General features: G+C 47.9%; 1 protein-coding gene and 1 long non-coding RNA gene across 4 annotated transcripts in view; both read right to left on the reverse strand.

Moving 5' to 3' along the window:
* The window catches only part of LOC147577606 (uncharacterized), a 13619-nt gene extending 8839 nt beyond the window's left edge, over positions 1 to 4780 (reverse strand). Inside the window, exon 1 of the long non-coding RNA XR_015240433.1 lies at positions 2939 to 4780. This is a non-coding gene — a long non-coding RNA (uncharacterized LOC147577606). The remainder of the gene's footprint in view (positions 1 to 2938) is intronic.
* A 10284-nt stretch (positions 4781 to 15064) lies between these two features.
* RCAN1 (regulator of calcineurin 1) lies at positions 15065 to 119059 on the reverse strand. Of its 3 annotated transcripts, none has more exons than XM_086675922.1 (4): positions 118696 to 119059; positions 24320 to 24493; positions 19666 to 19825; positions 15065 to 16834 (listed from the first exon to the last, which is right to left on the reverse strand). In XM_086675922.1, the coding sequence occupies exons 1-4, from the start codon at positions 118936 to 118938 to the stop codon at positions 16662 to 16664; spliced, it is 750 nt and encodes a 249-aa protein (XP_086532048.1). In that variant the 5' UTR covers positions 118939 to 119059; the 3' UTR covers positions 15065 to 16661. The 3 variants fall into 3 exon arrangements, with proteins under 3 accessions (XP_086532048.1, XP_025769120.1, XP_086532047.1); XM_025913335.2 differs by lacking the exon at positions 118696 to 119059 and adding an exon at positions 27671 to 27862; XM_086675921.1 differs by lacking the exon at positions 118696 to 119059 and adding an exon at positions 25762 to 26224.
* Between the last annotated feature and the right edge of the window lie 25120 nt (positions 119060 to 144179).

A 144179-nucleotide genomic window follows, 5' to 3' on the forward strand; every position in this document is an offset into this window, starting at 1 on the left:
TTTATTGAATGACTACTTCTCTCCAAACTTCCTGTGGGGTGCTAGCAAATCAGAGACAAATAAATTGAAACACTTGGCAAACCGGCTGGGGGTTGGAAGGGGAGCCGGCCACCAGTTCGGGGTGGTTGGATCTGAGCTGGGGACACATCAGATTGCAGGAGCCCAGAGCGGGGACACAGAGAGTAGTTGAGCGTGACTTGAGGACATCAGACAAGCATCCCCAAAGGAAAAGACGCTTGAGAAGGGTCCTGGAGAATGACTAGACGCTGGAAAATCAGAGAAACCATTGCAGGTGAAGACACAGAGGGAGGGGAGGCAGGACCAGAGCAGTATGGGTGCCCCATTGTGCCTGCTGGCGAGAAAGAATTCCCAGGGTAGAGGAAGGTGTGTCGGGAGATTGAGTTTGGCCTGGGCATGAAGGTGAAGGGGATTATGAAGATCACACATATGTCTTAGAAAGCTCACTCTGGGGGCGCCTGGGTGGCTCAGCCGGTTGAGCGTCCGGCTTTGGCTCAGGTCACGATCTCACAGTTCGTGAGTTCGAGCCCCGCCTCGGGCTCTGCGCTGACAGCTCAGAGCCTGGAGGCTGCTTCGGACCCTGTGTCTCCCTCCCTCTCTGCTCCTCCCCCGCTCATGCTCTGTCTCTTTCTCTCCTTCAAAAATAAATAAAAACATTAAAAAAAATTAAAAACAAAAAAGAAAAGAAAGCTCACTCTGGCAGGAATGTGAGAGTGGATGGGGGAGGCTTTGCTGAAAACGAAGTGAGAACTGAGGGGGCCCTGAATGAATGAAGCGGGGACAAGGAGACAGGACACCTCCCAGCGCCCTGCCTTGAGTCACTAGGGGCAGGGGTCCCCATCAGAGATGTGGAAACATGGAGAATATCCAATTGTGGGGTCCCTGGGAGAGGGCTGGGGGCAGTGTCGTGGAGAACAAGGGGCTGGGCCCCCCGGGCACGTGAAGACTTCCCTCCGATGTCAGAGAAGCTTCTCTAATGGTGACAGAAACAAACACACGTCTGCGTGTCAGCCTTGAATATCTTTCTTAAATGAGGGCCTAGGGGTGGAGTATCCCAGGACTTCCCTTGCCCCCAAGAAGGATGGTGAGGTAGCTCTGAGCAGGTCATAATTGGTTTAATGCAATGCCTTGCTTCAAACTCCACTGCATCAGTGGCAAACCAGATAAAGGGCTACTATCCAAAATCTGTGAAGAACTTATCAAACTCAACACCCCAAAACCAAATAATCCAGTGAAGAAACGGGCAAAAGACGTGAATAGACACTTTTCCAAAGCAGACATCCCGATGGCCGGCAGGCACATGAAAAGATGCTCAACATCACTCATCATCAGGGAAAGACAAACCAGAATCACAAAGAGATACCCCCTCACACTAGTCAGAATGAATGTCGAAAACTAACAGCTCAGGAAACGACAGATGTTGGCAAGGCTGAGGCGAAAGGGGAACCCTTGTGCTCTTGTTGGTAGGAATGCAAGCTGGTGCAGCCTGTCTGGGAAACAGTATGGAGGCTCCTCAACAAATTAAAAATAGAACTCTCCTACGACCCAGCAATTGCACCACTAGGTATTTATCCAGAGGATAAAAAGTGCTGATTCGAAGGGGTGTATGCTCCCCGACGTTTATAGCAGCACTATCGACAATAGCCAAAGTATGGAAAGAGCCTAAATGTCCATCGATGGATGAATGGACAAAGAAGATGTGGTGTATAGGTCCAATGGAATATTACTTGGCAACGAAAAAGAACGAAATCTTGCCATTTGCAACAATGTGGGTGGAACTAGAGTGTATTATGCTAAGCAAAATAAGTCAGAGGAAGACAGATACCATATATGACTTCGCTCGTATGTAGAATTTAAGAAACAGAACAGATGAACATAGGGGAAGAGAAGGAAAAAATAAGAAAAACAGAGAGGGAGGCAAACCATAAGAGACTCCTAAATACAGAGAATAAATTGAGGGCTGCTGGAGGGGAGGTAGGTGGGGGGATGGGCTAACTGGGTGATGGGTAGTAAGAAAGGCACTTGTTGGGGATGAGCACTGGGTGTTCTATGTACGAGACGAATCGCCGAAGTTCTGCTCCTGAAACCGATAGTACACTGTGTGTTAACTTTTAGTTACTTTTAGTAACTAACTTTTAGTTACTAGTGATTAGTTAACTAACTAATAGTACACTGTGTGTTAATTAACTTTTTATTTTATTTAAAAAAATAAACTGGGGCTCTGGGGTGACTCAGTGGGCTAAGCATCCGACCCTTGATCTAGGCTCAGGTCATGATCTCACGGTTCGTGGTTTCGAGCCTGAAGTCGGGCTTTGCAGAGCCTGCTTGGGATTCTGTCTCTCCCTCTCCCTGCCCCTCCCCTGCTCGTGCTCTCTCTGTCTCTCTCAAAATAAATAAACCACCTTAAAAAAAGCAACTAATTAAAACAAAGCAAAACGAAACCTCCATTGCATCATGAACCAGAAAGGAGGCGGGAGGGCTTACCGGTGACAGCAGTCTTGGCATGCATCTGAAAAAATTTAAAGACACCCACTCCGACTCTTAGATATCGTTACAAACAGGCACTATGCGTGATGACACCACTACCTGGAGTTGTACGTCACCTTTCTTTGGAGTCTAAGACAGTACCTCAGGTCTTAGTCAGCTAATCTGTCCCACTCACGCTTTCGGCATTTCTGGAAGAACATCTATGAAGGAAGTCTCTCGGAAGCTTTCAGAGTGACCAAGCTGACATTTTGACAGAATATGTTTTTTAAAGCATGGACGAGGCGAAGAGTGAGGGAGCAGCCAATAGACAGCTTCATAAAAAAAAAAAAAAAAAAAACAACCAAAAATCCATGGACGTGAATATACATGGTAAGAAATGCGATACAACGAGAGATCTTTCTTCCCTTTTTGTGAATCTGTTAAGCATACTCACCCTAGTGTTCCCACACACAGAGAGACTGGGGTCATTTTCTTCACCACAGCACTTGTTTGAAGTGTTGACGTTTTGCTAACGGAGCGGATTTAGGTAAGATTTAAACCAGGGGGTTAATTATCTGTTGGAGTAACAAATCACCCCAAAAGTGGCTTCAACAACCACGACCGTATTCTCTCACACTACCCCCCCCTTGCGCTGTGGACTGACTAGCTTGAGCTGCCATTTTCTCCACCTCGCGAGGTGGGCTGGGGCTACAGCTTCTGGGAGCTCTATTTTGCCAGAACACTCCATGGTGGCTTCTTCGCTTGCATGGCCGAGAACTTGGTGGTCCTTCCTGTGACCTTTCCCCCCCCCCCCGAAGGAGGGGTCTCATGCCCCAGGGCCTCTCTGTGTGGACTCGCTCCACAGGAAGTAGTTGGACTCTACACAGCAGCTCGCTGCCAAGGCGACACGAGGGGAAGCTGCCGGGCCCTCTTAGGCCCCTTCGGAACAAGGGTGGTGTCCCTGTCACCACGTTCTCTTGGTGAAACTGAGGCTTAGGGCCAACTCAGACTCAGTGTGGGAGCGCAGGTCGCCAGAACAAGTGAGCTGGCAGATGTGAGTCCTTGGCGGCCATCTTTGCACACAGGCCGCCACAACCCCCAGTGCTGGAGAGGCTGTGTGGCCTGGTGGTTAGAGCATCAGCTCTGGAGTCAAACAAGGGATGAAATTTTGCTTCATCCACGTCCTGCCCATAGTAGGAAATATGACAATGCTGTGTAAGACATAAAAAAAAGAATCAGTATCCTGTGCTGCCCTGACCCCGGGTGCCGTTGGAGGCTGTCAGTGGTCTCCTCGCAGGTTCCTCTCCCCACTCGGCTCCTGTGGAGAAGGTCCCCCGGCCAAACACCCCTCCTCGTCACACAGAAGCTCAGGGCCTGCTGACCCCTGAGCGCGGGGTTCCAGTTCCCACCCGGCTCGTGCAATTCTCCAGACAAGCCCGTCACACCCTCCCGTGGGACCCGGGCCACCTCACCCTCTTGCTGCTATAGAGCCCGCCTCTCACAGCCCGGTTTGTTCACTCTGGTCCTGAGTGTGACCCTCGTGGGGCCCCTGCGTGGCCTGCAGCGTCCCCCTCCCTCTGACTGCGAGTGAATGAGGCGGAGAGCCTGCTTGTTGGTCTCGTCTGTCCAGTGTCGTCCTCCCCCGCCATCCCTGGGGCAGGAACCCCTCCCTCACCACTGGGGTGGGGACGGCAAGGTGATTAAAACAGATGACCCAAGCCAGGGTAGGGACGCTTCTGGAAAGGGGCCCAGAGCTAAGGAATGCCCCCAGTCCGGGGAAGCAGAAAAAGGGAAGGAAACAGATTCTCCCAGAGCCTCCGGAAGGAACACCGACACCTTGATTTTAGACTTCTGACTTCCAGGACTGTAAGACCATAAATCTGCCTTGTCCCAGGGCACAAAGTGTGTGATAATTTGTTACCAGCTGCAACATAAAATGCTGTTTACCTTTTCCACAGCATTGCTCGCCTGAGATTATTTGTTTAGATCTTACCGTCCAGTTCGTCTGGCCAAGCTCTGTGAGACTGGGCACCATGTCCGTCCTTCTATCCCTCCTTCTCCAGCTCCTCCAACAGTGCCTGGCACATCTGGATGCTCAATAAATACCTTCCGAAGGAGCGTTAAATGCCAAATTGCACCACTGCAATGGTCTGAGTCCTGTATTCTCCGTGTTTCTATTCTCCCAGTAGCTCAGACAATCACGGGAAGCCCGAGTTTGAAAATCACCGCAACTTTATTTTGCACATTTCACAAAAATGCTTTATACTCAGAGTACTGAACCCTTTATTTAAAAATTTTTTTTGGGGCGCCTGGGTGGCGCAGTCGGTTAAGCGTCCGACTTCAGCCAGGTCACGATCTCGCGGTCCGGGAGTTCGAGCCCCGCGTCGGGCTCTGGGCGGATGGCTCAGAGCCTGGAGCCTGTTTCCGATTCTGTGTCTCCCTCTCTCTCTGCCCCTCCCCCGTTCATGCTCTGTCTCTCTCTCTCGCAAAAATAAATAAACGTTGAAAAAAAAAATTAAAAAAAAAAAAAATTTTTTTTTAACGTTTATTTATTTTTGAGACAGAGAGAGACAGAGCATGAACAGGGGAGGGGCAGAAAGAGAGGGAGGCACAGAACCTGAAACAGGCTCCAGGCTCCGAGCTGTCAGCACAGAGCCCGACGCGGGGCTCGAACTCACGGACCTTGAGATCATGACCTGAGCCAAAGTCGGACACTTAACCGACTGAGCCACCCAGGCGCCCCGGTACTGAACCCTTTAAACCAAAAACTAAAATGAAGGGCACTTGGGTGGCTCAGTCGGTTAAAGCCTCCAACTCCTGGCTTTAGCTCAGGTCACAATCTCACGGTTCGTGAGTTCAAGCCTCGCGTCGGCCTCTGTGCTGATGGTGTGGACCCTGCTTGGGATTTTTCTGTCTCTGTCTCTCTCTGCTCCTCCATGGCTTGCTCTCCCTCAAAAAATAAAAAAATAAACAAAACCAGAAATGAAACCTACCGCGCACGCATAGCTGTATCTTTTCGCAGAACTGCTTAGGAAAGAGCTTACTAAAATATTTTTGTAAACGTATTCGTTACAAAAGAGGCCAGAGAAGCACACGTTTGGCTCAGTCAGTTGAGCATCCAACTCTTGATTTTTGGCTCAGGTCACGATCCCAGGGTCATGGCATCGAGCCCTACACCGGGCTCCATGCTGAGCATGGAACCCGCTTGAAATTCTGTCTCTCTCCCTCTGTCCCTCTCCTTCACGCTCTCTCCCTTCCTCCCCCCACCCCAAAAAAAAGAGAGAGGCAAGAAATCAATGTTTAAATAGTCATGGCCTGGGGCGTCTGGGTGGCTCAGTTAAGGGTCCAACTTCAGCTCAGGCTATGATCTCACGGTTCATGAGTTCGAGCCCCACCTCGGGCTCTGCGCTGACAGCTCAGAGTCTGGAGCCCGCTTTGGATTCTATGTCTCTCTCTGTCTTCCCCTCCTCCGTGCACTCTCTCTCTCCCTCTTTCTCAAAAATAAATAAATGTTTAAAAAAAAGTTAAATTGTGGCATGCAGTACGGGGATAGTTTGAGGACGGCTCAGGTCTGTTTGGGGTTGATGGCTCCCAAGAGCCCAATGGCCTCCCAAGAGGGGTGCTGGCCTTCTGGCCATGTGAGCCTGGCCTCAATGAAGAGGTCACACGCCCCCTCTGAGGTGACACCTTACGCCCTACTGCTGCACAACTAATTACCAACAACACAGAAGTCTAAAACAAGACACATTGATCACCTCGCAGTTTCTGTGGGTCGGGCGTCCCGGTGTGGGTTGGCTGGGGTCTCTGCTTAGGGTCTCTCCCTAGGTGAGACCACCATGAAATCAAGGTGCTAAGCAGAGCCAGGGTCTTACCTGTGCTCAGGGCCCTTTTCCACACTCACGCAGTTGTTAGCAGAATTCATTTCCTTGCAGTTTTAGGACCAAGGTCGTCTTTTTCTTACTGGCTGCTGGCCAGGGACAGCTCCCAGCTTCTAGAAGCTGCCCTGTGAGGGTCCTTGTCACCTGGTCCTCCTCTCACAACCGGGCAGCTCACCTCTTCCTGCTAGCAGGAGCGCCTTGCTGCGGCTTCTTTTCAACTTTAAGGGCTCCCCTGATTAGGCCAGGCCCACCCAGGACAATTTTCCTTTTGATTAACCCAGTCAGTGAGTAGGGCACTGTGTTCTATATGCAAAATCCCTTTTGCCACATAAAGTAATATAATCATGGGGGGTGATATCCCCTCAGGTCCTGTTCACCGGGAGCAGGGTTGGGAATCTTGGGGGCCATTTTGACCGTGCTGCCCTAACCACACCCCCTCGACCCCCACACAGCTTCACTGTCCAACCCTGGGACACACGCCTCAGCCCAGTTAAGCCCAGGGAACTCTCTGGTGGCTGGGGATAATGGGACTAGCTCTTCAGACCAGGGACACCCCGCTGTGGACCTCTCTTACCTCCCCCCACGACCGGCCCACGTCCCTCTCTCTGCCTCCCCTTCCGGGGCCCCGCTGAGAACTTCCGGTTCCTCTTCCTGCTCTCTGAATGTGTGCGGCTCAGTTCGGGCAGCAGGGGGCGCTGCTGGCTTGGCCGGCGGGCAGGCACCGGAGGCTGCAGCTCAGGGGCGTCCCCCAGGCCCAGGCTCAGCTTCCTAGATCCTCAGCCTTCTCCCAGTCATCTGTCCTCCATCACTGGGACCCTGGCACTGGGAGGGGGCAGGCAGCGCGTATGCCTGAGGCCTCCTCTCTCCCAGCCCGTGTCTCTGCCAGGGATCTGTCCGTGTGGCCTTGTAGAGCTCCCCACCCAACCCACCCAGACCCTTGCTTCAAGTGACTTGGGTTCTCTGCTGCAAGCACCCGACTGAACATTAGGAGTGGGAATGTCCCCCAAACTTGAGCCCTTAGGGCCATCTGTCGGTCACTTGCTTCTGCCTCACTGAAAACCGCTATCCTCGTTCGGAGCATCCCAGGCGTGACTCCCAGGCAAGATTCAAATGACCTGCTCCCTGGGGAGGAAACTGTATTTCCAGAAAGCACTCTGAATTTTTTCGGTGATTCAGGATTTCCAAAGCTGGCTCGGTGGTCCACCTGCTGCCTCGCCCACCTGGCATCACCAGGCTGGGGCAATAGGGGTCATCTCACGCCCTGGGGGTCTGACACCCTCCGTCCGTGGGGAACTTTCCTCCCCCGGAAGAAACTCAGTATTTCTAGTATTCGGGGCCCACGGTGAAGGCCTGAAATTTGCCATCCATGCCTCTGTCAGCATTTTTGCTGGGAACTGCACGGAAGCATCATCTCTGGCAAACTTGAACACGAGGGAGCGTTCGGATGTTGGTGTAGCTGGACGGGGTCGCGCCAGGGAGAGAGAGTACGTGAGGAGGTCTCAGAGCCAGGTAAGGATTTTAAATTGCATTATATATATATATATATATATATATATATATATATATATATATAATTATATTATATTATATTATATTATATTATAATAATATATATGTATTTTTAAAGTTTATTTACTTTAAGAGAGAGAGAGTGCGAGGCAGGGGAGGGGCAGAGAGAAAGGGAGAGAGAATCCCAAGCGGGCCCCATTCTGTCAGTTCAGAGCCCGATGCGGGGCTTGAACTCACGCACCACGAGATGATGACCTGAGTCGAAGAGTCAGGTGCTTAACTGACTGAGCCACGCAGGCGCCCCTAAATTGCATTCTAAGTCAGAGGCGGTATTAGCTTCCTACTGTTGCTGTAGCAGATTACCACACACCTGATGGCTTAATCCACATTCATTCTCTTTCGGTTCTTTCTGGAGGCCAGAGAGCAAAATGAGTTTCACAGGGCGGAAGGTCAAGGTGTTGGCAAAGCTGACCTCCCTCTGGATGTTCGAAGGGAGACTCCTTTTCCTTGCCTGTTCCAGCTTCGGGGGTCGTGTTCCTTACATCCCTGGGCCCAGGGTCCCTCCATCCTCAAAGCCATCTCAGTCTTTTCTGTAGTCAACTCTCTTTGCTTCCTTCTTATAAGGACCCTCGTGGTTGCATTTAGGCCCTACCCTGTTAATCCAGGATAATCTCATCGCAAGGTGGGGAGCGCGAAAGAGGACGGTCAGAGTGACCCCAGGATTTCCAGGCTGAGCTGGGTGAAGGGTATCACCAGTCCCGGGGACAAGGAACAGTGGAGGAGGGACAGGCCTAATGGTCCTACGTAGAAATAAAGACATTAAAAGAAAAAAAAAAAAGGGGTTTGGATCTGGGCACATTTTGCCTGAATGAATGAAAAAAAAAACCAACCAAACCAATAAGCCCAAGATGAAATGAAGTCTGGGTCAGGAACTCACCTTCTGAGATTGGCAGGCAGCTCAGTCCACCTGTTTACTTTCTCTTTCCATGTGATTGATTTTCCCAAAGGTAAACGGTGCCTTGAGCTTCCTAGGTACTCGGCTTCCATAGTGCCCAGTATCAGCAAAGGAGCTGGTGGCAAACCCAGACTGGGGGGTGCTGGGGGTGAAGGCGGTGAATGCATTTGCCCTCATCACATTTGTTTCCTCGATAGCATTCCCCGTGATTGTGTTTGTCGGGTGTAATGCGTTCATAGAAACGAGCTATATTGTGCCAGCTGCAATTTAATCTATGTGATGTTCTCCATTCTTGGTTATTCAACATGAGTGTGGTTCTTTTTTTTTTTTTTAATTTTTGAATGTTTATTTATTTTTGAGAGAGAGACCGGGCGCAAGCGGGGAAGGGGCAGAGAGAGAGGGAGACACAGAGTCTAAAGGCAGGTTCCAGGCTCCGTGCTGTCAGCACACAGCCCGATGCGGGGCTCGAACTCACGAACCGTGAGATCGTGACCTGAGCCAAAGTCGGACGCCTAACCGACTGAGCCACCCAGGCGCCCCTCAATATAAGTGTATTTTAACAAAATTCTCCATACTCACTTGCTAGTACCTCTGCAAACAGTTGCTTTTTCACAAAACACTTGCTATAAAGACCAACTGGAACTATGTACTGTGTAAAAATTGTGAATTTAACTCAATTAAAAGAGGGTATTTGGCAACTGAGCCCATAATAAAACCACATGAAGAATGTGCCAGAATTTGTAAAGCATAAACATGCGTGTGTGGTGCAAGCCATTATTTGTAATGGTTATGGGTGATCCTATGTAGCTTTAAAAAATTATTTCTCCATCATTTGTGGTGCTTAAACTTTTTTTTTTTATCTCTGTAAGCAAAAGATTGATGATGCACATTTTGTGTAATTTGCAAGAAAAATGTTTTGGAAGCTTCAAAAATAAAACTGACCTAGCAGAAAAGCGGGGGTTTTGTTTGTGTCTTTTTCCAGCGGTTTATTTCCAATGGTTCATCACTGCAAATGTATTTCCTGGTCCCATATGTCACTGTGGCCCGAGGTCTCATGAGAGTCTGGGTTGGCATTAAAGACACTCTATAAAGTCCATTTCATTTACCACTGATTATATGTATGTAATTATTGAACTAGCAATGTGTTCGTTCGGAACATGTAAAAAGAATTAGTCCTGTACATTAAACTTTAAGAAAATAAATATGACTTAAAAATCAACTTGGACATACCAAGTTCTTCTGGAAAAGCTCATTCGAATGTTTACACTCTAATTTGGGATGCTGCTTTGCTTTGCTGTATAATATTGTTTAAAAATATGAAAGCATTTTAGGGGTGCCTGGGTGGCTCAGTCAGGTTGGGCATCTGGCTTTTGACTTTGGCTTGGGTCATGATCTCACAGTTCGTGGGATTGAGTCCCACATCAGGCTCTTCACTGACTGTGCAGAGCCTGCTTGGGATTCTCTCTCTCTTTCTCTCTGCCCCTCCCCCCTCAAAATAACTAAACAAACATTAAAAAAAGCACTATACACTTGGGAAATATTTCTACTAGGATGTGGAGAACGAAGACTTTCCCTCAATTGTTGTCCACGGAACAGGTTTTGGAATTTTTTCCCCCTTTATCCTGATTTTTAAAATTCAAGTCAACCTTATTGAGGTGTACTTTATATATAATAAAATGCACCCAGTGTAAGTATGCAGTTTGGGAGTTTTGGGCAAATGCACACTTGTTGCTGCTTTTATTCCACGTGTTGCTCAGTCAAGGCATGGAGCATTTCCATCCTCTGGCACGTTCTTTCCTGCCCTTCTCAGTCACTCACTCTTTAGCTAACCACTCTGAGAAGAAAAATTTAAAACCAAAGCTTTTCTTTTCTCATCTATTGCCCTATCCCAACACAATTATGTCTCTTTTTCTCCCTCTTTCATTCTTGTTTTTCTAGCAGCCTGGCAATTTGTATTAAAACACCGAGCTGCTTAATGCTCAATTGACTAGGGAGAGGAGAACATGCCCCATTATTTTCCTATTCTTTCTCAATGACCTCTTGCTCCTCTGCATCTGAAATCCCCATCCATCCATCCATCCATCCATCCACCCACTCATCCATTCACTCATCTATCCATGCATCCATCAATCCATGCATCCATCTGTCCATTCATCCTTCCTTCCATCCGTCCGTCCATCCATCCATCCATCCATCCATCCATCCATCCATCCACCCACCCACTCATCCATTCACTCATCTATCCATGCATCCATCTATCCATGCATCCATCCTTCCATCTATCTATCCATCCATCAATCCTTCTGTCCATCCGTCCATCAATCCATCTATCCTTCCATCCATCCACCCATCTCTCCATCCCTCCATCCTTCCATCCATCCATCTGTCCATCCACTCATCTATTCACTCATCTATCCATGCATCCATCAATCCATGCATCCATCCATCCTTCCGTCTGTCCATCCATCCATCCATCCATCCTTCCATCCACCCATCCATCCGCTCACCCATTCACTCATCTATCCATGCATCCATCTATCCATGCTTCCATCCATCCATCCGTCTCTCCATCCTTCTGTCCATCCACTCATCTATCCATGCATCCATCAATCCATGCATCCATCCATCCTTCCCTCCGTCCATCCATCCATCCATCCATCCATCCATCCTTCCATCCACCCATCCATCCACTCACCCATTCACTCATCTATCCATGCATCCATCTATCCATGCATCCATCCATCCATGCATCCATCCATCCATCCATCCACTCATCCATTCACTCATCTATCCATGCATCCGTCCATGCATGCATGCATCCATCCATCCATCCATCTATCCATCCATGCATCCATCCATCCATGCATGCATGCATGCATCCATCCATCTATCCATCCATGCATCCATCCATCCTTCCATCCATCCGTGCATCCATCCATCCAACTTGTGTTGAATGTCTATTCTGAGGCACAGACTACCAGAAATCCTGCCTCCACTTGACTTAGGTTCTAACAAGGAAGACAAACAATTTAATTCTTATGCTAAGAAGTCAATACATATTACAAAGGGGAAGTATGGCACATAATGGGAGACTCAGCAGTAACAGCTGGAAATGATTCTCAGGGGGAGGGAGACATCAGTGATGCCACTGTAGGACAACTATCAGTGAGTCAGTTAATCATTTCAGCAATGTTTATTGGTCGCCACTGGCCAGGCACAGTGGTAGCTGCTAGTGATTCAGAGAGAGGTGACTAGGACAGACATGGGCCTGCTCTCGTGGGGGTCACATCATTACGGAGTTAGCCTGGGCTGGGCTGGGGCAATGGGATAATGGTCTAGGCACAGGGAATGTGGGGGATGGTGCATAGGAAAGAGATAATATGGTGAGTTAGACACACTGAAAATTCCATGTGACCAGAGCTTAAATGTCAGCCAGAAGGGGGTTCCTGATGACACCGAAGGACAGAACGGTGAGCAGCGGCTACGGCAGCCGGTCAGCTCTCATTCGCTGTGTCAAACGGGCATTGTATCCCTAACCAGAATCTGGAAAAAGAAATGTTGAATGTAGACACCACATCTCAGTCACTTTCACATAATTTCCTTCTGCCGTTCATAAACACAGCCACGATTAAAATGACCTTTCACGCACAGCAGAGAGGCGGCACTGAAGAAAATGAGGTATGTGAGAATAAAATCCATCTACCTGATTGCCATGTAGCTTTGGTGAGTCACAAGAGTGAGAATTTCAGATGTGAATTAGAGATTGCCAAGAGGGATGGCATTACTTGAAAAGAAAAAACATCCCCTACATGTCTTTAAGGAATCAGAAGAGAGAATTAGGGGAGAAAGAATGTATTTCTTACACATATTCTGACTTCTTCCCAAATAATTTTCAGGTTATTTATAGTCTTCCTCTGAATTGACCTTTCGATGACTGTTACTTGATAGGCACTTAATATATTGAGGCAAATATTCCACAGAGTTCTGCAAACCTATGAGCACGACATGCCCCAGCTGCTGATTCATTTTTTGGCCATAACATGTCCATATACTGTAGTTAATCCTTTGCAATTTCATATTTGATAAGATCTATTTCCTTTGTAGTGAATTCTGTACATGTCACTGAAAATTAAAGTTCTCCGAAAACCCCCATCACCTGTGGGCACTGATTTCACACTCCATTCTGGAAATATAAAATCTTAAACGCTTGCTGACTGCAAATCAATGTTCATAATCCAAATATTAATAGCCGCATGAAATGTTAATACTTCTCCATCGATTACCACCCTTCACTTGGATTTAGCATACATTTCACGGAGGCTGGGTTTCTTTTCTTGGATGACCCTAGGCTGGTTACTGCCAGATCAGAAATATATCCTATCGGGGCACCTGGGGGGCTCTCAGTCAGTTGAGTGACTGACTCTTGATTTCTGCTCAGGTCATGGTCTCACGCGGTTCATGGGTTGGAGCCCCGTGTCAGGCTCTGTGCTGGCAGAGCAGAGCCTGCTTGGGATTCTCTCTCTCTCCCCCTCTTTCTCTCTGCCCCTTCCCTGCTTGCTCTCTCTCTCAAAATAAATAAAAATAAACTTTTTTTTTTTTAATGTTTCCTTATTGAGAGACAGACAGAGCACGAGCGGGGGAGGGGCAGACAGGGAGGAAGGCACAGAATCCAAAGCAGGCTCCATCCAGGCTCTGAGCTGTCAGCACAGAGCCCGAGGCAGGGCTTGAACCCACGAACTGTGAGATCATGACCTGAGCCAAAGCCGGCCGCTCAGCCGACTGGGCCAACCAGGTGCCCTATAAAAATAAACTTTAAAAAAAAAAAAAAAAAGGAAATATGTTCCATCAAAATCTATCTAAGGAACACAGTCAATCAGTGGCAAAGGGCGTGTTCTGCACGGTTCTGCCTGTTTTGTGTCCGTTGCTTTGCATTTCACGGAGCCCTCTGAGGAGCAGGGCCAAAGAGATGTCTCAGTCTTGAGCACGCTTGTGACCGGGGGCCCTTCACGGCCATCAGCCTGGTAACCAGCAATCGCATGCACTGTGGGTTTCAGAAGCTCAGCTGAGGCTGCCACAGAACTGCTCACCTGACATCACCGTCCTGAGTGAAGATGTTCTTTTGTGATTTCTACTCTAGGCTTTGTCGGCTCTGTGGGCAGCGGGACCGTCTGCTTACATCTTCCCAGGTGGGCAAAGGGGACCGACCGGAAATCGGAGTTTACTGACTAATGTGAACACTTCTCCATCCATCACGACCCGTCCCTTGGATTTAGCATACCTTTCGTGGGGGGCCGGGTTTCTTTCCTCGGATGACCCTTAAGCCGGTTACCCCCAGATCAGAAATACGTCCTATCAAAATCTAGTTAAGGGACACATTCAATCAGTGGCGAAGGGTGACAACTGACAACACGATTTGATTTTATTCCAGGGTCATTTATGAAATAGGATCCTGGGCTGGCACACTGGGCTTACTGGGCTCCCAGCTACTCAACAGGACGATGAATGGCAGCCCCCTCCCTCACGAGGCGGTCACTTAGTGAATCTGCTCGATAATCAGATTTGGCCACCCGACTGAAAAATGGATTTTCCAACATGTTTAAACGTCAAACATCGACGGGCTGAAAATATGTAAATTCTCCTGGACACGACCGGAGGAGCTATTCTTAGAGAAAAAAAACACAAGAGCATGTGAGCGTTCACGGAAAAGTGCCCAATGTTAACCTTGATCAAGATTAATGTCGTCTGCTAGAGTTCAGCCAATAAACCCTGGATTGTCTGGGCCTCTGTGGGCATGCACAGAAAGCACGCCGCCACGTGTCATAAGGGCTCCGGGGGGAAAGGCTGCTTGGGATTCAGACGGAAGGCTCAGAGACAGACTTCCGGAACATTAACTGGCCTTTGTCATTCAGTGTCTTGCCTGGGCTTCTAGCAGGAAGGACAGCTCCTCCTATGAACGATCAGAAACGTTGTTGCTTATTGGAGCTGGTGGTTTTGCTGGGGAACAGGGTTTTCCTCGTCTCCCTCCACAAAGCAAATACCCAGACTCCCGATTTCAGTTTTCTCCATTTTCCGCTTTACTTGGTGACATACAGTTAGTGTGGTTAACCCTCCATGAACCACAGGAAAGAATCACAAGTTTCTCAATGGCAGCTGACGAAGGAAGGAGCCCTTTGGAGACTGCAAGGTTCACAGGGTTCACAGACCGATCATCAGAAATAAAAGGGCACAGAGATCAAGCTTTCCGTAAAGAGGATATTGTGTTGATTTATTATAGACTGCAGTTAAAAAAAATATTTTGAGGTTAGCCTCTCCAGTTTAAAAGCACTTAGCCAGGAACACTTGAACAGCTAGGCAATGGTCTCTCCCTCACGGCCCCCCAACACCTCACCAAGTACTGTAAACAGGGTTTTGAGAACATCCCGTCAATTTCTTGATACGGACAACCTAATGCATTTGCTTCTTAAAGAAAACCACCTTCCAAATTTCCAAAACATGCACTGTTACTGCGCGTTAGGGATTTCAAAAGGACAAATTTCGTTATGGTGTTGTAAGGCCAAAATAGAATACCTATTTACCAGACACACACATTACGACCAGAAAAAAATTACAGACGTTAACCTAGTGTAACAATTCCATCAGGAATCAATGGGGAAAAAGGCACTGCGTCCCTAGCATTCCACCACATATCTACTATCCACTTGACATGCTTTGAATTCAAGTCCTGTCCGACATTTAACAGCGTTTTCTACAACATACAAGTCACAGGTAGGGTAATATTCTGACACTACGATTCCACTGCCGTATTTTTCACCCGAGTGTACAAATGGGAATGAAAATATGCTGTCGGCTTTATTTACAGGTTTATCTCGATGTTTTAGTGGGGTTAAAAAAACAAAAATCAACTATCTCCACCAACGGTTCCCCAGAAAGGTATTTTGGCTACGATTCACGTGTACAAACCACCACGGAAAAGAAATAAATGGAACCGATGTCTGACCCCAAACACCTAACCTAAAATTTCTCACCCACTAAATGCTGGCAGTGAAACTGCTGTTCTCTGCACTTTACGAAGTGAAACTCTACGTGGGAATTTCAGATCGACTTCTTTTGCCAAAGCACAAGGGCTATGTTGCAATGGATAGGATGCTGAATGAACGTATTCCCGGTGCATTCCACGTGTGAGTGCTGTCGCAGAGAGTCATGAATCTGGAAAGGTGATCGGTTGTTCAAGCTTTCCCATCTTCCCAAAAGATGTAACACAACAATGGCATAACTATACACAAACAGAGGTTAGTTCTGAAAATCCGTAATATACATGCACAAACATTAGAACGTAATGGGGAGAAAAATGAAACACTACAATTCCCACACTGCATTGTTGTTTCCACAGCCTTTCTGCACCGGACGCTTTGTGGCTTTGCGGTGCCTTTTCCTACCAGTAGAGAGAGTCTGCCCCGTGGGCTGGTTGGAAACAGAGGGTCCTCCCCACACCCAGGGATCAAGCCGCCCTTGACAAAAGACAGAACCTACCAGAAAAGAACAAGTACAAAACACGATCGGTTATCGGTTTTCTCGAGACGTGCCCAAATGTCCTCGTGCGATCACCTTAAACTTCAGTGATTGGCCCAGGACATTCCCGGAAGCCATGAACATTGACGGATGCCCAGCATTAGAACCAGAGGACAAAGCCTTGATTCTCTTCTGAGCAACGCGAACTGGAATTTCTGCCGCAGCGATCACGGCTGCCACCTCCCCAGTCGTGAGCGGCCACTTGCACAGAAAAAGATTCCTCTCCGTGAGTGTGATTCGGAATACTTCTTCCTCCGGGCGCCAGTTCAGCTTAAGTGGAGAGGCGTATACTCTGGCCTTCTGGTCTGGATAATTTTTGGTTTGGGTCTCTTCATTCTTTCCGTCTCCTCCTCCTCCTCGTTCTCCTGATCGCTCTCACAGACGTGGACCACCACGCTGGGGGTGGTGTCGGTCGCTGCGTGCAATTCATACTTTTCCCCTGGGGAAAGACGAGAAATGCAGGGTAACTCGGGCAAGGACCGGAGAGCCAAGAAACAAAAGCAAACGGAAGAGCATGTATGGGTCTGCTCGGCCTGGCTTCTGCGGACGTTCAATGGGGACCGAGGGACACAGCCAGATATGCTCTGGGTTGGTATTTCTTTGGTGGCTCTAGCGGGGAAAAAAAAAATTACACACACACACACACACACACACACACACAGAGTCACCGTTATATATTATTCTGCTTTCAGTCAAACACTGAATCCAGGCATATGAAAGCAACGGAAGGAGTATATTTTTTAATGACACTTAACGTGTCCACCAGGCCTCCTAAAATACCCAGATGGCTTCCCCACTGTGGTGCGATGTGTTCGGGGAGACAGTGCACGAATAAAACGCGTTAGGAAAGGACATCGAGAGCTTCCGTCTTTTTTAAGTTTATTTATTTATTTTGAGACAGAGAGAGAGAGAGAGAGAGAGAGAGAGAACTTATGAACTGTGAGATCATAACCCAAGCAGAAACCAAGAGTCGGGGGGCACCTGGGTGGCTCAGGGGGTTGAGCGTCAGACTTCGGCTCAGGTCATGATCTCACGATCCGTGAGTTCGAGCCCCGCGTCGGGCTCTGTGCTGACAGCTCGGAGCCTGGAGAACTGCTTCCGATTCCGTGTCTCCCTCTCTCTCTGCCCCTCCCCTGCTTGCACTCTGTCTCTCCCTCCCTCTCAAAAATAAGTAAACATTATGAAAAAAAAAAAAGAAAAAAAATCAAGAGTTGGATGGTTAACCAACTGAGCCACCCAGGCACCCCATGAGCCTCCCTCTTGAGGCTCCCACCGAGGCGGTTCGCACTGGAGACAGGCCACAAGGGGGGCCCACATGTGGCCTCTGATTCCCTCCACTCAGGACCTGGAGCCCGTGCGAAGGCACGTTCCCTCGCATTCCTGTGACCCTCCACGGCCTCCTCCGAGAAATGGGATAATTATGGCACTGACCTCACAGAGCTGCTCAGGTAAGTACAAGCTAAGTGCCTGGGACATGCTGCACGGTCCACAGGCCCATTAACGGTCACCTGGTTTTACTAATGTTGACAAATAGGGCGCGGATCCTGACTGGTGGGAAGCGGGATGTAGTAGAAATGCTATGATTTAAGCAGTTTGGGGGGGGGGTTGCTTCGGCTGGCTCCACTCCCTCGGGGTGCAGAGGTGGGTTTTCCTTCAAGTTCTGTGTGCTCTTCCCCAGCCCGATTCCAGACCTTCCCTCCTCCCGCTGCTTTGGGGACGCCTCTGAACACGGAAGGCACTTTTCCTCATGAGAAAGGAAATCGCCGGTTCTCTATCTGGAACGTTCATGGCAATTGCATCTGAAAAGGTGAGCGAGCCTCAGCTCTGTCAGGGAGGGAATTGAGGTGGAGGGTCACAAGATCACGGCCGTGGGGTCAGGGTCCTTATCTACCTGCCCATCAGCCAGGGTCCAGAAGGCCTCAGTGTGGGGCCACATTTGCAAACTCTTTACAATCTTGCTGGCGGCAAAGCACGGCCCAGTTTGAGATCTCGGTCCAGCTCACTGTCACGTAAACTAAGGGCGAATGGATTGGATTATGTCTTTTCTGAAAGGGCTTCTCAAATCAGAAAGGAGGGGTAGGTTCTGGAGTGGGAAGGACTGCCTTCAGCAGCATTCCTTGCCCTTGGAGGAGTCTGTCCCCTCCCCCAGCTGGAGGACCCGTTTCTTCTCTTGTCTAGCGTCCCGGCAGACTCCAGCCCTCAGCTCGGCTAAGGCACCTCAGCCAGGAGCTCGCGCTTCCTCGGACTGGCCAGGTCCATCCACCTTGACCTTGACACCACCATCGGCAGTGAGTAATGGGATTCTAGCTTTCTCCCACGGAGGCGATTTCTGCTGGGGGCAGTGTGTTCAGAAATGTAATCTTTTCAACACGAAACTGCTGATGGTCCATGAAATAAAACCCTCAATCCAAAGGAGTATCATCAGGTTTCTGGTCCAGAAGAAATGGTCTCAGTATTTGTTTGCTCTGTGGATAGGGCAGGAGCTCAAACTGCTTCACCCCAAGACGTCCTCACGAACCTGCCCACTCACCCCAAACCCAGCAGGTAGGACAGGAACCACCAACATCGGATTGTTTCCAAAAATCATGTGTTGGGCGCAGCCTATGGGCCAGGCACGTTTCGAAGTGCTTTCTACACAACGGTCTCACCTACGGCTCACAGCTCTGCTGGGTAATACCCACTGTATGGAGAAGACTGAGGCCAGAGCACCTGTTATCTCCCAGAACACTCACACGTTTGTCCCATCGGAGGACTGAAGACTCTTCTTTCTCAGCTGGGGAGCACCCCAATGGGGCCAAGAGGGGGCGTGCATGACTGGGGCCCTTTCTTCACTACGCCCTATGGTTCCCTTGAACATTCAAAGGAGCAGGTGAGAATCAGACCAACCACCTTGACTAAAGATGAAATTTCCAACGTGTAGGGTGGTTTGTTTTCCCTTTCCAAGTCTAATTGCTCATCCTGGAGTGACAGGGCCTGGGGCTGGTGCTCAGTGGGTGACGGGAAGGATTCCCGTGATGCTGGCAACCAGGGGTCACGGTGCTTGGTACCCATGACCCGCTAAGGAATGAGGCCAGAGGCAGGCAGCTGTGCGTGTCCCCAGCAACTTGAGTTACAGTCGCGGATGAAAGCGACTAGAAACCATTCACAAAACACGCGGGGGGCCACGGTGGGGGGAGGCGCTCCCTGAGGCAGGTGAGCATCTCCGTCTGGGCCCGTGAACGCCATCTCTGCCCATCTGTCTCCCTGCTCCCACCCAAGAGCACAGCTTACCTGGCCCTAGCTTGGAGATAGCGTATAACAGATCATAATTTATGACAGGAGTAGCGTCTTCCACTTGTTTCCAACCAACGGGCGGCGAGGCAGGAGGAGAGATCAGAAACTGCTTGTCCGGATTCGGGGGGGCCAGGTGGGAACTTCCTATGTGTAACGTCTGCGGAGAGAAAGAAATACAGGCGCGTGGTTTCTGGAGGAAAGAACCCAAGCGAGGCGACAGCGCTCAGTGACAGCTTGTGGAGGACAGGCGCAAAAGGACAGGCCTACGTCTGGGCGGCAGAACGCATGCGGTTCCGGAGGGGGCTCGTGACCCAGTCCGTATGGAGAAGGCAAAGGGGTGACGGCACAAACATGGTTAGAGCGCCCTCCCAGGACTGGGACCCACAGGCACAGGGATTGCCAGGAATCACCACGGACCGAGACTGGTGGAAAAGAGTACCCTCGTGGTAGAAATGGACAAAATAAAGCACTGTTGCTGACGTCACAGGGATCTCAGCCATTTCTTCTAGCGCCTCGGGTCACAAAGGCAGAACAGAGGCTCCAAGAGGCTAAGCGACAGCTCTAAGATGATACAGCCTCTGGGAGGGCAAAGTGGGGCTGGGGTCCCAGGGCCCCCGCCCACCCGGTGGTACCCCACAATTCCCTTTCTCTGCGGTTCCAAATCAGATGCCAAAAGCAAAGAAGGAAAAAAAGATCCACCTTCCAGGAGATTAAAAAAAAAAAAATACTATCTTGAGAATGCGAACTGGTGCAGCCCCTCTGGAAAATAGCATGGAGGTTCTTCAAAAAATTCAAAATAGAACTACCCTACGACCCAGCAATTGCACTACGAGGCATTTATCCAAGGGATATAGGTGTGCTGTTTCGAAGGGACACATGCACCCCCATGTTTATAGCAGCACTATCGACAATAGCCAAAGTATGGAGAGAGTCCAAATGTCATTCATCAACTGATGAATGGATGAAGAAGATGTGGTATGTATGTATGTATATACGTATCGGCAATCAAAAAGAATGAAATCTTGCCATTTGCAACAACGTGGATGGAACTAGAGGGTATTATGCTGAGTGAAATTAAAGACAGACGAGTATCATAAGACTTCATATGTGGAATTTAAGATACAAAAGAGATGAACATAGGGGAGGGGAAGCAAAAATAATACAAAAATAGGGAGGGGGACAAAACTTATATAAGAGACTCCAACTGAGGGTTGCTGGAGGGGTTGTGGCTGGGGGGATGGGCTAAATGGACAGGGGGCATCGAGGAGGACACTTGTTGGGATGAGCACTGGGTGTTGTGCGTAGGGGATGAAACACTGGACTCTACTCCTGAAATCATTATTGCACTATATGCTAATGAACTGGGATGTAAACCTAAAAAAGTTAAATTAAATTAAAAAAAAAACGAAAAAATAGCATGAAACGATAACCCATGGTTCTAGTCTGGGCTTAGAAGTCCTCTCCGTGCAGTTAGAGGGCTGCCCAAAAAGATGTTGTATCAAAATCTTACCAGTTTGGGTTTTATTTTTTTATTTGTATTTTAATCTCCCACTCCCCCCCCCCGCCCCCCCCGCCAAATTTTCACACTGAGCGTGCACTTACTTTAATAATCAGAAAAAGTGGAAGGACAAAGTCATTCTAAAAAGCCAAGGTCAAAAACCCGTGCTTTGCTCCGCCAGCAGGGGGCAGCGCATCCTAGCTCTAATTTATACTTGAAGGGCCTGCAAGGTGGCCCCCTCCCAGGGTCAGGAAGTGTCTCCACAGGTTCCGCTCCTCTACTGGCCTGGGGAGCTCAGAGCCCCCGTGGGGACGAGCCGTAACCAGAAAGCTGCACCTGAGAAGCTCCTTCCACTTCCACGGCCAACCTGTTGGACCCCAGATGCAACAGCATATAGAACTTTGTGAGCTGCCTTGAAAATGGGTCACCTAGGGGCACCTGGGTGGCGCAGTCGGTTAAGCGTCCGACTTCAGCTCAGGTCACGATCTCGCGGTCCGCGGGTTCGAGCCCCGCGTCGGGCTCTGGGCTGATGGCTCAGAGCCTGGAGCCTGTTTCCGATTCTGTGTCTCCCTCTCTCTCTGCCCCTCCCCGGTTCATGCTCTGTCTCTCTCTGTCCCAAAAATAAATAAATGTTGAAAAAAAAATTTTAAAAAAAAGAAAATGGGTCACCTTATCATTGAAGGTCTGGGGGGTCGGGGAGAACCAGAAGGGTGGTGAGCAAGAGAAACAGCAAACCCATTCACAGCCCTTCGAGCGCCACCCGGGGCTGGGACTCCTGCCACCAGGAGGCTTTCTTAGCGTTTGCTACCTGTCTGGTTAACTCTTTTTTTTTTTTTTTTTTCCTTTCCAGCCAGGCCTGGCAGCCTTGTGCCGACGCGGCTGCCCGCACCTGGCAGATGGCTGGTTCTCCACCGAGGGAGGCTCGGTGCTGCCGAGAACCCGCACAGAGTGAGGCCCCGCTCAGGTCTGCTCTTGGTCTGAAACAAGTCAGTAGCCCTAACCCTTGAGCCAGTTCCTGGAAACATGCTGTACAAACCTTAGAGTGTTAGACTAGCCACGCCCACAGCCTTGTACTCTTAACTACCACCCTCCTGAATGAGCAGGAAAGGTTCTCCCAGCCTACTCATCCCAAGGTCAAGGGCCATTTTGGAGATCGCTTGCTTTTAAACACATGCTGATGTTTGATTTCTTTCTTTTCTTTCTTTCTTTCTTTCTTTCTTTCTTTCTTTCTTTCTTTCTCTCTCTCTCTTTTCTTTCTTTCTTTCTTTCTTTCTTTTCTTTCTCTTTCTCCCTCTTTTTCTTTCTCTTTCTTTCTTTCTTTTTCTTTCTTTCTTTCTTTCTTTCTTTCTTTCTTTCTTTCTTTTTTTCTCTTTTTCCTTCCTTCCTTCCTTCCTTCCTTCCTTCCTTCCTTCCTCTCTCTTTCTCTCCCTCCCTCCCTTTCTTTTTTATTTTGAGAGAGCGAGAGAGAGAGAGAGAGCGCGTGCAAGCGGGAAAGGAACAGAGAGAGAGAGAATCCCAAGCAGGCTCCACGTTCAGTGCAGAATCCAACACGGGGCTCGATCTCAAAACTGTGAGATCATGACCTGAGCTGAAATCAAGAGTCTGGCACTCAACCGACTAAGCCACCCAGGCACCCCATGTTAATGTTTTCTTAAATAGGCGGGACATTCAAAATTTAGAGTATGAATTTTGCCTTCCTCAAAATGAATTCTTAAGAGTTTTAAATCAACCCAGCCGGGTAACGTTGACCAGAAAGGCTGTCCACGATACACTGCTAAGTAAAAAAGAAGGCTGTAGTAATTCAATTTTTTTTTTTTTTTTGTGCAAGCAAATTAACTCATACTCATGCACTTGTATGTTTGTATATGTGAAGGGGAAAGTGTGTGAGGATTCACACTAGATTTTCAAAGGTGGTTATGTTAGGCGATGGCTTTGAAGGGGGAGTGGAGAAATGTATCTACCTATTTACTTTCGGGACTTTTGTACTGTACTTGGATTGTTTCAGTTAATCTGTGTTGCTTTTGTCATTTAAATGACAAAATAAACATGCTTAAAAAAAGGGTGGAGAGGGGCGCCTGGGTGGCTCCGTCGGTTGGGCGGCCGACTTGGGCTCAGGTCAAGATCTCACGGTCAGGGGCGCCTGGGTGGCGCAGTCGGTTGGGCGTCCGACTTCAGCCAGGTCACGATCTCGCGAGGTCTCGCGTGATCTCGCGTGAGTTCGAGCCCCACGTCGGGCTCTGGGCTGATGGCTCAGAGCCTGGAGCCTGTTTCCGATTCTGTGTCTCCCTCTCTCTCTGCCCCTCCCCCGTTCATGCTCTGTCTCTCTCTGTCCCAAAAATAAATAAAAAACGTTGAAAAAAAAAAATTAAAAAAAAAAAATAAAAAAAAAATAAAAAAAAAATAAAAAGATCTCACGGTCAGTGAGTTCAAGCCCCGCGTCGGGCTCTGTGCTGACAGCTCGGAGCCTGGAGCCTGTTTCAGATTCTGTGTCTCCCTCTCGCTGACCCTCCCCTGTTCATGCTCTGTCTCTCTCTGTCTCAAAAATAAATAAAACGTTAAAAAAATTTAAAAAAAAAAAGGGTGGAGATGTAACAATTTTCCCTGCAGGGTTATCTGTGATAGTGAAACACTGGAAAACAAGATAAATGTCTGAGAGTAAAGACTGCTTAAATATGTCTGAAATATCTATATGGTAGAATATTACGTACCTGGAAATGATCTTACTAAACACATTTTAATGTTGCGGTAGAATGATCACGAATGATACACGGTGAAAAAGGAAGGGTACAGAATAGGATCTACTTAAAAAAAAAATTTTTTTTATGTTTATTTTCGAGCAGAGAGAGTGTGAGCAGAGGAGGGGCAGAGAGAGGAAGACAGGGAACCTGAAGCAGGTTCCAGGCTGTGAGCTGTCAGCACAGAGCCGGACGCGGGGCCCAAACCCACGAACTGTGAGATCATGACCTGAGTTGAAGTCGGACGCTTAACTGTCTGAGCCCCCCAGGCGCCCCCAGGATATACTTTTAATTCCAACATTGCAATTGAAATGCGTATGAATAAAAAAAAAAAATCAATGTATAACATAATCAATGTCTGAGCTACTTTTAAAAAGGGTGAGAGGGAGAAGCAGGTGTATCACTGTATTCAACTCACCTGGGCAAAATATAATTTCATTTCCTTTCCAAGAAATTCAGTCTTATGCAGCTGGAGTCTGGCGTCCGCCGCAGATAAGGGGTTGCTGAAGTTTATTCTGACCCGTTTGAAGCTCTTAAAATACTGAAAGGTGATATCCTTGTCGTATGTCCTAAAGAGGGATTCAAATTTGGCCTGAAAAGTAATAACAAAAATAAAAGGAGTTAAAATATACCCGCATAGGAGTCCTGACGACTACATCGCATTTCCACTTGAGGAAGGGAATTAGTGTCATTTCGAGAACACCCAACTTCTTTCTTAGACAAGAAAAGCCAGCCTTACCCCTTTTCAAGGAAGATTTGCTTTTGGCCCTTTAAATTCTAATACAGGTGATTTTCTCAGAAAGTTAGAATGTAGGCTTTCTTAAATTCATTCAATCAGCAAAACAATTACCAGTCGCAGAAACATTCTTTTGAAAGTAGGAAAGGAGGACATTCCAAGGATGTCCAGCTTGGTAATTTGTCACCCCCCCCCCCCAACAATTCCTTATGTCCAACAACCTTCCCAGGCCTAGTGAATTCCCACCCCCACTGCTCAACACAGGGAGTGGCTGTGTATATCAGATGTTTCTTTAGGGCTTAAAAACACTGGAACGCCTTTGAAAAAAACAACAAAAAACCACACACTGGTGGGGGGGGGGGGGGGAAACCTGGGTGGCTCAGTCGTTAAGCAGCCGACTTCAGCTCAGGTCATGATCTTGTGGTCTGTGGGGGTTTGAGCCCCGAGTCAGGCTCTGTGCTGGCACCTCAGAGTCTGGAGCCTGCTTCTGATTCTGTGTCTCCCTCTCTCTCTGCTCCTCCCCTGCTTGCTCTCTGTCTCTCTCAAATAATAAACATTAAAAAAAATTTTTCTTTTTAATTTTATTGCATTGGGAAACAATGAAGTTAATAAGAAACCCTGCATTTCTCAGTGTAAAGGAAGAGGTTTAAAAAGAAATCTCCCTATTATTTTCCCACTGAGTCTGTTACTTTTTAACTCTCTAAAATAATACTGGTTTAAAAATTAATGTACTGCCAAAGGACCCATTTCTTTCTTTCCTTTCAGAAAAAATTTTTACTTATTTAAATTCAAGCTAGTTAACATACAGCGTAGTACTGGTTTCAGGAGTAGAACCCCCACCCAGTGCTCGTCCCAACAAGTGACCTCCTTTATGCCCAGCACCCATTTGGCCCATCCCCCGCCCTGCTCCCCTCCAGCAAACCCTCAGTTTGTTCTCTGTAGTTAAGAGTCTCTTCCGGTTTGCCTCCCACAAATGGATCCATTTCTGCATGCGGGCTACAATGTATGTATATTTCTAGCTCTAGTGTTACAACGCCTAGTGAAAATTACAAAACAGCATGAGTTCTTAGGATGGAAATGCCCAAGTCCAAGGGTGTTAGGCTTAGATTCAGGAAGGAGCTCACCAGCTTTCTGGGAGAAGCTGTGTGGAGAGGCCCCTGCTGGGCTGGGTCCTGGGGTGGTGGCTTTTGCGGGAGGGTGTGGGGCGAGATGGGAGGCCACAGCGAGGTCTCAAGGCTCCAACCAGAGACGGAGTTGATAGTCAAAACTTCCAGAAAGATTGTATGGACGTTGAGGCGTCCTACCCTCCGAGCCTTTTCTTCCAGACTGAACAGGAAGGACAGGTGGTGGGAAGTCTGCGCAAGGCAGAAAGGGCCGGCTGAGGGTCCCATTGGGGAAGGGGCGCGCCTTCTACAAAGGGGACCGAGGTCGAGGAGGAAGCGGGCGGGGCGCACCGAGTACCTTGGAAACCTGCGGAAAGCAGTTTCTGCAGAGGGGACGCCTTACAAGAGAACATTTTCAAGAATGTTCAGTGCTAGAGAGAGGCAAGGGCATGGCACTTCCAGGCGCAAGAGGCTTCACGGGCAGGACAGGACTTGTGTTCCAGCGTGGGGGCGGGGGCGGTCAGCCCGTCTGCACCAGGCAGGTTGTTCCAAGGGTGGGGGTGGTAACAACTCACCAACTTTCTCTCTCTGAATCCCGTGGCTTTGCTTTCGTTTATGAAAACCTCTGAGGGGTTTTGCAGAGGCAAAGAATGAGAAAAATGTTACACAGCAGATGCTTCCCAGAGGATTTCATCTGGCTGCTGGCGGACTTTTTCCCCACCTCTCTCCAGCGGGAGCTCAGGCAAGTTTCTGGCGCACGGTCTGTGCATATATATTTGGAATTTTGCATGACCTCATCAATAGGCATTGTGACCCACTGTTTAGTTTTGGAGTTATGATTCAGAATTTAGGGGAGATGACTTTGAGGAATATTTTTAGAATACAAGTCAGGGCTCAGGACCAGACCACAAGAGAAGGCACACAGCGTCTGTTAAAGCCACATCACTATGACGCCATTCTCCTAAAAAATAATCTTATTTGTTCTGACAGCTGGGATCAGCTCTTATAGTTGCTGGACGCTGTCCCTCTTTGAATAAAGAATGATTTTACTCACATAAGGCTAATATGAAATACGTAGCTTTTGTGGGATTTTCACACATAGAATGTGCTGCTATCTCGTTCAGAAACCACAATCCTAGCTGTCAAGCATCATACACACTCGTGCAGTTCAATTTGATTAAAGAAAAAAAAAAATCCTTCACATGTCCCAATATGGCATGGGCTCTAAAGCCTATAGCACGAACACCATTCCCCAAACACAAGACACAGAACTCACTCATATACAATATTGTTAAAGATCAATTAGACAGCTGGGTAGCTACTGATGGAAATCTTACATCTTAATCGAATGAAGAAAAGCACGGTGATTACAATGACTAATTCTACTAATTACCACCAATGAGAGCTGCTTCCCCACACTTAAACTTAAGATATTTATCCAGTTTTATTGTTTGCTATGGCTGCATTTTCCCTAGCTAAAGGAAGCTGAAAACTTGAGGACAGGCCCTTGTAATTACCACAGACATACAAATATCTTTGCGATATTTATTTCCCAAGATAAAATTACACTGTTCTGATCTCTAGATGTCAAAGTGAAACGCTCTGTTCACGGCCAGAAAAAGCTTCCCTCTAAAAGGTTGCTTACAACCTACACAGAATGAAAAATACAAACCATGTTAAAACTTTGCATTACTGATTGGTCAAGGGACCTGGATGTTTTCAAATACTGAGAGTTTTAAACATTCCTTCACAGTTAATCCCTCAGGCAACAGCTTTGTTTGATAAAGCACCAAATATTTTGGACTTATTTCAAAACCCCCAAACCCGCAAGACAGCCACATCACACCCCCGCAAATATTTCAGCTGCTATTTCCAATTAACACAGTGCTTTGAAACCTCTCAAAAAATCACATTCTATTAGAAGCCTTACCCTGGTTTCACTTTCGCTGAAGATATCACTGTTTGCCACACAGGCAATCAGGGAGCTAAAGCTGTAGTTGAAGTTTCTAAAGTGCATCTTGCTTTCTTAGAGCGAAAGCACTAGCGACTCAGGCAGTCAAGCCCCAAGTGACGGTCCCTTGCAAGAGGCTGGAGGTTGTCGCTCCAGCAGGCCCTTATAAAGCACCGAAGTCCAGCCCCCTGGGAAAAAAAAAGCACAGCTTCTAGAGCATCCTGTTTGGACAGCAAATTCCTGAGTCAAGTCCTGCATGCTTTTAGGCAGACAGAGACAGAGTGTAAGTTTCTACTGGAAAGAGGTGACGTCAACACCTTAGTCATTTTCCCTATGCTAATTAACTTTGCTTGGGGAGGATGGAAAAAACAGCCAAGGTTTGCCTTGCAGCTGCTTTATCAACTCCTCTTGCAACATAGTTTCCACTGGTAGTAATTCCATTCAGCCACTCAGACACCATGCTCCTCATCTGAATGGGACCACCCTTCTTAAGATGGAAAATGTTACAGAAGAAAAATGAGGAAGGTCTCAGCAGTAAACAGTAATTAGCCTCTGGGGGAGTTTTGAGCCTTTGGGAAACCTGGAAACTCAAGCCTTGGCTAGTTGTTTGATCCCTGTAATTCCCTGAAAACCTCAATCCAAGTTTCATGTTGGGGTATTAGAGAAAACGTTTTGAAATCTTTCTTGGTCAATGAACTCTGTTTTTAAAGAAAAAAAAAAGTGGAATTCATTTTGAAATATGGCGCTTTTTTTCCACCCTAATTGAACTTTACTGGATGAATGTCCCCATTCTCACTTGTATTCCACAGTGGGAATGTGAGAAGAGCTCCTCAAGCAATTCTGGGATTCTTCACTGGAAAATTTTACTATTGTAATCTGGAAACTAGGAAGATGCAACACTTTGATCATTTTCTTGGAGCTACTGGATTCAGAAAAAGATACAAACACATTTTAGAGAATCTAGCTTCTGGAGTTGAGAAAAGAAAACACTGAGATCAGCTGTCCTGTTTTGAGACACATAGACTAAAAGTTGCGTTTTTCTTCTCATAGAAAAGGAAGAAGAAATGAAAGGAATGCATGCCAGGGTTGGAGAGCGTACCTGAAAACGGGCCCCTTTTCAGGTGAAATATCTGCCCCTTCTTTCCAAAGGCTGCAACTCTGAGGTGCTAAGCACGTTTCCAGTTTCGATCCCTGTGGGCAGCCTGGGTCCTCGGTCCTTCCCAATCTCCCCAGTTGCATTATCACCTAAAAGCACTCAAGTTACTTCTAAAAGCATTGTCTAGTCTAGCGGCACACAGAGACACCTCCTAAGCTTCCAGAAGTTAACTAGAACTCTGCCATTCACATGTAAGAATTACCTTCAGAGAACCATTAAAGTTAGCCAGTAATATTACAGTCTCCAATAATGGAGCAAAACGAAACCGGAGCATTTATCCCTCCAAAGGAGGAAAAGTCAAGTCTTGGATGAATGAGCATTGCTTAATTTCAATGCGCACTGCCTTATTGCCAACTGTAGAGTTATGTAAGAAACCAGTTATGGTGTTCGCTTTGCCAAATTACCCATAACTCCCAACCCGAAAAGATCTAAATGCATATATTCTAAAACAGTTTGGAACACTGTGAATAGGATGGGTCTGCCTCAAACCGCACGGGGATACGGTCGCATGAGATGGTGCTTGGCGATGGGTAGCGTGTGTTTGGGCGTGCCGTATTTTCAGTGCTGTCGGCAGCCTGTCCCTGACACACGCACGTTGTGGTGGTGTGGGTATGGGAGGCGTTGGGGGGGGGGGGGGAGGCGCTAAGGGGAAAGAAAGGGAGGGGGAGGCAGGACACAGGAGCCTCCTCCAGAGAGGCTGGGGAGGGCTCTGAGGTGCACCGCCCCTCCCCCCTGCCCCGCCACGTCCACGTCCACCCCATGGTCCCCCTCCACCCCCCCCCCCCCCGCTTTTTCTCTTTCTCCTGGAGTCCACCTTAGCAAACGGTCAGAGGAGAAAGAAGAGGCAAATTTCTGCTCTGAGAAATAAATGATAAATGATCGCTCTTTCACTAGGCTGCCCCAAAAGCCTAATGTGTGATTCTGTACCTGCCTTTGACTTGACTTTAAGGCCCATTTGAATCAAATTGTGATCCTGAGTGCTCCCATTTTACACCCAGAAGAGGAGCTCAAAACAGTGACCAACTGTAGGGGGGCTGAAAAGAATGCTTTTCGGCAAAACTCCTTGGGTCACAAAGTGACCAGGGCCTTGGACCAGAGAGGGGCACCTACGGTCCCCCAGCACCGGCTTCCTCAGCTACTGCGTGAGAGGCATGGAGCAGATACGGGTTTTCGAAGTACGTCACTGAGTGGCAAGGCTCCTTCACGGCGCTCCAGCCCTGGCTGCAGGGACGTTATAAAGGGATAGGACACCTGTCTCGTCCTTGTACCCAGAGGTAACACTGCTTTAAACGCATCTCAGTTTCCCTTCATGTGCTAATCTGACAGTTCTCATCAGGAATGCCCACTCTTCAGGGCAACTGGGTGGCTCAGTCGATTAAGCGTCCAACTTCGGCTCAGGTCATGATCTTCCGGTTCGTGAGTTCGAGCCCTGCGTCCGGCTCTGTGCTGACAGCTCAGAGCCGGATCCTAGTTCAGATTTTGTTTTTCCCTCTCTCTCTGCCCCTCCCCATGCTCTCTCTCTCTCTCTCTCTCAAGAATAAACATTAAAAAAAATTTTTTTTTTAGGAATGTCCGCTCTTTAGCTGCGTGTCTATTATACGGGAACTTGGATTTCTAAATGTCCTATGCAAAAGCATTACATTGTAAACAGTGCCTGTCCTCATGGAGGATAAAAATTGTTCCAAAACAAGGATTAAAAAAAAGTAGACGTTCCTACATGTGTATCCCTTGTCATTTGGGAGACAAGTGCATTCCTGATTCTTGTTTGCTAGTCGGACAGAAGTGATTTGAAGACAGCGGTGCCTAATGTCTCATTAGAGCTCTTGAGAAGCATACCAAAAATTGCACTTAAATTAGTAAAACTGACACCAGAAGTTGAAGAAGAAATGAAATGCTTTAGTCAACTGAAAGCTTTAGATGTTTTGCATTTCTTCCATTCGTGCCATAAAAATCCTAAATTCATCTAACTTGCAGTAAGAGCATATTTTCACTAAGAAGTTTTCTATTTTCAGGGAGGAAAAACTGAGGTTTAGGGTGAATTCCACCATTTCCATTACAGCATTCCCGGAGCAGAGTTAGGATGACCTCAGCGCGTCCTTATAAACCCCAAGGAGTTTGCACCTCTGCCAAGAATGTGCCACCACCAGGGAAACGCTTCTACAAAACGACCAGAAAGGGAAACTGAGTGTGGACCTTGATGTGCAAACCGAAGCAGAGCAAAGAACGGGGCAATTCACAAAAGATGGGGGGGTGGGGGGGGGCCCGGAGGGCGGGGCGGGGGAGGACATACCTGACTGAGATAAAAGGTACCGGTTTAAAGAGCCTTCATCTTGAACGCTAATGAAACTCAGGGCTTAGCTTTTTAGCTTCTGAGATAATGGAATTGTTTTACTGTTGCTTCGTATTTGGAGCCCTTGCTGCCTCTGACGTGGAGCTTTGTTCCTCCAACCTCGGTTACTGTACAATGGAGAGACCTAGGACCTCACGCTTACTCATCTTTACCGTTTTCCCAGTCTGATCGATGGTATTAACCGAGGGGAGTGTTCCTGTCCTCAGCTTGTAACCCTGGTTAATATCCAATTCAGCGGTGGAGCGGGATCGAACAATGTGATGCTGGCAGAGCGCTGAGCAGGGCGCCTGAAACACTACCGGGGGTGGTTGTGTGTGAGCCGGGTCTCTGTTTCCTACTTCACCTGTCGTGAGACTGAGGTTGAGAAGGGCACAGTTTATTTAGGGGAGCCAGGACTCACCCTGGTCTATCAACGGCAGATTCCAGGCTGGTTCCAGGGAACCACAGCGCCGTGCTCCCCTGGCAGCTGCACCTTCTGGTGTCGGAGCTCATTTCCCCACCTCCGTTCTCTCAGTTGCTCTGGCTGGACTGTCTAGGGCATCTTGGATGTCTTCCTCTTCTAGGTGCCCTGCCCGCAGGTCCGGGGAGAGGTCTGTGGATTCTCTGTACCACCCTCCGCTTTGCACTCCCCACACAGCACTTCAGGCGGCTTCTGCGACTGCAATACCTTTCTAACAGGCCTCACGGTGGCCAATTTCTTATGGCTCCAGGATAGTACATAATTCCCACAACAGGTAACTTCTGGAAGCCGAGCTTGATCATGTTTCTCTCCCATGGGAAAAACTTCAGCGACTTCCCATTGTTCCTTAGGTTGAAGATGACGACTTTTTACTAAGTATTCATGTATGCATCCATCCATCCAACTATCCATCCATCTGTCCATCCATCCATCCATCCATCCACCCATCAACCCACCCATCCCATCCATCCACCCATCCATTCTTTCACCCAAGCAGTTTTTTAGGTATTGGGGATTCAAGGGTGAACAAAACAGACAAAACCCTCTGCTTTCACGGAGCTGATAATCTAAATGGGAAGAGAAGAAAAAGAAAAGAAACAAGGTAATTGGGTAAAGTATGTTTAGACAGTGGTAAGTGCTGGGGGAAAGGCACAGAGAGGGGACAGGAAGAGCTGGGGAAAGATGTTTAAAGAGAGACTGGTCAGAGAAGGCATCCCTGAGAAGGTGACACGTCGATGCATCAGATCTGAAGGAAGTGGGAGACTGAACTGTGGGATGCTGGGGAACAGCATTCTGGGCCTGGGAACAGAATACACCAAGGCGCCCAGCCAAGAGAATCTTGGCACATTCAAGGCCCTGCAGGGGAGAAGGGTGGAGAAAGCGGTTGGGAACAAGGCCATGGGAGCCTTTGAGCCCTGAGAGAACTCTGGCTTAAATTCTGATTGAGGTGGCAGCCATCAGGGGGTTTTGAGCAGGACGTGACTTCCATACAACAGAACCACTCCAGTGTCTTAGTTCAGAATAGAGCAAACGGCAGGGTGGAAGCAAGATGCCCAGTGAGGCTTGAGGCCTTTCCCGGCCATGGAGCCCTCAGCTGTGCCTGTTTCCCTCACTGCCCTCAGCCAGCTACGCTCTCGTCTCTCTCCTCTGCCCATCAGACCCCTATATATCCTTTCAAGCCCATCACAAACACTGCTTCTCTGGGAGACGCCCTTCCGTTAACCCAGTGACCCTCTGGGCTCTCCTCCTAGTTACATTCTTATCTGGCAAATCTCCCTGACTGCAGTGAAAGCCACATGGGGGCAACAGCACTCATTCTGTGCTTCCTGGAGATGCTGGTAAATGTTTGCGACATTCAGAGACTGCCCCAGGGAGGGCCCATCTGAGTCCCACAAAGAGCCAGAATTCACCAGGCATCAAAGGGCCATGGCCCTTGGTGTTCCTGACTGAAGGGTGTCCCTGTGTCTTTGGTTTAAGCAAAGGCCATGCCACTTTTTGTCACAGGACGCGGTGTAGCATCGGTAAAGGCACATGTGTGCCCAGAGGGTGCCAGTCCCATTCCCGGACATACGTTCTCCGTCCCTGCTGTGTGGGAGCCCGCAGGTCACCCAGGCGGGGGTGGGGTGGGGGGGCACTGAGCCATCAAGTCCAGACTTGGGGGCCCCACCCCTGGGACGCTCCTGGAGGCCTAGGATTCTTCGGGGTCTATGGCAGCCGTCTTGAAAATCTTCTGCATGTGGGAAGAACATATTCAGCTTACTATATTTTCACTTCTTTTAATGCCACTGATGTCTTTTTAAAATGCCTATTTTTAGGGTATGTTTTATAAGGTGCCCAGTGTAGAGTTGAAATCGTGTAGAATTTATGAACAAAAATGCTTTCACTGGCAGATGTACTAAAAACTCTTTTACCAATGAGATTCATGATCAAAACCCATGGAGACCATTTGTCTATGCGGCAGTGTGATTAAATCCCCATTTTTCTTTGAGCTTCGCCCTAACGATCCAGGAGAAGAAAGAGAGCAGGAAAAATATTCTTCTTCTTGATCTCGGAAGGAATCTCCATTCTCGTTCTCTGTCAGGAGGAATCAGGGAATGAGCTCGGGGAGGAGGCCAGATTTGGGCTCAGGAATTTATTGCTTTTAGCGCTACTTTATTACCGGTAAGATCGGCTGTGTCACAGGGAGGGGCCTCCATTTCAAAGCAAACGTAAAACAAAGCAGGTGACCTTTCTGCTGATGGGCTCCAAGGTTCTAACCAGAACCCCCTGAAAAAACAGGCAGGTTGGGGTTCTTCCACGACAGAGGGTGACGCCTGCCGTAAGAATTCCAAATCTACAATAAGAAAACCGTCTTAAGTGAAGATCACTTCTATGTTTAATAAGCACTAATCCTCTGGATCTGCAGGGTAACGCAGAAGAAATGATACTAATACTAAGCTTCAGCCTGGCACATTTCTGATAATTTGAAAAACAGAAGAGTCTGACGGATCTGCTACTTTGCACGGATTAGTACAAGAGAGTATACACATAATTAGCATTTCTGGGAGAACACAGAGCTTTCAAGGACTTAAATATATAATATGGGTGGCGTATTGAAGCCAGTGTCAAAAAGGATCGATGTATTTTTTTTTTAATGTTTATTTATTTTTGAGACAGAGAGAGACAGAGCATGAATGGGGGAGGGTCAGAGAGAGAGGGAGACACAGAATATGAAGCAGGCTCCAGGCTCCGAGCTGTCAGCACAGAGCCTGACGCGGCGCTCGAACTCATGGACCGTGAGATCTTGACCTGAGCCGAAGTCGGACGCTTAACCGACTGAGCCACCCAGGCACCCCAGGATTGATGTATTTTAGCAGAAGGGCAGGCATGCTCTGTTAAAGGTTATGGTAGAGTGTTAAAAAAAAAAAAATGCAATCATCAAAAAAAAAAAAAAAAGAAGAAATAAAATGAAATAATCAGTTAGAAGCATGTTCGAATTTATACCTTAAAAAGGAGGTCAGGGCTCAGGCAAGATTTCATCTCGGTTGTTAAACTCCACGTGAGCTCAAAATCCCATTAACTTTTGTTTCCTTATTACCTCAATCTTTCCTTAGTACAGAAAGGTTAAACAACCCTCTGTGACTTTTTGGAAACGCACGGCTTAGGAGGCCGAAGACGGAGAAAACAGCCATAGGCAAATCGGAACTATGCTTAATGAGCGGCCTGGAGACCAGCGGACGTGGATTAAGGGAGGTAACGTTTATTCAGAGGTGACTGTGGCCAAAGCCACCCTAATTAATCATCCCTTATTTGCTCTCTTTTGTCGAGTCCTTTCCCGACCCACCTCGCTTTAATTACTGATTTTAATTTCTGCCTTGATGCCTTCTTCAGCTGGGGCACAATTTTGTGGCACCAAAGACCCCTGGGCAGGAAGTGTATGGGAGCAGGCTAGCGACCATCTGCCCCTGTGCTTACCACTCATGGGGCTGGTTATCTCTCATTCCAGCCCTGCATTGATTCATTCCCATCAACTAAACCAACCCCCCTTTTAAGTTCATTTATTTATTTATGTATTTAGAGAGAGAGAGCAGGGAAGGAGCAGAGAGAGAGAGACAGAGAGACAGAGAGAGAGAGAGAGAATCCTAAGCACGCTCCACGCTGTCAGCACAGAGCCCAACTCGGGGCTCAAACTCACAAACCGTGAGATCACGACCTGCGCTGAAATCAAGAGTCGGACGCTCAATTGACTGAGCCACCCAGGCGCCCCATAAACCCCCTTTCCATTCAAAGTATGAGCTCTACTTTTTAGTGTGAACGCTGACGGAAGAATCCGGATCCTTTCGTTGCATATTCCATGCTCATCCGGAAGAACTGACCGAACCAGATGTGGGCAGGACGTGGGCCGCCGGGAGGCAGAAGCCACGTGTCATTCTAGTAGGTTCTCCCGAGGAACCTGGCACAGTGCTGGGGTCACACAACAGCCTATCGATACCCGGTGAATGTCTGGTTAAACAAGCAGAAGATGAAAAAGTGAGAAGGTTGTGCAAGAGAGAGGAAAGAGGGGAGCAAAATCAAAATCCGTAAAACCAGATAGAAAACACAGTTTTCAAAACCTTTGCTCTGTAGAGTTTGTATCCACACCCAATTTAAAAACTCAGGAGTCAGCTCAGAAATTGTTCCTTGCCAAATGCGGGAGAAGAGAAAACTGTGTCATGAGTGCTTTCCTACTATTTCCATTACCGCCCCCAGGCCCTGTTTTCCTGTCTGTAGCCGAGAAGTTTCTAACAAGGCCACAGCTTAGGTTGCCTTTTTATACTTTTGTTGTCTTCTTCCCTGATTATTTAAAGTCTGAAAATAAGTTCCATGAGGAAGTATATCCTGTCTTCGTAAGAATGGCACAATGATTTAAAATACGCTAACATATATTTAAAAGGAAATATACTGGGGCTCCTGGGGGGCTCAGTAAGTTAAGCGTCTGACTTTGGCTCAGGTTATGATCTCACAGTCCGTGAGTTCGAGCCCCGTGTCGGGCTCTGTGCTGACAGCTCGGAGCCTGAAGCCTGCTTCGGATTCTGTGTCTCCCTCTCTCTGTTCCTCCCTCACTCTCTCTCTCAAAAATAAAGATTAAAAAAATTAAAAAAAAAAAAAGAAATATACTAAAGTATATTTAAAAAGAAAAAGATAAATTATCAACACAGAACAAAGGAGACTCCACCGCAACTTGGATATTAACACGCACCATCAAAAAAGAGAATGGTTGCACCAGGTCTGTTGTTAAGGAAATTGGGGCATTCCTGTCAAGTGAGTAGAACTTGGGCACACATCTTTACTCCGTAGCATCTGGGATGGAAGAGCTGTCCCCTTAGCTCTAGAATTGCCAGCTCCCTAACACTTAAAAAAGTTAGTTGTCAATATTGAAAAACTGGGAAGTTTCACATAGAAATAGAATTTAAAAAAATTTTTTAATGTTTTTTTTTTGGGGGGGGAGTAGGGGAGGGGCAGAGAGAGAGGGAGACACAGAATCCGAAGCAGGCTCCAGGCTCTGAGCTGTCAGCACAGAGCCTGACGTGGGGCTCAAACTCACGAATCACGAGATCACGACCTGAGCCGAAGTTGGACCCTGAACCGACTGAGACACCTAGGTGGCCCTAGAAATAGAATTTCTGGCTTCTTTGCGGGGGGGGGGGGGGGGGGGGGAGGGAAGATGTGTCAACTCAGGGCCCAGAGACCCATATGGTGATGTCTGAACTGGTGGCTAAACCCTGTGCTCTCCAGATATCATTGTCCCCATCACTCCAGACCCCAAAGGCATTTGAGCTTTTGGCCTCTGGCTTAATTTAGGAAGTCATCAAAAATAGCTTAGTCCCTTGCTGTGAGCCAGACACTGAGAGATAGGGATACACACGAAGGCGCTCACCCATCCACCCCCCTGGCTCAAAGTGTTTTATGTCACATAATCTACTTCAAATAATGCATTTATTTGTTAAGAAAATGTTTTAAATATTTATTTTTGAGAGAGAGAGAGAGAGAGAGAGAGAGCAAGCTCCAGCGGGGAAGGGGCAGAGAGAGAGGGAGACACAGAATCTGAAGCAGGTTCCGGGCTCCGAGCTGTCAGCACAGAGCCCGACGCAGGGCTAGAACCCACGAACCGTGAGATCATGACCTGAGCCGAAGTTGGACGCTTAACCAACTGAGCCACCCAGGGGCCCCTCAAATAATACATTTAGAGAGCATGTCCATTACGCCTCACAAGGCAATTCTTCATCTTTTTCCTTCTGGCCCATGCACTGGCACAACACATTTTCATAAGTGACTTCCTGGGCATTTGCTGAACGTTCTCTCCCGCCTCTGAAATTATACAGTAATGTAAGCGACTGGTGGAGACATTATTATAGGGATTACGTAGATTCTCCTCAAACAACTACAAACCACAGTTAGTTTCTTTAGAAATTGTTAGGAAGACGTTGGGTCATACCAGAGACGCAGCCAGCATGGCTAAGAATCAGAACCTTAACCCACTTACAGATTTCTGCAGAACTCGTTTGTGATTGATGGAGGCAGAAAGGTTCTGTCATGAATGGCCTTAGAAGACAGGGTTAGAGATGATCCGAAAGTAGACAGAGTTCCAGGTATTTTCAGAGTGAGGCTTTTAAGACAGTTCTTTAACAGACCATTTAAACTGCCTTTGTTGGGGCGCCTGGGTGGCGCAGTCGGTTAAGCGTCCGACTTCAGCCAGGTCATGATCTCGTGGTCCGTGAGTTCGAGCCCCGCGTCAGGCTCTGGGCTGATGGCTCGGAGCCTGGAGCCTGTTTCCGATTCTGTGTCTCCCTCTCTCTCTGCCCCTCCCCCGTTCATGCTCTGTCTCTCTCTGTCCCAAAAAAAAAAAAAAAAAAAAAAAGTTGAAAAAAAAAATAAACTGCCTTTGTAAAAATCTAGGATCCAGTTTAATCGAACTTCTTATGTTGAAATAAGTCTTAGGAAGATGGTGCCTGACTTCATCCTTTATGTTATTTTATTTTTAATGTTTATTTGTTTATTTTGAGAGAGGGAGAGGAAGCATGAGCAGGGGAGGGGCAGAGAGAGAGGGAGAAAGAGAATCCTAAGCGGGCTCCACACTGTCAGCGCGGAGCCCAACGGGGGGGGGGGAGGGCAATTTCACAAACCGTGAGATCACGACCTGAGCTGAGGTCAGGAGTTGGACGCTCAACGTGCTGAACCATCCAGGTGCCCCCTGACTTCATCCTTTAAAGAAACCTCCCCCCCAAGGGGCGCCTGGGTGGCGCAGTCGGTTAAGCGTCCGACTTCAGCCAGGTCACGATCTCGCGGTCCGTGAGTTCGAGCCCCGCGTGGGGCTCTGGGCTGATGGCTCAGAGCTTGGACCCTGTTTCTGATTCTGTGTCTCCCTCTCTCTCTGCCCCTCCCCCGTTCATGCTCTGTCTCTCTCTGTCCCCAAAAAATAAATAAACGTTAAAAAAAAATTAAAAAAAAATAAAATAAAATAAAGAAACCTCCCCCAAGAGTCTGAAGATGGAATACAGGGTCATCAACCGCTGGGGGGTGGGGTGGGGGTGCAGGTGGGGGTGGGGTGGGGGTTCTGGGGATGACGCGACCCTCACTGGAGCAGAAGAAGGGCTTGTGCTGATGCCCCCACATTGGTCAGCTCCGGGATGGCAGCGACCTTGAGAAGGGGTGGGGAACTTAGAGAGATGGGTGGCTCTGCTCAGCTGATATAATCCCCCAAGGGGACAACTGCCAAGGGCAGCTGGGTGGCAAATCCTCTACTCCTGAAGGGTCCTGGAGCGTGTCACTGTGTTCGCCAACCAACCAACCGAAGAGGGAAACAAAGGCAAGAAAAACATAGTTTAAGTTAAATGTCCTTACAGCTTGCAGCCCGCTGGTAGACGTCTGACACATGGAAAGCGTGACCTTCCTCAAGGACCTCATGGCTGCCTTAGTGCCTTAACGTGTGTGTTTTATTAAAGACTAAAAGTAACCTTATCTTAACAGCGCCAGCCCCTCAAGGTCCTGAAAAGCCTTGCTTCCAAATTCCCTAGAAACTTACTGTCTCTCTATCCCTTCTCCCTCCGCAAACTCGAAAGTATTTAATCAGTCCCTCCTCACAATCCTGGCACAGCTCTTTCTGCCCGGGGTCCTGTCCCCATGCTGTAATGAAATCGCCTTTTTGCACCAAAAACGTCTCAAGAATTCTTCTCTTCTTCCTCCTCCTTCTCCTCCTCCCCTTCTCCTTCTTTTTGAAGTTTATTTATTTTGAGAGAGAGAGAGAATGAGAGAGAGAACAAGGGAGGGGCAAAGAGAGAGGAAGAGAGGGAGAATCCCAAGCAGGTTCCACGCTGCCAGCACGGGGCTCAAACTCACAAACCATGAGATCATGACCTGAGCCAAAATCGAGAGTCAGACGCTTGACCGACTGAGCCACCCAGACGCCTCTCGAGAATTCTTTCTTAGCCATTCGCTCATGAACCCCATTTTATAATTTCATCACAACCAACCACCAATCGTTCCCAAGATCAAGGAACCAACAAGTTCCAAGGTCAAAGATTTGTACACTAAGTTAATCATCTGAACTATCCCGCAAGTAGGACAGACTTTAAACTGGACTCCATGAAAATACTACTGATTTTACTCCAGATCATTAGGTCATTGATCCATGTTAAGGAACTTGAAAAAAATACAGTTTAAAAAAAAAAAAAGGTAGTAAACTCAACAGTTTCAGAATCTCAGTATTTACCATGTCAGTTGAAGCCCCGACAATTTTACTCCTACGAATTTATTCTACAGAAAGTACAGAGCTGTGGGCAAAGGTTTAGATACAAACATATACCCTGCAATCCTGCTTGTGCAAATAACATACCAAAACCAACCAGTGACCGGCTAATATGCTGAATGCATTCCACAGGCTACAGAGCCCTTCACACTAAGGAGGTGAAAACTAACGACATAAAAAAAAGATGTTCACAACTTACTCTTAAGAGAAAAGAAAAGCAGGTTACAAAGCGACGTTTATTGCTGTGATCCATTGTGGCGAAAAGAAAAAATATGCATGTTAGTTACGATTGCGGGGTTTTCCTTTTGTGCCTATTTGGACTAACTAGTATTACTGTTTGGGCTTACAGTGAACATTTATTACTTTTGTAATAACACGAAGGCTTCTCTGTCTGCCCTCCCTTCACTTTCTCTTAGTATCAATGGTCACAGAAACCGTGGTTAACAGATAACACTCTTGCAAAGTTAGACGGTTAGGGGGAGAGGAAATTTACCCCCCTATTTCTCGCACAGCGGTGTGTGGCTTGTGGCTTTCATTTCTTTGCCCTGTGAATGTTTGTTACCCACAATTTCCAAACCTGGTGTTCTTAACTCGTTAATATTTTGGGGGTGCCAACTGTTGAGAGAATCCCCTTTCTTACTTACCCAAATACTTTTCAAAAACAGGGATTTCACCAGAAAATACTGCTTTTGTGTTTTCTTCGATAACCTCCTTGGCCAGCCATTTTTATCCGGTGAAGTGACCAACCACTTAGTTGTGTTGACTGGGACATTCTCACCGGAGTCCGGGCCACCGCGTGCCAGGAGACAGTCACGTGACTGTCCTGCTCCCTGGTGTTGAGCTGCGCATTAGCATGACCAGATCTTAAGCAGCACACTCAACTCAGCAGGCTCTAGGGGGTGGCTGGCAGAGAGTTATCTGCTGGGTTTTGGAAAATCTCCTATCCGGGCTTTGCAAATGACCTCCAGCATGATGCCTTCTCTGAGCAGAGCCGTCAGATTCTTTCTTGTCACTCCCATGTCCCCACATCTACCCCTTCTTCATCTGTGTTTTCTCCACTCTTCTTGCTGACCCAGAATCACATTCGGAGCTCTTTCTTTCTCCTTGGGACGGCCCTGCCCTCTGCGTCTCCCTTCTAATGAGACTGGAATGTTACCTAATGAGCTTTCCCCCCCCCATTACAGTGTTAATGATGACAGCTGTTCAAGTATAAGAGCTCTCAGAGAATTTGTATTTAATCAGCATATTATGGAGATCAAAGTCTCGTCCCCAAAGGAATGACTGCATTGCTAAGAGGAAAATTCCAGACAGCAAATCGGTTACAGGGGGGGAAAGTCCCCTAGACAGGTGAGCTTTTCTGAGGCAGGGTTCTACCTACGTGGAGATATATTGAGCACCTGTATTGAGTAGGTTCTTATGTGAGCTGTTTGGGATATAGAGCAGACGTTCGAGCATCAAGAAAAATGATTCATTTGTGTATTCATTCAACTATCATTTGTTAATCTCCAGCCTTGTATGACCTTGAGCAGAGAACCCAGGTGCCCACGTTTGGACTTCTGACTACAGACCTGTCAGCTAATAGATGCGTGTTGCGTTAAGCCACTGAATCTGCGGTAACTGATTATGCAGTTACAGAACATATTTAATGAATCAGGATCTGGGTTTTTATAAGTCCTCTAAGTGATAGGCTACACACTCAAGTTGGAACACCTCTGGTGTACATAAAGGGCCCACACAGCAGAGCTCGGCAGGCAGCTCTGAAAAAGTTTTTAAGAGTACAAAAGAGGGGCGCCTGGGTGGCTCAGGCGGTTAAGCATCTGACTTCAGCTCAGGTCATGATCTCGAGGTTCGTGAGGTCCAGTCCTGTGTTCAGCTCCGTGCTGACAGCTCAGAGCCTGGAGCCCACTTCAGATTGTGTGTCTCCCTCTCTCTCTTCCTCTCCCCCGCTCACGCTCTCTCGCGCTCAAAAATAAATACACATTTTAAAAAAATTTTTAAAAAAAGAGCACAAAAGAAAAAAAAACCTCTCGACTTGCCCTTCAGGTGTAAGATCAGACTGACTGCTGGACGTTCTGTAAATGCCAGACAAGGGGGCCATGCAAAATTCCCTTTCCCCCCATTCAACCTAAGGGTCACGGGCAGCTAGAGCTAACACTGACAAAGTAGCTGCAGAAGAAAAGTTCTAATGGAAGCGGACCAGGAAGGTGGACCGTGTCCCATATTCTGAGAGGCTGAGAGGGAGGTTGACCTGAGTCTCTGAAACTATGAAGGTAGGACCTACTTCACAGGGTGGTTGTGGGGCCCTAAGAGGACCCCACCCGGGGTCAGCACAGGGCCTGGCTCGTGGTGGCTTTGCAGTCGGGGGGAGCTGTGAGCGCACGCCCCTTTCTCCCTTCCTCCGGTCCCTCCTTCTGCACACCACTCATTTCTTCCAGTATTTTCTGACTCTTTTCCGGTTAGCGTTACCACGGTTTCTAATTCTCCACCCGTTTATTTTTAATCTCCATGTGTCTTCACATCTAAAGTGTGTTTCTTATTGACAGCTTCTGGTGAGGTCTTGTTTTTTCATCCCCTCCGACAATCCGTGTCATTAGGACCCCTGGTGTTCAAAGCGATTGCTCATTTAGTTGGATTCCTAGCTACCATTTTGGTTACAATTTCTGGCTCTTTCTAAAATCCCTGCCTGTTTCTTTTCCCCATCCTTCTTTCCATCTCTCTAGTTTGTTCTTCCACCCCCCCCTTTCACTGCCAGGAGGGCACCTTCACCTGGGGCTGCCTCGGGAGCGACATGGAGGATACCATCTTGTGGGCACCGTCTTGTGGATGGCCACGGGCGCCTTTACGTAAGCTTAGAGCAGCTCTGTTTATAGGAGTGGATGTCTGGAAATCCTCGCCCAGTTCTCTGCATGCTACTGGACAGCAGTAGAGCAATAGGACCTGGCATACAAGGAGGAAGACGTGCCTTGGGAACATTCTAGAAGGTGAGTCTTGGAAAATGCACCACCACAGCCTCTTTGAGACATTCCTAACTTGGATATTACAAAACAGCCTGTCTCTCTCTTCCTGCCAGCACTGCTTGGGCCTCCGTTCGCTCTCAGGAGAAAATCCAGCATCCAGACCATGAATGGCTCCTGGGACCTCTCGGCACAGGTCCTGCCTTGCCCTTGCCACAGCCCAGGTCCAGCCACACGGACCTGGTTCATCACTGCTCCCCAGGCTTCTAAGGCTCAGGGCTTTCATCCAAGCTTCTTCCTCTGCCTGGATCACCTCCTGCATCTCCTCCTAGCCAAGTCCCACTTGAATAATAATTTAAATATCATCTCTGGGGGCACAAAAGTTGCCCCTAGGCCCCCAGATGTGGCAAACTCTTCTGTTAAGCATTCCTATTCTTTCCTGGCACCTATGATGACTACAATTGGTTGTGGGTTTATCTTATCAACATCTGTCTTCCCTGCTGTGCACTCCCCAAGAGTTGGAAAATGACCGTCCAACCATGTTTTCAATGACTTGAAAACGTGACATAGAGCACGGAGTTAGCAATTTACACATGCCGTTGGGGGTACAGGACTCCAGCACACTGTGCTGAATTCTGCAGTAGATTTATGCTGGTGATCTGCACCACGGTTGTTCCTTTTGCCATAACAACTTATACGGAGGGTGGGATCTAAGTACAGTGTGTCAAAGTCAAGGGTTAGAATTTGCTACAGGAATAGAATACCTATTGAACTCTCTGTTTAAATTGTATAGCTAGGCTATCTTGCCACATTGAAAATGAATTCAGAAGAGGTCCTAAAAAATTAAAATTAGGAATATGTGTGGATATGTTTAATTTTTTTTAATTTTTATTTATTTTTGAGAGAGAGAGAGAGAGAGAGAGAGAGAGAGAGAGCACAAGCAGGGGAGGAGCAGAGAGAGAGGGAGACACAGGATCCGAAGCAGGCTCCAGGCTCTGAGCTGTCAGCACAGAGCCCGATGTGGGGCTCAAACCCACGAACCGTGGGATCATGACCTGAGCCGAAGTTGGACGTCCAATTGACTGAGCCACCCAGGTGCTCCAATGTGCGTATATATGTTTAGATGTTTAATGTACATTTGCATAGCATGATGGGAATATAAGTGAAAGGCAGAATGGTTGCTAAAGAGTTAAAACACAGGGCTGACCCTGAAGAGTCAAAGCAACGTTGAGAAAGAAGAACAAAGCTGGAGGCACCATGTTTTCTGATTTCAAACTACACTACAAAACAGTGGTAATCAAAACAGTATGGTTCTGGCACCCAAACAGGTGCATAGCTCACTGGAACAGAATGGAGGAGCTCAGAGGTAAACCCATGGCATATGGTCAATTAATGGATGAAAGAGGAGGCCAGAATATATAATGGGGAAAAGACAGTCTCTTCAATAAATGGTGCTGGGAAAACTGGAGAGCTACATGCAAAAGAATGAAACTGGACCGCTTTCTTATATACAAAAATAATTCAAAATGGATTAAGGACTTCCATGTAAGACCTGAAACCATAGAACTCCTAGAAGGAAACACAGGCAGTAAGCTCTTGGACATCAACCTTAGTAATATATATTTTTAAATGTATTTTCTTTTTTAAACATTTATTTATGTACGTATGTATTTTAAGTAGGCTTCATGTCTAGTGAGGAGCCCAAAGCAGGGCTTTGGGCCACGCTCACAACCCTGAGATCCAGACCTGAGGTCAAGAGCTGGACACTCAACCTACTGAACCACCCAGGCGCCCTGATGGAGGCATTTATATGTGACTTTATTGACAAAGCTGAATAGAATTCTCCGGTCCGCTGTCACTGGTGTCACAGCCGCTGGGACCTCCTCTCCTGAACCTTGTGCCTGAAGTCAGGGACAGGCTGGACTGGCCTTGGTTCAGCAGCCCCATATACTTCTCAGTGGGATGTGATCCCTCAGAGAAACGAGATCAGAAAGCAAAAGCACAGCAAAGTTACAAAAGCAGCACCCCCACCCCCACCCCAGCCTTGTTTCAAGGTCATCTCAAGCTTGCCTCTTGCTCATGTGGGAGATAACAGCATTGCACCAGCCGGTCAGCGTGTGTTCCCCACGCTTCCAGAACCAGCAAGAGGACGGTCTGAACACTGCCTGGCATTTGCTAACAAAAGCTTGTACTGGTGGAGTACTTGCGTGTTGGTCCCCCACAGAAAAACGACGTGAGCCATAACCAAGAAAGTCGTTCTAGAAATGAGGAAGTAGATCTCAGGCTCCTTGTGGTTTCTCGTGAAAACTGCAGCAATGTGGGGCAGGGGTAAAAGGAAACCCTGATGGCACAAAAACAGACACTCAGATCAGTGGAACAGAACAGAAAACGGACCCACAAACATAAGGCCAACTAATCTTTGACAAAGCAGGAAAGACTATCCAATGGAATAAAGACAGTCTCTTCAGCAGGTGGTGCTGGGAAAACTGGACGGCGACAGGCAGAAAAATGAACCTGGACCACTTTCTTACACCAGACACAAAAATAAACTCAAAATGGATGAAAGACCTCAATGTAAGACAGGAAGCCATCAAAATCCTCAAGGAGAAAGCAGGCAAAAAACCTCTTTGATCTTGGCTGCAGCAATTTCTTACTCAACACGTCTCCAGAGGTAAGGGAAACAAAAGCAAAAATGAACTACTGGGACCTCATCAAAATAAAAAGCTTCTGCACAGCGAAGGAAACAATCAGCAAAACTAAAAGGCAACCGACAGAATGGGAGAAGATATTTGCAAATGACATAGCAGATAAAGGGTTAGTATCCAAAATCTATAAAGAACTTATCAAACTCAACACCCAAAAGAACAAATAATCCAGTGAAGAAATGGGCGAAACACATGAGTAGACACTTCTCCAAGGAAGGCATCCAGATGGCCAACCGACACATGAAAAAATGCTCAACATCACTCATCATCAGGGAAAGACAAATCAAAACCACAAGGAGATACCACCTGTCACCTGTCAGAATGGTTAACATGAACAACTCGGGCAACAACAGATGTTGGCAAGGGATGCGGAGAAAGAGGATCTCTTTTGCACTTCTGATGGGAATACAAGTTGGTGCAGCCACCTTAGAAGGAGGTTCCTCAAAAAATTGAAAATAGAACTACCCTACTACGACCCAGCAATTGCTCTATGACGTATTTATCCAAGGGGTACAGGTGTGCTGTTTCAAAGGGGCACATGCACCCCCATGTTTATAGCAGCACTGTCAACAGTAGCCAAAGTATGGAAAGAGCCCAAATATCCATCGATGGATGAATGGATAAAGAAGATGTGGTATATATATACAATGGAGTATTACTCGGCAATCAAAAAGAATGAAATCTGGCCATTTGCAACTACATGGATAGAACTGGAGGGTATTATGCTAAGTGAAACTAGTCAGTCAGAGAAAGGCAAATATCATACGACTTCACTCATATGAGGACTTCAAGAGACAAAACAGATGAACATAAGTGAAGGGAAGCAAAAACAATATAAAAACAGGGAGGGGGCCATAAACAGAAGAGGCTCTTAAATATGGGGAACAAACAGAGGGTTGCTGGAGGGGTTGTGGGAGGGGGGATGGGCTAAATGGGGAAGGGGCGTTAAGGAATCTACTCCTGAAATCATTGTTGCACTAGATGCTAACTTATTGGATGTAAATTAAAAAAATAAAATGAAAAAAAAGTAATAAAAAAAGGGAAACCTTGAAAAACAACGACAACGACAACAACAACAACAACAACCAGATGTGTGTGCTCAGTTCGCTCTTGTGTAGAAGAGGGAGATGAGCCTGATGGGGAAGATGCTTTATATCCCAATTTTTCTGAGCCTAGGATTTCTCCCAAGGCTTCCCAGTACTTACACTAACCATGTTTGGGATGACATCATGTTTCCTTGCGTGGCCCTGAGCTTTGCATTCTAGAATGTTTATCACTATGAGGGGCCCCACCCCCCACCCCCGCCAAGTACCAGCAGCTCACCCGCCATTGCTGCGATCCCAATGGATGTCTCCCATGGCCTTTCAAGTGCCCCTGGGAAGACAACTCTGGGATCCAAGATGAAGCTGGTTTGTTCTAACACGCTAAGAACAGTCCCAGCATGCCAACGCATTCCTACGTTCTGTTAATTTCTTTTCAAAAGGCAAGGGTGGCCTCTCTTCATACAGGGCTCCTTTAAAACATGTCATTTCAAATGGGTCCAAAGAAGATATCATCTGCATTGAGAAACACAGGCAGAAATGTTGAAAAGATTTCAGTCGACCCCGAATAAAATGAAATCCTTCGGAGATATAACATGCTCCTTGATATCTGAAGGATGGCAAAACAAAGAGATTTACAGAAATAAAATGGCTAACAGCAAAGGGTCTCTGTGACTCAGAAAATGGTTAGCAGTCACATGAGGCAAAAGTTCATTTTTTTCTGTAAACCCCCCCCCCCCACAGACCCAAAATTCCGCCTAATAGCAATCTCTGCATCCAAACATTTACCCGCACAGTCACTAACCTTTGGCCCTAAGAACTTTCCGGATTTATTAGATGTTGGCTTTAAGAAGAAATGACCTAAAAATACTGACTCTATGTACTTGCTCGTGGTTTCTTCTTTATCATTAATTTCCCCCCCCCTTTTTTTTTTTTAAATGTGGACATTAAAACACTTTCTTTGTTTCAAACTAAATAGCTTTTAACTTAAAGTCACTAGCCGGTATAAGGGAGCATTGAGTTACTCGAAAAATCCCAGTATGGTCAGCAAGGCATGTAACTACCACATTCTTATTTCAGAAGCTGATGTGAAAAACGTACCATCAATGTTCACAGGAAAGAACAATCACCGTAGCTTCAAAGCCAAGCCGTCTTCTGGTTTGCAAATAAACACAGCATTCTCAAATACCAATAGGCAAATAAATTATGACAGCTCTCAGAGCAGAAAATAGAAGTCAGAGCACATGGCGACTTCCACTGTGCCAGGAACCAAAGAATAGGAGGAAGTAGCTAAGAACAGCAGCGGGGTTTTCCCTGAGATGTAGACTTTACAAGAAGGGTTCAATTCCCTTTGAGATATGGAAAGACAGAGTGGTTTTTTCCCATGAAAAGGGGAAACAGGAAAAGGTAGAAGTTGCTTGACCCATTACTATGTCGTGTCTGGAAAATGAAAACGATGGGGAAAATGATTAGTCGTGAGTGCGTGACTTATTAAAAGGGACCTGCGTGAACGCTTCCCAGAAGCTCTGTTTTGGGGTCCACGCTCTTGAAGGCTCTACGTGGTCAACAAACATAGTGGGTTCCCGGGGTGGTGTTTTCTTTGAACCCAAAGGGTCACAGAAAGATTCCCACCAGGCCGCAGCCATGCGGCCTCCAGAATCAAGGGGGCGGTGGAGTCCCCAAGGGCCCCAAGTGTCAGGAGCTTGAACCCAGGCGAGGGGGAGCCCCCAGCACACCCAAGAGAAAGGGGCATTTCCGGTGGAGCCAAGAGGAGAGCTTTCAGGGGCAACCAGGTGGGCACTCAGGCCTACTGCTCTGTGCACACCACACATCCCCCTCTGCTCACCCTTTACCCACTCCTGCCACGCGGGCAAAGAGCCCCTAGGAGACAGAGAATCTGGAAAAAGAAGTCCCGACAGGAAAAGCAAAAAGGCCAAGAAAATGAGATAAATTAAGTGCCTTGCCCAATGCAATGGATTGAACTGTGTCCTCCCCAAATTCGTATGTTGAAGCTCAAAGTCCCATTGTGGTGGTCTTAGGAGGTGGGGCCTTTGGGACCTAATTAGACATCTAGATGAGGTCATGAGGATGGGGTCCCCAAGATGGGATTGGTGTCCTCACAAGGAAAGAAAGGGAGGCCAGGCCTCACTCTCTCTGCCACATGAGGACACAGCAAGAAGGCAGTCATCTTCGGGATGCCTGGGTGGCTCAGTCGGTTGAGCACTGAACTTCAGCTCAGGTCATGATCTTGGCAGTTCGTGAGTTCGAGCCCCGCGTCGGGCTCTGCGCTGACAGCTCAGAGCCTGGAGCCCGCTTCGGATTCTGTGTCTCCCTCTCTCTCTGCCCTCCCTCGTTCACACTCTGTCTCTCTGTCTCTCTCAAAAATAAATAAAGCTTAAAAAAATTTAAATTGGGATGGTAGAGTTTTCAAAAGGGTACACACGATTAAAAAAATGTCAAGTCAGTTCATGCTCGGGATTTTAAATTCTCTGCAATATCGAAATTTTCCAAATATGAGTATGCTACTTTTAAAAACAGCCTTATTTGAGATGTAATTTAAAAATCATTATACTACCTTGAAAATCTCTGCCTTTAACTATATCGTTATGAACTGGTATTTTGCTTAACATTGTAAGAAATACTGTATAACTGAAAAATACTGTTCACGATAATTTCAAAAGCGATTTTTTTTTTACAGTCTATTTTATTTATTTTGAGAGACAGAGACAGTGCGAGTGGGGGAGGGGCAGGGAGAGAGGGAGAGACAAAGAATCCCCAGCAGCCTCTGCACTGGCAGCACAGAGTCCCCTGTAGGGCTCAAACCCACGTGACCGTGAGATCATGACCTGAGCCGAAACCAAGAGCTGGACCCTTAACCGAATGAGCCACCCAGGCACCCCTCAAAAGCGATTATTAACCTCTGTATCTATCCATGAATCTGGTCTGTCTGGTTCAAAATGTGCCGGCCAGAAGAACGTTGAATTCTGTTCAAATGCCGCCTACATAACACGTTATTTCTCCTAAGTTACATTGCAAATCCAAGTAACAGGGTATTAAGCAATTACAGAGAAATGCACGCTTTTCCCGTCTGCACTTATTTTGTGTGTTTCTTTCTTATTTTGTGTAGTTTGGATGATTTTGCTAAATTGCACTGCCAGCTGGCTTGTTGCTGTCCATCACCCAGAAGGAGTTGGGAGATTTCGTTTGCTGCATGCTGAGATGTGACCAAGCAGTCATGTCTGAAGTTCTCTTTCGTCTGCCTTCTGTTCCTCCTGCTCTCTGCGGTCTCCATCCTCCATGAAGAGAGGAGGCTGCCTGTCCCTGGCCAGTGACTGAGGTGCTCTGCTGGGCATGCTGTGGGGGGCTCAGGGCACTCTGACCCATGCTGGCAGTGACCCTGGAAGGCACTGGGCAGAAGAAGACAGCCAGCCAGGGGCCGTGGTTGTGGCAGCCTGCATGCAAGAAGATGAAATCTGCCACGAAGGCACTTTCTAGGAGAGCCTGTGACTTTCTGGAATGTTGTTAGTTCTTTAGAGCGGTGTTCACTTGCTAGCCCGGTGGCGGTTCAGGTGATATTCTAATTTGCTTTCGAGTTGCGAAATGGGTCTGCTAGATGATTCGCCGTGGTTGCTCAAAATCGGCATTAGTGGGGCGCCTGGGTGGCGCAGTCAGTTAAGCGTCCGACATCAGCCAGGTCACGATCTCACAGTCCGGGAGTTCGAGCCCCGCGTCAGGCTCTGGGCTGATGGCTCGGAGCCTGGAGCCTGTTTCCGATTCTGTGTCTCCCTCTCTCTCTGCCCCTCCCCCGTTCATGCTCTGTCTCTCTCTGTCCCAAAAATAAATAAAAACGTGGAAAAAAAAATTTTTTTTAAACAAAATCGGCATTAGTGGTGGCTGCCTAACCAAAAGACACCAAAGTGACAATTTATGGAGGTAAGCTTGGAAGGTTAATACTCATAGCCAGGGTGGTGCCGGCACCCCTCGAGTCCAGGTTAACACGGGGCTGCACGATACCTGCCTTGTTTCCACCATCCACAAAGCAAACAGGGTTTAACTCCACTGGTGGCATCTACCCCTGCAGAGCCTCCCTAAAGGACTGCACTGGGAGCCCAAGGGAGGGGGACTGGCAGGAAGGCCACAGCCTCCGTGGCTGACCTTCTGAAATGCTGCCATGTGCGGGTTGCCGTTGTCATTCATTCGTTCATCCGCTCATTCATCCACTCATTGACCATCTACTACAGGCCCGGCATGGGCTATGCCAGGTGCTGGGGCCCAGAACAGACTCCACCAGGGTTCCTTGAGGTGCCGATCGGCCCGCAGACTGAGCCCAGGAGCTACTGAGCGCAGAATCCGTGTGTGATCCTGATGCCCCTCCCCCAGGGGCTCCTGCCGGTGGTGGGCAGCGTGGGGAGGAGCAAGTCAGAACAGAGGGAGCACAACCAAGACTCCTCCTAAGTGGCCAAGGTCCACCCTGTTCTCTGCAAAACACCTGGGCGTATTTCTACAGAAATCTTCTCATCGCCAGTGGGCTACACTATCGCTTCGAGAATTATGTTGCTGTTGTTGCAGTTCTTTTTAAGAAAAAAATTTTTTTAACGTTTATTTATTTTTGGGACAGAGAGAGACAGAGCATGAACGGGGGGGGGGGGGGGGCAGAGAGAGAGAGGGAGACACAGAATCGGAAGCAGGCTCCAGGCTCCGAGCCATCAGCCCAGAGCCGGACGCGGGGCTCGAACTCACGGACCGTGAGATCGTGACCTGAGCCGAAGTCGGACGCTTAACCGACTGAGCCACCCAGGCGCCCCTGTTGTTGCGATTCTTAACTTCTGTGCTAGGGTTCCAGACCTGCACCCACAGTGGAAAGACTGCTGGGGGAAAGCCGCCTTCTCCAAGCCAGGGAGAGAGAGGCCTCAGAAAAAAACCCATCCCTGCTGACACCTTGAACTTGGACTGCCAGCCTCCCGAACCGTGAGAGCATAAATGTCTGCTGTTTAAGTCCCCCTCCCCACCCCACAGGAACCTAATACAACCTCTACTTTAAGAGTATGTGACAATATACAATGCGCCCATCCTTAACTACCACTCTTACGTCAACATCCTCACATAAGGACTCTGCGGAGCACAGGTTTCCTGCCTATGGTTTGTCTTAACATCTTCAGGGAGAACTTTCTGGAAGAAAACGATCAGCTAGGAATGTAACGACAGCCCCAGTCCACCACTGGAATGCACACCCAGCTGTCTCTGGAGAAGTTTGGTGGTGTGGGCAGAGCTTTATGGCGCATCTGATGGGATTTGCCTCCTGCCATCATCCAGCACCACGCGGTCAGTCTGTCCTTCATGGATGCAAAACCACACAACTCTGATGTTGATAAAGTAAGACCAGCAATTCTGATAGTGATTAAACTCACCTTTTCAAATGCCACATTCTCGGCAACCATTTGGAATGGGGACTTTGTTTTTTCCCCCTAAACAAAGACCCAAAGAAAACAGTGGAAAGGCTTTCAGAGGCACCCATTACACTCAGGGAAACCATCAAGGATATACACATGCCAGTGGTGACTATTTTTACTCTTACATTCTGAACACTGTTTCTTTTCAAACAGAGTTTATGAAAGGTCAGCCCGGCTGCCTTCTAACCGGAAAAGTCACAGAAATGTACCCGTCCAGAAGATATCTATACCAGTTTCTTCCTTGGAAAAAATAATGACAAATCCTGAATCATATTTCCTAGGATCTTAAAATAATGATGTCGATTTGCCGGTTTATTTGCAAATTCCATGGTACTAAAATAACCAGTTAAAGATTTAACCTACTTCCACTGGGGCAATTAGGGGGAAAAGGCAGCGGAAATCAGCCCTGTCACTTTGGCTTAAGGATTCTTCAGGCTGGTCCAAACGCATATTCTGATGATGGGTGGTTCTTAAGCACAGCAACAGCTCAAATTTCTGGGCTGGGATACTCCCCTTGTGAATATTCTTTCTTGATTCTTTCTTTAAATCAGCCTTAAGGAATTCATAAATCTCTTAGACCTTCCTTCCCAGAACATCTAGCATCGCCCCCTTGGTCCGTGAAGTTGAAGCCCCCTACTGTCTTTCTGAACTTTGTGAGCCCTTTCCCTGCATGTCAGAGGATAAAGACGAGGGGTACGTAACACATTTTTAGAATGGAGGCTGAAGTGTAGGTCCTGTGGGTCCCATGAGGAGACCTGGATGACCAATAGTTGTAGAAATAGTCCTCATGCTAAGGAAGTGTTTAGTCAGTGGAGAAAGGGAGGGAATTGCCAGAACCCTCCAAGGCCTTGGCAGAATTTGGGGCACACAGTCACGTACTCAGAGGATGAAATGGAGTTTGAGATGCTAGGTGGGAAGGTCAGCAGGGGACTCATGCCATGGGCCTCTGAGGGCTCCTCCGTCCCGGGGTGTTCCCTGGTCCTGCCGGGGGTAGTGTTATTGGGACGTAAAGAGACGTGAGGTCACAGACACAAAAGGGTTCTGCACACACTGGCACAGGGTAGCAAGGTTTGGCTCCCTGCTAACTTTGCAGACACAGCTCATTTATACAGCAAGTGGCCAGGACGGCCTGGATTCTCACGGGGTGGCCCTGAGCCAGCAGCACTGGCATCACCTGTGAGCTTGTGAGAAAGGCAGAACGGCCGGGCCCCGCCTGAGATCTACCGAAGCACAGTCTGCATTTTAACAAGACGCCCAGGTCACCTATGCACCCTGTGTGGCAGCTTATAAACAAGAGATGTCGAGTTTGCACGGTTCTGGAGGTTGGAAAGCCCAAGGTCAAGACACTAGCTGATCTGGTGTCTGGTGGGGTGCCCTTCCTGGTTCGCAGAAGGCTATCTCCTTGCTGTGTCATCACACGGTAGAAGGGGAGAGGGAGTTCTCTGGGGTCTCTCTGGTAAGGGCACTAATTTCATCCGTGGGGGCTCTGCCCTCATAACTTAATCACCCCCAAAGGCCCTGCCTCCGGTACCATCACCTTGGGAGGCTAGGATTTCAACACTTGAGTTTCCAGTGTGGGGGGACCCAAACATTCCATCCATGGCACACAGTAAGGTGTGAGAGGCACTGGTCCAGGGTTGGGGGGTGGGGAGGAAGATTTGCCAATTATCATCTGATCGCTAAGTGCTACCATGTGACAAGCACATTCAACTGTCCTCGGATAACTTGTGGACCAATAATTCTCCAGGGGAATCTTGCCAGATTGCCACAAATGGCAAACAAGGCAAACCTGGTTTACAGGATTCTTCCAGAGAAATGTTTACCGGGTTGCCAAGGACATCAGAGTCAACTAGAAGTTCGTCGATGTTGAATGGGGAGTGTGAATGCTCACAGATAGGTTCCACTCTTATTGAATTCTCCCATTAGATACACTGGTTAATAAATAAATAAATAAATAAATATATATATATATATATTTATAGGCGTCTGGGTGGCTCAGTCAGTACAGCGTCCGACTCTTGATTTCGGCTCAGGTCGTGATCCCAGGGTCCAGGATCGAGCCCTGCACTGGGCTCCATGCTGAGTGTGAAGGCTGCTTAAGATTCTCTCTCTCTCCCTCTGCCCCTCTCCCTGCCTTGCACTCTCTCTCTCTCTCTCTCTCTCTATATATATATATATATAAAATTATCTATCTACATATATATATCTATATACATATCTATCTACATATATATATAATATATATATATAATACATATATATTATATATATTATCTATCTACATATATATCTACATATATATGTAGATAGATAATAATTATCTATTATATATAATAGATTATATATATAATATAATCTATTATATATAATAGATTATAATATATATATGTAGATAGATAGATAATATATATATTAGATAGATATATTAGATATATAATATATAATATATATTATATATATCTTAGATAATATATATTATATATATATTTTACATATATAGTATATATAAGATATATATTATATATAAAATATGTATATAATATATATAACATATATATATAATATATATATTTCCCAAGCTATAATGATTGAATGCCATGTGTACTTATCAAGCAGTCAAGCATAGGAGGCAGGAAAGAGGTGATGTGATTACGTGACTCGTATTCCAGAAAAAACAACAACCTTATTTCCCTCCCCATACAGTTTTAATAGGTGACTATATATGTTCAGCATTTTCCTCTAGTGATATAGTTTTCCAGACCTTACATGACTCAAACTTTCAATCTACTGCATTTCCATAAGTTTTTCTCTCCTTAACAGGACGACAGGAGACTGGAACACGCTGCCTTATTCTGAATTTCCGAGTGCCTTTCTACACACGCACAACGCAGGGAGGAGGACCTCTGCTGTAGACCACAAAGGGCATGGTTGTGTAAGCCTGCAAGACCTGAGGTTCCAGAGAAAGTATTAGAAAATGAAAGAAAGAGACGGATTCCTCCCTTCGTAATGTGACTCTGTCAAGGCCAACTGCTTTCTCAACTTGACAGGGCTGTGAGGGTGAATGTCCTTGTCTGCACTGGAGTGGGGATGGGTGGAAATCCATTCAAGCTGACTGTAGGGACAGCCAACTACTGGGAGGAATATAGCACTTTCCAGTTTTATCTCAAAAAATATGATTAAAAAAAAAAAAGACTCCAGGTGCCTTGGAGCCTTATGCCACATGATTTACAGCACATAAAATCATGGAAAGTCGCACCACTTCCTGATAGCACACGGCTCATGCTGGCCACTGAAGCCCTTCTTCTGACTAATTCATTCCATGCTGTAGTTTTCCATGTCTGACTCATAACCATATCCTACTTTTCTCATTTCCTGAAGTGATTCGGATGAAGGTTATTCCACATAAAAAGTGGAATGATCTATAAAACCCAGAAACCTATGCAGAATTTTGAAGTCTTGACTGTAGGTCCTGAATAAGCTTTTGGCCATAAATTCATAAGATGGGCCCATGTTTCTGGGTTCTAAAGGGCATCATATACTCCAGTAGATGAGCCTGGAGCACGATGCTGGGCTCATGAGCAAAACTCACTGAATTCCGCTCCAGAATCAGATCTACTTGTAACGGAACAAAGAAGCTATAAAGCAAAAATCTTTTCAGAACCAAAGGGAGGTCTGCATTTAGGAAGGATGATTAGGATACAAAGAGGAGTAAAAGCAGTAGAGATGCACCTCTCTAAGAGAAGGTGCACCATTAGGCTTTACTTAAAGGGGTATTTCAATATTTAACCACCGACTTTTTTTTTTTTTTTTTTACAATATTACCAAAAGGAATATGGAGTATGTTAAATTGCCTTGACTTGCTTGTGCTTTAAGGGGGATAAATGACTTAAAATCACTGTGTTCTCTTAAAAAAAATTCTCGGAGGGGGGGGCCTGGGTGGCTCAGTTGGTTAAATGTCTGACTCTTGATTTTGGCTCAGGTGATGATCTCACTCACGGTTTGTGAGATGGAGCCCTGGGTCAGGCTCTGTGCTGACAGTGTGGAGTCTGCTTGAGATTTTCTCTTTTCCCCTCTCTCTCTCTCTCTCTCTCTCTCTCTCTGCCCTCCTCCCCCACTCATGCTCTCTCTCTCTCTCTCTCCAACAAATAAACATTAAAAAAAAAATCTTGGGGACGCCCGGATGGCTCAGTTGGTGGAGAGTCCTACTTTGGCTCAGGTCATGATCTCACAGTCTGTGAGTTCAAGCCCCGCGTTGGGCTCTGTGCCGACAGCTCAGAGCCCGGAGCCTGCTTCAGATTCTGTGTCTCCCTCTCTCTCTGCCCCTCCCCTGCTCACACTCTGTCTCTCTCACTCTCTCTCTCAATAATAAATAAACACTGAAACAAACAAAAAGAAAGCACTTTAGTCTTTTTTTTTTTTTTTTTAAAGAAAAGAGTCCTTATCTTTTTGAGATGCATCCAGTTGAAGTGATACGATACCTGGAAGCGTGTTTAAAATTACCCCATGGAGGGGCGCCTGGGTGGCGCAGTCGGTTAAGCGTCTGACTTCAGCTCAGGTCACGATCTCGCGGTCCGTGGGTTCGAGCCCCGCGTCGGGCTCTGGGCTGATGGCTCAGAGCCTGGAGCCTGCTTCCGATTCTGTGTCTCCCTCTCTCTCTGCCCCTCCCCCATTCATGCTCTGTCTCTCTCTGTCTCAAAAATAAATAAAAACGTTAAAAAAAAAAATTACCCCATGGAGTGAGGATGGGAAGGGGGGGGTTCCATGTGTTGACGATTGTTGAAACTGGGTGATGAGTTGAGAGCATGGGATACATTGGCTCACCTTCTCTACTTTCGCACACATTTGAAAAACTACATAGACGAAAAATTATTTTTAAAGAGTTCGAAGGCAAATAAAAAAAAAAAGGTAAAGAGCTGGTAAGTGACTTAAAACAAAGTCAGCACTCCGTACAAATTCTACACAGACGTGCGTAAGATGGTTTTCGTAATAAAATGTGTAAATTCACACGAGGTGAAAATACGTAATTTAATTTTTAACAGTTTTTCAAGAGAGTGAGGTCTCTGATGAAAAATTTCATCCTTTGACGCTAAAAGTACACAACAGAATTCTCTTGGATTTGGTTTCCTTTTGCAATTACTGGCGATACAGTCAGCAGGGAAAATATTGAGAACACGTTTCCAAATGCTGGAAACCAGGAGCAGAGAAACACCTCAGCTCACCTTTTGGAGGAGGACCAAGTAATATGGACCTTTTTGTTGCCTGCTGTGTAACAGACCTGTGTCCGGTCAGTCACGTGACCTGAGTGGTCTCAGGGCCGCGTTCAGAAGGATGCTTTTACTGCACTGCTGATGAGACATTTGGATACTTTGTGAGTGTTTCCTTTTTAAAAACGTTTATTTATTTATTTTGAGAGAGAGGGAGAGAAGGAGAGAGAGAGAGAGAATTCCAAGTAAGTTCTGCACTCTTTGTGAAGAGCCTGATGCTGGGCTTGATTTCACCAACCGTGAGACCGTGATCTGAGCCGAAATCAAGAGTCAGATGCTTTTCCAACTGAGCCCCCCAGGCGCCCCCACTTTATGGTACTCTAATTTGAAGCTGTGAAGCCCACACCAGAGTCATCGAAAGGCAATGCCCATTCGCCCAGACCCCTGGTGCGCACACGGCTCGTTCCTGGCGCCCGTTTGGGATGCAGCAGCCCCTGACTCGTGCAACAATCCGACCAGGTGTGGCTTATTTCACCCATGGATGTCTTTTTTTCACCCATGGAAAGGCTGACGCAGATCATGTGAAGGTTCAAGTCAAGGGAGTGACTCAAGAGGAAGGCCAGAAATAAAACCCAACCCAAACACCGCGAAATCCCAGCGTCCCACTTCAAACATCACAACGCACTCTTCCCAGGCCAGGGGGTGCGGGGGGAAGCCGTGAGGCTGAAGGACGTATTAACATGCATGTTAGCCAGTACAGGTGGTGGGTCTTCAAATTTCCAGATAATTCTAAAAAATAACGAACACTAACTCAACGTTAGCATTTAACAGTCCCTAAAAGATGAGGAAGGTGGTGTCCATTTTTCACCGGCAGTGACGTTGAAAGACTTAGCAAATAATGACGGTGACAATGGCGAAGGCGATGGCAACAGTAGCCATCGTGAACTTGACAGCTCCCTGTCTCCCGGGTTCCAAGGCAGGTACTCTGCAGACACCGACCTACTCGGTGAGAGAGGCACCGTTCCTCTCTCATGGATGAGGAACTAAGGCTGCGCCTCGTGCTGAATTCTCTCGGATGTTTGACTCAGAATCAGAATCTGAAGAAAGGCGACAATGAAATTGTACCCAGGCTAACACAAATTCTTAAAATAGTGAAGAACGATATATCATAGCCAGTGGAAAACCATGTTGACAGTTCAAGCTGTCAAGGAGGTGCCTGTGGTCTCATGTACTACTGGTGGAAAAGAAGCACAGTTCTTTTCTTTTCTTTTTTTATCTTTAGAGAGAGAAAGAATCTGAAGCAGGCTCCGTGCTCAGCACGGAGCTGGATGTGGGGCTCGATCCCACAACCCTAAGACCATGACCTGAGCTGAAATCGAGAGTCGGATGCTTAACTGACTGAGCCACCCAGGCGCCCCCACACTGTCCATTTTACACACTGATCTCAAAACGATTAAATATTAGGCTTTCAACAATTGTTATATATTCCCTTCTCTACAGAAAACTTGGCTGTCTAAAGATTTTTGAATAGCAGAGGTTTTACTCTGGCTTTCCAAAGAGGCATGGCATCTTAGAAGGGATGCTGGTCCAGGAGGTGGGTTTGGTTTCTAGCCCCAGCTTTGGCAAAAACAAGCTGAGCTGCACTGGGCAGAACATTCCATCTCCCCGGATCACGGTCTCATGTGTTGCAAAGTCAATGAATGGTAAAGGATCCTTCGGCCCCAGCGCTCTGAATCCAGAGCAGCTAAAAGGACAATGGCAGAGATGGCAAAGGTCACAATCCTGAATAATATGATTCAGCTTATATAATGGAACCAAGTGCGGGAAAGCAGGCAGAGATAGTAACACTCAAGTGTATTAAAATCTACGCTAATGGAGCGCTATAAAAACATTTTACCTGGACACTAAAAACAGACTTCCAAGTAATCATAATAATAAAAAAAACCCATAAGTTGCTGTCAACCCAGCTGCATGAAACTCCCATCAGAGTCACTGGAAATTGTGAGAAGGGTTAGATGAATAAACGTAGCCTACTTATTCCAGGAATCGTTGGAAAATTCAGAACGAGGCCAGGATTGGGAAAAAAATAAAAGAAACTCGTCTGACAAATTAAGTAGCGTCAGGAAGTTTCATACAGGCTGTTTGATTCACGCAGCACAGGATTCTTTCTGTACGAACTTTCATTAAAGCCTGTTTGTTCTGGATGAAGACCGATACGCTCACAAATGAGTTCAGACAAGCACAAGCTCCGTGAGGAATCCTATTATGTAGGTGTTTCTGTAAATTTCACAGGCAAAGCAAGAAGATAAAGGGCTTGTTTGTGAGGTGCACAAATGTCCTGCTGGTAATGGTCTAATCAGCCTAATGCTTTAAATGCCACGCTCTCAAACGTCCCCTTGTTCCAGCGGATTAAGTCCTTCCAAATACACGGAATTGGGTCCCACAGAAGGTCCTGATGTTCCTCTGGGAACGTGGCTCAGGTATTTCCAGTTTATTACGCCGGCTCTGACATAATGATTCTAAGTGACACTCAAACTATGCTTTGCAGTCTACAAGGTCTTTTCAAACGCATGAACTCATTTGAGTTTCCCGAAACCCGTGGAGAGGACGAAGGGAAGGCATTCTTATCTTTACCTTCGCAGAAATGAGAGGCTCGGGGAGCTCAGATTACTCGCCCAAGGTCGTGCAGCTCACAACTGGCGGAGTCTACATGCACTTGCGTGCCCTCTCACTGTGACCCAAGACGGCTGTACCCAAATACGCCTTCCTGTAAATCCCCGAGATAGTACCGAAAAAGGGACGACGGTTTGGGTACGTGGACCCGCCCTCAGATTACAGTGGTGAGTCAGCAAACACTACTTAACAGGAACTTTGGTGAGCTCATTTAGGTCTCGGGCTCTGACCCGACATAGGGATAGGATCGCTAAAAAAAAATTCCCCCCGAATGTATCTTTTAATGCAAGAAGTCCGATGCTAGGTATTTTTGAGCACTCTGATACAAACCTAGAATCTGCTTAAGTGAGGAATAGAGGTTGCACAATTTATGACTAACAAGCAAGCGTAAGGCTTTAGTCTGAGCGTGTGGCTGACCGAAGGCATATATTGGCACAGACACAGGCCTCCACGAAGGTGCCAGTGAGGAAGAACACACATAGGAAAGGATGCAAGTACCTGTGAGACGGCGAATTTTATTTTATTTTTTAAAGTTGATTTATTTATTTTGAGAGAGAGCACACAGGAGGGGCAGAAAGAGAGGGAGAGAGGCCGAATCCCAAGCAGGCTCCACGCTGTCAGTGCAGAGCCCTATGTGGGGCTCGAACTCAGAAACTGGGAGATCGTGGCCTGAGCGGAAATCAAGAGTCGGGCCGCCTAACGGACTGAGCCACCCAGGTGCCCTGAAGGCAAATGTTAAAACTCCTTCTGTGAACTGTTCCACATAAAGATACCAACCTCGACATCCGTAAGAATTTAAAAGCAGGATCTTCCTTTATCATTTCCCCATATTCTACACTTAGAACAAACAGGGAATAGAGAATATGAGGGAAAAATGAGGAAGAAGAACAGAAGCGAACGATGATTATCCAGACTGATCTTCAGCTCAAGGTTGTTGACTTTTGTGGGACCTCCATTTACTGGAAAACCTCGTTATAAGAGGATTGCTGTAAAGTTGTAAATGATGAAAGCAGGGTTTTATAATGGAAACTATTTTGCAATTCTCTAATAATTTTAATACTTAATATAATAGCTTAAGATGTACCAGAAGAACATTTGGTTGAAGTGGCAACAACAACAAAAAAATAGTGTGTTAAATATCGGAACTATTGGCACGATTTCACAAAGACATCAGAAGAATGTTACATCTGTTGGGGAAACGCTGTGAGTGCCTGGGGGGGACGTCAATGGAGAATTAGTGGCGAAATAAAAGAATAAATAGGAGTAATGTCCGACAAAGCGGTATATACCCCACTTTTCAAAAGTTCGCGTTCTGGCCCTCTGCTTTTACCAAAGACCTATGTAGTACCTGCTTTCTCTTAACCACAAGAAATTGAACAGGACTTTCACTTCTATGAAAGAAGGCAAAAAGCTACCAGAGCATTCAGCGTTGGTTTTGCAGCAAGTCACATAGAGGCGGCACGCGCCCTGAGCGACCAGAGTGACGCCCCCAAGGGCCTTCTCCAGGAACTACACCCAGCATCTTCGCGATTAGTCCCTGGAGCACTGAACTTGCGTCTCAGAGCACCTGTGCTCGATCTTGATTGATATTGCGCATCCTTTATTTAGCAAGATACGTCCTAAGAAAAGAAAATACAAAGACAGTGGAGTTTTGGGGGTGTCTGGAAACGCTCGAAACTTTTCCATACAAATGCTAATTGCTTCTTTGCTTTACACCACTTCAGCTTAGGAAAGTTTTCACAGGGACACGCCACGCCACGTTCAGAGAGTAGGGGAACCTGTCCTTACAAACTAATGCTGTGTTGAGATCGCGATCAGTGTAAATACAGGATAAAAGTTCCCAATCTCTGCCCTTTTCTCCAGCACCAAGAAACTCTTCTTGACACGTGGGTTATTTTAAAACTTTTATTTTTAGTACAAAGAAAAATAATCCTCCAAGTATATCTGTAAGCCTGGTTGGATTGTTTGCAATGTCAGAAATAGTGATCTGCCCTCATACCCTGTTTATTTTAAATAGCGTTCGAATGCTCTGTAGGTGAACAAAAATACATTTGAATAGTTTTATCTTCCCCCAAGACTGAAAAAATATTGTCGTTGGTTTCACTTGGCTGGTTGAACGCTTGAAAGCACGATGGCAAAGGGCAAGCACTTTCTGGAGAATGGTTACCTCTTTCTGGATTATTTCACATGGAAATTAGTTACCTGAGTAATCTGTTTACGAAAGGAAGAGAAGCTAATACACAGTGTCAATGCCAAGAAAATCTGAATTCTAATGCCGAAATATCGTCAATAATGGCCCCATGTGGGGGGGGGGCACAATAGTCCTGCTGTTCTGAAGAGTTGACCCATTTTCCACAGGCATTGAGGATTCGGGTTCTGGGCTCCTGAAAAGGCCCAAGATGCTATCTTTTCCAATTCAGGAATCTGCCCAGAAAATTCCAGGCTGCGCTGCACTCAAGTACATCTTCTCTAACGTGAGCGCGTTAGCTGAAGTGGAGCACTCCCAGATCAGCCGCATATTTTCTGGGAGGTCACGCAGAAGAAGCACTTCAAGGAAATCTGACGGAACGCTCGGTGAATTCCATAATGAAAGCACATAAAAACAATCATCTTCCCCCGGTGTCCCTCAGGGGTAATTTCTTAAGGTTCCATTTTGGCTAAGAATCAATAAAGGCTTCATGGAGCACTGATGTACTCGGCAGTGACAATCAGTTTGGGTACCTTCTTATGCTCCTGGAAAATCAAATTACTCTCTCTTTTATAATTTCCCCCAAGGGTTTGCTTTATTATGTCATCACTGATTGCATACCTACTACGTGCCAGGCGTTCCTAAGAAAGTGTCTTTCTCGCGGGGGCAGACCCACAGTGGCACACGGAGTCACGGGACAAATGCCCTGGGGAGGCACCTGCAAAGGGCCACAGGACCATACAGGGGGAAGACTGGGGGAGGGAGGGCTGGTCTCGCCTACCTGAAACGTCTAGCACGCTCACAAAAGCACGCTTTTACACAACAACTTAACACAACCGGATTGTCCATTAAAAAACATGTTTTTTTAATGTTTGTTTATTTTTGAGAGAGAGAGAGCGCAAGTGGGGGATGGGGAGAGAGAGGAGGCACAGAATCTGAAGCAGGCTCCAGGCTCTGGGCTGTCAGCACAGAGCCCGACGTGGGGCTCGAACTCACGAACCTTGAGATCATGACCTGAGCTGAAGTCAGAGGCTTAACCGACTGAGCCACCACGCGCCCCCTGGACTGTCCACTTGAAAATGGTTGGGGTGCCTGGGTGGCTCAGTCGGTTAAGCCCCTGACTCTTGATCTTGGCTCAGGTCATGATCTCACAGTTCGTGAGACGGAGAGGGGGCTCTGTGCTGATGGCTCGGAGCCCGCTTGGGATTCTCTACCTCTCCCACTCCCTCTGCCCCTCCACTGCTCGCTCTCTCTCTTTCTCAAAACTAAATAACTAAACCTTAAAATAAAAATTAAAAAAAAAAACAAAAATGGTTAAGAACGGTAAATTTTGTCATATGTATTGTCGCAATTAAAAAAAAAAAAAAAAAAAGACACACAGTCTCCGTCTAGTCCCGGGGAAACATCAGACAGATCCAGGCTGAAGGACGTTCTACAAAATGCTGGGCTGCAGCTTTCAAAAGTGTCTAGGTCATGAGAATGCACGAGAAAGACTGGGGCATGGCTCTGGGCTGAAGGAGACTCGAGACAAGACGCCCACTGCAATGTTCAAGCCTCAGCTGGATCCTTTCATTACAGCGGACATCCCTGAGAAAAATGGGGCGCTGTCAGGGGAATCTCACGGTGGCATGGCAGTGACACATCAGCCCTAACGTCCTGATCCTGAGAGTTTCATTGTGATTATGTAGAAGCACAGCCGGGTCGTGAGGAGATATCCCACGGTATTCAGGCACCAGGTGGGTAACCACTTTCCGGCAGCTCAGAAAAAAGAAGTTATCTGTGTTGAACTTGTAACTTTTCTAGAGGGGCTCTGGGGTGGCTCAGTCGGTTGAGCATCTGACTTCGGCTTAGGTCATGATCTCACGGCCCAGGAGTTAGAGCCCCGCGTCGGGACTCTGTGCTGGCAGCTCGGAGCCTGGAGCCTGTTTGGGATTCTGTGTCTCGCTCTTTCTCTGACTCTCCCCTGTTCATGCTCTGTCTCAAAAATAAACGTTAAAAAAAAAAAGTAAAAAAAAAAACTTTTCTAGAGTAATAACAACCCTCACAATGGTAAGTGCCCAAAAAAAAGCCCCACAGAAGAACTATGCCATCAAGCTGGGCAGAGGCTAAACCCAGCATTGTCTCAGGGTGGTGGGGGGCTCTGGGCTGCCCAGGGTCGCATCCCAGCCTCACTGTGTGCGCTACGAACTCACCACCTTGGGCAAGGTATGGAAGTTCTATGCGCTCTAGTTTTCTCATCTGTAAATATGACACATAATCAAAGACCCTGGTGATGGCGTATCCAGGTTAACCCTGCCAGCAGTGCGCCGAGGCGTATCTTACGCGGTGAACTGGCTATGTGTTATCACTCCTCTCTCCCCTTTGCCGGACACACCAACGAGGGACATCTTCCGAAAACAAAGCTTTTATCTTCATTTCTGCTCACCTCACTTGGCGTCATCATCATCACCACGTATTGATTACGTGTCCGTTGTTTTCAGGGCAAAGGAATGTTGGGAGACACACCCTGACCTTTGTAGAACTAGCATCTAAAGTGGAAAGCCAATCCGTTTGACATTAGCTATTACAAACCTAAGAACCCACCATGCACTGTAGCTTAAAACTTATTTTGAGGCCGATGGTGGCACAATATTTCTGAGTTAAAATTCAGGATTTACTGATGTTGACACTGAAAAGTGGTTCAACCTTTCTGGAAGACAAGTCTGCAATATGCAACAACGTTTATAAAGGGTCCATAAGCTGGGGCTCTCTAATTCCATTTGGGGGAATTAATTCCTATGTTTAAAAAAAAAAAAAAAAAGAGGTTGTAGAAAAGTGTTTTAATTCAGTGCTGTTTGTGATAGAAAAATATCTGGGGGGAAATGCAACAAAATGCAGAGTTCTCCATAAGAGCAAACAGCTACCGTTTGCCGAGGGCCAGTGCAGAGGCTGGTTTACGGGGAGCCCCAGGCAGAGAGGCATGGAAAAGCAGGAACCTTCCAGAACTGCATAGGGCTCAGCAGCTGAAGCACATGGGGTGGGAGCGGTCACAGCGGAGGAAATAAATAAGAAATGAAGCCGGAGAGGCAAGAGGGGGCCAGAGGCGAAGGAAGGAGACCGATTTGCGACTCGAGCAGACACTCAGGCACCTCAGAGAGCTTGAACGGGGAACAGAGGGGAGAGGGGAGAACAGTGCCCAAGCTGGGACAGCCACCAGGTGACTGGGTGGCCGGTGAGAAGGCTCAGACCCAGGAAGGGGTTCTGGGGTGTACATGTGAGAAAAGGGCCAGTGAGTAAAAGCAGAATATAAACACAGTTGAGGGGGCGCCTGGGTGGCGCAGTCGGTTAAGCGTCCGACTTCAGCCAGGTCACGATCTCGCGGTCCGTGAGTTCGAGCCCCGCGTCAGGCTCTGGGCTGATGGCTCGGAGCCTGGAGCCTGTTTCCGATTCTGTGTCTCCCTCTCTCTCTGCCCCTCCCCCGTTCATGCTCTGTCTCTCTCTGTCCCAAAAATAAAAATAAAAAAAACGTTGAAAAAAAAAAAAAAAATTAAACACAGTTGAGGGCTATAACGCCGTAAAATGTGTGCTTGCTAACCAGAAAAGATTTGAAAGCAGATTAAAAATAAAGCAAATTGAATATGATGTGCATTGATTTTTTTTCCTGAAAATTTAATGAAAACCTCATAATCATAAATAGACGTATTTTAAATCCCAGCTTTTGACCTCTACTTGTCATTCAGCATAAGGCTGCCCAAGTGCGTCTGTGACGGGGGCCAGTCTGCAATGAGGTCAGAAGAGAACCAAGGGAAGGCGTTTAGAAACTTTTAAAAGCAATTTATCAGAAAAATTGTATGTCTGTTGCATCTAAGAATAAGACATTGAGGCTTGTGTATTGTAGGTCTTTCTGTTCCATGCCATTCTTCTAGCAATGTATTTTTATCATGTTGTGTTCAGTTGGCAAGGGGTTGAAAACTGCAACAAATCTGGTGAAAGTCACAGGCAGTTTGGGAAGTGCCGCCCGCCATCCTGGCGGAGCGGGTCGCGCAGAGCCACCTGCTCCGGGAGGCTTCGCAGCCCCGCCTCCCAGCCCATCCCCGGGCGCCCCCAAACCCGGGTGCTGCTCCATTTCCGGGGCGGACACTTGTGTTCCCAGCACCCGGCCAGGGACACAGAGCGAAGGCTACCCCCTCACGTTTCAATGGCACGTCACTGTTTAAGGCCATTTCCTGCGTATCGTCTCAGGGACCTGCACCCCGTCTCTTGCACCCAAGGCTGGCTGCTACCCTCTCTCGGGAACACCTTCGACTCCCTGCCTCAACTGCCGCCTTTCTGATCATACTAGACAGTGCCACGGTGGAAACGGGGATGCCTTGGGCCGAAGAGAAGAGGGAAGTATCTCAGAGCCATGTAAGGATGCAGCAGGCTACCTGCAAACACAGGAAGCTGCCCTTGCCCCAGCAGAGGCCCGGCGACTGTGAACATGGACGGGCGCGGGCCTGGCCACACAGACCTGCACACGTGGCTTCGGGACCCGGAAAGCCTCTTCCCCACCCCGGGTCTCCCAATCCTGCACGGAGAACCCCACACCTGCTCCATATCACAGCACTTGGGTTGAGGGCGAGCTGCCTTTCTTGAACAAACGGAGGCCCGCATACCAGGCACCTAAATGGTTAAAAGCCTTCATCAGTCAAAAGTTTTAAATAAAATATGTTCTGTCTTCCTAACTTGAAAAAAAAAAGGTTACTGTAGTGTATTGAATGTGCCCCCTCCTGCCATCTGTTGAAGTGCTCATGTCAATGTGATGGTATCTGGGCGAGGGCCTTTGGGAGGTAACTAGAGGACCGTGGTGGGGCCGTCATGAATGGGTTGGTGTTTTTACCAGAGGTCCTAGAGCTCGCTCACTCTTTCTGCCACGTGAGGATATGAGGAGAGGTTGGCCCTCTGCGAGCCAGAGGAGGGCTCTCTCTAAACCCCAACCACGCTCGCACCCCGATCTCCGACTTCCAGCTTCCAGGGCTGTGAGAAATAGGTTTCTGTGATTTAGAAGCCACCCGGTCTGTGGGACTTTGTTAAAGCAGCTCCAGCTGACGGTCATAGTGACCTGCGAGGCCAGGCACCAATTTCGGATTCTCAGACTCCCTGGGGTCCCTAACTGGGATGTGCCAAGAAGAGAGAACTAACCCCTTCTTTTCCTAACACCGCCTGCACCCCATACCCTGGGGTCATACTCCATGGGGCCCTGCTCACTCCAGACCGGCACCCAAGTTGACACGTTGAAGCTATGCCCACAACCCCAAGACGATTGTTGCTCAGCCATCCTGTGGCCTAGAGGGGCTCCGTCCACGGACCTGGGTAGGAGACCCACAGAGACCTTGGCAGTGGATCTGGGTCATCTAAGCGAGGGAGGTACGGGGTCCTGGGTATCCACAGTGTGGCGGAAATGGAGAGGTATAGGGCCTGGATGGTGTGCCCCTTTGGGAACTGGGGACGTGGCCAGAGGAGGGCTCCACTGGGGAAGCCCACTGCCGGGGTCCACCATGGGAGGCTGACTACAAGCCACACGCCGCCACGTTCCCCGCCCCAAACCCCCAAAACATGGCTCCTCTGTCCTCCAGCTTCTCCGAGCCACAACTAAACTGTCCTTGCTTTTTCTTCCCCGCCCCTTTTTCTTTCTCCCTTCTCAGCCTGCGCACACGCACGGGCCGACTTCTGCACACGCGCACAGCCAGGGCGCCCATGCACATAAGCACACGCCGGTAGGTAGGTACGAAACGTAGGTGGCAAACCAATCACTTGCTCCCCCGGTCGGAGGGAGCACGGCACACTCCCAAGACACACAGGCCCTCACCTGGAGGGGGGGCCAGGATCGTGGTTAGCGCCCTCACTTCAGAGTTGTTTGACCGGACGGCTTTAAACTAAAAATCTGACCCACGGTGTTGCTTTGACTTCCACCCACCCCCAAGCCCCCAAACGCCATGATGATTCCGAGTGTTTCTGCATTTGAGGCTCCGTGTGGGCGCAACCCACATGCTTTCGAGCAAGAGAGGCAGAGATCGTTTCTACTACAAAGAAACTTGGAATACTTAAAAGATTGGGAATACAAGCTCTAAGAGGCATCACTCTGTTACAAAAAGGTAACCCAAGTACTCAGAATAACCTCAAATCAACGTTGAAACAAAACTTCAAGGGCACCTGGGTGGCTCAGTCAGTTCAGCGTCTGACTCTTGGTTTCCACTCAGGTCATGACCTCACCATTCCTGAGATCAAGCCCAGAGTCCCAGCATGGGGCTCTACAATGACAGCGTGGAGTCTGGTTGGGATTCTCTCTCTCTCCCGCTCTCTGCCCCTCCTGCTCTCTCCCTCTCTCAAATAAATTAACTTAAAAAAAAAAAAATTAAAACTTCAGCCTAGTTACTGGCAGGAAAAAATGCTTGGGAAAACCTTTGTAAGGTTTAACCTACAACCAACTGAAGAAGTCTCTAGCAAGTCTGGGCTTCATTAGAATTTCCTACTTGTTGCTGCTGCTGTGATGAAATAGTAACCTAAGAAGAAACGTGGGGAGGAATCATGTGCTTCTCTTTTTCCATTTCTATTCCAGAGTTCTGTCTGCTACGTGGACAGCAGATAATCAGAGTGAAAGAGATATTGTTGTCCTGTGTCTCATGCATTTGGTCGGTTCTCACAGTCAGGACCAAATTCCACCCGACGGATGACTGCATAGGAGGGCTAAGCTCTGAGAGCAGGGGAGGTGTTGGCGGACCCATGTGGCACTGCACTTAACGCAGCTTCCAGGGGGACGTGAGCCTTCCACTCAAGACCTGGGCTCCGGCTTTGAAAGCCCACCACAGTCCCATCAAGAGGCAGTTCAACACGCACGCTGAAAGCTGACTTCCGGCTTCAGCACTCCAGCTGGCTACTCGTGCTTTGGCCAACGCTTCCTGGGCCCCTTCAAGTCAAGATTCCATCTGGAAGTCCGCACACTTTTTTTCTGCACTCGCTTTAGGCAGCAGAAAGGGCAAACCGAAGACACTCTTTATTGGATGCAGCTCTTCCCCCCCCCCCCCACCAAAGCCATCAACAGACCTTGCTAATTGAATTAGATTGGCTGTTAAGAGCTTGACCTCGAACGTGTTTTAACCTTTCGGTTAACTGTGAGAATTCAGTGTTCCAAGTTCGCAATGACAACGAGGCCGTAATTGAGTCTAAAAAGTGTGTCTGCTGGTGAGAGATGGCAGGGTGCCAGGGAGCAGAAGCGCGTTGGGGCCACCTTAGTTCCCTGACATTTCCAGTAGACGGGCTCCTCAGAAGGGTCTCCTGATACCAACGCGGGAATCCCAAGTGGATCGTATGTTAAGGGTGAGGGGCTGTCAGTGGAAGGGAGCTTTGTTGCTCTAAGCTTCTGTGCTCAGGGACAAGTGGAGCAGAACCAGCTGAACGGGACGCATTTGGACCTGCCTTTTCACGGGCAGGTGGCCAAGTGCCTTTCAAGGACTAGATGGTAGGCTCACAGGGAGAGTCTTTGGAATAAAACTTAGTTTTGAAGTTGGAGAAACGGCTGTGTAGGAATCACCATAAATCCTGAAAGACTGATCCTCACATAAGAGTCCGTTTCCTTCCAGGAATTTAAAACAATTTAATCCGAACACTAACTAACGGATGCTGCCTTTAGTCTGTGTGATTCTTTACAAGTTAGCCTATCTTAGATTAGAGGCCATTTTTTAAAAAAGTTGATTTATTGTGTGTGTGTGTGTAAAAGAGAGAGAGAGAGAGAGAGAGAGAGAGAGAGAGAGAGAGAGAGAACCAGCGGGGGAGGGGCAGAGAGACAGGAGGACAGAGGATCTGAAGCAGGCTCTGAGATGTCAGCACAGAGCCTGATGTGGGGTTCGAACTCACAGTGAGGATGGGGCATGTGAGGGGTGGGGATGATTGGATAAAAGGGAAGGGAGGGGGAGGAGAGGGGAGGGAAAGGAAAACAATGAACAATGTAAGCATGTCCTGTGTGCCAGCAACTGTGTGTAGGTGTTCATGTGTATTATCCTTTTAAATTTCTCCTCTTCGGGAAATGTATAAAATGGTTGAATTCTTGGGGCACCTGGGTGGCTCAGTCGGTTAAGCGTCCGACTTTGGCTCAGGTCATGATTTCATGGTCCGTGGGTTCAAGCCCCGTGTCGGGCTCTGTGCTGACAGCTCAGAGCCTGAAGCCTGCTTCAGATTCTGTGTCTCCCTCTCTCTCTGCCCCTCCCCAGCTCACACTCTGTCCCTCTCTGTCTCCTAAAAAATAAAACGTTAAACAAAATTAAAGAAAAAACAACAAAAAACCTGATTAAGTGTATTCTATAGAACTTAAACTTACATTTACCTCTCAAAAAGAGGTATTGGGTCAAAACGTGAATGTACTTTTAATTAATGAAACTAAATCTCCCTAATAATGTCAATCAATTCATTTAAAATTAAAACAATACAGCTAATACAGATAAAAAACGTAAATGACTTCACAATTAGTCACTAAGACTAATTTGGTAAATTACAACAAACTGATTTTACTTGCTTGCCAATCAAAGACCTAATTTAATTATCAGTAACATAATAGGTGACCAAGAAAGGGCAGAGAATGGTCATCCCAGTGCCAGAAGAGCCCGTTTATGAAGCTAGGGAAACACAGTGCCCAGTGGTTCCCAGGATGTAGGCTGGGAAATCTGCAGAATTCACCTGCACTGTCTGAAGGGCTCACATGTGTCTGTGGGACTAGAACACAAGCAGTTAAGTCCCTTATGAGATCCTGGGAGATTTGGTAAGAGCCGAAGGCAAAAAAAAAAAAAAAAAAAAAAAAAAAAAAAAAAGCCTTGGATTAAAACTCTCCCGAGACAGCTCCTTTCATTCCCGTGAGGAGCTAGAATGTCAAAATCTGGATTCATCCACAGCTCTTTTCTGTCCGGGGTTTGCTGTCTCTTGCTGGCGGGAGAACACAGAGAAGAGAAAGCAGGAAGTGCAGTTCTGACCCCACCTGCCCTCGTCTGGATTCCGCGTCCTCGATTATAAAATAAGGGGAACTTGGGGCGCCTGGGTGGCTCAGTCGGTTGAGCTTCTGACTTCGGCTCAGGGCATGATCTCGCGGTTTGTGAGTTCGAGCCCCGCGTCGGGCTCTGTGCTGACAGCTCGGAGCCTGGAACCTGCTTCAGATTCGGTGTCTCCCTCTCTCTCTCCGCCTCTCCCCTGCTCATGCTCATGCTCTGTCTCTCAATAATAAATAAATGTTAAAAAAAAAATTTTTTTTAATAAAATAAAATAAGGGGAACTCCTAGGAGTCTGTGGATGTGATGGGGAACTCCATGGGGGGGGTTCCAAGGCAGACCGCTACTGCACAACGGGGCAACTCCTCTTTGCTCTGCTTACGTGTTGCGTTCAGTGAGAGAGTTCATTTGAAAAACGAATCTTGATTTCATTGAAAACAACAACAAACCCAAAAATGAGACCATTTCAAAACCACTTGGCTGGATCTCTAAGGTTTCTTCCAGCTTCAACAATTCTGAAGTCAATGAAAGTGAGTGAATTTGACTTATCTGGTCTCCGTTCCTAGATCCAAGCCAACGTCACCTAGAATTTATGGTACAAGATGAAATTACTTTGGATTTACGATGCTGATCCAAGGATAATGTCTGAAAACAGACTTGAGGTATATGGAAAGATTTTAGCAGACTGCCTCGAATTTGGGGGACCAAAAGCTTCCAACTTCTTCCTTTTTGCCTCCTTTTTGCTTCTGGGACAAAGGTTGGCATCGTGATGGTGACTGAGGGAGCAGGGAAGGACACAGAGAGAACACTGAATCACGGACTTGGATAAAGTCAAGATTAGGTAGCTAATCTCTCATATTCACATCGCTGATGACAATATTTTGCCTTGGTTGAGTTCCCTCATCAATGTCCGGTCACATGCTGGCCTTGCTCAATTTCCAACTCACTCCTGCTCACAGGTTCTGATTATTGGACATAAAGCCAGGCCAACCAATCCCACTACAAAGACATCCTATATAACTTCAGGTGCATCTTCAAGGCTTCCGGGGCAAACTTCCATTCACCACTGTTGCCTCAGCAGGTGTTTCGTACCTTTTTCTACCCCTGAGACTTTAGCCCCCGTCAATGACCTGAACCTCCACTTTTTAAGACTATCAAAGCCGAGAAACTTGAATTAACTTCTCCCGTTGTACAACACCATTTTTCTGTATTCTCACTCATTCTTGGCTCCTTCTCTATCTTGCCAATAAGAACCATCGCTCCTGCCTCCTGTGAGGCCTTACTGTATCCCATAATAACTTCTACTGGTAATTTTCATTATTGCTGTTAACAACATACGTTGCCTCCCTAGTTGGTAGAACACTGTCAAAATTATCTGTGTCACAAAAACACATACAGATAGAAAATATAAGAGATAGAGAGTACCAATTTAGGAGGCCTGACATGCAATTGCCGGGGTTCCAGAAAGAGGAGAAATAAATGAAGGGGAAGAGATTAAGAATGCTTAAAAAAAAAAAAAAAAAATTCCTCGGGCCGAAAGGAAATGATTGTTGAGATGGAAATAAATTGGCAAATGAAGGCCACCGTGAACAAAGATTCACATGTAAACCTATCTGCAAAGCATTTCAGAACATAAATGATGAAGAAAAATGCTTTAAGAGAAAAACAAATAAGTTCCCTACAAAGGTGTGTGAGTTAGACTGACCTCAGCCTTTACATCAGCCAAACCCGTCCCTAGAGGACAATGAGCTTCCCGAAAAGTTCTGGGAGAGAACAGTATTCATTAGACAATTCTACATGCAGAGAAAAACTAGCAATCAAGTGGGAAGGTGCCTAACTATTTTTTTGAGATATTTCAAGAAGTCACATCATTTACTTTTCATTCTCTCTTGGGTGTTGGGGAGAGTTAAGGTGAATGTAGCCCGGCCAGATGAAGGCATGAACCACAGAAGACAATGACAGGGGATCTCGGGAACGCTCAGGGAGGAGTGAAGAAAAGTGCCCAGGTGGCAGGAAAGCCTCAGATCTTGAGAAGAGCCAGGCCAGAATGCAAACATGTGGATAATAGAAAGTTTCCCATAATTGAGAAGACACAAAGACTTCAGACTATGATAAAGCCTCTCTCTCTCTCTCTCTCTCTCTCTCTCTCTCTCTCTCTCACACACACACACACACACACACACACACACACACACACACAGAAATTAAGAAAAATAAAAATACTACCCAAGTAAGTCAGGTCCAAGAATCACAGGATTTTAAACTGGCAGATTTTTGAGTTTTATAAAAGGAGAGTCCATTTCCCTTTGATGTTAGATACTTTCTCTTCCAGTGCCTCGTGGGTCATGAAGTTGGACTTGGAAATGAATCCGAACCAACTGGTTGGCCCAGTGCTGAAGAACATTTTCATAGTTATAATAGCATAAACCCTGCTTACTGATGTTCCGGTTTTAGAATCAACTTATGAACAAAACATGGACAACGGTCACAGGCACAGAATGTAAACATTAATCACCTGAATATAAAAGCAGGGCCCCTAGAAGGTGGAACTGGACAGATGGGAGGAAATCGCGAAGAGATGAGAGGGAAAGAGAAGTGGACGCTGTCAGCTGTAAAATTTGAGGGTCTCTCCTAAAACTAGTCCCCTTCCATCAGGTGAGTTTTTAAGCAACATCATGGGTCACTTTTTACCCAAACCGGTCCTGGGGCTTTGCAGAGAGGTGGTCAGAAGGCGCCTCTCCCTGCAGCAGCTACCTGGCCCCTCCCCCACAACTATGGCCCACCCTCAGCAGGGGCGCGGTACTCCTCAAGAAAACACCAGCTCTCCACCTCGTCCCTGCCCTGCCGGGAGCTACTACACTCAACTTGCTAACGACAACATTTCCTTCTTCCCTCCGCCTCTTCCTAACCCCTCTCTCTCCCTCTCCTGATCATGCAGCTTCTTGTAGACGCCCGATGTCATGGCGGAGGTGATCTCGCTCCTGAGGGGAGCCCATTTTAAGGACGTCCAGACAGAGCCTGAGAAATCTCTGCCTGGAGGGTGACAAAGCGGAAGGTGTGAAGTAAAAGTGTTTTGTAAAAGGCAGAGCGGGGCGCCTGGGTGGCTCAGTCGGTTAAGCATCCGCCTCTTGATTTCGGCTGGGGTCATGACCTTCCAGTTCTTGAGATCGAGCCCCACGTGGGGCTCTGGGCCGACAGCGCGGAGCCGGCTGGGGCTTCTGGTTCTCTCTCTCGGCCCCTCCCCAACGTGTGCGTGGCTCTCTCTCAAAATAAATAAATACACATTAAAAAAAAAAAATAAGTGAAAATAAAAGGCATTTCACACGGGAAGGGCAGCGACGAAGCCTTCCTCAGCAGGATTCCGCTAATTGGAAGGACCCGCGCAAAAAAATCTCGAGACACGGGAGAGTGGACGAGGAGGCAGCTCGCCGGGCGAGCTTGCTCAAACACCTCGTTTTCGTTTCCTCCTCCGGACAGCCCTTCGAGGTGGGTGTCAGTTCCCTGACCAGGAAACGAACTCAAAACAAAGTGAGGTGGTCCAACCTAAGCCTGCGTGGCCAGAGCTCGGGTTTCTTTCGTCACACGGTCCGGGGACGGTCAGCTCTCGGTCGCTCTGGGCGCGCGAGCAGGCCAGGGGTCTGGTGAAGCCTCCCAGATGCCGCAGCCCAGATGTGGGGGCTGGAGGAGGGGGGAGTTCAGCAGGAGGGAGAGCTTGAGGGAGATCTGGCCTGGGGTCCGGGAGCTCAACAACGGAGCTGACCCGAGACGGTCCCAGGCCGCTGCCTGGTGACACAATTCAGTGATTTCAGAACTGGCCTCCTAGTTCTTCCGTTTCCCAACACGGGCGCGGGGGTTTCGCGCTTCGCAGGATCAGCGCAGTAAGGGAGTCGGGGAGCCCTCCGGGATCACCCCTGCCCCACTCGCGTCCCCGGGGGGCTGTGCCCTCTCCCCCACCCGTTCCTTCCCACAAGGAGATACGAGGCCTCTGCGAGGACCGGGCTCTGGACAGCTTCCAGGGGAGCCTGTGACAAGGAGAAGAGAGCCTTGGGGACACCATCCAACTGAGACCCGAGCGAACCCGGGTGGGGGGCGCCTCTGAGGAGTTCCAAGCGTGGCGGGGTCCTCCTGTTCCTTTAATAAAGCCACCTACGGGGGCGCCTGGGTGGCTCAGTCGGTTAAGCGTCCGACTTCAGCTCAGGTCACGATCTCGCGGTCCGTGGGTTCGAGCCCCGCGTCAGGCTCTGGGCTGATGGCTCAGAGCCTGGAGCCTGGATTCTGTGTCTCCCTCTCTCTCTGCCCCTCCCCCGTTCATGCTCTGTCTCTCTCTGTCCCAAAAATAAATAAAATGGTAAAAAAAAAAAATTAGAAAATAAAAAAATAAAGCCACCTACGAATGCCTCCTGTCCCTCTCCGCTCGGCCTTTCTTTTCAAGGAAGGATGCTGAATTTTATTACAAATAAAACCCAAACCAGCCAGGAACTAGAGTCTTCAGAAGAAAGAAATTGTAGTAGGTTGAAAGAGTGAGCCACTGGCACCGGAGAAGTCTGCACATTTGGGTGAACACATAACGATGTCTTAAAGTATAAACTGGGCAGATTTCCAGGGGGTCTAATGGCTTGCTTGGCAGGGAATCTATTGCAGTCGAATGAATATTATAACACAAAGGCATGGGTGGGAGAAGACGCAAAGACACCCAGCGACTTATGCTATCCCGTTGGGCTCAATCATGACTTGGCTTTTAAGCGTATGGCCAACTCATGCATGCATGCGTTCATGCGTTCATTCATGAAACACTTACTAACAACACATCACAAGGCGAGCAGAGAACGTGTGTTAGGAACGAGCAGGGCAGTACCAAGACAGGCTTTTCACTGGAGAAGATCAGAGGTTAGCTGGGAAGAGTCCGCCTCTCTGTCTTACAATCAACAGGCCGCACAAAGAGGATTTGGAGGGCAGCAAAAATACTCGGTGTGTGTGACGCTGTAACGGTGGATGCATATCGTCATACATTTGTCCAGACCCCCAGAACGTACAACACGACACCAAGAGGGAGCCCTACCGTAAACTGTGGACTCTGGGTGATGATGATGTGTCCGTGCAGGGCCATCAACCGTAGCAAAGGCACCCTCTGGTACAGGCTGTGGATAATGGGGAGGTTGTGGATAATGGGGAGGTTGTGCATGGCGGGGGCGGGAGGGGGGAGTGGAGCAGGGCCACATGGAAAATCTGCATCGTCCGTACAATTTTGCTGTGAACATAAAACCAGTCTAAAACATGAAGTCTCTTGATTTTTATTCTATTATTATTTTTTAAAGTTTATTTCTTTGAGAGAGACAGAGACAGCACGAATGGGGGAGGGGCAGAGAGAGAGGGAGAGAGAGAGAATCCCAAGCAGGCTCCGCGCTGCCAGCACAGAACCCTACGCAGGGCTGGAACTCACGAAACCGCGAGACGGTGACCTGAGCCGAAACCAAGAGTCGGACGCTTAACCGAATGAGCCACTTGGGTGCCCCTGTTTTATTTTACTTTAAAGTTTATTTTGAGAAAGAGAGTGAGCATGTGTAAAAGCAGGTGGGTGCAGAGAGAGACTCCCAAGCAGGCTCCACACTCACCACAGAACCCAACACAGAGCTCAATCTCACAATCCACGAGATCATGGCCCCCGCGCTGAAATCAGGAGTCGAACACTGAACCGACTGAGCCACCCAGGTGCCCCTCCAAAACATGAAGTCCCTTTAAAAAAAAAAAAAAAAAACAATCTTAAGAGGCTACCAGAAGGACCGAAGGGGGCCAACTGGATGCAGAAGCAGGGAGAGGCATCCCAGGCAGACCCACCACCAGCTTCATCGTACAGCTGTCTGCATCCTGGGGACCCCACTGGGTCCACACCCCTGCATTAAACGAACCATGCTAGGGAAAGGCAGGGGAGGAACAGAGATGTAAGCAGGAGCCAAACAAAAGGCCTGTTTGCCAAGTAAGGATCTTGAACTTCAACTTCTAGACTGTGGATAAGTGTAAAGGAGTTCTTCATAGCAGGACAGTGAGATGCTTAAACAGATCTTCAGAAAGATCTCTCAGGGAGCAGGCTAGAGGTAGATCGTGGGTCACAGGTGCGGACGGCAAAGTCAGGTATGAGGCTGTTGCAGTCACCTAGGCAAGGGACGGTCTCAGAGACCAAACTGAGGCAGTTCTAGTGAGGACAGGGAAGTGGAAACGGGAGGGACGCATGGTTAGATGTGAAATCTACAGAACCTTTGGCTGAATCAGTGATGGTGAGAGAGAAGGTATCAACAACGCTCTCCCTTGTTTCTGACCCGAACAGCTCAGTGGTTGGGAGAAAACAAAGGAGAGGTGGACAAGTTTAGGAGCAGAGCCAGCGGCCCAGGTTTGGACACACACAGCTTGAGAGGTTTGTGAGCATCCGAACGGAAGTCCCACTGGGACATGTCGGGAGTCCATAGAGAGGTCTGGATGTCAGTCTGTAGACTACTGACAGGGGTTGAAGAGGAGGAAGAGGCCGAGCCAGCTAAGGTCGGAGTCCAGGGGCCCACCAGCCGACATGTGATAATTCAAAAATGGGAAAGGGCAAGATGTGTGCTGTGGAAAACATAAGATCTTTGTATTGTCCTTGACCCTCATATTTCTCTACTTACCTCCGGATTTTTACCCCCAGAATATATAATTTGGGTAAGCGAATGAGGACCTCATGCTGGACTCCATGTTAAATGCATACGAATGATGGGCCCAATCTGGAAAGAAGAATATTGCACTGAAAAACTCCAGGAAGGGGTGGTGTGGAGGAAAGACATCCAGATTACCTTGCAGGAGGAAGTTTAGAAATGTATTTTATCAAAGACCAGGAGGTCTCCTGCTGCGAGTAGCAATCAGCCAGACCCCCTAGAAATCTGCGACAGGCCACACTACGTATTTTCTTTTTTAACGTTTATTCATTTTTTGATAGAGACCCAGCATGACCGGGGGAGGGGCAGAGAGAGACGGAGACACAGAATCCCAAGCAGGCTCCAGGCTCTGAGCTGGGTCAGCACAGAGCCCGATGCGGGGCTCGAACCCACGGGCCGTGAGATCATGACCTGAGCCGAAGTCGGACGCTCAACCGACTGAGCCCCAACCACACTACGTATTCTTATCATCTCTCCACTGAGCCAAGAAAGTAAGAAGATAACCAGTGTGCATCCAAAGGCTACTGGACAATCATTTTTATAAATGGGCCATTTGGCTGAAGCCATTGACAGTGGAAACGCTTTGTCACAGACAACTGAACTGGTTGTCTAAGGCTCGATTCCCATGCAGCTTGCCGTCACGGGGCAGCAGGTGGATTGGACAGACCAGCTCTATTCTGGGGCCAACCCTGACATCTGCTCCCGTCCTGGCGGCCCCTCTCTGGGCCCTGGGGCGATGGGTCCGCCCAGAGAGGGAGAGGACACTTTGTAGACAGTCTTCCCTACAAGTAACCCTTCCTAAGGGTTAGAGAAGAATCTCTGGAACTTAGTGGGTCCTCTGGGAGGTCCATCTTGGCCGGAGCGACACTGCAGGGGCATCGGTCACACTACAGAATGTTCCAGGTGGTCTGTGTGGCTGTGCACACAGAGTCTCGGCCACCAGCCTCTCCTGGCCTGGGAAGAGCAGGGCTGGGTTACCAGTCCCAACTCAACACTTGTGAGTCCCTGTGACCCCTGGGGCAAGGTCACCCAGCACTTAGGCGCCTCACGTGAGGAACAACAAAACCAAGCAGACAAAAAAAAAAAAAAAAAAACCCAGGAAATGAAAAAAGGATCTGTATTTAGCGATTCTGGAAGGTGGGTCCCTGAGAGATGTTTAGGCCGGCTGTTTAGGAATTGCTTGGGAAGGTGATTCAACTTGCAGTGCTGAAGGCCAAGTCCAGATCACTGGCCCTGGGCCTGGAGCAAGGATGGGGGCCTCTGAATTTCTCATGAGCTCAGGACCCATTCAATAATCATGACCCCAAACCTAACACAGTGTAGCTGCATTCCTCAGACGTTACTTACACTTGCTGATGGATAACACTCTTTGCTTTACAGAAAACAGAATAAAATGAATTAGTCAAGGGTCCTAAAATAGACCCATCTCTCAGTTCCCTGGAATGAATTCTCTAAAACGGAAACAGAGTGTCAGCTACGTCCCTGGGCTCAGGGGAGGGCGGTGGTGGGTTGGCCAGGTTCAGGGCCACGAGCTCCGACTCCATCGGGGCCGCTGGTTTTCAGTAATGACCGTGAGCTGAAGGATTTTTGTTTGGTTTGGTTGTTTTTTTTTTTTCTTTGAAATTGCCTGTCCGTTCTATCAAACAGAAATGACCACCACCGATCTTTCCCCCCGTGGAAGAATTCATATGGGATTTGCTACCAGTCTGACTCTTTTCAAGTGACAGCAGGCGTCAGGGAACAGAGAGGAGAAGGTCACATTGCATTCCTTTCAGACCCAAAGTGTCGCACTGCCCTCACTTCAACGGCTCAAAATAAAAAGCGAACTTGGCCACAGGTTCCCAAGGAGAGGGGAGGAGGCCCCGTTCATCTTGCTTTTGCAGGTAAGGTGAGTCCGGCTTTAGAACACGAAGAGCCGCCTTATCTCCCCTCAAGCGTGCTGGAAACGGAAGCCGGTCTGCCCAGCCCGGTCGGCACTTGCAGCTTCCTTGAGCTGAACGTGCTGGCGCTCAGGCCTGATAGCGAGTAGGGTCAGCACGAATGGAAAGAATGACAGTGTGTCCCTCCATCTTCCTGAGACTCCGGCTGATATGGAAACCGGCTGGCGCAGGCAGCAGTGGAAAGTATGAATCCGTTCTTGCCGGGGGTTGAATGACTGAAGAATAATCAGATCGGGGCTCATGTTCAAATATCACCGTGGCTCACTTGACAGGCTATTATCCAGTCACGTCCTCTGGGCTGCAGGGATTGTATGCTGTAACCCGACGCAGCTGAAAGGCAGCGCTTGCAAAAACAGGCGCGGGACACTGGACAGACTCCCGGGAACCAGCGTGGGGAGGGGACATGGGTGTGGGGATTGCCCTGGGGGCTCTGGATGCTTTTCTTCGGCCCCTCACCTCTGACCCTGGGGTCCGAAGAGGCATGCAGTATTCACCCCACTTTATGGATGAGGGAATCCAACCCCAGAGAGGTTAACCAACTTGCCCGAGGTTGCACAGAGCAGGGATCCAAAGCCCAGGCGCTGTGAGTCTGAGACCCCCGAGACCTTAGAGGCTTCCTCCTTCCTTGGCTCCCGTCCATTGATGACATATGTATAAAAGCTGGCTGGTTGCAAGTCAAGAAAAAGCACAGAAAGTCACCCCAGGGGATGTTTGTAAACAAGACCGGTGAGGAGGAGGGAGAGGAAGGAGACTTTTAGGCCAAAAGACTTAAAAAATGTCTTTTGACAAGCACTAGAAAAACCCTGAAAACCGAAAACACTGAGCAGTGAGTCGGAGTTCTAGGCCCTTCTACGGATGGGCCCAGAGGCCTCAGGGGAGTCTTAGGCTCTGTGGGAAAGATCAATATTGGAAATCACTTCAAGCTGGAGAGTTTAAATAGCCAACGGCCTTCCTTGTGATTTTGTTTTCAAAGACTACCTCACAGTTCAAAGATACCAGTTCTAACGTCTCAACAGCCAAATGAAGATGCTGTTTCTAGGATCTTGACTGCCCTGCTCAGGAAGCTCCAGGACCGGGCACAGGAAGGAAGGCTAGAAGGAGAGTCTTGTTAAAAAACAGAACAAGGGTGCCCGAGTTGCCCAGTCGGTTAAGCGTCCCACTCTTGGTTTCGCTCAGGTCATGATCTTTCGGTCTGTGGGTTCCAGCACTGCGTCAGGCTCTGTGTTGACAGTGGGAGCCTGCCTGGGAGTCTCTCTCTCTCTCTCTCTCTCTCTCTCTGCCCCTTATTGCCTGTCTCTCTCTGTCTCTCTCTCAAAATAAATAAATAAACTTAAAAAAAAAAAATTGAAAAAACTGAACAGAACAGGGGTGCCTGACTGGCTCAGCCGGAAGAACATGCAGCTCTTGATCTCAGGGTTGTGAGTTTGAGCCCCATGTTGGGTGTAGACATAAACAAATTTAAAAAAAAATGTTTTTTAAGTTTATTTATTTATTTTTGAGAGAGAGAGAGAGAGAGAGAGGGAGGGAGGGAGGGAGGGAGGGAAGGAGGGAAGGAAGGAGAGAGAAAGAGAGAGACAGAATGCCGGGAAGGGGCAGAGAGAAAGTAAGAGAAAGAATCCCAAGCAGACTCCATGCTGCCAGCGCAGAGCCTGATGCAGGGCTCGAACTCACAGAACCCTGAGATCATGACCTGAGCCGAAGTTGGATGCTTAACCGACTGAGCCACCCAGGCACCCCACAAACAAACAAACTTAAAACGAACAAACAGAACGAAGATGAACATCTCCAAGAGTCAAAAAATGAGTTGATGGTGCCCCTTAATGATCTTTCGAATCTGAGAAAGTATTACTCACACCCTCTCTTTCTTCTTATTTGAAAAGTTTCCTCAAACGGGAGAAGAGGAGGAAGAGGAAGGGGAAGTTCCCACTCTTGGCTCTCCGTGTACTAAATTCTGACCTTGGAGATGAAGAAGCCCAAAGAAAAACAAGCAGTCATCCCCAGATGTCAGTGCCATTACTAAGGACAAAGAAATCACTAAGAATGAAAAGCCTCCATTGTTTGCAGCCCTAAAAAGTATGAAACACAATCAGGATACCCAGCGTGACAGTTTCAGTGGTGGAGTATTCATGGGAAAAAAAAAAAAATCTAAAAATAAAAAGTCGGGAAGATGGGCAAGTGGCCTGGTGCCCACCGAGAGTGCACCCAGCAAGGGCGCCTCCCAGGGGACCTGCCACATTCTTGCAAAGCAGGTGCCTTCCTATTTAGGTCACAGAATCAGGGAGTGACCTGGGGGCTCTGATTTTGTTATCAAAAGGCCAACAGGGCTGCTCTCTTCCAAGCCAGATGAGGCATTTACTCTAGCACCTGGGCTGGATGGAGTTTGGTGCCATTTTAAAGAATGCCTGTGAGACTGTGATTTATAAGAAATAGATATTTCGTCTTCATCTCAGTGTCCGTGTGGGTCAGGGAACTCCTAAAACCCTTGCAATTTGCTAAGCATTGGAGGGCAGAAAGGTGTCTTTGTTATGTTAATGAGGTGAGTTTTAGACCACTTCTCAGAATGGGGGGGTGGGGGGAGGCGGCGGGACTGGTTGAAGTCGCTGGGTGAGCCCACTGGGTGATTGGAGGGCTGGAAGTTTCAGTCCCACCCCTTGACCTAGGGAGGGCAGGGGGTCTGGAGGCCAAGGATTTCATCCATCATGCTCCTGTAATGAAGCCTCCGTAAGAACCCCAAAGGACCGTGTTCAGATAGCTTCTGGGTTGGGGGACACATAGAGATTAACAAAAGGGCGTGCCTAGAGATACGGAAGCTCCGTGCCCTTTCCCCACACCTTGTCCTGTGCCTCCCTTCCGTCTGGCCGCTCCTGACTTATAGCCTCTAATAATACACCAGTAGTCTAGTACGTCAAATGCTCCCCTGAGTTCTGTGAGCCGCTCTAGTGAATGAATCAGACCCAAGGCGAGGGCCGTGGGAGCCTCCGATTTATAGCTGGGTGGTCAGGAACACAGGTGGCAGCCTGGACTTGGGGCTGGCACCTGAAGTGTACGGGTGTGGGGCTGGGGGGCAGTCTGGTAGGGCTGAGCCCTGAACCTGTGAGATCGACGCCACCTCCAAGTAGATGGTGTCGGAATGGAGTCGGATCGTTGGACACCCAGCTGGTGTCTGAGAACTGGTGTGGTGGGGAAATTCCTCCCCACCCAGACACGTTGGAATTGGGTCCAGGGTCACTAGTTTCAGAGAACAGCCTGATACTTGTTCTAGAACAATAGTGCTAAGAAATTCCTACAGATAGTCTCCCCCCCCCCGCCCCCAGGTTTATTGGTTGACTGATAAAAACATACTGATTAATAAAAATCTTATATATTTAAGATGAATAAATCTATCTATCTATCTATCTATCTATCTATCTATCTATCTATCTATATTGTCAAAGGAGTCCTACAATCAAGCTTATTTACGTAACAATGGTTAACCTCTGGGGCGCTTGAGTGGTTCAGTTGGTCAAGGGACTCTTGATTTCCACTCAGGTCAGTTCCCAGGACCCTGGGATAGAGCCCTGCATGGGATTCTGTGCTGAGTGTGGAGCCGGCTTGGGATTCTCTCTTTCTCCCTCTGCCCCCTCCCCTTCTGGCTTTGTCTCTCTCTCTCTGAAAAAAACAAAAAACATTACTTACCCCCTTTTGTGTGTGTGTGTGTGTGTGGTGAGAACACTTAAGATCTACTCTCTTAGCAAATTTCAAGTATACAATACAGTGTTATTAACTAGAGTCACCTGCTGTATATTAGATCCCTAGACCTTATTCCTCTTATAACCAAAAACGTACCCTTGACCAACATGTCCCCATTTTGCCCACACCCCCTAGCCCCTGATAACCAATAGATTACTCTAGTAGTGTTATAGGTTAAATTGCACCTGCCTCCCTAAATTCACATGTTGAGGTTCTAACCCTCAGGACCTCAGAATGTGACTCTATTTGGAGAGAGGGCCTTTAAAAGGTAATTAAGTTAAAATGAGGCTCTTAGAGTGAGTCCTAATCCAGTCTGACTGGTGTCCTCTTATGAAAAGATTAGAAAGGGTGCATGGCTGGCTCAGTTTGTAGAGCACGTGACTTTTGATGTGAGGTCATAAGTTCAGGCCCCATGTTGGGCAGAGAGCTTCTTTAAAAAAAAAATGGGGATTCCTTGGTGGCTCCGTTGGTTAAGGGTCCGACTCTTGATCTCTGCTCAGGTCTTGACTTCAGGGTCTTGAGTTCAAGCCCCGCAATGGGCTCCACACTGGGTGTGAAGCCTACTTAGAAAAAAAAGTGGGGGGTGGTGCCTGGGTGGCTCAGTAGGTTGAGTGTCTCACTTCAGCTCAGGTCATGATCTCACGGTTCACGAGTTCGAGCCCCGCGTTGGGCTCTGTGCTGACAGCTCAGATCCTGGAACCTGCTTCAGATTCTGTGTCTCCCTCTCTCTCTCTGCCCCTCCCCCACTCGTGCTTTGTCTCTCTCTCTCTCTCTCTCTCTCTCTCAAAAAAATAAACGTTAAGAAAAAAAAAAGATTAGGATACATAAAGGGACATCAGACATATGCATACAGGGGAAAGACTACACCCGGACACACAAGAAGGTGGCCATCCGCAAGCCAGTGAGAAAGAAAGAACTCAGGAGAAACCAAACCTGCCACCATCTTGACCTTAGACTTCAACCTCCAAAACTGCTGGAAAATAAATGTATTTTGTTGTTAAGGACACCCAGTCTGTGGCACTTTGATACGGCAGCTCTCGTAAACTAACAAACACAAAGAGCCTCTATTTTGCTTTGCATCTCAACAGGTTGATAAACATAACCCTGATTTACAGAGATCCCATGACCAGACCAGGTAACAGAGACCTGAAGGCTGACTATTAAGAAAACAAACTACACACACACACACAAGCAAAGTACATACGGATTATGAAGTCTAACGAGGAGTTACCAGTTTACTCCCAAATACCTTAGGATGACTTCTCTTTGAACCTTCTGCTGAAGAACATGCCTCCTCCTTCCCCCCTCCTGCCCACCCAACCACCCACCTGAGGACAGGGCTGGCCAAAGGCAGCTTGCTAGAACCATCTGGAGTGCCCCAGCCTGCTGGCTGACATCATGCGACAATTTGTTGACTTTACCTTTTGCCCGTATTCTAGAGGCAGAAAAATCTCACACCTTATTTCAAGTAATCTCTGTTAATATCCTTCCCTAGCCTTCAGAAGGTATTAAGAATCCAAAGGGAGGGCACTTGGGGCACTCAGTCATTAAGCATCTGACTTCGGCTCAGGTCATGATCTCAGGGTTCGTGAGTTCAAGCCCCACGTCAGGTGAGCTTGAGCCCTGCTTCGGGTGAGCCCAGCTTCTCTCTTCCTCTCTCTCCCTCTCTCTCTCTGTCTCTCTCTCTCTGCCCCTCCTGCGAGTCTCTCTCTCTGCCCCTCGCTCACTTGTGCCCTCTCTCTCTCTCAAAAAAAAAAAAAAAAAAAAAAAGAACCTGAAGGGAGATCAGAAATTCAGTTAGCTAGAAATAACCAAAATGTCTCATTCAGAGTGAATTCACCAAACAACTTCAAAGCAAAATAATAATGAAAAACAAGACTTCCAACACCAAAGTATCTCTTTCCAAATGCTGCCACCAAATCTAACAAAACAGACATCACCAAGGTTAAAAAAATTGTTCCTTTGTAAAAATAAAGCTTCGTAATTATAGTTTGTTCTTGTGAATGACTCCTCAAATACAACCTTCTTGCAAAAGGGTTTCTTTTACCAGCCTACTCGTCTTCCATTGCTGACAGCAGTGGAAAATTACATTCCCCTATGAAATATAACCTTGTTGATATTAACACCTACTGAGGTTTGCATCAAATTGCTAGGTGAGATGGTATAATTAGGAACAGGTCGGGGGAAAATTACAAAGGATGCAGAGGACATCAGTCCTCTTTATGAAAAGATCATAAGTTGCTTTTAACTTTGGGTCAGGTGCTTACAAATTAGAAGGAGTTCACAGGCTAGGCTTCTTCAAACTCTGCAGAAGCATGCACCTGCTTGCCTGGTTGCCAGGGTCTTGTTGAAAATAAACCTGTATGTTTTCCATGTCTGACTTTTCACCAGAGGATTCATGAGAGCATCATGAATCCAAAGGACAAAATCAAATGCACACTGACCACTAGTCCCCACAGCTGCATGTAAATGTGTGGCATTAGGAACTAAAAACGAGAATTTTATGTTATCAGAGGGTCATGCTTTGATACGCATTTAACAGATACTAATTCTGTATGCTGAAAGGGCAAAGCTCCAAGATTTTACCTCAACTGTGTACTTGGATTATTATAAAAATAATTTATAAATCATTTTTGTTTAAGATGAATTTTATCTTTTTCTAGAAAAATTAATAGCAGAATTTCAAAAGAGTTGAATGATTTCTAAAGATTATATAAGATTTCAACTTTACTCTTAATTCATTTTGGTGATTATTAAAACATTAACAGTTGCAAGAGGTCTTTTAAGAACCATACTGACACACATATGCAAAAAGCAAATTTACACGTTATTTCCAGAATAATACATTAGCTACAGAAGCAGCACATGCTAAGATAGTATTTCTACTCTCTAATTCATATCAGACCTTAATAAGTCAAGGATGCATGTTGTAATCTCTACAACAACCACTATGAGAGCACTAAAAGAATAGTAAAGGAAGAATGCATAATGGACAAATTAGGGGAGGAATGAAATAATGAAACAAAATAATTTTAAAAATGATGTCTTCTTTTGCGTCATTTTTTAAGGTTATTTTATTGTTATATATACGGGGGGAGGGGGGGCGGGAAGGAAAGAGTGAACATGTAAAAGTGGAGAGAAAGGAGAAAAACATCCCAATCACAGTTTTATTTTAACTGTGTTTCAATTTTAACACACTTCTCTTGGCATCATGAATACAAACTCAGTAAGGCAACAGATGATATGAACAACACAAATGACAAATTTAACCCAATTGACTATAAGTTGTTGTTCAGTGCATCCGACAAGCTACAAAATACACATTCTTTTCAGGGTGCCTGGCTGGCTCAGTCGGAAGAGCACGTGACTCTTGATCTTGGGGTTGTGAGTTCCAGCCCCACACTGGGTGTAGAGGTTACTTAAAAACAAAATCATTAAAAAATATATATATACATGATTTTCAAGTATACATGAAACTGGCCCTTAGTGGAGTTATGAAGCAAATCTGAAAAAATGTCAAGGGACTGAGACAGAGTGTTCTCTGATCACATAGAATTATGCTGGGAATCAATGACATAAAAGATAAGTAGAATATTCCCAAATATTTGTAAATGAAGCAATGCACTTATAAAGAATCCATGGGTCAAAGAAGAAACTACAATGGACATCATAATATATCTTCAAGTGAAAGGTAAAAGATATGACACACCAAAACTTGGAAGATGCAACAGAAGTAACATCGTAGAGGGAAACTTACAGCCTTATATGCACATATTGAAAAAGAAGAAAGACTAAAAATCAATGATTTACTTATTAATCTCAAAAATCAAGAAAACAGAACACAAATGTAACCCAAAGAAAAGAAGGGAGAGGGGAAGAGTGAAAAAAAAAATTGAAATAGGAAATTAATATACAATAGAAAAAAAAAGAACAGTCAAGGGTTGGCTCTTTGAAAACATTAATAAATTCAATAAACCTTTGACAGGACACATGAAGCATAAGTTGTCACTGTCAGAGTTGAAAACAGGAGACATCACTATAGGTCCTACAGATACTCAAAAGCCTATAAAAATGCAATAAAATTTTTATGAAAATATATTTGAGATTTCAAATAAAATGGAAAAATTCCAAGAAAATTGCAACTTAACAAAACAGACAAGAGAAAATCAATTAGTTTTATCTCTGTTAAAGAAGCTGAATCTTTAATTTTTTTTTTTTTAATTTTTTTTTTCAACGTTTATTTATTTTTGGGACAGAGAGAGACAGAGCATGAAGGGGGGAGGGGCAGAGAGAGAGGGAGACACAGAATCGGAAACAGGCTCCAGGCTCTGAGCCATCAGCCCAGAGCCCGACACGGGGCTCGAACTCACGGACCGCGAGATCGTGACCTGGCTGAAGTCGGACGCTTAACCGACTGCGCCACCCAGGCACCCCTGAATCTTTAATTTTAAAACCTTCTCAGAATAAGACTCCAGGCCCTCACAGAAGATCCATGAAGTCTTCCAACCATTTAAGTAAGAAATAACATCAATTTTACATAAAATCTTCAATAGACACAAAAAGGGGAACTCTTCTCACCTGTTTTATGATTTTAGCAGAACTTTGATCCTAAAACCTGACAAGGATATCATAAGAAAAAAATTACTGACCCATGTCTTTCAGGAACCTAGACATAAAATTCCGAAACAAAAGAGTAATAAAGCAAAGCTGGACTTGTAAAAAAGGAACACTGTACCACAATCAAGGAAATACGAAGGTATGTATGTCAAAAGACATGTAGGAGAATGTTATAGAGGGATTATTATGATACCCCAACTGGAAAACATCCAAATGGCATCAATAACGGAATAATAAATAAATAAATTGTGATATATTCATAGATAGAAACAACAATGAAAATGAACTATTACTACAGGTGTGATGGTTAATTTTATGTGTCAACTGGGTCATGGTGTCCATATATGTGGTCAAACGTTATTCTGAAAGCTTCTGCAAGTGTGTTTTTGGAAGAGATGAATATTTATTTATTTATTTATTTTTTTTTTTTCAACATTTATTTATTTTTCGGACAGAGAGAGACAGAGCATGAACGGGTGAGGGGCAGAGAGAGAGGGAGACACAGAATCAGAAACAGGCTCCAGGCTCTGAGCCATCAGCCCAGAGCCCGACGCGGGGCTCGAACTCACGGACTGCGAGATCGTGACCTGGCTGAAGTCGGACGCTCAACCGACTGCGCCACCCAGGCGCCCCGGAAGAGATGAATATTTAAATTGGTGAACTTTGAGTAAGCAGATTGCTCTCCCTAATGTGGTGGGCCTCATCCAATTAGTTGAAGGCCTGAGTAGAAAAAAAAAGACTGACCTCCTCCAAGCAAGAGTAAGTTCTGCAACAGAAGGCTTTCAGACTTGAGCTGCAACACCGGGTCTCTCTCTAGTCTCCAGCCAGACTTTCTCTGGACTCGAATTGCAACATCACCTCACCCTTGGGTCCGCAGCCTGCTGGCCCACCCTGCAGATTTTGGGCTTGCCAGCCTCCACAATCATGTGAGCCAATTCCTTAATGTAAATCTCTCTATATAAATATACACATCCTATTGGTTCTGTTTCTCTGGAGCACTCTAATACCACATGCAACAGAATGCTGAACAAAAAAACCGAGATACAAATAATTAAAAACACGTTTCCATTTAAGTTAAAAACAAACAAAACTAATCTAAGATAGTCTATATATGCATATTATTAACATATATTATATAGTTATACATTCATACTTAATATACATTATATAATACATAGGAAAGGGGATTAGTTTTGTACCTCTGTGTATCTCTATCTCTCTGTATATGTCTCTCTCTCTGACTTAGTTCTGTTTCTTTGCAGAACCCCAACTAATATAGAAGTCCAGCAAACACTTTTCAATACTTACCCATTTCCCCTTTCCTCCCTATTTTCTGCTCACACTGGTTTCCTGTGTGAATACTCTTTCTGCCAGAGGCCTCTGCGCAGGACCCCACCTCTTCCTGGACTTTAACTGGCTCTTTGCAGCCCTGAGACCCCAGTTTAAATGTCATCTCCTCAAAAAGATCTTCAGGGGGCCCCACTAGGTGCCTCCCATTATTGCTTATCAGGCCCTCATTTGGTTTACTCATGGCAGTAATCCCAATCTATCACCAATATACTTAAAAAAAAAAAAAAAAAAAACAACAAAACCTGTCTCTCCCATGAAAAATGCACATTCCAGGAGGGCAAAGACTTTGCTATGTTTTCTCCCAGGTCTACGGACATTGCCAGGAGCGTTCAATAAATATTTGTTGGATAAGCAAGTGAATGAATAAAGGAATGTCTAATGAGCACACCTCTCAGAGTATTAACTTCAGCATTCTGATCTGGAAGGGAATAAGAACTAGAAACCTCAGAAAAAATGTTCTGAATCCCCTTTCTAAATTGGATCTCTTCAACGTTATCCTGAAACATCTCCCCACATTGACAAAGCCCCTCCATCCCAGCCATGGCCAGCATCTGGTAGCCTACAGGGCTCCACCATTCCAGGACCCTGTATTTCAGCCCATATCCCCTCTTAACACAGAGCCAGGACTAAGGGCTGATCCATCACAAGCGTGACGGTCCCTGTGTGCAAGGCCACAAAAGGAAATTTACAAAAAGATGATAAGACATGCTTCCTCTACTTGAGAAGCCAGGAGCCTCAAGGATAAGTAAATCTATGCCCCTATTGTAAGATAAAGTGTATCTAGCCAATCAAAGCATCAGGATGACCGGATCTGGATGGCCTAGAAAATTCTGGGCACAGTAATATTCTCTGTCTTGACCTGAGGGGCAATGATGAAGATTCTTTCTTTTAAAAAAATTTTTTTTTCAACGTTTATTTATTTTTGGGACAGAGACAGAGCATGAATGGGGGAGGGGCAGAGAGAGAGAGGGAGACACAGAATCGGAAACAGGCTCCAGGCTCTGAGCCATCAGCCATCAGCCCAGAGCCTGACGCGGGGCTCGAACTCCCGGACCGCGAGATCGTGACCTGGTTGAAGTCGGACGCTTAACCAACTGCGCCACCCAGGCGCCCCTGAAGATTCTTTCTTTAGTAAAAACCCATCCAGCTGTACCTTTATAATCTGTGTACAGGTGATGCCTGTACAGCGTTCAGAGAAGAAACCCGCCAGGACCCACATAAGGGACTTCCTTACAAAGAGCGTGGACTCAAGTGGGAACTCGGGTCCAGTCCTCGCTTCCAGAATGCTACCCAGCCGACGCCAGTATAAATCTTTGTCAGGAAGGATTCATCCCTTCATTTGATAAATATTTGTTTGGGCACATCCTGCGTGCCAGGGAGAGCTCTGGAACTGGAGATACATAACAATGAACACAAATACCGCCCCCCTGCATGCGGTTCACAGTCTGGAAAGCAGAGTTGGACAATAAATAATAAATAAAACACACGGTGTGTCACATGGGGGAGAAGCGGCCTGGAGGATGACGGAGTAGCACGTGGGACCGAGAGTGCAGGGGAGGGGGTACACCTGAAATAAGATGGCCAGGGACCGTCTCCCTGGGAAGGTGACATCTGAGCCAGGACCCAAAGGAGGTGAGGAAGCCAGCGATGGCCTTCTGGGCACCAACTGTTCCAGGAGGAGGGAAGAGCAAGCAGAGAGGCCTGGGGTGGGACCTCGGAGCACGAGGTGTTCACTGAACACGTGCGGGGGGACGCGGGCACAGGGGCTGGCCAGCTACCGCAGGGACGCCCCGAAGTCCAGGGGCCCTTGGACGGCGTACGTAAAGGGGAGAGAAATGAAAGGTGAGCTTCAAACACAGCTAGTTCAAGACTAAACGGCACTTAAGTCTTTCAAGCTACCACTGAATTCCAGTTTGATTAACTGATCTATTTAAAGGATTCAAGGTTCCCACAAGCGGGATCCTATGACCGTCAGGCTGATACCAGAATGGCCATCATTTTACATGTGTGTGCAGAACGGGCCATCATGGGGGTGCCCGACTGGCTCAGTTGGTTGAGCCCACGACTCCTGATTTCGGCTAAGGTCATAATCTCATGGTTGGTGAGATCAAACCCCGCATTGGGCTCTGAGCTCATAGCACAGTCTGCTTGGAATTCTTTCTCTCTCTCTCAAAATAAATAAATAAATACATACATACATAAATACATAAACAAAGAAACAAACAAACTTAAAAAAAAAAGAATAAGCCATCATGGAATTCTACCCATGCCCCCAATACCACCCCCCTTACAATAAACGTGGTCACGTACCGAACTAGGGAAGGATCTGGATTCCAGCTGTGAGGTGTCATCACAGGTAATGCATAAGTGCTCCCACCCCCTTACACCCTGTCAGACCCCACCGTCTTTTTAAAAATTTTTATGTAAGAAGAAAGTTTTTAATGTTTATTTTTGAGAGACAGACAGAGCGTGAGTGGGGGAAGGGCAGAGAGACAGGGAGACACAAAATCTGAAGCAGCTCCAGGCTCTAAGCTGTCAGAGCCCGATGTGGGCCTCGAACTCACAAACCACAAGATCATGACCTGAGCTGGTCAGACGCTCGACTGACTGAGCCACCCAGGTGCCCCCCAGATCCCCCTGTCTTTACAGAGTCTTCCTCCGTTTGGGTTTACGGAGATGAGAGAAAAATGATGGGGAACCAGAAAACCTGAGAAACTGCCCCAATTCACCCACACGTCTGAACTTGCATTCTGGAGGGATGTTCTGCTTACAGGGTTGGGGGTGGGGGGGCTCCTAGCCTCGCAAGTGCTCCTGGGTGTCAGGACCCCCTCTAGCAGTCAGCCCTGCTTCATTATTTCAGGATGGTAGTGCCCGAACCCATGCCCAAACCCTGTTAAAACTGTCCTCTGATTGGCTAAGAAAAGATGTGATAAAGCCCAAGGATCAGCATTTAGGCTGCTGTTTTTCGGAATAAAATGCCGCCAGGAGGTGATGACGTTCAAGCAGAGGGGGGATGTCCCGCCTTCCCAGCACTAGGGGCAGTCTGTTCCCTCACACACCCACACAAACCCCTGACCTCCTTTTCCACCCAAGCCACCTTTCTGGGGCCATCCAGGTGCCTGTCATTGTTCTACACCGAGGCCTCAAAGTCTGTTAAGAATAGAACCATTTATCAAGGGCCCATGTTAATTTATGAAGCCTTGAAAAGCGAACAGAAACCAATCATCTGTTCCTTGTGTTTTCTGATTCCGTGGGAAAATAAAACAAACAAAAAAACCACCACACATTTCTTGGCTGGGGCCATCTGTCCCCAACCAGATTTTCCTACGTAACTTCTACGTACTCTAGTGATTAATACAGAGATGCCAATCTCCAATAACAGGAAAGCCTCAATGGCTGGACTTAAGTGGAGCTCCAGGAGGACATGGGAATGGACTGTAACGCTGTTTCTCCTAAGTGTGTGGGGACATAAAGACCCGGAGGATGGGCGCTGGGCCTTGAGCAGTCACGAGGGCTTCAATACACAGAAGACCCGTGCCCATGGGCTCTGCACCAACACTGAGCAGAATCATGAATAAACCTCGGTGGCCTTCGTTCTAAAATGAGATCGACCTTCCCTCACCTAGATTACACCAGGACTTGACCCAGTCTGCACATGGTAGGACTTCGTATGATGCTTTCAGTCTTGCTCAGTTATGGAGATGGTCTCCAATGACAGCCTGGTCATGGACAGGGGCAGAATAGTGAAGCGCCAACGTCTTTGGGTGAAAAATGCTCAGACACTGGCAATGCCACGTGTTTCGACCTGATACTAATAATTAGCTCTCGGCCCCCCGGCCACAAGCCTGCAGAGCGCCTACGACCGACTGCCAAACAAGGCACAGCGTACTTTCACCATATGCCAGCTCACCCTCCTTCGGCCGATCCTCTAAGTGCGTCGTCACAGATTATAAAATAAATCAAACGGTTAGGAATAAGATTTGGTTTATGACACGGGTGAGCAGTTACCCCGAATCACGAGCTTCCCTTAGAGCTGTGTCAAAGGGATCCTAACCGAGCGAGCGTGTCCACTCTGTTTTGCGCATACTAAGCATGGGAAGTGCTCCTGGATGATGAGCCTGCGCGGCCTCTCTCTTAGGCGAGGGAGGGGGCTTGAGGCAGCCCGAATAGAAACGGCCGTGCCAGCTTTATAGGTGAAGACATCAAGTCCCCAAGAGATGGAAGCATGGAGTCCCAATGGGCCACAGGGTCGGGGTGAGGAGCCCCCTGGCTGCTGAGCCAAGCACAGAGAAAGGACACGCACAGCTTCCGGAACAGCAGGTAGGTTTAGTAAAACGTCTAGAAGACAGAAGAAAATTGTTGTGGGCATTCTCTTTGTGAAAGTTCTGGGCTAGTTCCTGGCTTCCTGGGTCCCCCTTCCCACCAAATATGTGTGAGCTGCCTGCTGTCATTCCCTGGACAGACACCGATGGAGTCCTCCTGCACACCAGGTCTCAGGTCGGGGTACAGGGCGACCACCAGGGAGAGTCCTGCCCTCAAGCAGCAGGTGTACAGACTACAGGAGGGGCTCATGCTCTGGGCAACCACGGCCCCAGGCATGCTTATAATTCTGTCGCCCGTGTAGGAAAAAACTGCTAGCTGACGCTTATTTTTTGTTCTGAGGCTGGAGGGCTGGGCGACGGGTGACATCTGCATTCTTAGGCTCTTAGTTAGCACGACAGGCAAGTGATTATTTTCAGAATCGTGGCAAAACAGGAAAGGTACTGAAATGTTACGTATCGAGTGATGAGACTGGAGGACCCTGACCCTTGAGTCGGAAACTAGATCTACCTAAACTCGACAGTCCGATCACTGAATCAGGCAAAGGATACAAACTGTCCAGAGGAAACAGAACCAGTAAACAAGCACGTGCGGACACAGAACGATTTTGCAGTCAGAGACGCAGCTGGAAGAGACTGTTTCATGAAGATGAGCAGAGAGGTGCCCTTGAAGGGGAGCCTTGAGCCCCTGAGAGTCTGTCAGGTGCATTTGACCTGATGGGTGTAACGTGAGGGCAGGGGCTGAGACAAAGTCCAGGGGCTCGGATGGCAATGATGGTTGGGCAGCCGGGTGCCCGGGGAGCAGCAGTGTTCGGATCTGGGCCCACGGGCATCGCTTCTGAATCCCAGGCCGGCTACCGGCCTTCACAGGAACTTTCCAGGCCACACGTAACGACAGTGTGTACCTCACAGGGATGCTGGAATCAAACTAAACGGGGGACCAGAATGAAGAGGCAGCAGGGGGCAGTGGTCAAGGACTCTGGGCTCTGGGATAGAACAGCCTGGGCTCAAATCCTGCCCCGCCCCCAACTTAGCTGTGCAACACAGAGCCGGCGACTTCACCTCTGGGGGCCTCGGTTAGTCCATCCATAAAATGGAGACGAGAGCAGCTTTTCTGTGTGTGTGTGTGTGTCAGGATGTGTCCATATTTCGAAGCACGTTCAACAGTGCCTGGCACAGAACAAAGGCTCTAGAAGCATTTACTTGGCCACAACACACAGAGGAGCCAGCTGCTGTGTGGACTGGCACATAGTAGGTGCTGAGCAGGTGGCGGCGGGGCGGGGGGGGGGGGGGGGGGAGTCACCACAGCCCTTCTCTGGATGTGCTGGTGGTGGGGGCGGGGGCAGGAAAAGAGAGTCATCAAAGCCGGAGGACAATGACTTAGTTTTTAAGCTCTAAGGAAGTACACCAAGACCTTTCAAGGTCTTGCCTGACCATGGGGGAAAAAAAAAAAAAACAAAAAAGAGCACCTGGGGCAAAAGACTAGAATCCTAGTGATTTTGTGTTCTGCTCAAGCCGAGTTTGACCTTTTCGCAAATTACTGACTCGGCCCGGAGTGAACACAAACTGCCTATTCGCCACAAGTTCCAGCGTCTGGGAACGGTCCGAAGGCCAGGCTCTGCAGGTAGGCCCTGCCATCTCAGCCACTGTGGAAACCGGGAGAAACAGAACCCCTGGGCTTTGCTTGCTCCCGGGAGGCGGGTCCTTTTCCTACCTGGCAGCTGACTTCCCAGCTGGCAAACAGGTTCAGACATGCAAACTCCTTTACCGGCCCCTGGGATAGCATCACTCCCCAGACCAACACGCTGCCCGGACGGGCCCGTGAGCCAGCGTCCTGACAGCTCCAGTGGGGTCGCTGGTGCTGGACAAGCCGCCCCAAGGGCCCTGGGACCCTGCTGTCAGAAAGCAGCTGTCCCTCTGCCCCGCTGAGACATGCGTGTGACCGGGCCAGGAAAGGGGACTCCCTGGGGGTCACCGGTGCAGCCATCCGCACGTACGCAGGCAGTGCTCTCAATACGCCTGCACGGAGGACTCTCACCGAGGGGCAGAGGCGGATGGAGCCTATAGGTCACCTGCTCTCGGGGCAGGGAGAGTGTCCCCTGTGTGGAGAGCTAACATTTGTGGAGGGCATACTGGGGAGCCGGGCCCTCTGAGCACCTTCCAGCTACGGACTCGTGGAATGTTCACGGCGGCCCTACCCACGAGGTGGCCATTACCATCTTCCAGGCCAGTGAGCCGAGGCACAGAGAAGGTGAGCACAGAGAGGGTGAGCAAGTTGTCCAGAGTCACACGACGAGTGAGTGGCAGGGCAAGCGCTCGGCACCATCACCACTAAGCTCCGACCAACGACCTCCAGGTGTGAGCGCTGGGTCTTCCTCTCGGCCAGAAAGAGTGATGAGTCCCTCATGGGGTAAGGTCACTCCTGCTTCATGTGAATGAGTGGCCGGCAGGAAGGGAAAGTCCAGGAGAATGCCAGCTGTGGCCCAGAGTGACCGCCTAGGAAATGTCCACGGGGAGAGGTGGAGGGTCGGCTCAAGTAGGAAAATTCCAAGTGACTCGTGAGCACCACTATGGTTTCTCTGTCACCGGGATCACCGGGAGACCCACCCTGGGCTGGAGCCCTGGCCCGAGGGTCTTCCTTTTTTTTTTTTTAATTTTTTTTTTTTAACGTTTATTTTTTATTTATTTTTTTTTTTAATTTTTTTTTCCAACGTTTTTATTTATTTTTGGGACAGAGAGAGACAGAGCATGAACGAGGGAGGGGCAGAGAGAGAGGGAGACACAGAATCGGAAACAGGCTCCAGGCTCCGAGCCATCAGCCCAGAGCCCGACGCGGGGCTCGAACTCACAGACCGCGAGATCGTGACCTGGCTGAAGTCGGACGCTTAACCGACTGCGCCACCCAGGCGCCCCTAACGTTTATTTATTTTTGAGACAGAGAGAGAGACAGAGCATGAACGGGGGAGGAGCAGAGAGACAGGGAGACACAGAATCGGAAGCAGGCTCCAGGCTCTGAGCCCAGAGCCCGACATGGGGCTCGAACTCACGGACCGCGAGATCGCGAGATCATGACCTGAGCTGAAGTCGGACGCTTAACCGACTGAGCCACCCAGGCGCCCCCCGAGGGCCTTCCTAAAGGCTCTCCTTTCTTTATTCTCTCCTCCCACACCCCAAATCAGCAGACGCGAATTGCTTTTCCGGTTTGGATCAGTCACAGCGGTAGAAGCCACACGCTGCTGTGTTGCTGGAAGTGCGCATGTTCACAGTCTTGAAGGAAGAAGACTAGAAAATACATGTGGACCCAGAGGGCACGGTTACTAGCATCTCCTGAGGATGCTAGAACACAGTGCCAAGGGCTGCCTTCAACCCCACCTGCTGAGAGGCCAGGCGCAGGGCCCGGATGGGCTCTTGGATGGGCTCCAGCACCGCACCACCCGAACCCCAAGGGAACCGTGCAGAGCAGAGCAGGGAAACTCAGCTGAAACTCACCGACCGCGCAAGCCTCAGGGTCAACCCACCCGGTGAAGAAGTCAGCGGGGTCTGGCACGTTCACCGACCGCTTGTTGGTCTGCACACCCCACGACGTCGTTGTCACTTCAAGAAGGGAAACAGGAAGTGAGGAGGAAGGTGGGGGTCAGGCCTAGTGGGAAAAGCTTGAGACGAGAACGAGGCGCTGCCTGGGCATCTCTTTGCCGTTAGCCATGAACTTGCCGCGCGAGACTGCTTGCAATCTCAACCTCTCTGAGCGCACCGAGGGGCCACCAGGTGGTTTCCAGAGCTCACGTCCTATCCTCTCACCATACGAAAGCGGAATCTCGCTGCCCGGTTCTGTGGCCACAAGCCGTGTGTGGCTATTTCAGTTAAAGTTACTTACACTGAAGATAAGAAATTCCATTTCTCAGCAGCACCAGCCACATTTTGAGCGCTCAATAGCATGTGACAATTTAAAGTAATCTAAGTGAAATAAAATAAAAAATTCAGCTCCTCAGTCGTATCCACCACATTTCTTAGGCTCAGTGGCTCAGTGGCTCTTGCCCTGGGCAGCACAGATAAAGAACCTTTCCATCAACACAGAGTTGGTGGGTTGGACAGTGTCAAGACTGGGCAGAGACATATGGTTCATAGAACATCCTTCCAGTCACTTCTTTATTTTTTTATTTATTTATTTTTTCAATGTTTATTTATTTTTGGGACAGAGAGAGACAGAGCATGAACGGGGGAGGGGCAGAGAGAGAGGGAGACACAGAATCCGAAATAGGCTCCAGGCTCCGAGCCATCAGCCCAGAGCCTGACGTGGGGCTCGAACTCACGGACCGCGAGATCGTGACCTGGCTGAAGTTGGACGCTTAACCGACTGCGCCACCCAGGCGCCCCATCCAGTCACTTCTCTAAAGGAGGATCAAGTCTACTTAAAAGCAACAAGAGAACTTGGGGCACCTGGATGGCTCAGTCACTTAAGCATCCAACTCTTGATTTCGGCTCAGGTTATGATCTCATGGTTTGTGGGTGCAAGCCCCGCATCGGGCTCTGGGCCAACAGTGCAGAGCCTGCTTGGGATTCTCTCTCTCTGCCTCTCCTCTGCTCTCTCTCTCTCTCTCTCAAAAACGAAAAAATAAACATTGAAACAAACAAACAAACAAACAAACAAAGCAAGAAGAGAGCTGGATGTGTCTGTTGTGCACAAGCAGGTTTAGACCAGGAAAGGACCGTATTCATCAAAGTTACTTGCAGGTGAGTTAAACTACCATACCGCCATCCCAAGGTTATGGTCAATGGTAAGATACGAGCACACTCCCCTTAAAAGTTCGGTACAAGATAAAGATGCCATCTGACACCACTATAATCATTGTTAGAGTGCCATGTGGCTAAGAAATTAAGCCACAAGTTTGTAAAGCACGTGTCAAATTATCACTAGTTTCAGAGGATATGACTTTACAGCTGGAAAATACAAAAGAATCAACTGAACCCGTTAGAAACAGTAAGAGGCTTAGTGTGGTGGTTAGTTACAAAGTTAAACCATAGAAACAACACTTTTCTTTATATGACAGTAGAAGTCAGTATAATAGTAAAAGAGAGCTCGCATTTTAATACATTTCCTACATTTGCATAAAAAATATTTACACCCAAGAATCTGAAACATGAATACAAACTACAAACAACAGACAGGATCTACATGAAGAAAATGTCAAATCTCTATTGGTGGCAAAAAGGTGGCCCAAATAGGTAGAACATTATAGAAATGTAACATTCCCAATGCGAATATTCACTTAAATAACGGTAAGCCCAAAGCAATCTCACTCCAAATCCTAACAGGTTTGCTTGTTGCACTTCTTATTCCATTCTTTGTAGGGGGTGGAGGAGAGTTTGAACGTGACAGAATGAATGATTCTGAAGTTTACAAAGAATAAGCAAGTGACGGGCACCTGGGTGGCTCAGCTGGTTGAGCAAAATGGCAAGTTTTGACGGAGCTACGTAAATCAAGTGAGATGCTGTCATTTAAAAGGTGCTGAGGGGCGCCTGGGTGGCTCAGTCAGTTAAGTGTCAGACTTTGGCTCAGGTCACGATCTCGCCATTCCTGACTTCGAGCCCTGCACTGGGCTCTCTGCTGTCAGCACAGAACCTGCTTGGGATCCTCTGTGCCACCCCCACCCTCCCCCCCCCCACCGCTTCTCACCCACTTGTGTGCGCACGTTCTCTCTCTCTCTCTCAAAAATAATAAACATTTAAAAACCAAAACAAAATAAAATAATAAGAGTCCATTGTTTTATAAAAAATGCTGAGTTTGAGGAGTCTGGGTGGCTCAGTCAACTAAGCATTGGACTCTTTTTTTTTTTTATGTTTATTTATTTTTGAGAGAGAAAGAGAGAGACAGAGCATGAGCAGGGGAGGGGCAGAGAGAGGGAGACCCAGAATCCGAGGCAGTCAGCACTGGGCTGTCAGCACAGAACCCGACGTGGGACTTGAATTCACAAACCGTGAGATCATGACCTGAGCTGGAGTCAGACGTTCAACAGACTGAGCCACCCAGGTGCCCCTTGAGCACTGGACTCTTGATTTCAGCTCAGGTCACGATCCCAGGGTCGTGGGATCGAGCCCCACGTCAGGTTCCACGCTGAGCATGGAGCCCCCTTGAGAGTCTCTCTCCCCTCTCTTCTGCTTGTACACACACACTTTCTCAAAAATAAAAATTAAGAAAAAAAAAAAGAAATGAAAGTGGCTGGAAAATGAAACGCTGAGAGAAAAGAATGGGGGAGAATTAGACCCAATAACTGTTAAAGAAGGCTAACATGTTAGGCCACGCCACTAAAATAGCATGAAATAGGTTCAGAAATGGGAAAAAAGATTAACACCCTGATTAATACCGACGTGTATTTCAAATCTGTGGGATTTGGAATGCACAGGTAACATGCAAAAAGAAAACCAGAAATCGGCCTTACTTCTTATACCAAAATATCCAATGAATTAATGGCAAACATCAGAATATATATATATATATATGTATATATATGTATATATATGTATATATACATATATATACATATATATATATATAAGCCCAGGAATATATACAAAAAATATATACAAATATATACAAAGCCCAGGAAAGGACTTTGTAGGTATGAGACAAACCCAGAAGACTGGAAGGCAAAAAAAAGTTCCACATCTGAACTACAAATAAAAAGAGTAAACATTTCTGTGGGATAAAAACCACATACATTCAAATGGCAAACTGGGGGAAACGTCTGCAATATACGTGATAAAATACCAATTTCTTTAATATACAGGAAATTCTTACAAATTCTTAAGTCCACAAACTTACCAGAAAAGTAGCAAAAAGATATAAACAATCAACTCACAGGAACAACAACAACAACCCAACAAGAGTTCGAGAAGCATAAAAGATGATCAACCCTGTTCCTACTTTAGGAAAAACGGGTTCAAACAAAGAGATACTATTTTTCACCTCTGAACGACGATCTTGGCAGTGATCTAAAATGCTTTAGAATCCCTTTTGTTGGCAAGAATGTGGGGAAAGAGGAAGTTTGATCCAGTGTAGGGGTTAATATACAGGAGTGTAAACATTTTCGAGAGCAAGCTGGCAGCATCTATTGATACGCAAAATCACTAAAACTAAACCCTCTGACTCAGAAATTCCACTTCTAGAAATGTAATACGTACATTTGCACAAGTAAACAAAGATATATGTATAAGGAGCTGCTTGCAAGAATGTTTCTATAGGGGGAAAAACCCACGAACAACCTAAATGTCTATCAGTAGGAACTGTGGTTAAATGTTATATTCTTTTTTTTTTTTTAACGTTATATTCTTATATTGAAATGCCAGGGAGCCATCAAAAGAAATGCAGTCTGTTGGAAAGATAGCCACAGTATTTTAAAAAGGCAAGCAGCAAAAGAACGTATAGTAGGACATTGCATGAATATACATACATGGTATATATCTAAGTGCATTTATCTCTTTATCTACACCACATACACATTGATGCATGCATAGAACATGCATGAAACAGTATACATAAAACTTAACAGAGGCTATCTTTAAGAAACAGGTTGCGAGAAGAGGATGGGGAATTTTCAGTAAGTGCTTTTATTTATTTTTATGGCCAAGTATTACTTCTATAATGAATTATTCTTCAGATCAAATAGCAATCTAGACGAATGAAAAAACCCATGGTTGGTACTCAGAAATGTGTTATGAGCTGTGCTCTTCAGAAAGTTCTCCCTAATGCCATTAGATACTGTTACACCAGCATGCTGTGGACCTAGCGCGATGGTGAGTAAACTCTTTGCTAAAGCCAGCTTAGAATGGCAGTGCTCTCTGGCAAGAAGGTTAAGGGGTGAGTTATCCTGGGCCCAAAGCACAGAGAACTGGCTCTAAGAAGTATGAGCCCAGATCATACAGTGCTAAAGTCCAACCTTCAGTCCCTACTGGTGCCACCCTATGATGTAATCATCTGGAATTACTGTAACTGGGGACAGACTGCGGGGTGACAGGCTGCTGTGGGGCTAACCATAAAGCTTTTAAAGATTGGTTCATTTAATTAAAAGCACAGCAGGCCGCTGAGTACTAAGCAGACAGCATGCATCTCATTACGGAAGGTCATCTTTCCTGGCACGAAGTAATGGAAACCAGGGCAGCATTCAGAGATAAGATCACAAGTTGATTTTGCCCTCTTAGGGACAGGATTTGGCAGAGAATGACCAGCCACCTTCTATCAAGGGTGCTAGAGTCTGGCTGGTGCAGTAAGTGGAGATTTAGCAGATGACAGTGAATTTCTGAAAAGATGTGTCTCCTAAAAGGCATTCTAAGAACAGTGAAAGAGAAAAGAGGGAGAGAAAACGAAAGGATATAAAGAAGAGAGGGAGGGCAAGAGAGAGTGAAAGACTCCCTAGCAAACATGGTATTTACTTTTCAATTACAGAATTTTTTTTAAAAATTGTGCTGGAAAGGGGCGTCTGGGTGGCTTAGTCGGTTAAGCATCCAACTTCGGCTTAGTCACGATCTCAACGGTTCGTGAGCTCGAGCCCCTTGTTGGGCTCTGTACTGACAGCTCAGAGCCTGGAGCCTGCTTTGGAATCTGTCACTCCGAATCCGAACATTTATTAATAAATGTCTAAAAGTAATTTTTTTAAATAATAAAAATAAGAATAAAAATTGTGCTGGGAAGTCTAGGATTTTTTTTTAATGTTTATTAAGTTTTAAGAGCAGAGAGAGACAGAGAGTGAGCAGGGGAGGGGCAGAGAGAGAGGGAGACACAGAATCCCAAGCAGGCTCCAGGCTCTGAGCTGTCAGCACAGAGCCCGACGCGGGGTTCGAACCCACAAACCGCGAGATCATGACCTGGGCCGAAGTCAGACACTTAACTGACTTGAACTCCCCAGACGCCCCTAGGATTTCTCATCATCAGCATTAATGATTTTATGCTTTAGGGCTCATGGATTTTTACATCCATTGTCTTGAGATTTGTTTTTACAGTGTTTCGGGGTTTTTTTGTTGTTGTTGTTGTTGTTTATTTATTTATTTTGACAGAGAGAGAGAAGGGGAGAGGGAGAGAGAGAGGGAGACTGAGAATCCCAAGCAGGCTCCACATTGTCAGTGCAGAGCCGCACATGGGGCTCGATCCCACAAACGGTGAGATCATGACCTGAGCCGAGATCAAGAGTCAGAGGCTTCATCGGCTGAGCCACCCAGGCGCCCCACAGCGTTTTGTTTCTTAAGTTGTTTTCAACTTTGTAGCAGAGTTCATTTCATGTTAAAGCATACTTGATCTAAGCTTTTACAAGTGATGACAGGCCATGCTAGCCTCCTGGTGTGACACATCCTGCCACAGTGTTCCTAATGTTGAGCAGCACCTCAGCCAGTTAATCTCATACACATGCTCCCCTGTGCGGGAACCTCCTGGGAAAATAAGGCTTAGTATTTAATGGACTTAAAAGAGCAATACTTTCATTTTTATGTTAGTGTTTTACTTCTACCGCCGTACTTAATATTTATTAAGTGCCTATTGTGTGGCAGGCACTGTCCTAGGCACAGGATAAATAGCAGTGAGCGACTCAGACACTGTAGTATTTAAATTTTAAGACTAGTTTTAATAAAACTGCTAGCATGTACTAAACACTTACTTTGAGCCTGGTGTTATTCTTAGCTCTTTATTTTGTGAAAATTAATCAAGGGAAACCTCGCCAAAATGGGAGGCCAGAAGGGGGAGTGCTAACACCTTACCTCCCATCAAATGGAGGGAGGGAGGAACCTTGCACAAGGATACTACTTGATCACAGCCAATAGGAGGAAGAAAGGGTTTCTCCTGCCCCAGCAACAGCTCAGCCAATGAGAAGCCACAATACTTGAATTCCCTGTTTAGGCCAATGGCTTTTTTGTTTACACAGCCCTCCCAACCTCCCCTTTCTTTATGAAAGAACATTCTTCTCCTTTGTTCTCCAGGCTTGGCTGTGGTTTAGCCTTAGTTTGCTTCTCTGGAATTGCAATTCTGTTATTCCAGAATTAACGCATTTTTGTTGGTAAAATAACTAACTGCTTTATTTATTTCATTTACATTATTTTATTTTTAATTTTATTATTTTTAGTTACCTGGACACCACTGTTTATTTTTTTTTTAATTGAGGTACGCTTGACATATAATATGGAGTTTTATTTTTAAGGTTAACAATTTATATTTATCCTTATTTAGGGAAGGAAGAATTCTTCCTCTACCCTTTAAAGTCTTCCAGCCGGATCAAAAATTACTTTGACCTGAGACAGATTAACAGGAGAAGTTTTATTATGTGTGCATGGAGACGCAATAGTGAAATTGAGACCCAGAGAAATGACCAAGGCATATAGTTTTCATACTTTTTAGACAAAGAAACAATACATCTGTAAGGAATTGACAGGACAAAGAAAAACTTAACTTTTGGGAGCTTCAATTAGTAAGGAATTCTTTTTTTTTTTTTTTTTTTGAGAGAGAAAGGGAGAGAGTGCGAGCAGGGGAGGGGCAGAGAGAGAGGGAGACAGAATCGGAAGCAGGCTCCAGGCCCTAAGCTGTCAGCACAGAGCCCAACATGGGGCTCAAACCCACAAACCCATGAGATCACGACCTGAGCCGAAGTCGGATGCTCAACCGACTGAGCCACCCAGTCACCTCTAATTAGTAAGGAATTCTAATCAGCATTTGGACTAGGGTCATAAGTTAGTAAAAAGTAACAGGGTTATTTGTACAGCTTTCTCAGCCCCGAATTTCTCTCTGATGATAAGGATGTCTCTTCTCTTTACCTCCGAGTACAGGGAGGGTACCTTCTGCATGGGAGGATTATATCTTGCCTTCACGGGGGCAGAGGGCGGTCTGAGTGTCTTCTTGCACAGGCGGTCTCTTAAGTAACCTTTTTTAAAAATAGTCAGTATGCCAAAGTGGCACATTTTGGGGTGACCTGCCCTTAGTCCCTATATTCACAACCCCGGGAGGTAGGTACTTTGATTACCCATTTTAAAAACAAAGAGACCAGGGATGCCTGGGTGGCTCAGTTGGTTAAGCGTTCTTCAACTCTTGATCTCAGCTCAGGTCTTGATCTCAGGGTCATGAGTTCAAGGCCCGCACCGGGCTCTGGGCTGGGAGTGAGGCCTACTTAAAGACACCAAAGCACAAAAAAGTCACTCGCCCAAGGTCGGTCACACAGCCAGTTGCTGGCAGAGCTGGGATTTGAACTCAGGCTGACTTGGCTTTGGGACCCACCCTCCTATTCCCAACATCATAACACCTTTAAGCATTCAGGACTCTAAAGCAAGGTAGGCATGTGCCCGTAACAAATGGCACTTAAGGATCTTCCAGGCGCACATGCCCGCACCTTTCCACTTTCAGCGGAGCCATAAGAGTTAAGATTAATACCAAGCAGCAAAGGAACCTGCCACCAGGTGATCCTGCCAGTGTGGCCCCTGTGCTATCTAGTAGAGAAAACGAAGGAGGAAAAGGAAATAAATGAAAAGGGAATGAGTTAACAAACAAATGGCAACCCAACACGAATCATCATCCAGTAATATAATCATGGCCGTTAAAGTGGGGTCGTTGATAATGACAAAACAAATACTTTTGGAGTATCTCGTGCCTTCAGATACTAGCACAGACACTGCTGTGCTGTATTTAACACCTCACCGCATCCAGGAAAGGTGATCGCACCCCCTCGCCCTCCTCTTACAGACTGAAGATGAAGCTTGGAATCTCGGCCACAGCCCTCGAGGTGACTAAGCCTCTACTGAGGCATGTACCGCCCCGTTCTGTTCTCTGCACGACGCACCCCCCCCCCCCCCCCCAGCAAATGCGGGGAGTCATCCTCCCCATACAATGTCTCTCCCTCCCACCCACCTCACTCACACCACCGTCTCAGGCAGGCTCACCACGTGGAGGACCAGGTCATTTTCCCCAACTTGCTCTACAGAACTGAAATGCTCCAAACGGGGAGGCTACAAAGTATTCTGCCGACGAGCAGTTATTTCCCAGTATGTGTCAAGAATAAATATTTGACAAAACAGAGCAAATTAGGGTCAAAGTGTTAGTCCCCTGCAAATTTATTGCCCATTTCAAAGAAATACACCACTTCAGGATTGATTTTAAAAGTAAAAACAGTCTGGAAATCCTGTGTCGGGATCAACAGGGGGCTGAGTTTGAAGGCTACGTTCACCCCAGGACAGGGGCTCCCATGTGAGAGAACACTTCCCGCTGCACAGGTCTGGAGACCGATCTGCCAGCACAAGCTTTACTTTTGTAAGTAGTCTATGTGGTAACCTAAAATCGGAAGCCAGCTCAGAAAATTCCCATTATCTCTGAAATGGGGTCTGATTCATCTGAATGAGTTCCCTTTGTATTTCTTTATGCTGATAACTCGAATGTTTATTTTGAGACAGAGAGAGAGAGAGCACGTGTGCAAGAACGTGCATGTGGGGGAGGTCCAGAGAGAGAGGGAGAGAGAGAATCCCAAGCAGGCTCTACACTGTCAGCAAGGAGCCTGATGTGGGCCTCGATCCCACAAACCTTGAGATCGTGACCTGAGCTGAAATCAAGAGTCAGATGCTCAACCGACTGAGCCACCCGGGTGCCCCTTTGTTGATGATTGTTTTAACTATTATTTTTTCATTTTTTTAAGTTTATTTATTTATTTATTTTGAGAGAGACGGAGAGTGCAGGAGGGGTAGAGAGAGTGAGGGAGAGAGAGAATCCCAAGCAGGCTCCACACTGTCAGCACAGAGCCCGATGCAGGGCTCGATCCCACAAACCGTGAGATCATGAACTGAGCTGAGACCAAGAGTCCGACACTTAACCGACTGAGCCACCCAGGTGCCCCTCTGCTGATAATTGGAGTCATAGTCCCGACAAACCTCAAACCGGAGCCTGAGGCAGAGGAAGTGCCAAACTCAAACCAGGCATGGCTGGAGTAGGAGGACCACATGCCCCTGTGCTTCCTGTTCCCACCGAAGGCCCGGCATGGCCCAGCGGCAGGGAAGGGGCCACTCGGGAGGTGGCTCTCACTCCCTTGGTCTTCTGTGGGCGGGGGGGGGGGGGGGGGGGGGGGCGGTCCCTCTGCATGAAAGTTTCAACTACACACTAATCTTTAAACAGCTTCTTTTGCGGTACAGGCGTGACTTCTTCCTGCTGAAAATGCACTTTCTGTCCTGATGCCTGAATTAAAGTCTAAGTCAACAGACAGGCTCCATCGCAGAACATACGCGAAGTTACTTCCCCCTGGTGGCCAGTGCCGGTGTTTTGAACAGCATGGGACTGGCTCAGGGGCAAAGCTCTCTGCCTCTCGGGCCAAGAGGGGCCCCGGATACCCTGCTCTGTGGCAGCCCCCTAACAGTGGCACTGGGACAGTTTTGCCTGTCCTGGCTCACTTGTCTCTAGCTGTCCTCATCATTCATGCGCTCTGGGTTCTTTGGGTGGAGCGGGGGTGGGAGAGGGGAGGACGTTATTTCCGGGGAATTACACGGGCAGTACAAAAGGCGGCGGGTAGGGGCCAGGAGACCTGTTCTAGTTCCAGCCAATGTCCCGGGAGCACCCCTGAGGAGACATCATCCCCTCTCTGAGCCTTGATTCCTCCTCAGAGAAAAGCAGGGTGTGGGCTGAGGGGCCCTTCCTGCCCTGGTTCTGCGAGAGTGCCCACGGTCAACGGCCCAATTGCCGCAGGATTCTATGTGCTGAGTAGTTTTGCAAAGGGGGAAGAAGGCTTCTTCTACAAAAGAGGCAAAGATAGTATTTTTCTTAGAAGGTTGTAAGAAGGATTAAATGATGTGCTGGGTACCCCGGGGGGGCTCAGTCGGTTAAGCGCCTCACCTGGGCTCAGGACATGATCTCATGGTTTGTGAGCTCGAGCCCCACGTCGGGCTCTGCACTGACAGTGTGGAGCCTTCTTGGGATCCATTCTCTCTATCTCTCTCTCAAAATAAATAAACTTAAAAAAAAATAAATGATGTGCATAAAATATTTGGAACAAATGGTGCTTCATAGACAGGGTGCTTGCTTATCATTAATTGTACAACTACTAAGCTTGTACCTTATCATCCAAACTTAAGAGTCAAAGGGGTACGACTGATAACTTTCCCGGGACGACGGGCATAAATCAGACGTGCAAATGGGACATATTGTCACCTGTCAATAAGTAATAGCCATCAGGAGATTTGGAAAAGTCCCAAGTAAGCAAGAGACTGTAAGAACAAACATTTCACATAAGTGGTCCGGCCCTGTGAGGCTCTCTTTGGCAGACCCTCCAATGCTGAATGGACAGAATCAATGCTGCGGTCAGTTAAACGCTCTCTGACACAGGTTTCTTTCACATCAGCCCCATGTAAATTTCTAAGTGACTGAAATTCACATCCTCTGCAGCTACAAACGGGCAGACAGGCCTCTCACTGACCAGTGTAGGACTCGGGTATGGGTGTGAAGGAAGCAGAATATGTCACCCCCCCCCCAAGTATCCCTCTTTGACATGAAAGTTATTTTGAGCTGCAGGCAATAAAGTTCTATCTCCTTCCTCTTTTTCTGCCTAAAGGCAGCATGTAAAGTCTCCTTTTACTGGAGACAACTCCAGACTCTTTATCAGCCCAGAGAAGACACCAGAGGAATCTTACTCCTCCCACATCTTTACCTTTCCACAGTCGGCTGCCCTTGGAAGCCTGAAATGGCTTTTCTCCGCCCTGTCGTTCCTCTGCAAGTATGTCGTTCTTTGTTCAAGAGGATTGATAAGCCGAGTTCCATTTCGCTGAGGCTTCTCCCTTGTGACATGCACGGCACCCAGTAACAACGGTCTGTTTTTTCTCTTATTAATCTGTCTTTTTGTTAAAGAGCCACAGCCGAAAACCCAGGATGAGTAGAGGTCAGGTTCTGCCTCCCCTACAGGTGGGAGAGCCGGATGGAAGAGAACTACATTCACACTAGAGAAATTCCCTTCTTGAGCAACTTCCTGCTTGGAAAAGTCTGATTTTAACATGTGGGTGTGCTGGGGAGCAAAGGGCAAATGGGCCCTGTTCTAACCATGTGCCACTGATGTAAGAGTGTAAAGCCACCCATATCGTTTCGAGAGCCAGAAATGGCCTCACAGACATTATCCGATTCAACCTGCTCACTTTATAGAGGAAGCGACTGAGGTTTGGTTAAATAACCTGCCCAACGACATGTGGTTTTTTATGGATCTACTAAGTGCTTTGGTTACGTTGACCAACTGACCATAACACACAGGAATCAAAAGTTAATTCTGCGTCTTTGCTGCTAACCTGTGAGCCCCATGAGGTGGGGATGGTTGGTGTCTGTCACTCACCAAAGGCTGTCTAGGGCTGCGCCCCCTCATGCTGATGTCACCATGACCGTGGGGTGGGGATGACTGTCTTCATTCTGCAACCAAGGAGGCGGGGTCTTGGGGCGGGTGGGAGACTCACCTGGGGTCCCAGGGCTGGTCCTAAAACCAGCACAGGGCTCAGAATAGGCATCCAGTAAACGTTTGTTGAATGAATGGATGAACGAATGAATGAACGAACAGACGAACGAATGAATGAATGAATGAATGAAGTGATGGAGCCAAGGTTCAAATCCAGGTCTTTCTGGCTCCAGCGCCCAGGCCCTGCCTTCTGCTTGAACACAAGAACATCACTATGGCTGTCACTGATATACCAAGAGAACTCGGATACACCGTTAAGTATAAATAAATGGCTGAAGGAGTAACAGAGCTGTAACTCATCTGAACCTCCGTTTCCTGTGGATAAAAATACTTTCTTCACCGAGCAGCCCTGGGTTTTCAGTAAGATGTGAAAGACATGAAAAATTCATGTGCAGAGCTGTACTCTGTAAGATGACGAGGGCCCAAGCTCTGGAGGTTGCCAAAACGAGGCTTGAATCAGAGGACCAGCACTTCCTGGCTATGCGACCTAGGACAGGCTACTTGGCCTCTGCTGGCCTCAGTCTCCACATCTGTGCAACGGGGATGTTATTGTACCTATTGCGCAGAGTTCTTATAAGAAGATGAAAAGAGGGGCGCCTGGGTGGCTCAGTCGGTTGGGCGGCCGACTTCGGCTCAGGTCATGATCTCGCGGTCCGTGAGTTCGAGCCCCGCGTCAGGCTCTGTGCTGACAGCTCAGACCCTGGAGCCTGTTTCAGATTCTGTGTCTCCCTCTCTCTGACCCTCCCCCATTCATGCTCTGTCTCTCTCTCTATCTCAAAAATAAATAAACGTTAAAAAAAAAAATTTAAAAAAAAAAAAAAAAAAAGAAGATGAAAAGAAATATATTACACATAAAAAACTTCACCGTAATGAATGGGAACTACTTTATCATCTTTAAAATAAAGCAGAGAGGCGCCTGGGTGGCTCAGTCAGTTAAGCATCTGACTCCTGATCAGTTAAGCCCCCTGCCCCTTGCATGTGATTTCGGCTCAGGTCATGATCTTATAGTTCGTGAGTTTGAGCCCTGTGTTGGGTTCTGCGCTGACCACGTGGAGCCTGCATGGGATGGGATTCTCTCTCTCCCCCTGCCCCTCCTCAGCTCTCACACACACGCACACACACACATACACACACACACTCTCTCTCTCTCTCTCAGAAATAAACTTAGTAAATAAATAAAATAAAGCAGGAAGTTTAACAAAAAAATATAAAGGGGGGAAGGAAAACACGCTACTGTTACGTTGAGTGAAAACAAATCCAAACTCGGCTATCTGAACTAACCGACACTTTCATTTTTTAAATCTGAATTCAGGCCAGCCTCAAATACTTGTTCCTATGGCGTTGGTTAGGACTAACACAGGAGTTTCACCCCACACCTGCTGAAATTAGCACTGAAAGGAAAAATACTGTCCTGACCCTTCCCAACGTCAATGGGTCCAGTTTCCCGAGCTCTCCTTTCAGAAACGGAGTGGCTAACAGCTTTTGATACTGTAGAAACCTAATAACCTAGCTATAATCCTATCAATGGGGTATTTTATGTTCAGTGGTGCCACCTAAAACTGTGGAGAAAAGAACTTTTATAGGGTTGAAGCTTAAAAAAAAAAAAAAAACAGATTAGAAAAAACCTTCATAAGCACTTGAGGGTTAGCTGCTCCAAGAAGTCAGAAGAGTTTACAAAGAAAACAGTGTCCTAACAGATGAGCTCCCTCGGCAGGCAGCCTGAGATGGCCCAGGGACCTCCACCTCCCGGGAGTCCCACCCTGGTGGGTGCCCCCTGCCCCTGGCACGGCCTCACTTCTCACCCACAGAGCAGAGCAAAAGTGGTGGGGTTCCTTCCGCTCTGAGGTTAGGACTGCGGATCCCCTGCCTGTCACGTGCCCTTCCTCGCTCGCTCGAGGGAAGCCAGCTGCCAGGCCGGGAGGTGCCCTGCGGAGACGCCCACATGGCAAGGAGACCGGGGAGGCCTCTGGCCAACAGCCACCAAGGAGGTGAGGCCCTCAGCCCAGGAGCCCCCCAGAAAGGCAATCCTGCGGCCAACCACGTGAGGGAGGCTGGAAGCAGACACTCCTTCTGCGTGGCCTTCGGAGGAGGCCGACCTGGAGGGAGAGGCGCCAAGCAAAGCCGTCCCTGGAATCCTGACCCTCAGAAACCGTGGGATAATGAAATGTATTGTTTTCAAGCGCTATGTCTTGGGGCGCCTGGGCGGCTCGGTGGGTGAAGCGCCGGACTCTTGCTTTCGGCTCAGGTCAAGATCACGGTTCGTGGGTTCGAGCCTCACATCGGGCTTGGTGCTGACACCGAGGAGCCTGCTTGGGATTCTCTCTCTCTCTCCCTCTCTCTGCCCCTCCCCAACTCTCTCTAAAGAAACGACCATGTTTTGAGTTGGTTTGTCGCACAGCTGTAGATAACTGATACACCAACGCAGGTGGTTATGTTTACTCCGTCCTAGTCAGTGATAAGCATTTTATGTACATCGTAACACGTACTGTCACCACCCCCACTTTACAGGTGGGGAAACTAAGGCACGGTGGGAGAAACAGCATCCTCAGACTCCCACTGTGGACCCGCGTGGTGAAGGTTTGCTTCAGACCCATGCCCTCTGCTAGCAGGCGGCACTGTCTCTTCTCGCGCACACTTCAGTGGGGAGGGGAGCATATTAAACCCCATCAAATCTTTTGACATTAAAAAAACATAAGTAGGGGCGCCTGGGTGGCTCAGTCGGTTGAGCGTCCGACTTCGGCTCAGGTCATGATCTCGCGGTTCGTGGGTTCGAGCCCCGCGTCGGGCTCTGTGCTGATGGCTCGGAGCCTGGAGCCCGCTTCGGGTTCTGCGTCTCCCTCTCTCTCTGCCCCTCCCCCGCTCACGCTCTCTCTCAAAAATAAACGTTAAAAAAGAAAAGAAAAGAAAAGAAAAGAAAAGAAAAGAAAAGAAAAGAAAAGAAAAGAAAAGAAAAAAGTTCCCTGTCACAACCGAATTGTATTTCAAATGACTGGCACTCGCCCCCCAGCCCTTGAAAGGGGTCCTGACGATCAGCACCGAAAATGCGGGCCGTGGGGGCCTATCTCCAATGCCACCCTCAATGCGCACACTGATGTGCGACACTGCTGTGTGTGCACAGCTGGCTGCTGCCCCCCAGGAGTGATGCAGTCACGCAGCCCGGCAAACGGGTCCCCTCAGGCGGCAGGGATGACAAGCGTGGACTGGACTGTCTGAGGACCTTTTTCAAAAGTCAAGAGGCGACGAACACAACCTGAAATATGGACACAGGAATCAGACTCCAGCAGCTTCTGCTTTAGCTACTCTGTTCTCTCACGAGGCCAGTTTGTGTTTTGTTCCCTTTTGGGACTGTCTTGGGGCCCGGAAAGTCCCGGCTGCAGGGCAGTGACAGCGGATGCTACCGCTGCTGAGTGCCCGGTGGTAGGGGACAGAGCTGAAAGCGACCCACACGCCTGCTCCCACGACGAGTGACGGGGAGGGACCCAAGGAACCTCACGGATATAAAAAATCATTTGATTTATGTAAGAGCCAGAAATTCTAAAATTAGGGATATAGTGAATAAATTCTAAAATAAACTTTGCACGGATGAAACACACGGTTGGGGTTTTTGTGGGCTTTTTTTGTTTTGTTTTTTTTTTTTTTAACATAGAACATGCTGAACATTTCCAAAGAAATTAAACCATACCATATTGGTTTACCATCTCTCTACTCTTTGGGGGTGGGTGTCGGGGCCGTTTTACACATGGTTCAAGTTTGAGAAACCACATGCCTATGACACTCGGGTGAGGCTAAAAATGGCCTGGGAATGGCTGGATTTGACACTGCAGAGGAAGCCGACTGCCACTGTCCAGCTGGAATGTCACATCTCACGACACGCTGCCACAGACTGACTTGTAACAGGAAGAGGCAGAAACGCGGCCAAGGGCCCACAGTCTTGGCAGCAGAAGTCAGCCCCCAAGTAGCATCAGCCATGCTACCCCGGACACGGACACTAAAACCATCTCCATCATCCAATTCCTATTGAATGCTATCCTGTCTACAAAAATCGGTTCTGGGAAGACAAGTCCAGCATGTGACATCTGGAGACTGAGCAGCCGCGGAAAGGGAGGCGCATGGAGGCGAAGGGAGGCAACCCCAGGTTAAAGCACACGCCCCGATCCTGCGTGTCACCTCCCAAAGGCTAGGGCTCTAGGGCAGACAGCCAGTCACCCTGCTTTCCAGCTACGAGGTCAAACACCACTCAGAGAAGGGAGGCGTCAGACCACGAGCCTGACTTCTAGTTTAGACATGAGCCAATCGAGGCAGATCTGGCTCAAAATGGAACCCAGCGGCCAATTACTCGAGGATCCTTGCATGGCCCAACAACGCCTCCGGTCAGGCAAAACCCCTTCCAGGTAGGACAACAGTCCCCAACCTGGACTCCCCATTAGAATCACCTGGGGGAGCTTCCCGGGCAATTCTTTCCAGGCGGTTCCCAGTCCCTGAGACTGCAGCTGGTCAGGGTGGCCCGGGTCTGGACGATTTTAGAGCTCCCCAGGGACTCTCGTGTATGTAGCTAAGGTGCGATCAGTTGTCACTGACAGAGAGAAATCAAAGCCACCACTCAAACTCCTTTTAGGGCTCTCGGAATATTTCCTGTTATTAAAAGAAAGTCATGTCTGTGTCACAAATCTTAAGTGGGCATCTTTTTAAGGAAGGTGAGTTTATTCACTAGAGAAGAGTCATTTTTTTGATGATTAATATGTTCTGACTTAGCCTTTGGGCAAAGCGCTAGCAACCTAATACACAGGGGTGCCTGGGTGGCTCAGGTGGTCGGGCATCCGACTTTGGCTCAGGTCAGGATCTCCTGATTCACGAGTACAAGCCTCGCTTCGGGCTGTATGCTGCTGTCAGCACAGAGCCCGCTTCGGATCCTCTGTTTCCCCACACTCCCTCCTCGGCCCCTCCCCCTCCCCCCAAAATCAATAAACATTAAAAAGAATCAAATATGCATTCATCTTTCAGACAACAGATAAAGCGGTATTCTTTCCTATTACCGTATGGAACTATATTTGCTGCTGGGAAACTCACAGAGCATTTTTTGAGAACTCCTCTAAGTTTCTAGTTAGCTTTTATTCTAGGGAACCAGTGGACCACTGCCGACAAGCCAAAGCACCTGTAATTCCTGGTTCAAAGTGCTGCTTTGCTTTTTCAGTAAAGCAAAAACAGTCTTGCAAAAAGAGGACAGTAATGGGATATGCTACATTAATATTTGTACAACAGGAACTAATTTTATTTTAATAAAAGTCTTCATTCATTTGTAATGGTGCAAATCTCTAGTAATATTACTTGAAATTAATGACCATACAGCTTCAGTTAGGTGTTAGATAAGCATTTAATGAACACGTTCATTATAAATTATTTACAGCATCGATGATGACCCAGCTAATAGAAACAAATTTCACCTATCAGACCTAACTGTTAGGGCTAGAAAATGACCTCTGATATACATTCCCAAATGAATTGGTGCCTCAGGTCGATTTCTTTCTTTTGGGACTTAAGAGAATAATACGAGCCTGGGTGAACAGTCTGGCACAGCCCTTTTCCTTCCCACCATCCGCCATGGTCTGGGTGTTTGTGGTCCCCCCAATTTTGCATGCCGACATCTTAACCCCTGAAGGTGATGGTATTAGCAGATGAGGACTTTAGGGGGTATTTAGGTCAAGGATGGAGCCCTCTGGCTGGGACCAGTGCCCTTATGAAAGAGCCCCCCGCCCCAGCTCCCCATCCCTGCCATGGCTTCAGGACACAGCGAGAAGTCTGCATTCCAGAAGAGGGCTGCCACCCGTGCTGGCCTCTGGAATGGTGAGGAATAAATGTCTGTTGTTTATTTATTTTATTTAATTTTTTATGTTTATTTTATTTTTGAGAGAGAGAGAGAGAGAGAGAGAGAGAGAGAGAGAGAGACAGGCTGCGAACGGGGGAGGGGCAGAGAAAGAAGGAGACACAGAATCTGAAGAGGCTCCAGGCTGAGTTGTCAGCACAGAGGCCGACGCGGGGCTCGAACTCCTGAACTGCGAGATCGTGACCTGAGTTGAAGTCGGACGCTTAACTGACTGAGCCACCCGGGTCCCCCATGTCTGTTACTTATAAGCCACTCAGTCTGTGGCATTTTGTTCTAGCATCCCCTAACAAGCTAAGCCACCATCACTCATCCAGGTGGCCTTCTAAGAGGCTGTTGAATGAGAGGGGACCACCAGACACCCTACCCCCTGCTGGCCCTGCGACTTCTGTCAGCAATGCAGCTAGCGGCATGCCCACTAGGGGTCAGACCACACTGACCTGATGGAGAAGGACATTTTCATTACACCACCTTTGGGTGATCTGGCCCCATGGGAGAGAGAAAAGCCTTTAAACTAATAAGGCTGTCAGAAGCCACACCTTCCCACCTAGAGGGATGGTTTTAGCTAAAGGAGAAATCTCTTTTTACTGGAAGGCTCACCAAAGGCCACACGGGGATTTCTGCTCTCACTGCCTCGGTTGGCAGAACTGTTTGCCCTCCGAGCCTCTGACTAGCCCAGTGAATTTTGTGTCTTCGCCAATTGTTTGACATCTTACAGGACCCTATGGATGCACAACCAAAGCTCATAAAGCTCCCCTACCCCCATTCTGACAGACTCAAATGGAGGCTCTGTCCTTTGGTCCATCTCCAACACCCCATCAGAATCCAAACACTTCCAAAGCTCCCTGGGACAAGGAAAGGCAAGAGCCGCCTAGGGGGTCTCCTTGCTTCCTCTCTTGACCCCCCACTCTCCTTGTCCAAGAGACCTTCTCCACTCAGCTTGGCTGTTAGAATAACATCTGAATCCCTCCCATGGCCACCAAGGCCCCTCATGGAACCATTCCCCCCGCTGTGTCGAACCTCAGTCTCCCCCTACCATCTCTCACTCGGCCACGAGGGCCCCTTTGCGCCTTCTGAATTCAGTCAGTTCACCACTGCCTTGGAACTTCTGTATTGGCTGTTCCCTCTGCCTGGAGGCCAGCCACACGAAATCTGCACCGGGAGCTTCCTCCTGCCAGCCCAGTCCGAGCTGTGCAGAGACACCTTCCAGGGCCACTCCATCTAAAGTGGCCCCATGCTGACTCCTCTCTGCACGTCCTCTTTGCCTGCATCGTCCCCAGGGCCCTTCTCTGCCCTCTCTCCCCTTCTCCGGGCTCTGGAAGGCTGAGCCCACCTATGGGACTGTATTGTTCGGGGGCCCCCCTGCCTCCTGGTTGCCAGCTGGCTTCAGCCAAGGAGATCAGAAAGCCAGGGCAAGCGGGGGTATTTCCTCCCTGCCAGTCCCTGCCACAGCATCTCAATTCCATCCCTTCACATCTGCCTCTCCTGCCGGGCCGCTGCTCTCCCCAGGCTCCAGCAATGCCACTTCCTCCCCTCGATACCCACCCCCCCTCAGTGGACTCTCTTAGTCCTGCTGCGATTAATCAGTTCTTTACTAAAACCCCTTCAACCACCACAGTGCTCCCGTGAGGACTGATTCTGACTCAGCCCCCATCCTCCCCTGGGTGGCTCTCTAGCCTATAATCCTGTTACTTTCTCCATTGCACTTCATACTATCTGAAATGACCTTGTTCCCTTATATTCCTCTGTTACCTAACCCCCCCTTCAACCACTAGCACATCAGCAGGAAGCTCACTGTGTTCGCCCCTCTACTCACTGGGCCCCAAACGGTGCCTGGAACGTAGTAAGCATTCGATAAACCGCAAAAGAATAAATGAAGGAATGAATGGTAGCCCAGTGCCTGTTCAAAATATCCCCTCCTTAGTAAGCCCTTCCCCGATCATCATTACTAAAACATCAATCTCCCTCCCCTCCCAGACCTCCACTCCTTCCTCCCCTATTTCCTCCTTCCTACTTTTTTCTATAGCACTGTCACCTCGTGACATATTTAATATTTGTTCGCTGTCTGTTGCCGCCCACAAAAAGGTCAGCCCCGAAAGGCAGACTTGCTGTTCCATTCACTGCTGTGCCCTCAGAGCCCAGAATAGCGCCTGGCCCAAGCAGAGTTGCCAACATTTGTTATAAACGAATAGCTAGCAAAGTGGACCAAATTTCGTACAAAGCAATCTCAGGAATGCCCCCCACACTTACTGGGAAAACTGGAAAACAACGAATTGCTAGACACCCAAGCAAATAAACGCAGTCTTACATGACCTGACCTGGCTCCATCAGAAGGACAGCCTCGGACCCCCGGGAAAGAGACCTGAAATGCTAGTTAGACCTTGGCCGCGGGAAGAGAAAAGGTTTTAGAGTAAGACGAGCGGGACCCCGCACTTACGACAACTGTTGCTTTAGAAAGCATGCACAGGAAGTTGCCTAAGCACACGGCCCTTGTAAATCCTTTCTGAAAGTGGATGGGCACATAAATTACAAATAAATGGGACTCCAGCACACCATTCTCGGTTCCACAGTGGCGCACCTCTTGGCAACAGCCTCCTACTACAAGTTCATAGACAGTATACGCAGACCCAGAGCCAAGCATGGAAAGCATCGCTTTTTTTGACAGCTGCTCTCCTCCTGAGGCATATCTCTTAAAGACAGGCTTTATTCTGCAACGCCTGCGTTGTCCAAATCCTATTCTGCACACGAACTGTAGATTGGAAATAAATTCCTCCTCCCTGCCACCACCATTGATTACTCATACCTGCCCCCTCACCCTCCTAAATTTCTAAACTGGGTGGATTAAAAAAAAAATCAACTCCCCATGTATAGCGTGTCCCAATGGTGGCAAGTCACCCCTTCAGAGAGCAAGATTCCCGACTGTTCTAAAGGCCTAGAGAATGGGTCCCTTCCCCTCAACACCATTCGACCGAAACTGGCCAGCCACAAGATAATGAGCAACCACAGATCCTCACCCAAACATTGGTTTTTCTTCCAAGAGTGCAGATTGAGAATGCAGAGACGCTGTCCTATTTATGAACAGTGAGTCACGTCGCTGCTCCACGTCTGTTTCCTCCTCCCGATGAATGAGGGGAGCCCCTTCCCCAAAGGAGTAAGTGCCGCCGAGCTACCTTACACGCCCCAGGGGTGGCCCTGCGAGCTCCCGGACACGCCGGGTGCTAATTCATCCCGAGATTGTCTCTTACTTCACTCCCCCCAACCCCTACTCTCCCCACCCGAGTGGACACCCGGGGGCAGGAGCTTGTCTGCGAGGTGGTGACCGGCCACCGTCAAAGGCGAGGCGCTGAAAGCCCCCCTGCGGGTTGCGCGCGCGGCCCGGCAGGTGCTCAGGGACCCGGGACCCTCCGGGAGCGCGCCCCCGCCCCACCGGGCCGTGAGTGGACCGCGGCAGGGCGGCCGGGGGCATCGCCACGTCCCCGAGGGTCGCCTCCCGGCCCCGCCGGTGGTGGCCCGGGCTGGAGAGGCTGCCCCGGGCCGGCCGGGACCTGGGCGCCGCGACCCGCGCCGCCTCCTCTGGGCAACAAGTGTCCGACCTCCACCCGACGGCCCGCCCGGCCCGGCCCTCACCCTGCACAGGCCGTCCACGAACACGCGCGGGTCCAGGTGGCAGGCGATGGTGGCGCTGGGCAGGTCCTGCAGGTCCACCTCTTCCATCTCGCAGTCGATGAAGCTCCAGTCGCCGCCGCCCTCGTCGGCCTCTGCAGCCCCCGAGAACTGCGCGAAGGGCCGCAGCGTCACCCCCGGCTGCGCTCGCGCCTCGGCCGCCTCGGCCGCCGCCCGGAGCCGGGGCCCGGCCACGGCGTCCTCCATCCCCGCGCCCGAGCTCGCGCGCTCCCGTCGGCTGAGCCGGGCTCGTGCGCGCGCCCCTCGCGCTCTCCCGCGCGCCGACTCGGCGGTTAACCCCCTCGGGCTCTCGTCTCAGCCGGCGGCGGTCACCACGGCTCCCCCGGACGCGGCCTCCGCGCGCCGGCCCCGCCCAGCCCCGGGGGCGGAGCTCGGGAAGGACAGAGCCGCGGGGCCCTTTAAGGTCGGCCCCCCGCTGGGTGATTGTATCCCGCCCTCTCAGGAGAGAAAGCCAATAAAGGAACGGGATTCTCCTCACGTGATCTTCATTCGGCCGCCCTCACCCCGAAGCCTTACGGTGGCCATGCTCGTTAGGGGCACGGGCCTCATCAACCAGTGCCGCTTCTCAGCCTGCTGGTGTCACCTGAAAGGCGCAAGGCTGCGTCTTGGGCGCCGGGATGGTAGCTGGAGAGGCAGCGCTTCTCTGGTTCCCAGGCGGTGACGCTTTGAGGCACAAAGGCCAGCTTTGGGGGATTTAAGCGAGATTCAGTGGTGGCTGTGGCTCCGAGGGCATTGGCAAGTGGTTAGATGCTTACCGTATATTATCACATATAGTCGCAGAAGGATTGAACTAGACCATGACGACAATACCTTACTGTTATATTTCAGCTTATTAGTCATAATATCATTGTTCAAAGTTTATGTAATCAGAAGTAAATTTTTGAGTTACCCCTTTGTGCTATGCACAAGAGGAGATAATGAAAGAAGCAAAACAGTGCGCCCTACCTTTGGGGAGTTTATAGAGGGAAAGCACGAATTCTCAAATAAGACTCTCTTTTTCCCCCTGCAAAATAGGTAGATTTTTTTTCACCGTGAAAGACCACGTGGTACAGTCAAAACTTGGGTCTGAATATCAGCTTTGCTGTTAATTCCTTGGACGAGTAACCTGAATTCTAGTTTCCTCATATATGGTAAGAATCCAGTAAGGGCCCAATACTTGGTAACTCTGTTCAAGTGTAGAGTTCTTTGGAAGGTGTGAAATTAGACCGGGTTGCCATTGTGACAATCTTACAGACGTTTTGTGGTCAGGAGGAGCTTAAATCCAAGTGGAGTAAGTAATAGGCATGCAGAGATAATTCATAAAATACAATGTGATACGGGATTCGAGAAATCTAGGAACCATCCTATACTGCTGGTGGGAATGTAAAATGGTGCAGCCACTTTGGAAAGACAGCTTGCAAGTTCCTCAGAAAGTTCAACACAGTTACTGCAGGACTCAGCAATTCCTTTCCTAGGTATAAACCCAACAGAAATGAAAACATGTCCACACAAAACCAATATCCAAAGGTTCGTAGCATCATTATTAAAAATAGCCCCAAAGTGGAAATAACCCCAAATATTCATTCATCAACAGATGAATGGGTAAGGGAGACGGATAGCCATGTAATGGAATATTATTTAACCACAAAAAAGGATGAAGTTCTGATACATACTACGACATGATGAACCTTGAAAACATTATGCTAAGTGAAAGAAGCCAGTCACAAAAAGCCGCATGCTGTATGATTCCGTTTATATGAAATGTGCAAGAGAGGCAAATCCATAGAGACCGAAAGGAAATGAGCGGTGGTCAGGGGCTGGGGGAGGAGAGAAGACACAGCAAGTGCTACAGGGTATTTTGGGGGGGGGGGGGCGTGCGTGAAGAAAATGCTGTAAAACTGGAATGTGGTGATGTTTGCACAGTTCCGTGAATATACTAAAAGCCAGTGAATTGTATTTTCAAGAGTGGATTTTATGGTATGTGAATTATATCTCCATAAAGCTAAAATTTACAGAAAAGAGGATGTGATAAAGGCCACAAGGGGTTAGATGGATCGTGGCAGAGTGGGTGACATTGCAGAGTCGAAAACTGTGTAAACTTGGCCAGACATTCTGAAAAGGATGACAAAGGGGATGAGGCACCAGTTTTGGAAAAACAACACCCAGCCAAACGGTTGCTGGGTGGGTCCAAGTTGTCATCACCCTTAGGACAGGATGCTCTTTGAATCCTGGCTTAACCCTAAGCCACTTAGAGCAGGCAGAGGGGGCCTGCGGACAATGCAATGCGTAGGAAGGGAAAGCACGCTAAGAAAAAGAAACCTGAAATGTACCCAGAGCGGGCCAGGTGCTGAGCTAAGAGAGAAAAGCAGGAGTTCAACCTCACGCAAGTGAGAAAGACAAAGTTACCTGTAATTGACTTTGGAAAGGAGTCAGTCATTTCTAAGACTCAACAGACAAAGTCACATATTCCTTCAGTGACTTTGGATTCCCACCACCGTATCTCCCTCTCCAAGCAGCAAAGTAAAGGTGGCGACATTTTCTCCTGGTTGTCTATGCGATTCCAATAATAATACCGATTTCATTTAGGCAGCTTTTATTTATTTATTTATTTTTTAATTTTTTTTTTAACGTTTATTTATTTTTTTTGGGACAGAGAGAAACAGAGCTTGAACGGGGGAGGGGCAGAGAGAGAGGGAGACACAGAATCAGAAACAGGCTCCAGGCTCTGAGCCATCAGCCCAGAGCCTGACGCGGGGCTCGAACTCAACGGACCGCGAGATCGTGACCTGGCTGAAGTCGGACGCTTAACCGACTGCGCCACCCAGGCGCCCCTAGGCAGCTTTTAATTAATGGGTGTACCCATAAACCAGCTGACATAATCCCCACAAACGGGTATTATTACTTCGATTCTTAGAACTGAGGCTCGGAGAGATTGAATGACCTTCCCAGGAGCAAACAGGCAGCAAATGGCAAAGCAGAACAGAGGCCCGGCTCTCATCCTGCGCCGCCTCCGCCCCTTGGGACTCTAGGACACAGAAAAAGGGGAAGGAACCAAAGAAAAACAGTGGGGAGAAGGAGAGGAGAGGGAAAAGAGCAGAGGAAACGGAGAGGAGAAGAAATGAAGTGATGGGAGAGGTAGGAATTTGAGAGCAAAGGTAGAAGGTGCTTGTGATTCAAATTGGGAGGCAGGGTGACAATCCTAAGGGCACACTCTCAGATACTCCGGGCCAGCCCTGGCCGTGATGCTTGAGAGATAGACAGACTCTCTCGATGAAGGGCATTAAGATCACACCTTCCGCATCTAGCTGCAGGTGCGGGGTTCCTGCCCTATTGCAGGCAGCACACTTAGTAATAAAATGTCAGATTCTTTCTTCCACTTAGAAAATAAGCTTTTAGGGGCGCCTGGGTGGCTCAGTGGGTTAAGCGTCGGACTTCAGCTCAGGTCATGATATCGCAGTTCATGAGTTTGAGCCCTGCATCCGGCTCTGTGCCGACAGCTCGAAGCCTGGAGCCTGCTTCGGATTCTGTGTCTCCCTCTCCCTCTGCCCCTCCCCTGCTCATGCTCTGTCTCTGTCTCTGTCTCTCTGTCAAAAATAAACATAAAAAATAATTAAATAAAAAAAGAAAATAAACTTTGACAGTAACTGCCATCTTGGTCATGCCTTATAAATTTCAAAAAGGCAGGCTCCTGTGTCTTCTGCTTTCGCTGACACCAATGCTAATGATCAGTGGCCTCTCCCAAGGAGGCAAAAAACAGGGAAGGTGTGCTGTCCACAGCACAGGCGGAAACTAAGCAAAACACACTGCTTAAGTCTGTAGACATTTTTAGGGGTGAAGTCAATCAAACTCGGGGGCAATCTCTTAAGCGCTGGCCTACCATCCCACATGTACAAAATTCCAAAAGTGTGCCTGGGAACTGTTACCTGTCCCTCTTTTTCTAACTGTGGCAACGGAATCGAACACCTATCCCTGCTCCCTGGTGGGGCATCTGATAGAGAGCCTTCCCTTCTCCCTGGTTCCCGGGAGCAGGTTTGATCCAGATCCTCGGATACCCCGAAGGGAAAGGAAGCAACGGGCGTGAAGAGCTGCTCTCGGAGATTCTTTTTTCAAATGAGGGAGGGGACAAAAATTCTCACTAATATATCCTACCGTTTCCTGTTCGTTCTCGTCCCCTAACCCTTCCTTCGTGTCAGCCATTGTCATCACCGGCTATAAAGAAGAGGCACTCAGAAAGCTATGTTTGGTTATTTTTGTGCTTAGCATCTGTCTCTTACAGTTAACGCAGCCCAGTTCTGCAAACATCCCTGTGCGCGGAGATGACAGCCTATTCTTTGCCAGGTGGGAAAATTTCACTGTGTGACACTTTTGATTGCTTTCTATTCTGTTCTGGAAATGAGAGGGGGCTGTGTGCAGTAGGCTCCCGCTGAATGCCTCTTAAATGAACCAGTGGCATTTCTGCACACTCTGGAGACATTACGGACATTTAAACATTTTATTTAAGAGAGAAGGCAAATAGCTGACTTTCTGAGTGTTTGCTGTCACAAAGAATGAACTCTTCCAAAGAGTGCTCAGAGGAGTAAATCCCTTAAATAACTCATTCGAAAATTTCTGTTTTGTTACCCCCCCCCATAAAACAAATAAAAATATATGCTGCTTCGTTGTTGTTTTGTTTTTGTTTTTTGGGGAAAGGAACGTTTTGCCCTGATCAAGCCTAATCAAGTTTCATTCTAAAATCCACCCCCTTTTTTTTTATGCTTATTTATTTTTGAAAGAGAGCCAGATAGATTGCGAGCAGGGGAGAGGCAGAGAGAGAGGGAGACACAGAATCTGAAGCAGGCTCCAGGCTGTGAGCTGTCAGCACAGAGATCGACATGAGGCTTGAACCCACGAACTGTGAGGTCATGACCTGAACCCAAGTCGGACGCTTAACGGACTGAGCCACCCAGGCGCCCCTTAAAATCTACTCTTAAAATCCCTATTGTCTTTAAAAAAAAAATCCCTATCGTTTTTTATGATCTTCTGATGCTTCTTAAACCAGAAAGCTAGAGTTATAAACTAGGTTTTAAGAGAGATATTGGAATTTGGTTCCTTTGCCTTTCCAGGTTTAGAAAATTCCCTGGTTTCCACATCATTCTAACTTCTCTTTTCAGGGTAGCTGACACCTGTGTGTGTGTGTGTTTTTTTTATTTTTTATGTTTATTTATTTTTGAGAGACAGAGCACACGTGGTGGGGGGGGGGTTGGGGGGGTGGAGAGAGGGAGATGGAGAATCCGAAGCAGGCTCCAGGCTCTGAGCTGTCAGCACAGAGCCCAACGCGGGGCTCGAACTCATAAACCATGAGATCATCATCTGAGCCAAAGTCAGATGCTTAACGGACTGAACCACCCAGGCGCCCCTCCCTTGTGTGGTTTTACTTGAGTCGGGATTCTTCTGGTTGCAAGTAACTGAGACATCCGGGGCCAGTTTAAACAGGAGAGAATTTGAACTAAGGATATAGGTGCCTTGTGGTAGCTAAGGGCAGCCATGCAGGCAAGCTTCAGGAAGGTCCTAGAAACCGGACTTCAATGGCTATCCAGAAGCCAGGCTGTCACTTTGGGCCATCTTGAGGCCATCAGGGATCGAGGATGGGTGCAGAGGAAGAGGGGTATCCACTTCTGGAACTGGCAGCCACGTATTTGCAGTGTGCACTCATTTTTCAAAATGTCTTCCTTTGCATTGAGCTCAAATCACGAGTCCTGTCATAGTATCACACAATCTCCTGCGTGGCTTCACAAGCTAGGGACGTGTGGTCTATGTTTCATTTCTGTCCCTTCTATCACTGTGGCCTTGGGGGAATCACTCGCCCTCTCCCACTCTCCAAATCCTCCTGTGTAGAAAGGTGATGTAAACAGCTTCCTGACAGAAGTCTTGGGGAGCTAGTCTTGGGAAACTATTCAACAGGCTATGGCAGCTGCTGCCTCAGGACCATTGCACTTGCTCCTCTGCCTGGAATGCTCTCTCCTAGAAGTGAGCATGGCACGCTCTCCCTTCCTCAGGTTTTTACTCATGGTCTTTCCTGGCTGACCTAGCTGAAATCCTTTTCCCCGCGCACGCACACACACACACACACACACACACACACACACACACACACACATCCAATCCCTCTTCCCTGCTTTATTTTTTGCTCCTTAGTATTTATCATCACACATCTACGTTTTATATTTATTTATGACCCACATGTAAATGTTGCATAAGCACTAAGCTATTATTTAATACACCAGGCACTGCTGGGCTATCAGAGGCAAATAAGGCTCCTATGCTATAGGGTAAAATCAAAGAAGGAACCCATCACCACGGTTAAAAAACCATCTGCCCGGCACAGAGGAGAGGCTCAGAATGGACGATTATAATTACACTCCTGGTCTTGGGTCTCCCACTTGAAGACCCCCTTCTCTCTTCTGTGTTAAAGTCTTTTAACAGTAGCATGACAGGATGATCCCCTCTGGCGAGCTTCTAGGGAATGAACACAGGTGGGGGGGGAGTGGCGTTCTGCACCAGTTAGGGAAGGTCACTGAAAAGATATAATTGCCCACTGACTTGTGAGCTGGCCCCAGGCACTCAGAGGTTCCTCATTTCCTCCCCTCTCCTTGGAATGTGGGTTCCCCTTGCCTTTCGTGCTCTCAGAGACTGCTCCAAGGACACGACCTTGAGATGGTGATGTGGTGTTGAGGACACCTATGCAGTACACATGACTGAAGCTGGTTAGGGCCTCTTTATCGGCTTCCAAGATTTGGTGGGCAGGTGCGGGGATCCATTTTTCTTGCTGCCACCCAAGACAAGCCTTGTGTCTAAATTCTGTTGCCTATTAAACCTGCCACCTACCAGCCTGGAGTGGCCTGCGTCTTTCTTTGGTCTCTCCCCTCCCTCTGCATATGGGGGTGGGTTTCAGATCACGCCTGGGAAGCTCCCAAGAAGATTGCCAACCAACAGGGTCTAGAGACCAGTGAACGCTTCTCTTCAGATTGCAGGATGGATGAGACATTAATGACTAGTCGCCCCTCACCCTTCGGTCTACCGACAGCCTGTCCTTGGAAGGCGCCTGCGTGCATTCCGCTAGCCTGTTCTGAGATCTAGCTGAAGTCACTGTCATCATTCCAACAGGAGAGATTTCCTTTTAGGGAGTGAGGTAGGACATCACTGGTACCTCTCCCAGGGCCTTTCCTCAGGGGTGGTTTTTTTTTTAATGTTTTTTAAAAATAATATCTAATATGTACTAAATGTAATATGGTAGGTGAATACATGTTCATCATCTATTAATATAGAAATATATGCAGTTATGTACGTAATAACATTAATAAACTATGCTATATACAATGAAAAAACATTTATTTGTAAATTATCTCCCTCACTCTATTCATAATATATGTGATGCTTATTATAAAGCATACATAGAAATAGAAATACTAAAAGTGTAAGAAAAGAGAAATAAATACAAATTTTTAAATGTTTCTTAAAAAAAGTTTTTTTCCATGTTTATTTATTTTTGAGACAGAGAGAGACAGAGCATGAATGGGGGAGGGTCAGAGAGAGAGGGAGACGCAGAATCTGACACAGGCTCCAGGCTCTGAGCTGTCAGCAGAGAGCCCGACTCGGGGTTCGAACTCACAGACCGTGAGATCATGACCTGAGCCGAAGTCGGACGCTTCGACTGAGCCACCCAGGCGCCCCTCAGGGGTGGTTTTTTAACTGTGGTGATGGGTTCCTTCTTTGATTTTACCCTATAGCATAGGAGCCTTATTTGCCTCTGATAGCCCAGCAGTGCCTGGTGTATTAAATAATAGCTTAGTGCTTATGCAACAGTTACATGTGGGTCATAAATAAATATAAAACGTAGATGTGTGATGATAAATACTAAGGAGCAAAAAATAAAGCAGGGAAGAGGGATTGGATGTGTGTGTGTGTGTGTGTGTGTGTGTGTGTGTGTGTATGGGGAAAAGGATTTCAGCTAGGTCAGCCAGGAAAGACCATGAGTAAAAACCTGAGGAAGGGTGAGAGTGCCATGCTCACTTCTAGGAGACAGCATTTCAGGCAAAGGAGCAAGTGCAATGGTCCTGAGGCAGCAGCTGCCATAGCCTGTTGAAGGAATAGTTCAAAGACCAGTGTGGCTGGAGCAGGTGATCAGGGCGGTGAGTAGTGCTGAGGTCAGAGAGATGATAGAGTCAGGTCATACAGGGCTTTGTAGGGCACACTGAGGACTTTGGTTTTTACCCTCATTGCGACAGGAGCCAGTGGAGGGTTTGAACAGAGACCGACTAACATGAGCTGACTTTCTTACGACTGTCAGGAAGGCTCACTCAGGAGCTGTGCCCATGGGACACTGTGTGGGAAACCAGTCTGAAGTCTGTTACAATAGCCCAACAAAGTGGTAAGATGCTCTCTTTATTTTGAAGGTTTAGCCAACGGAATTGCCTTCGTGTATTTGCTTCTTATCAATACTATGACAGAATAGCAAAAACTTAGTGGCTGAACAGCACACAAAAAATTAACTTATAGTTCTGGAGGTCAGAAGTCTAGAATGGGTCAGCAGAGTTGTGTTCTTTTTGTAGGTTCCAGAAGAAAATTCACTTCCTTGTCTTCTTTCAGGTTCTAGAAGCATCTGCATTCCTTGGCTCATGGTCCCACATCTCTCCAACCTCCACTTCCACCATTGCCTCTCTCTCTCTCTGACTCTGACCCTTCTGTCTCTCTCTTATAAAGACCCTTATGACTACAATTGGACCCACCCAAATAATCCAGGAGAATCTCCCCATCTCTAAGATTAAGGTCAGGGGGCTGACCTTAATCACATCCGCAAAGTCCTTTTTTTGCCTGTACGGTAACATATTAACAGGTTCCAGGTTGTAGCAGGTGGAAATCTCTGGGGCGGGGGGGGGGGGGGGACCATTATTGTATCTACTATACTTAAAGAAAGAGAGGGGTCAAGGTTGACTCTGAGTCTTGGGTCAACACAGTCGCAGAGAAGGAGTCACCTCTTACCTAGTTAAAGACTCCGAGAGGAGCAAGTTTGGGAGGGGGTGTTATCAGGAGCTCACAGTGGGGCTGCTCAGTCTGGAGAGACCACTGAGACCGAAAGTGGAGCCATCCAGGGGGCAGTTGGGTGGAGAATCTGGAGTTTAGGGGAGAAGGTTGGAGGCACACATGTAGGAGATGATGCTCTCGATGGAATGTAAAGGCGTGAGGCTGTCGAGGTCCCCTTCCGAGTGAGGAGAGGGGCCTGAGCTCAGACATCGGTCATCAGTGGTGCTTGCAGAGGTGGGCTGAGAGGCCAGGGAACCCCGGGGCAGGTGGGGCATCCTGAAAACCAGAGATGGAAGGGCTTCACCGAGGACAGAGGGGTCTTCTGCGTCCCGTGCTGCCAGAAAGCCAGCTCTGAGGAGGATTGGGAACGGAGTCGTGGATGTCACGCTTTGGAAGGCGATGCTGGCCTTGGCGAGAAAAATTTTGGAGGAACGACAGGAGATAAATGCCCAGCGGGAGGAATAATCCGATCCAATGGGTCGCAGCAACTCTTTCAAGCAGCTGTGCTATAGAGGCGGGCAGAGGAGTGGGACGGGGGATTTCTGGAGCCATCTCTGCGGGGATGGGAGGGGCGGGCACCTGGTACCGGAGTGGGGAGCGGTCCGGCCGGAAGAATGGAGCCCACTTATTGCCACACCTTTGCTCTCAGAATCTGGCCGTTACTGCAGATCCCACATGGCATCCAGAGTTTAAGGCAAGAGAAGAAAACAAGAAGCCGTCTTCCAGGAATGCAGGGGAGTCAGTACAGTAGGGGAGGGTAGGATGATTACATAGGCACACAAATGTGGCATGAGTGTAATACGTGCATATAATATGTAAATGTGTGATTATAATACATGCATATGCATTAGTAGATGTAAACAAATATATCTGTATACAATATGTGTAACATAACATACCAAAAATAATTATTATCAATAATATCGGGGGCGCCTGGGTGGCTCGGTCAGATAAGCGTCCGACCTCAGCTCACGTCATGATCTCACAGTTCGTGGGTTCAAGCCCCGCGTTGGGCTCTGTGATGACAGCTCGGAGCCTGGAGCCTGCTTTGAATTCTGTGTCTCCCTCTCTCGCTGCCCCTCCCCACTCGTGTTCTGTCTCTCAAAAATAAGTAAATGTTAAAAATTTTTTTAAAATAATATCTAATATGTACTAAAGGTAATGTGGTAGGTGAATACATGTTCATCATCTATGAATATAGAAATATATGCAGTTATGTACGTAATAACATTAATAAACTATGCTATATACAATGAAAAAACATTTATTTGTAAATTATCTCCCTCACTCTATTCATAATATATGTGATGCTTATTATAAAGCATACATAGAAATAGAAATACTAAAAGTGTAAGAAAAGAGAAATAAATACAAATTTTTAAATGTTTCTTAAAAAAAGTTTTTTTTTCCATGTTTATTTATTTTTGAGACAGAGAGAGACAGAGCATGAATGGGGGAGGGTCAGAGAGAGAGGGAGACACAGAATCTGAAACAGGCTCCAGGCTCTGAGCTGTCAGCACAGAGCCCGACACGGGGCTCAAACTCGCAGAGTGTGAGATCATGACCTGAGCCGAAGTCGGATGCTTAACCGACTGAGCCACCCAGGCGCCCCTAAATGTTTATTTTTTTTAAGTAAGCTCTACACCCAGCGTGGGGCTTGAACTCCTGACCCTGGAATCAACAGTCGCACCCTCCACCAGCCGACGCGCAGCCAGGAGCCTCATGTTGATTATGTATTTACCCTCATCTTTTCCAGCTTGGAAGATCCAAAAGTCAAAGTCTTTATCAACCATCAAAAATCTTTTGTTTTCTCAAAATTCTTCTGTAACTCTCGATTACTTATTAACGATGTCTTACTGTGAGTGATGTGATTACCCAGGCTTCATCCTTTCGGGAAATCCTGATGGGCCACATGGTGGGTGTTATGTACTCACTCTGCTTACTAAATCAGGATATTCATTTCCCAATCCCAAACATGCGAGCGTTTGTTACTATTTATTATTGTGATGCATTTAGTAAATTTCCATGCTCCTTGGTGTCCGTGTGTTGTTCTTGCAAATTAGTTGGAAGTTACTCATTTTTATATGTTTCACAAATGGGTTTTTAAATGCACAGAATCCCTTGGAAGCTTTTTAACAGGGTGGGAAATGGAGTTTCCAAGTCTTAAAGTGTGAGCTAGGAGAGGTTTGATAGATGTCGCTGTTTGTTGGCAATAAAATCACTAATGATAGAAAGTTTTCTTTCAAAGTGTTTTCAAAGTTTCTCCCCATAGTACACGTTTCTGGCAGAAAGTGGTTACTTTCTCATTCACTGGTAAATGTTGTCTTGACCCTGAAGGGCCAGGTTAAGTCAATCTATTGGAACTACTGACAAAGCGCAAATTTCACAAGTTGGCTGGCAGTTGGTCACACCCGGAGTGAAGTGACAGCTCCGTCCCTTTCTCTCTGTCCACCTCTGCTCGCTTCCTTAGAAATAGCTTCATACTGCTGTTTATCAGGCATCTTTGTAAGGCACTTGTCCGTTTTCATGAGGATTAGTTTGGTTAGAAGCTAGGTAACATAATCTGCAAATTCTCTAATGGGAAATTTGGGATCTACAGTAACGGCCAGGTTCTGAAAGCAAAGAAGGTGTGTGGGGCTGTGTCACCCCCCATGTCACCTGGAGCTCCCGCTGTCCCTTCAGGGTGCCTTGAGCATCCTTGTGACACCTGCCAGTCTGGCTCTTGTAGCAAGAGTGGACACCAGGATAAACCCACATGGCAAAGCAGCAGGGCATAATGTCTTCCTTCCTTCCTTCCTTCCTTCCTTCCTCCCTCCCTCCCTCCCTCCCTCCCTCCCTCCCTCCTTTCTTGCTCCCTTTTTCTTTTCTTTTAAAGATAGAAACCAATATAAATAAGAGTCCCGGTGTTTTTTTACTTATCCATTGAGTGACCTTGACCTAGTAGGGCAAATACACAGAATGGATAAAACTCTTATCAGGGACAGCTCCTTCCGCCTGAATTGTCTCACTCTGACCTGGGACTGATTTCTGGCTGTGGGGCGCACCGGGCTTTACTGAGCTCTGTCCCTTCCATCCTCCCAGCCCATTACTGGGGTCCAAAACACAGGCTAATTTTCAAAGACCACTTCAGATCAAAAGGCCAAAATGAAAGTCATCATCTTTCCCATCAAAGCTCACTCACTCTGTTCTGTTTCAATTTGCACTCCGCAATCTGCCTGTCACCAGGAAAGCGGGAGTTCTGTAAACTGCTCTCTCTCACTTACATTCCCGTCCCCCCCCCCCCCCCAATTTGCCACTCCGGACGGCTAGTCACCACATCCTGTCCAGGCCACCGCTTCCTGCGGAATCACACTGGCTCAGTTTACCCCATTGTCTTTATCCCTACCTCCAGTCTCTTAGTTCAGAACCACAGCATTTCTTTTTTTTTTTTTTTTAATTTTCTTTTTTTGAACGTTTATTTATTTTTGGGACAGAGAGAGACAGAGCATGAACGGGGGAGGGGCAGAGAGAGAGGGAGACACAGAATCGGAAACAGGCTCCAGGCTCTGAGCCATCAGCCCAGAGCCTGACGCAGGGCTCGAACCCACAGACCGCGAGATCGTGACCTGGCTGAAGTCGGACGCTTAACCGACTGCGCCACCCAGGCGCCCCAGGACCACAGCATTTCTTATGTGGATCGCCTAAGCTGGGTAGCTTAGAGCCAAGGACTTGGGAGCCTTCTCTGTTCCTGGATGAGTCAATCACTGGGAACTTCCAAGGATCAGGCATCCAAATAAGGATCATCAAATTCCCTCCCTCTTCTCCCCTGCCTCAGATGAGATCTGGTGTCCCTATGCCATCCCCTATAAGTTACTCTCTTTATTGCCTTTATCAAATACAGTGATTGTACTGCATTACAACACTTCATGGTCTTTCTTCCCCATTGTATTGTGAGCAACAGGAAGAGTGGGGGTTCTCCTTGTATGCTGCGTGATGCCAGGCACACAGGTATTCAATACTCCGTAATTCTAGCACCTTCCTGTATCTGTGAATCCCAACCCTAAGCACTGAGTGACTGCCGTAGGAATGAATGGATGATCGGCAATATCCCTCCACCAAACAGAACAGCACATTTTATCAGACTGCTTCTTAGAGTTTCCATCAATTTGCAAGCTGGGGGACACGAATGAAAGTACGCGAAGATGTGTATGATTCGTGCACTGACGCCGTTCGGTGAGGAAGCAGACACTGTAGCCCTCAGTCTGGCTCAATCCAGGAGCTCATTTTTTTAATGCATCCTATAGAATAAACTATTCCACAGTAACGTCGCAGTGGATGTATTGCAGACAATCTCTTCACCTCTCCTCCCCCCCCAACCCCCCCCCCCCCCCCCCCCCCCCCCCCCCGCCCAGTTTAGGGGGCAGCTAAACATCGTAAAGGGGTCTGTTTCCAATCAGTTTCCTCCAACTTGCTTTCATTTGCCAGTGCTTGCGTGGCTTTTTGTGGAAAAAGCATTTTTTTTTTTTTTAATTGAAGGGTAATTAACATACAGGGTTGTATCAGTTTTGGGTATACAATATAACGATTCAACAGTTCTGTACATTACTCTGCTCATTAGGGAGCTTGAGGAAACTCCCTGGTAATCCCCCTTCCCAGGGCACCCCCAGGTGACCCCTGACCTGCCTCCTGCCCCTTAATCTTCAAGGGCTTCCTTGTTCTGTCGTCTCTTTACATACCTTCCCCACTGGTTTTTTTTTGTTTTTTTTTTTTTTTGGTAATTTTTTAAATGTTTATTTATTCTTTTGAGAGACAGAGAGAGACAGAGCATGAGCAGGGGGCGGGGCAGAGAGAGGGAGACACCGAATCCAAAGCAATCTCCAGGCTCTGAGCTGTCAGCACAGAGTCCGAGGCAGGGCTCGAACTCACAGACTGCGAGATCATGACCTGAGCCAAAGTTGGATGCTTAACCAACTGAGCCACCCAGGTGCCCCCATACCTTCCCTGTTCTTAAATTATTGCTTTATTACCTGATATATCTCCAGAGTTTTAATTCAAGTAAAAACGTTTGTTGGAAGAGGGGGCGCCTGGGTGGCTCAGATGGTTAAGTGGCCGACTCTTGATCTCGGCTTAGGTCGTGCTTTCACGGTTCGTGTGTTCAAGCCCTGAGTTCGGCTCTGCACCGACAGGGCAGAGCCTGCTTGGAATTCTCTCTCCCTCTCTCTCTATTCCACTCGTGTTCTTTGTCTCTCTCAAAAAATAAGTAAATAAACTTAAGAAAAAGCTCATTGGTCTGCTGGGTGCCCTCTGTGGCCTCCTAAACAATTTTACTTTGATGATTTATCATGCTTGCTCTCTGATGTCTAGTGAGACTGACTTCCTTCAGGAAGAAGGATTAGGTGGACAGCATTCATTTTCTTTGCTGTTAAATGACACATTTTTTGAAGGTCTCTCACCCCGTGGGGATGCTGAGTGGCAGTTCTGTGCGAAGAGGGACAGGGGTTCTGGGTGAGGTGACTGTTGGCCTGTGATGTAGGATGGAGGCAGCTATCGCCCGTGGACCTCCAAACTGCCAGAGGGAGAGGCCTTCACTTGTGATGCCAATACTAACGAGTCAAGATTTTGCTTCCCTCGGAGAGTTTGTTCCATTTACTGGAAGAAGCATCTGGGTTTTTGCTGTATTCTGTTCGCTGCGTGTGCGCGCCTGTGCACGTGTGTGTGTGCAATTGTATGGGTGTGTATGCGCATGTACATGTTTGCATGTGTGTGTGCATATGTATGCATGTGTATTTATGAGCACATGTACTTGTGTGTATGGGTGTAACATGCATGTTGTACATGGGTACGTGTCTGCGCGTGCTAGGCATGTGTGTGTTCGTATAGGTTGCGTGTGCATATGCATGCGTGTATGCATATCTGAGCAGGTGTATCTGCACACGTGCATGAGTGTGTGTCATATGTGCGTGTGCGTGTGTGTGCGTGCACGTGTGCATGCATACCCGTGTGTGCATGTGCGTGTGTCCACGCCCGTGTGCATTGACTGGGAAGGCTGTTCCCTATACAGAGGCTTCAAGTAATCCCTGCTTCCACCCCAATCCTCTGGGAATCCTGGCCCTGGGGCCTCTCTCCGTTCTCAGGGCTACAAGGCTCCTTAGAGATCCTAAACTCCCTCCAAGGCCACATTTGTTGTTTGGGTTTGTTACTTTTCCTAAACTGGCTGGAGGAGGGGCAGGCTGAGCCCTGGGGTGTGGGCATGCCCAGGGAGTCTCCTGTCTCTCACCCCCAACTACTCTTCAGGGCCCATCGGGGTGTTTCTGGGTCCCCTGTGGGACCAAGGCCCTCTCTCTGAAAACTGGAGGCACCATTGCCATTTTGTTTTATGTAAAAAAGTGTTTTCTTCTATTAAAACCACTTCATCCGAGAGTTTGAATTTAGCTTTAGCCAGGAGAGTCAGAAGCTAATTTTGCTCTGAATGTGGACTCGCACTTAGCATGTAAAAGGGAGATCCATTGACTGAGGTCAATAGAAGGCAGACTGAGTGGGGGGGGGGGGTTGTGTGTGTGTGTGTGTGTGTGTGTGTGTGTGTGTGTTGGGGGTTTGCTTTTACACGGTGGAAGCTCCCTTTCTTAGACTTACTGGGACACTTCTTTCCTGTTTCAGGAAGAATCAAGAGTTATGCTAGAGGGGCGCCTGGGTGGCGCAGTCGGTTAAGCGTCCGACTTTAGCCAGGTCACGATCTCGCGGTCCGTGAGTTCGAGCCCCGCGTCGGGCTCTGGGCTGATGGCTCAGAGCCTGGAGCCTGTTTCCGATTCTGTGTCTCCCTCTCTCTCTGCCCCTACCCCATTCATGCTCTGTCTCTCTCTGTCCCAAAAATAAATAAAAAACGTTGAAAAAAAAATTAAAAAAAAAAAAAAAAAGAGTTATGCTAGAAAACAGCAAGGGCCCCAATGTCATAGATGTGTTGAAATGAAGATGTTCCAACCAGCCCTTTCCACCAGCCAAACTTCTTGATAAAAATCACCTAATAACACGCAGTCTCACCGTACAATCCTCCAATTGTGCCCCTTAATATTTACATGAGTTGAAAACTTATGTCCACACACAAACCTGCACAGGAGTGTTTATAGCAGTTTTACTCATAATTACCCCCAAATTGGAAGCCAATAAGATGTCCCGGAGCAGGCGAATGGCTTAACAAACTTGGGACATGCAGATAATGGAATATTGCTCAGGGCTAAGAAGAAACGAGCTTTCCAGCCACAAAAGATGGGGAGGGATCTTAAAAGCATATTGCTAAGGGAAAGAAGCCACTCTGAAAAGCCTACACGCTGTGTAATTCCAAAGACGTGACATTCTGGAAAAGGCAAAACCAGGGAGACATGAAAAGACCAGTGGTTGCCAGGGTCTGGGTGGGAATGTTGGGGAAGGATGAACAGGGGTCACACAGGGGATGTTTTGGGCCATGAAAACACTGTCTGACATTATTATTATTTAAAAAAAATTTTTTTGATGTGTATTTATTTTTGAGAGAGACAGAGACAGAGCATGAGTGGGGGAGGGGAAGAGATACAGGGAGACACAGAATCTGAAGCAGGCTCCAGGCCCTGAGCTGTCAGCACAGAGCCCGATGAGGGGCTCGAACTCATGAGCTGTGAGATCATGACTTGAGCCGCAGTTGGACGCTCAGCCGACTGAGCACCCAGGCGCCCCCTGTCTGACATTATAAAGAGGGGTATGTGCCATTATCCATTTGTCCAAACCCATAGAATATACAACACCAAGAATGAAGCCTAATGGGAGCTACAGACTTTAGTTTACGATAGGATGGTAACAGAGATGTGCCTCACTAGGGCAAGATGTTACCAATAGGGGAAGCTGCGTCTGGAGACGGGAAAGATGAGAACTTCCCGTACTTCGCGCTCAATTTTTCCTGTAATCTTAAAACTTTGTTTTTTATTTTACTCTTTACTTATTTTTACAATTCTTATTTTTTAAGCAGCGTCTAATAAGATGGCCACGGAACACCTGATGGAAACCAAAGAAAGTCAGGGAAACTTCCCGGAACAAGCTAGTCGCAAATGGTACCTCTCCAGGGCAGCATTGGTGAAAACGGGTCAAAATTATGATTCGGTTTTAGAGTGGCTCATTGTAAAGGGGTGCCCCCCCCCTCCACTCCCCCCAGCTACTTAAATATGGAGAGAGGGAAGCGCTCCCTCTGCTGAAGCCTTTCTTAGCAGGTGCAGGGGAAGGGCGAGCAAGCCGTGGAAACACTACCCCCTAGTGGTGGAAGGCAGACTTTCAAAAGCGCGGCTTTGCACAGTTCATTTTCTGTGATAATATCCCCGTGCCCGTATTTCTTTACAAAAGCCGGGGGAGGGGCGCCTGGGTGGCGCAGTCGGTTAAGCGTCTGACTTCAGCCAGGTCACGATCTCGCGGTCTGTGAGTTCGAGCCCCGCGTCAGGCTCTGGGCTGATGGCTCAGGGCCTGGAGCCTGTTTCCGATTCTGTGTCTCCCTCTCTCTCTGCCCCTACCCCGTTCATGCTCTGTCTCTCTCTGTCCCAAAAATAAAATAAACGTTAAAAAAAAAAAATTCAAAAGCCGGGGGAAAGAAGGTTTGGGGAAGGAGGGAGGTCAGTGGGAGGGATAAGGAGGGCCTGGCTGTCCACGTGGCCACGTACCTAACATTGTCCATCTGATAGACCCACCAAGGCAGAAGGGGTGAGACGAGGGGAGCCCAGAAGGCCGCTCAACAGGTGGAAGAGGGATTCAAAAGGCACTGAAGGCTCTGTTTGCTTAAAAGCATCTCTGCCACGTAATCCTGCTCGTACACACTGTTTGTTGTTGATTCCTGCTGTATACAACAGGCCAAAGCGCGGAGATACCCTCGTTCACTGAGTCTCTAGTGGGGGCCTATTCTGGGCCAGGCGTTCTTGTGGGTGCTTGGGAGGCATGGGAGGTCCGGAAGACTGCCCGTGTCGGCTGGAAGCATGAGCAGCTTTCTAGCTCTTTCCTGGGTGCGAAGAGATAGGCGCCCTGACTGGGAAAGGGGAGCAGGAATGGACACCTGGGGGTGTGACTCTGGAGCTGGAGGAGAGGGAGCTTGGGGCTCTTGGTCAAGAGGGTATGTTTAAACTTTTAAAATATTTATATCGTTTTGAGAGAGAGAGGAGAGAGAGAACAAGGGGTGGGCAGGCAGAGAGAGAGAGAGACCCAGAATCCGAAGCAGGCTCCAGGCTCCGAGCTGTCAGCACAGAGCCCGATGCGGGGCTCGAACCCATGCCCCGTGAGATCACGACCTGAGTTAAAGTTGGACTTAACCGACTGAGCCACCCGGCAGCCCCTGGGTATATTTAGAGAGACAATTGCCAGGTGCTTGGGAGACCCACAGGGCAAGAGGCAGGGAGGAGGGGAGAATGAGTTAGCCCTTCTCTGGCTCTGCTTCAGGCCTGCGGGGACCAGCCGATTCAGCAGCTTCCAGTAAAACACTTAGCTGGCCGAGCTGCTGGTTGTAGGAGGCTTTGCCTCCACGGAGGAAAATCCCTATTGCAAGGGGCTCCAGGCAGAGTTTCAGCCCCGCAGCTCTTTCCCAGATTAGCCTGTGTATCCGTTTCCTAGGGCTGTGGAAGTGAAGCACCAGGCACTGGGAGACTTAAAACAACGGAAAGGTACTTTCTCCCAGTTCTGGGGGCCCAGAGTCTGAAATCGAGGTGCCGGCAGCGTCCTGCTGGCTCTGACGCTCCGGGGGACGAGCCTGCCTTGCCTCTTCCAGCTTTTGGTGGCTCCTGCTGCCCCTTGGCTCCCGGCTGCCTCTGCCTCTGTTGTCACATGGCATCTCTGACTCTAAATTGCCCTCTCCTGTAAGGACACCAGTCACTGGATTCCAGGCGCCCCCCTGCCCCAACCCAATGTGACCGGATATTGAGTTGATTGCCTCTGCCATTTGCAACTACGTGGAAGGAACTAGAAGGAATCATGCCAAGCAAAATCGGTCGGTCAGGGAAAGACAAATAGCATATGACTTCACTCCTATGAAGACTTTAAGATGCAAAACCGATGAACATAAGGGAAGGGAAGCAAAAATAACATAAAAACAGGGAGGGGGACAAAACAGAAGAGACTCAAATATGGGGAACAAACGGAGGGTTGCTGGAGGGGTGGTGGGAGGGGGGATGGGCTAAATGGGGAAGGGGCATTAAGGAATCTACTCCTGAAATCATTGTTGTACTAGATGCTAACTAATTTGGATGTAAATTTAAAAAAAAGTTTTTTTAATGTTTATTTATTTTTGAGAGACAGAGAGTGAGACAGGCTGTCAGCACAGAGCCCGACATGGGGCTCGAACCCACAAACTGCGAGATCATGAACTGGGCCGAAGTCACACGCCCAACCGACTGAGCCACCCAGGCACCCCTAACTTGGATGTAAATTAAAAAAATACATTAAATGAAAAAAAAATTAAAAAATAAAACCTAAAATAAAATCAACTAAAACAAATGTTTGGTAGAAAAGACACAAACAAACAAAACTCAAAAACCACCTTTTTGCACCAAAGACGTCTTCAGGAATTCTTGCTTGGCCGTCAGCTCCGGACCGCACGAGCCCCATGGTCACCCAAAAAAACCTCATCAGAAAACACAGTGGTGTTTGGTGTTGGTGTTTCCGGCCCTTTGGTGTGCTGTGACTTTGGGCTCTTCTGAGTTAAGGGGAATCTCTGGTAGGATGTTCCTGTCCCAGCAGACGGCCGGGTGTTGGAAGCCTGCTTTTCTCCAGCCTGTTCCACGGCTACCCTGAAACCTGGTTGATAACCGGAACGGTTCTTCTAAAACGGAAAACCCCAAGTGGTGTCGTTCTGTTCCCAAATGCCGGGTGCGGTCCTCCAGGAGGAGAGGGACTGCCCTCCCACCCCAGAGAGGCTCCTTAACTGCTGGTGATGAATTTGAACGCGCTCTCCCCGCTGGATGGCGAGCAGGTATTGATGGTGGTTGTATCACTTCTGGGGGTTCCCACATTGGGATTTTTTTTTAAAGTTTATTTATTTTGAGAGAGAGAGAGAGAGAGAGAGAATCCCAAGCAGGCTCCGCGCTGTCCATGCACAGTCCAACGCAGGGCTCAAACCCACAAACTGCCAGATCATGACCTGAGCCCCAATCAAGAGTCTGGCGTTTAACTTCATGATCTTGAAACAAAAGATTTCTACCTAGGGGCGCCTGGGTGGCTCAGTCGGTTGAGCCTCTGACTTTGGCTCAGGTTATGATCTTGTGGTTCGTGAGTTCAAGCCCCGCATCGGGCTCTGTGCTAATGGCTCGGAGCCTGGAGCCTGCTTTGGATTCTGTGTCTCCTTCTCTCTCCGCCCCTCCTCTGCTCATGCTCTCTCTTTCTCTTTCTCTCTCTCTTTCCCTCTCTCAAAAATAAATAAACATTAAAAAAAAATTTGTAGCTAAAACCAGGTCATGCCCATTAGCTTACCCCATTTTGCTGCTTCCTTTTCTCCATAAGGCTTAGCATCATATGTAGTAGATTTTTAATTTATAACATTATCAAGATTTTCAATTACTTTGTTTTGTCTAGGCTCCTACATTAGTTTCTGATGGCTCCTGTAAAAAATTCACCACAAACGTGGCGGCTTAAACCAACACAGATTTACTGTCCTGTAGTTCTAGACGTCGAAACCACGGTGGGTGTTACTGGTCTTAACCAAAACTGAGGTGTTGGCAGGGCTGTGTTCCTTTCCACAGGAAAGATTTTCTTGCCTTCCCAGCTTCTAGAAGCTGTCTGCAGGCTTGTGACCCCTTTCGATCTTGGGAGCCACCACCAACCTTTGCTTCCATCATTCCATCTCCTTCTGCTACCCCTCCCCCACTTTACATCTTTTAGGAACACGCGCCTTGACATTGGCCTACCTGGAGAGTCCCATATCATCTTCTTATTTTTTTTTCTAAATGTTTATTTATTTTTGAGAGAGAGAAAGAGAGGCATGTGTGAGCTCCTGCAACTGGGGGAGGGGCAGAGAGAGGGAGACAGAGGATCCTAAGCCGGCTCCATGCTGACAGCACAGAGCCCAATGCGGGGCTCCAACCCGTGAACTGCAAGATCATGACCTGAGCCGAAGTTGGATGCTCCATTGACTGAGCCACCCAGGCGCCCCCATCTTCTTGAAGTCCGTTGATTTGTGGCTTTAATTTCATTTGCAACCTTAATTCCCCTTCGTGATATGACATATTCATGGATTCCAGGAATTAGGGCGTGAACATCTTGGGAGGGGGCGCTATTCTTCAGGACTAACAGGAATTTTGGTCTATAGTCTTGTTAAAATACAAATGTGATAATGTCATTTCCCTATTTGTCCTCCTTCACTATCTCCCCTGGCCCCCCTATGGGGTCAGGCACCTTGATCTGCCTGCGTCCCCCCCATAACGGGCCCTGAAGACAAGGAAATGATCCCAGGAAACACTGGGGGGAGTGGGGAAATGAGGCCGGGAAGGAGTCTACACTGGATGCATCAGTGAGCGGGTGATTGTGGTCGGCTAGACCGCTCCTTGGAGCATACCTCTCAGGTGCCCACCCATGGGTGTGGAAGCTGGGGAGTGAATCTTCTGACTGCCAGTGGAGACAATTGCTGGAGATGTTGACTCCCCAGCACTCGGGGCTGAGAAGTCTTCAGAGGGAGTCACAGGTGCTTGCGGAAGGACATTGATGCCTCGGAGCGTGGCGGGGGAGGGGGAGGTTGGTGGGGTGCCTGCTGACTCGGGGTGCCTGGTGATCTGAAGGTGCCTACTTCTTTTTAAAAAATTGTTTTAATGTTTATATATTTTTAAGAGAGAGAGAGAGAGAGCACAAGCAGGGGGGGAGCAGAGAGGGAGGGAGACACAGAATCCGAAGCAGGCTCCAAGCTCCTAGCTGAGCTGTCGGCACAGAGCCCGACTCGGGGCTCGAACTGATGATCGTGACCTGAGTCACAGTCAGATGCTCAGCCCGCTGAGCCACCCAGGTGCCCCAAAGGCAAAGCTTCTGTCACTGGAAACTCCAGGCCTGGGCTGCTTCCTGATTTCAGAGCTTCCTGTGGAGCTGGTTAAAAGTGGCAGCTCCCTCCTTCTCTCTCTGCCCTTCCCCTGCACTCTCTCTCTCTCTCTCTCAAAAAATAAATAAACTAAAAAGTTTTTTTTTAACAAGAGGCACCTGGGTGGCTCAGTCGTTTGAGCATCCAACTCTTGATTTCAGCTCAGGTCATGATCTTCAGATTTGTGAGTTCGAGTCCCGCATCGGGCTCTGTGCTGATGGTGCAGAGCCTGCTTGGAATTCTCTCTCTCCCTCTCTCTGTGCCCCTCCTCTGCTGTCTCTCTTTCTCTCAAAAATTAAATAAACTAAGAAGAAACAAAAAGTGGCACCTCCCCTGGTGGGTTAGTTCTGAGGTATTGTTCTGGGAGTCCTTCCCGGAAGCCCCAGTTGCAGCCTGCTTTCCTGAAGATTTTGTAAGCACGTAAATCTGTTACGAAATCCATTTCCTCCTAGAATAGCTAGACCGGCTCCTGGAACCGCAAGCGGACCCTGCCTGAAACAGATGTCGGCTGTCACACCCACGGCACAGGTGACACCCGAGAAGATGAACAGCTCCCCGAGGCTGTAGAGGTCAAGCGTCTCCACTGGGGTGGAGTGTCTTCACCTGGTGAAGACGGGTCGAGACGGCGGGGGTGTGTGTCTGCAAAGTGGGGCGGTTCCCGCAGACACAGTGGCCTGAGGGTAACAACAGGAAGGCGACTCAGTGAGCCGAGAACAGCACAGGATGAGACGACTTCAGGGGATAAACAACCACAAGGGCACCTGAGCAAGCGCCTTGGTAGGAGTGGAATGCGAGCTTCATGGTGTTACAGGTGCAAGGATGACGCTGGGGGCCAGGCAGAGGCCTCGGGTTTCAGCGAGCAGCCTGGTGACATCGGCTGTGGGTTTCAGGTGGGATATTGACGCAAAGCTGGTTTTGTGTGTTTCTGAAATTCCCGGGGGCTGGTGGACAGGGATGTTGTGACTCTGGTGCAATCCGGTGACCGGTGGCCCTCTTTCAGAGATGCACAGCTTAGAAATTTCCAGAGTCCCGCAGTTGTATAGGAGAGCCCTAGAGTTTGCAAGAGCTCACAGCGCTCAACCCACAGGTTCAAGGACACAGAGTATGGATTTTTTTTTTTTAAGTTTACTTATTTTTTTTTTTTTCAACGTTTATTTATTTTTGGGACAGAGAGAGACAGAGCATGAACGGGTGAGGGGCAGAGAGAGAGGGAGACACAGAATCGGAAACAGGCTCCAGGCTCTGAGCCATCAGCCCAGAGCCCGACGCGGGGCTCGAACTCACGGACCGCGAGATCGTGACCTGGCTGAAGTCGGACGCTTAACCGACTGCGCCACCCAGGCGCCCCCTAAGTTTACTTATTTAATTTTAAGAGAGGCAGAGACAGAGCGTGAGCAGGGGAGGGGCAGAGAGAGAGAGGGAGACACAGAATCCGAAGCAGGCTCCATGCTCTGAGCTGTCAGCACAGAGCCCGACGCGGGGCTCGAACCCACAAACTGTGAGATTGTGACCCGAGCCGAAGTCAGATGCTTAACCGGCTGAGACACCCAGGTGCCCCCAGAGTTTAGACTTTTTTAGTGAAGTTTACACACTCTACTCTGGTAAAGCAAACGTCCTAAGTCCCATCGGAATCAGGTGGAAGATAAATATATAGATAAATACATGCATGTGTACTTACTCCGAGATCCGTGATAGCATAAGACGGACTAGTGCTCTTTCCAGCTTGTGGACAAGTGTGTGGCTGTAAGACCTGAGGTGGCCCCTACCAGAGCCATCAGACGCCCTGGAGGAAAGAGCCAGGTGAACTTGGCCCCCTTCTCCTCCCACACTGACCCAAGCATGCGGGACAGCAGCCCAAAGCTTGTGCCCTCTGCTCAGGGGCTGCCAGACCCATCCCTTCCCTCCTCAGATTCCTTGGAAAACATCCTGGGACACGTATTAAAAGATCTGGTAGTCAGGGGCACCTGGGAGGCTCAGTCGGTTAAGCGTCGCACTTCAGCTCGGGTCATGATCTCGCGGTTCGTGAGTTCGAGCCCCGCGTCGGGCTCTGTGCTGACAGCTCAGAGCCTGGAGCCTGCTTCGGATTCTGTGTCCCCCTCTCTCTCTGCCCCTCGCCTGCTCACGCACTGTCTCTCTCTATCTCTGTCTCTTTCTCTCAAATATAAATAAACATTTTGGGGGCGCCTGGGTGGCTCGGTCGGTTAAGTTAGAAATATTTGAACAATGTGATCCAGCAGGAGATGGAGGGAAAAAGCGGGGACAAGGTCAGAAAGTGGCACGTATGAGCGTCCCAGCACACAGGGCTTTGCGGCCAACGCTGTGTCGTCAGACGTCTCTCTCACAACCCATGATAAATGCTTCTGTGTCCCGAGTCCATGTTCAACACGCAAGCTACTGACTACTAACTGGAGTCCCAAATGGCTACACGGCAGACAGGAGTGCCTTGGCTGGTAGCCCAGAGTGCCCCAGGACCGTGTGATAAGAGTCCGTTGCTGGCTCACTGTTAGGGATGACGGCTCGCAACAGAGCACAGTCTGCCCACATGGGCGGAGCTCTTGATGGGAACCCAAAGCCATCAGCTACCTGTCTGCTCGGTCACCTGCGTGGCGATGCCACTCAGGGAAGGCTTCCTTCCCCCGAATCACAGACTTGAGTCCCGCTTGCCCTCACAATGTCCAAGCGTCTCAAAACCTTGGCCTGAACCGGGACTGAATCCAAAGACCCGCAAAATTGAGCTTCGTATTGAAGCCAACGAGTCAAAAAAAATCTGTCTCGGTGGTAAATCCTGGGAATCCACGGCGGTCACCACAGCCACAGCATGTGGCAAGACACTGGCCTTGGATCTTTCTCTGTTCTCACTCCCTCACCTCCCCCCGCCCTTAATGGCTGCCATGCACGTGAGTGCAGGGTCCTTGGCAAACTGGAAGGGGCTCTCAAACCTACTGCCTCCCGGATTGATCCTCAGCTGGGGGGAGAGGGAGAGCCTCAGGGGCGAGACCTGTCTGGTGCTGGGTGCTGGCACCCAGTGGCAAATGAGCGTTTTTGTAGCATACGGAAACGCAAATGGCGCAATGGCATCCCAACCAAAGTTCAGAGAACAGGACGGCAGGTAGACAGCGCAGGCCTTTCACACCCATTCTGGGCCGAGACTTGCAGTGTCGGGGTGGGGGGCGGGCAGAGCGTTAAAGGAGTCTCAGGGAAAGCACCAGTAATGGAAGAAGAAGGCTGAGAAGCATTGGTGGGTTGGCCAACGGGAGGCCTGAGGCTGAGGACTTTGGGATTTGTTCTGCAGGCAGAGAGGAGCTGAACGACATCCCTGCCCGGGCAGGGCTGAGTGCGATCCATCCATCTGTGA

Source organism: Puma concolor, chromosome C2 (genome assembly GCF_028749965.1).
Source record: "Puma concolor isolate L17-30 chromosome C2, mPumCon1.1.hap2, whole genome shotgun sequence".
NCBI lineage: Eukaryota > Metazoa > Chordata > Mammalia > Carnivora > Felidae > Puma > Puma concolor.

What these genes read in the sequence shown, in the direction of transcription:
- RCAN1 (XM_086675921.1), bottom strand. Translation starts at nt 26,028, where the DNA reads ATGGGACCCTCAGCCGGCCCTTTCTGCCTTGCGCAGACTTCCCACCAC. An exon ending in TGAAATTATATTTTGCCCAG is followed by an intron (nt 19,826 to 24,319) that starts GTGAGTTGAATA and finishes TTCTCTCCGCAG; the next exon opens with ACGTTACACATAGGAAGTTC. An exon ending in TATCTCCAAGCTAGGGCCAG is followed by an intron (nt 16,835 to 19,665) that starts GTAAGCTGTGCT and finishes GTCTTTCCCCAG; the next exon opens with GGGAAAAGTATGAATTGCAC.